The sequence below is a fragment of the Uloborus diversus genome, chromosome 3, assembly GCF_026930045.1.
Source record: "Uloborus diversus isolate 005 chromosome 3, Udiv.v.3.1, whole genome shotgun sequence".
Lineage (NCBI taxonomy): Eukaryota > Metazoa > Arthropoda > Arachnida > Araneae > Uloboridae > Uloborus > Uloborus diversus.
The window spans coordinates 164,717,955-164,848,922 of record NC_072733.1 but is presented as its reverse complement, the minus strand read 5'-3'; the positions used below and the strand labels follow the sequence as shown (position 1 = coordinate 164,848,922).

At 32.7% G+C, this 130,968-nt stretch overlaps 1 protein-coding gene across 1 annotated transcript; it reads left to right on the top strand.

The window, feature by feature from the left end:
- Window positions 1-11,456: 11,456 nt before the first annotated feature.
- On the top strand, window positions 11,457-73,708 carry LOC129219252 (cyclic nucleotide-gated cation channel subunit A-like). Its single transcript, XM_054853580.1, has 5 exons — window positions 11,457-11,632; window positions 34,078-34,279; window positions 57,794-57,921; window positions 68,646-68,848; window positions 72,123-73,708. Exons 2-5 carry the CDS (start codon window positions 34,211-34,213, stop codon window positions 73,574-73,576), a joined length of 1,854 nt encoding a protein of 617 aa, XP_054709555.1. The 5' UTR covers window positions 11,457-11,632; window positions 34,078-34,210; the 3' UTR covers window positions 73,577-73,708.
- The last annotated feature ends 57,260 nt before the right edge of the window (window positions 73,709-130,968 follow it).

Genomic DNA, 130,968 nt, shown 5'->3' with positions numbered 1-130,968 from the left:
AGATTGGGTAACCACAGTGGCCATACTGCAGGAAATGCACGACTAATAAAATTGGTATCAAAGAAATGTTGCCGCTATAAACTCAGTACCTAAAGCCCAACGTGGGGTGGTGCAACATCTAATATGAATGTTATTCTAGAAATAAATCCTTGCTTCCGTGCCGAAATTTCTTCCTGACGACTTTTGGTATTATTCTTCTCTTGTTACAAATTTAATTTTCTTGTTGGTTTTATTGAACCTTATTTGAAAGCAACAAACATTTGTAGTAAAAAACTTAATGTGTGATGCATTTTTTGCCACTTAATCCTTCAGCATTCTCAGGTAATACACTATTCCCCCTGGCGCCCAAATTCCCCCTGGTGGTGATTTTTAGTGATTTTTTTTTTTTTCAGGAATCAAAATCTCATGGTCTGCTATATACGCCCATGAAATTTGAAAAGGTTTCGTCCAATACCTCACCTGCTAGAGAGCTCTGAACATCTCACGTTATTTTATAACCACCCTGTATATTTGTCCATTAATGATAAACGCTTGAGTAAGCGTGCTTCATTTACACACCGCGCGTTTGAATTATAGTATTTGTATATTTTTCAATGTCTTGTAAACAATGCTATGCAATTTCGTTGTAAAACATAAATTTCACGGTCCGAAATGGTAAATCTGCATGCGTTTTGCTCATTAGCTGAGTCATTCCATTTCAAATCAGGCAGGCAGGTATGAAAAGTGTCATATGACCATCACCGATTTTTTTGAAAAAAATACAGTAGTTACAACTAAGGTACATATGAACTATCCCAAAAGGATTTTGCAAGAAAAAAATTTTTTTCTTCAGTTACAGCCTATTAAAATTCTGCACAAAATCCGCCATTTTGGAAAAAACCGGCAAAACACTCCATTTGAAATGGACACTATTTCAAAAGTACTTAACCTATTCGAATAATTCTTTTTTCTAAAAATAAATAAGGACCCATATATCCTCTAGACATCGTTTTTGAAAGTTTTGTTAGGTGTTTTGATAAAGAAAAAAATTCATTTTTGCCGCCAAAAAACTGCATTTTTACCAATTTTATGATTTTTTTTCTCCATGAAAAAAAAGTTTTTTTTACTAAACGGAGATGGTAGTCTAAAGCCCTTATATGATAGTTTCATAATATATTTTATTAGAATCCTTGAGTGCATACAGCCTCGTAAATAAAATTTGAAATTTTGAAAATTTTCAAAAATTAGCGATTTTTGAAGTGATTTTACTCAAAAAACCCATTTTTTAAAAATCTAAAAATTGGCTCATTTGAACCCCATATAATGCTTAACTAGTGGATAGACCCCGCATCCGGTATTTTTTCCCATAAAATGTTTTATGATTTTTTGAAAGTGACTTTATCGCCCATGGCATGCATGTAAAATAAAAATGTCTAATAATTTCAGTCACTGAAAATCTGATTATATTAATGCCTAATAGCTACAAAAACGGTGCACTTTATCAGGAATAACTAAAATCTTACTGACTTTTAATAATATATCAGTAACAAACTGCTTTTGATGATCCAGTCAATTCGTCTTTTTGTAAGACTCTGTGTGTAGTTTATAGGTAGAAGAGCCTTTGGTGATTATATTAATGACTAGCTATGATAATGATGTACTTTATCAGTAACAGTTAAAATCTTTCCTTTTTTTAAATAAATATTAGTTTATTTCGTCTCCAAAGCTATGCATTCACCGTTACTTTCATATGCAGCAACAAATCATATTTTTTCTCTTTCAATAGTCATTCTCTTCAACTCAATTGCACGACAGGGGAAATCATCAAAGGGAAGAACAATACAATGCATTTAAAACGATTAATTTCGTGCTTTGGTTGTCATTGGCGAATGTTGTCACATAATTTTTGGATCCTACCTCGTATGATTACTTTTATACGTAAGAATATTTATACCAAATTCAAACCGTAAAACTCACTTGTAGTTTAATAATTTAAAAAGCCCACTTGTTTTACGAGAGAAGTAATCAATTGAACATGGTTGTAAGTTGAGGTAACCAAACAGATCTCACTAAAGGTGACTATTATAGCCAGGGATCCAATTTCTAACAAAAGAAGTGCAGGATCCTTATAGTCTTCAGAACTTGTTTTAATGCTTAAGTGGCCTGAATTCGGTCAAAAATACAAAAATTCGAGTAAAACAAATAAGGAAGTATAGGAGCTCAGCTCCCATAACAATTAGGCGCTGATCAACAGAAAAATATATTTATATAACGAAATACAAAAAGGCGAATTGACTGGGTCATCAGATATTTTGAAAAAAAACTGCTGGGTTTTATTCCGAATGGCATAGGAATGATGTGAAAAAAAATTGGACTTCATATTCGAATTCAGTTTTGCGTTATTTTGGTTTTACTACAAAATTTCAAGGTGTCGCTTTTGGGAGTCACTGAATTAGTCATTAATATAATCACCAAAGGCTCTTCTATCAAAAACACAGAGTCTTACAAAAAGACGAATTGACTGGGTCATCAAAAGCGGTTTGATATTGCTATATTATTAAAAGTCAGTAAAATTTTATTTGTTGCTGATAAAGTGCACCATCATTGTAGCTATTAGGCATTAATCCATTAATATGATCAGATTTTCAGTGACTGAAATTATTAGAAATTTTTATTTTACATGCATGCCATGGGCGATAAAGTCACTTTCAAAAAATCATAAAACATTTTATGGGAAAAAATACTGGATGCGGTGTCCACCTACTTGTTAAGCATTATATGGGGTTCAAATGAGCCAATTTTTAGATTTTTAAAAAATGGGTTTTTTGAGTAAAATTACTTTAAAAATCGCTAATTTTTGAAAATTTTCAAAATTCCAAACTTTATTTCCGAGGCTGTATGCATCCAAGGATTCTAATAAAATATATCATGAAACTATCATATAAGGGCTTTAGACTGCCATCTCCGTTTAGTAAAAAAAAACTTTTTTTTCATGGAGAAAAAAAATCATGAAATCGGTAAAAATGCAGTTTTTTCGCGGCAAAAATGAATTTTTTTCTTTATCGAAAAATCTAACTAAACTTTCAAAAATGATGTCTAGAGGATATATGGGTCCTTATTAATTTTTAGAAAAAAGAGTTATTCGAATAGGTTAAATACTTTTGAAATAGTGTCCATTTCAAATGGAGTGTTTTGCCGGTTTTTTCCAAAATGGCGGATTTTGTGCAGAATTTTAATAGGCTGTAACTGAAGAAAAAAAATTTTTCTTGCAAAATCCTTCTGAGATATTTCATATGTCCCTTAGTTGTAACTACTGTAATTTTTTCAAAAAAAATCGGTGATGGTCATGTGACAGACCCTGCCCGATCTGAAATGGAAATGGATCAGCTATGTTACCCGGAGTATCCGGATTTTCTGTTATCCGGATTGCCTTTGGTCGCAGTTAGTACTTCAAAACAATTAGTTAAAAAAAATCATTTTGCTCTTTGAACTCCTTAAAAAAGTTACTTCCATGTAATAATTTTACTAAAAGTAACTAGAACATCTCCCGTCAAGGTATGACGGGTGAAAATTGCTTCAACATTTGAACGAAGTCATAGCCTGTTTGATGATATTTTGATAGTTGAAATTTTAAACCAAACACCAGTGGATTAACCCTAAACTCCAGTAGATAGCGGTCATTGTGGACCACTTTTTCGTTTCTTCATTTTCCTGAAAGTGCAGTCTTTCCAGTAACACAGTTAAGTTACCAGATCCAGTTCAGCCTTGTCAAAATGATGCATTTCCTTGCATGAGAAACATTACCAAAAAATATTATCAAATTATCATGCCGTGGAGAGAGTTTCATTGTTGATGACGTCAGGAGCGTTTTTCGATCATTCTCTATTGCATATATGAGGATGTTAATGTAAGATAAAAGTGCACTTCAACTGCAGTATCAAATTCTCCCTTGTATTCTCCTGATACAGTGTCATCTCCTAATATAGCAATCAAGGAACAAAATGTAATCGTAACATCCGAAATTAACATTCTTTTTTGTTAATTCATAATTTAATTATGGTTGAAGCTGAGTTAGATTAAACTCCCTTATAGCTTAAATTAATGGGAAAATCAAATATATTGTGATTAGAAACCTGCCAGTTCTAAATAAAGCAAGATCATTTTTCTACAGTCTGACGAATTCAGTAACCTCAAGAGTGGCTTAATGCATAGACTTTCACTGGAATTGTTTCACTGGATATCATCGATCAAACAATTTCTGAAGTAGAAAAGCCATCATAAGGCTTCGAACAAAGACGATATCTAATAAACTGGATTTTTATTAAGTTTCAGTGTAAGAATCGAAAGATTTCTGTTCTTCGGGCAAAGTTCATTCTTTCACTTTGATTTATACTGACACTGATTTGATAGGAAGCTATCATTTCGAAATTTACTGTTTTTTAACTCGGTATGACTCTTGTTAAGTAATTACTTTTTGCACTTTATTTTCTTGAACACTTAAAATACAGATTGTTCGTAAATATCTTTATTAAACAATGTTTCAACTTTTACATTTTCTGTGAAGAAATGTAATTGTAATTTCGTCGTCTTTTTTATCCTTGATGGAAACTCATTTTCAATAAAAAAAAATTTGATGTCAAAATTATAGTTAATTGCAAGATGTGCGTAATAAAAAATATAGTTCATTATTAGTTATTTATTCTAGTTTTATATCAGAGTTCTGATATAAAACTAGAATTATCGTAATACGGTGGCAATATATAGTTAAAATTATGAAAATTCTAAGTGATCATCTTTTGCGCATGTGCAGTGAGAAAATAATTTGTTTAAATGCTCATATCATAACAAATTTTCAACGTTTTCATTTCAAATTTCAATGCAATTCTCTTGTAGGCACTCAAATTTTCTGAAAATTTCTTAATGTCTGATGTTAAAACTTTGCCTGCTATGAGACAAAAACCAGCAAATGAAAAAAGCATTTTTAAAAAGAAATGCTAAGGTGAGTTGGGGGAAGTGCAGCCCTTAAATTGTACAGTTCAACTTTACAAAGGCCTAGACATTACAAGACTTGATACAAATTTTTTAATTTTTATTTCGTATGTTACCTGTTTTAGTGTGCTTCCCAAGACATAAGCCTGTTAAAATCTTTGCAGGTAAAAAAGTTGAAAAAAATGTTTTAAACTATTGTGCTCTAGGGCCGCACTTTCTCAATAAAAGTGGGGCAAGATCATCACCTATCAGAATTTTTTTTTAAAACCGTTTGAGAAAATAAGGGGCAAGTGCAATCAATAGAGTATTTTTTCCTGATTAAAAAATATTTTTTTAATTTTTATTTTCACCTATTCATTGGAAAGTTATTACATTTTTTGTAACGAAACCTTTCAATGTAAAATGAAGAACGTTCAAGGAACAATGGATTATTAAACAAAATTATGAAGTTTTTATTTTAAATTAAATAAGGAACATGAAAGACAACTTTTATTATGCTAATAAACTTTTTAAAAAAAAAACAAAAAAAAAAAAAAAACTTGCATATCAAGGAATAATCTTTAAAACTTGAATATCAACGAACTTATAAAATATTAACTTAATAATACAAAAGGTAACTATACAACTGACAAAAGGTAACATGTCTTAGGCGAACTTGAACACATTTTTTTGTATCAGTACACTTAGTATAGTAATTAAGATTTTAATTTATAATATATTCTGAAAACGTTACTTGGAATATCAAATTTCCTCTACAATCTAAAGAGGGATTTGGAAGGATTGATACAGTGTCGTTGTCTTGGATCTCGCTAACTTCGTCTCTTGAAGGATAACTAAACACAGTGTTATAATTTCCAGCCGTTTTTAACTTTAAAAATTTAATTTCAGGGTAATTATCATCATTTATATTAGTAATTTGTCCTACAAAATGTTTAGTCATCTTTTTTGTAGAAAATTTCACAAGAACCCAGTCGCCTACCTTTCTCTCCGTTGGATGCCTTCCCCACTGAATGATTTCTTGCTGTTTTTGCTCTGCGGCAATCATTTCTTCGACTGTCATTTCATCATGTGAATCTTCCCTTAAACTCATATTTTCATTATCGTCACTTTCTTCCTCCTCGAATAATTTCTTTCGGATGTTCGTTTTTTTTTTTTTTTTTTTTTTTTTTTTGAAATTTTTTTTGCATCCTTCTTCACCTTTGGTTTTCATTCTTTCCACAATTTCATCACTAGTGATAAGTTCAGCTCCCATTGCAATTTTTTTTGAGCTTGCTGATGAATGACACTTAATTGTGTCAAGAAGCAGTTCCTTAAATGACGTGTTATGACTTGATGTTGACGGAGTATTATTAGAAATACTTGGTTGAGGTTGTAGAGCTGCAGATTGTGACGATATATTTAAATTTCTAATTTGATCAGAGTTTTCATTATCTGGTGCTGGCGATCATGTGTTCTATTGCAACAGATATTGCAGGTGGCCGGCCCATCGTTTTGGACTTCACTCCACGCCGACCTTTCAGATGATCCTGTAATGTTGCCCGCGGTATTTTGAAATGCCGGCTCGCACCTTTACAGGTAAGGGTACCTGAACGTATCGCTTCTAAAGCAGCAGAAAGCTCCTCCCGACTGGGTAGGAGCCAACTTTTGACGTTATTCTTTTGTAATTCTGCACCATTTTTACTAAAAATATAAAAAAAAAACATTGAAGAAATTTCAACAGTCGGGGCCCATTCTTTTTTCATTCAAGGAACCCCGTAAAGTTTGAATGGGCCCTGACTGTTGATCCTTCTATTCTGTTTTTGAATTTATGATATGTCTTATCTGTGTACGAATATAAAACTATTTCAATAGTGCAGTAATTCAGTAGTACTTAATAGCATTCTAAACTACTGGGCTTATACATTTTTCTTTTTAGTTTTTTTGGTTTTTACGCAGTCGGGTTTTTTGTTTTTGTTTAATAATTATTTTTATTTCAGATTTTTCATATTTTTGCGCAGTACTTGAATTGATACGATGAGAAATTTTAGTATTTAAATCGAATTGAATTTGACCGATACGTTAAGCTTACTCCTTTATAACTCAATTTGTTATGAACATCATCAAGGCTTTTATTTGGAAATCATTTATTGAAATTTATAAGGCAAATTGAAAACTACATGCGTTAGGAGTCTTAAAAAACTTTTGTGTAAATTTTTTTTCGTTGTTGAAGTCCGTACTATTGCTTTAAAAAATAGTCAGTTTTGTTTTGAAAATTCTTTCTCGCAGTTATCACAATTTGCAGTATATGTGTATTTAGGGTGTTGCCTTGAATCAACGACAAATGTAGATGGGTGACGCTAAGAATCAATGTAAAAATGGCCATAGAAATCTGGTCGATAAAACATCAAAAATAGGTGTCCTGTGAGCTTCTCTCTCTCTTCGTCCATTTTCTGACATTAAACTAGATTGCACAAGGCAGTTTTTTAATCATGGACAAAAATGTTCATGAGACAAGGTAACCAATCTCTGTTATTAAATTGTCACTCATAAAAAGATGTTTAACCTTGGTTGAGCTTATTTATACTAGAAGGGAGAAATTCTTAGATTGGCACAACGCCAATAGTTGTTATCGACAACTGAACCGATTTTCTTGCTCCGACTTTAAAATGAAATTGTTTAAGCCTTAGCCTACTCAAAATCAACTTGTCAGAGACAGACTAAAGTCAATGAAAACTGCAAAAATAGATGTTCAATTAACTTTCCTTTTTGTCTCCTATCCAGCATTAACCTAGGCTGTACATAACGCATTGTAAACATGTGTTGTCGAAGAAATACTTATTGTACCTTTTTATTTTACCCGCTAAATTTATTTTGCTCACCTAATTATACTCTGTTTTATACACTTGAGGCGTTTACATTGAAAAACATCTACACTCCTGTTTGTGAAAATTGCAACACCACGAAGGATTTTCGCGAGTGAGCTGAAAATTGCAGGAAATGTAAAGTAGGGCATGATATGCAAATGATTAGAATTGCAGACCGGTAGCGCATGCCTATGCAGAGCAGCGCCCTCTGAACGGCGGATCGAACCGAATATGAATAGACAGCTGTACCGATGCGTGTATGATTATCGGTGGTTATATGCTAGAGTAAACTTTGACTGAATCTTTACTATGCCTCTTCGACGAAAGAAAGCGAAATTTGAGCAAATTTCGGAGTTTGAACGGGGCAGAATCGTAGGCCTTCATGAAGCTGGATTGTGTTAGCGTGCAGTAGCCGCTCGTGTGCAGCGTAACAGCAGCACAATCATGCGTGTTTGGAAGCAGTGGACAGACGAGGGTCGGACAGCTCGGAAATCCGGGAGTGGACCCCGAAATGTGACGTCAGCTCGCGATGACAGACACCTGGTGCGTATGACGCTGACGGACCGCACAGATTCTTCTAGACAATTGGCAGCATTGTGGTCAACAGCTACAGGTGTTTCATTGTGTGCTTCATCAATTCGGAGACGTCTGCTGCAGCGTGGGCTGCGCGCAAGGATTCCTTTATACAGGATTCCTCTCAAGCAAAATCATCGCCCCCTGCGGCTACAATGGGCCAATGTGCATAGGAGCTGGCGTGCTGATTGGCAGCAGGTCGTCTTTTCTGACGAATCCCGTTTCAATTTGTGGCACCATGATGGCCGAATTTTGTGTCAGGCGCTATGTCGGTGAACGTCACATTACGGAGTGAATTATCGAACGCCACAATGAACGAACACCCGGAGTTATGATCTGGGGTTCCATATCATGGACGATCATAATTGCTACGAATTGTGGGCAATTTGAACAGTACCCGATACATAAACGAAGTTTTACAGCCCCAAGCTATTCCTTTCCTGCAAGGATTGCCAGGGGCTGTATTCCAGCAGGATAAAACAAGTCCACATGTCGCCAGGACTGTCAAATCGTACCTTGATTCGCAGCAGGTACAGCTTCTTCCTTGGCCAGCATATTCCCCGGATATGTCACTGATTGAACATGTGTGAGATTTCGTTGGGCGGCGTCTAGCTCGTGATCCTCGTCCTGTTGCTTCGACAGACGAACTTTGGTTGCGCATACGAACAATATGGAATACTCTTCCGCGGGCAGATATTCAAACTTTGTTTCACTCCATGCCGAGTCGTGTAGCAGCTTTTATTGCGGTGGCCACACAGAATACAAATTTCTATCTCTTTTTATTGTTTGTTTGTTTTGAAAATGTAATCATTTATTTGTACCATTACCACTCAACCGTCTATTTAATTTCATTCAACTATGATGCTTCCTTCATGGTATTGCAATCTTCACAAACAGGAGTGTACATACTATTTTTCCTTTATGTATACTCAGTTGTATGCTAATCGGCATTGTGCAACAACTATAACTCTAGGAATTAAAGCATCTCAAAGTTAATGAAAAAAACACATAATAGTAGTGCACAAATCAAGTAATATTTAACTCCAATAAACGTTATCGGATAACTACGAACTGTTTTATTTAAGATGCCTATATTTATTTTCAAAAGATGTAAATACATGCATTACACTGTTGGTTAGAAATGCAAATAATTTGTTACTGAAGCAGAAATAAGGAATACTTTACGTAGGAAAAAAATAACGAGTTTAACGCTGAATTAAACAGTAATAAATTTGAATAAAAATGCTGTGGCACAATTCAATTTAAATGAAATATGATAAAAAGGTAATTTCTTTTCTATGTTCATCCATTCGAAAGGTCAATAAAAAGATTGAAATTCCCTCTTAACGATGATTTAATCTAAGCGAATGAAGAATGCTTTCCTTACTCTTTTTTTTTTTTTTTTTTTTTTTTCGTAATTTATAATGGTAAATGCTTTTGCTACAAAGAAAATAATTTTACGAAGGGATTTAAAACATAAATTTGAAACTTAGGAAGTATTTCATAATGAACTGTTTAGTGAATTTTTGAATTTTTCGTTTAGTTTTTTGCTTTGTATCTATTTTCCGTTTCAGCTGAACTTATATTCTGAAAGCAAAAATCCAAAAATGAATCACGCATTCAAAAGACAATGGTTTTCAATCTCACTGCGAAACTTATACTTAAAAGTTCTAAATTCTCTTTAATGCACTGGTTAAATATTGGGGTGAAAAATGTGCAAACTTCTTACGTCAATTTTTATCAATTATTAAAACTTGCATTCAAAACGCAGAAATTAACTCACGATCAAGAAACCTCTCATACAATAAAATAATTCATGTTGTGTGAACTTTCATTTAAAACTTAGTTCATACAAAACATTTTATTGTAGTAAATATTAAAAACCTTATTTTCGACGCACTTGAACTAATTTGGTGTCTTCTACTTTATTTTAAATTAATTCATGCGTAAAATATTTAACTTGGGTATGCATTTACAGGGTTATGTATTTAAGCATACTTGATTTCTTTTTTAGTAAAGTGATGACGGAAGTAAATTATTCTTTTTCCCAGTTTTTTTCTGGCAAAACTGCCGTCTTTGGATGTCGTGACCGGGCTGTCAGTATGTATTTGCAGTTCTAAATGCTTTCCTTGAACATAAAGAACTTGATGTTTTCAAACTGCTCGCCTAATCCATCTGTACGCATAGTGTCTTAATACTTACATCACCTTACCTTGCAATTTAAAACTTACGTGAAGATATTTTCTAACAATTACGAGAGAAACTATGATTCAGTTTCCTATTATTTCTATACTTGCAGTGTGAAAAAATTCCGAAACGTTACTGAGTATTTCCGTGTTACGTTTCGGGATTTCAATGTGAAAAATATTTTTAGCTCCCGGTATAAAGACTAACTGGGCGCATTTATAAAGTGAAGAGCTTCAGCTCGATTACGGCCCGTCTAGACTGATTAAGCTCTCAAAGGGAGCGAATAAGTCCATGGACTACGTAGCTTTGCAAGAATTGCAGGTGAGTTAAATTCTTAATACTTACTTGCAATTCTGTCTCAGCTTTGGCCATGTTTGCAATACTGCTTTTGGAACTTCCTTGATAAATCAGAAAAGTGCGAAGCTATTATATTATACCTTCTTAATTTTACTCTGCTTTTCTAGAGACATGACTGACTAGAAACGGGAAGACTTTTGAATTGTTCAGGAGGTTTCCAGGATAATTTCAGGAAGGTTACTGAATTTTAGCGGAAAACGTTCTTGGTTTTGGCACGATATGTTACTGCCAAAAATTCGGCACATCGGCTGCCCATTATTTTCCACTAACGTTTCTCAATCGTTTTAACAGTGTAATTGAATAAAATGACTACATCACAAATATATTTTAACCATTACTATTTTGTGTGTTCTTTTAGGTCCAGCCATGCAAGTTTTTCAAATTATGTCGGATACTGCCATTGTTCAAGGCCCTCCATCAGACCTGAAAGCTAAGGCTACCTAGCCCAACTTTCTTGCAACAAGGTATCAATCCATTGGTGCATATACTATGTCTAATCAGAACTTAGCAAATATTAGCAAAAAAGAAACTAAAGAAGAAGAGAAAGATCTTAGCCAAAGTAGCGTAGCTGGTCCATCCTCAAGTAAGTCAGTTGTACCTTCCATTACGGCCGAAGAAGAAGAAGCTATTCTGAGTGCAATTGAAAAGACACCAACGACCGCGGCGACAGTAAAGCAGTTGACGAAGCTTGAAATTGAAGCAAAGTAAGCATTATCCTGTACTTTGATCAATTAGCATAAAGTCTACACTATATGACCAAAAGTATTGGGACACTTTACAAAATTCACATTTTTATAGATTTCTCGAGGAAGAAAAGACCAATCGACAAATCTGTAAATTTTTTTTCACATAAAAAGTATACTCTAGCTGTCATTTTCCAATAAGAATTAAATCTGCTATTCATTTAGGGGACCAGCAGCAAATTGAGGACACAAAAAAAGGTTTTTGATCATTTTTTATCATAAATAGCTGGGAATAAGCTATACATTTCAAAAATAAGTTAAAAACCTGTCTGGAATTTATTTTATATTTTCGTGAAAGTATTTCTTATACTTACGGAGATATATAAACATTTCTTTCAAAAATGCAAATTTCTTTTGAAGGTTTTCCGCTCATATCACGCAGTTTTTCGTCAAACATTACTAAACTTTCACAAAAACTGACTGCGTATTAGAGAAACATAATAAAATTTGAAGCTAAAACATTGAAAATTTAATGAAATATAAACGTTTAAAGGAAATTATTTTTCACTGCACATGCACGAAAGATAGGAATTTATAACGTTTATAATCCTAAGTTCAGACATATCCTACAACTCATAAAAAAATTCCACCTCAATATCTTTAAAATTTAAAAAGTTTTCAGCGATCTAATGAGCCAATGAGATGTAGGATATGTCTGGGCTTTTGATTATGATGGTCATAAATTGCTATCTTTCGCGCATGCGCAGTGAAAAATTAATTGCTTTAAACACTTATATTTCATTAAATTTTCAATATTTTAACTTCAAATTTTATGATTAGATTTCTCTAATATGCTGTCAAATATTCTGAAAGTTTAGTAACGTTTGACGGAAAACTGCGCGATATGAGCCGAAAACCTTTAAAAAAATTTGCATTTTCGAATGAAATGCTTATATCTCCGTGGGCATAAGAGATACTTTCACGAAAATATAAAAATAAATTCTAGACAAGTTTTTAATATATTTCTGAAATTTATAGCTTATTCCCGGCTATTTACAATGAAAAATGATCAGAAACCTTTTTTTGTTTCCTCAATTTGTTATTCGTCCCCCAAAGAAATAGTAGACTTGGTTTTTGTTGGAAAATGGCAGCTGGAGTATACCTTTTATGTGAAAAAAATTACAGAGCAATTGGTCTTTTATTTCTCGAGAAATCCGTAAAAATGTGAATTTCTGAAAGTGTCCCAATACTTTTGGTCATATAGTGTATTACATAAAGGAACGTTTATGACATTTTTTTTACAAAAATTTTTACTTCTCCTCGTAGGAGTTAACACATTACTAAAACCAGGTTCATGCGCAAGCAAACAAAATTTATCAAAATTTGGTATAAAATGTCAAATTTCGGAGAAGTTTTAAGAAAATTTCGTGCATTTTGATTCTACCATTTGCGTACACACAATTACTGTGAAGAGTTCTTTGGTAATAACGTCATTCATAATCATTCTCTTCTAGATTAAAAAAATCAGAACCATTTTCAGGAATAACTCTTCAAATTTGGAAGTTTTGAGCGAGTTACAGAAAATGAGAACTAATTGAAAACATGTTGTTTAACGAAAATAATCCTTAAATTTTCATTGTGTGTTAGCTACTCTAAAGCTACATACTAGGTAAATGGATCGTGTACACCGTTAGATTAAACAACTGTCCTTCGGTTTCGCATAAGATGCAGATGAGTATTAGTAAACAAAAAGGAGTGCAGAAGGTAATTTGAGGAGCAAAGGGATGTAAGTGCCAAAATTAGTATTTGAATGTAACCAGTACAAATGATAGGTGAACCTCTCATCTGTTTTTGGGGCAAAAGATAGTGCTAGTAGCCCTGGTAGGTGTTGCTTCACAGCAATATTTAGAAAAACTTTCCAATGAAAAACCTACTAGGACAAGAACTTTAAACGCATTTTACTCAACACATGAAAATGTCTTCTTACATCACTTTGCTTCTCAGTGTCTCAGTTGAGAATAAAAAATTCAAAAGTTAGTTGTTACAAAAGCACTAAAATAAAACATTTTCTGAGTTTTATGAGTTACATCAAAACCTCGGCAACTCGACACCATAAAGATAGATGACAATGAAATATCACTTACTTGAACCAACGAAGCTAATTCCGAGAAATTGCTCAGAGAATTCCCTAGCACTAATTGAAATCGACTTAGTAGCTTACTTAAACGGATTTCTGTTAATATGCTTAGAGATACCAAGTTTTTTATCCGAGCAAATAAGTCTAGCAGTCAAGGAAAAAATATGGTGTCGAGTTACTTCAGGATTCGAGTTGTCTACGAGTTGAGTTAACGAGGTTCGTAATAAATTTATTTTTCTAAAACTTTGATTTGATTAATATAATAGTAAATGATAAGTAGTTTAATGGTTCTACCGTAATTAGAACTCTAGTCAAGTCTCCTGTGCCCGGATCTTTCGGTAGTAAATTTCTATCTCTGAAATAATATTGTGATTGACTTTGATATGTGTGGCTAATGGAAAAGCAAGAACATCTTTGATTTTGTGCGTTGATAATATTGTTGACCTGATAAGTTCATGGAAACATTAATGTGTATTCTTAAATTTTGAAACAAATACTTTTCCTTTGATTCAAAAATAATTTTGCTACTATCGCCAAATTTTGGATGAATTCTTGAAATTTCGGCGTCGAATGTACAAGATTTTAACGATTAAAATTATTTTATGATTCTAATTAGTACTAGTTTCGTCTGAAAATATTATTATCCGACGCTCTATATGATGTCCCCTACTATAATTATTTAAAATAACTTATGTCTAATCCCAATTTTACTTTAATTCTCAATACCTGCTAAAATAATTACGTCTGAGTAGTTTACGTAACTCAATGTCTGATTCAAATGATTGTAGGAATGAAATTTTCATGTTTTATGCCCCATTTTTCAGTCTACGTGCTGCAATTATGGGATTTGTGGGTCTCATCACGCAGAAACGCGATAGAAAATAATACGCGGTATAAAATGTTACTAGTTAGGATTCTGAAGTGAAATAGATTATTCACTGATACATTTTAACGAGTTTATATTACTTTAAAGACACTTAGTTTTTTAGAAAGATCTTTTTTTACCACATATTTTTTTTTCTTTCTTATACCTTATGCACTTCCGATGAATTTAGAAAAAATCTGCATAGTGGGGAATTTAATTCCAAACTTACTTGTAGTCTTGTGCAACCAAATTACCCCAAAAAATGTAAGTAGTTGAAGAATCAAAAAAAGCATACCAATGTGTCCGGAAAATATTATTTATCAAGTCAACTAATGTAAATTAGAATAAAAATTTAATTAAACTCAATTGAGGTAGTTTAAATACATAATTTAGCATTTTTAATATTGCAGATTTGTAATTAGTTGCTCGTGATTTAAAAAAAAAAGTTACGATTTTGATACATTTTTTAAAATCCGACATCCCCCAATAATACATCACTCAGAAAAAAAAATCTTTAACTATCACCGTACTACTACTTTGATGTTCTTTTGCATTGAAATGACTCTAGGAGATATGGAAACGGTGCATTGCGTGTAACATAAACTCTGAACTTAGTTTGAAGTAATTATGAAGCACATTATCCTATGCACAAGAAAAGGTTTCATTTAAAAAAGAAAACTTGTCATAAAAAATAATATTGATAAAAAATTTTAAAAAAATGAATGGATGTAAGCTAATAGATGTTAAAAATTCAGTAGAAAAATATATTCATAACTTTCTCGCTGTTTCTAAATCATATGGTTCGTGTGAAGGGGTTGCTCTCATCCCTTGCCTACAGTACCTCGTATGATCTCTACACAACCAACTCCTTGCAATCAGTTAAAAAGACGTATCGGTTAATTGATATTTCGTCTAAAGACCTTTACCTTTTTTCAAGCCTCTAAGTTTATTAGCAAGGGCATTTTATACTAAGTTCCACTCCTATTCATCTTTATTCTATGTGATGTCTTTCGTTTAATAAAAGTTCGTTTGCTTTTTTTTGCTGTAATTATTTTACACAAGGGTGTCAATGCTTTCTTCATTTTAAACAATATTATATTAGTATTTTTTTAACTTAAAAATGGTTCATATTTATACGCAACTTAGGATATTTGGTATGAGCTGAAGTGCAGGGTTATAAAGCAGCAACTGTTGTCAAAAATCTGAAAACAGAACGTCTTATTAAAGAATGCCATCATTACACTGACATGCATGTCATTGTCTTTGAAGGTCACATCAAATCAACAGCACAAAGAATTTTGGTCGTCATAAAGACCGATTTGGCTAACATTGCCGACTTTCCCCAATGAAACACTCATCTACTCATTACAAAGAAGCAGATCAATGCAAAAATAAATAAATAAAAATGCATAACAGTTCAAATGTTCTCAGAGGCCAGAAATTTAAACGTTGAAAAGCAATTTCACACAAGGATCTTGTACATTCGTCTAAATTCGATTGTAAAAGTAATTAAATCTTTTATCTTTACGGCTAAATTTGCAGTAATCAATCTTTGTCAATAAAACGTTTAACTAAGCTTGTTTAATGAATGGCGCGCTGAACATCTATTGTTATCACCTTATAAATGATGTGCTGAAAGCGTCATTTCCGTTTCAGCAGTAAAAGCTATAAACTCAATAATATTGAGGTATAAATAACACGCACTGAAGTCGCTATGGTAGTAAAATTAGCGCCGCTAGAGTTAGTTCGGTCTGTCTCATACTTAAGGTTTTAAAAGTTTTCAACTCAAAAGAATGTTTCAAAGATTTAACTTCTTTTTTCCGTAGAGTAAAAATGTAACTCGTCTGAGTTTCTCTTTAGGACTCATTTGGTGAAATAGTTGTAAATAAGGTGATACTGCTTTTGAAAAAATTAAAGAACGGTCCTGTATATATTCATAAGTCCCACGTTCAGATGTCCCAGTATGTGGTTGTTTATTTTCTTTAAGTTACTTTAAGTCATTGTTTTTTGTTGAGTAGTGATGTCAAAATATCGATAGCAGTATTTATTTAACGATAATTTTGGTTATTTAATTAGTATGTCGATAGTTTTTTTGTATCGATTGTGTTCTCAAGTTTGAGACAATGATGAAGTGAACTTAAATTTTTCAGTTTTGTTGGCTTACGTTCGACGAGCACGACCGATTGCTTCATCGAACGTATTCGGTTGATTGCCGGTTACGTGCGCAGGCATGGCACAGACGAATAACACGCAGATGAAAAATACTTAAAATTGGTCAAAAATGTCACGTGGTTCCGTCAACCAACGAACCAGGTTAAGTTGCGGTTGACCAGTAGATCAACCAGTGAGGCTCTTAGAACGACATCGGAAGCAACCAGTTAAACGGTAGCTCTCAAAAACGCTACGGTTAGCTACTGGTTAGTCACCCGTCGACCTCGTCGAACGCAACCTAGGCATCGACTGCACTGAGGGCAATCGGTACAAATGCCTTACTTGGAAATTTTTAAAAGCGGCGATACGGAAAAACTTAAGTAGCACAATTTTTTTGACGTATTGCCCGTTTTTACATATTTCTTATTTAGATGATTATAGCCAAACTGATTTTGCTCGTTTTTATTATGATGTGCATGTCTGTGTGCTTTATCTGTATCTTACACCAAACATTTAATATCCATTGATCAGCAGTGTTAATGTACATTAATCAACATTGCTTTCCCAAGGTCCCCCGATCGTCCCGGTATTCTCCATGGAACTCAAAAATGTTTGCGTCTCTATATTTTTACGTTTCGTGTATATCAATGTATTTTTAGTGCTCCGTAAATTTTTTTCTTTTGTATTCTCTTGTCTAGTTATTTATAAGATGACACAAAACAAAAAAATATACATTGTAATTATAAACTAAATTATGTGAGACTATGCCAGTCAACAGCTTAATTATGCAATTTCCATATTATCGCAAGCACGTGATCCGTACAAAATGAAACAGTACAAGGTATGATGTATGTAAAGATATTCGCGCTAAACATTTTTGCAGTCTTTTTTCCTTTTTTTTTTTTTTTTGGTAATTGAGTTCGTTTTTTCTATTGATAACTAAGAAAGTAATGCCTGCACCATAATAATGTATTTTTATTATTTTTTTTCTTCTGACGGAAACATTACCTTTAAATAGAATGCATAAAATAAAATTAATCGCCTGAAAATCAAATGGAAATAAAATGAATAACTTTATCTTTCTATTTTACTTCCAAGATTTTGCTTTTACAATATATTAATCAATTGTTTCATTCTAAACAATACCCACTATCGTTTTCTTCAAATAACGCAAGTGTTTTTAAGTCGCTTAATCACCAATGATTATTTTTACTGTATCCTTACATGATTTTTTTAAAAAATGTAGCGCGGTTTAATATCATCAAAGATATTCTCTTCACTTAACACACTCACACACAAGCGCAGTTAAGAATAAAAATTTTCTTAAGTTTACTCATACAACCGATTCAATCTTATCACCTCTTGTTTTCTGACGTAAACTTATCCATCTGCTCCTTCAAAGCTAACTTTTGTTTGGCTCGTTTAAATCCCTTTTGTAATGGAAAGATATGCTGTTCAAAGTAGACAAATACTCTCTAGATCACGAATCCTCCTTTATATACATTTTTATGTGTATTGATTTATAATGGAAATTCCTGGAATACAGAATGCATTCAACACCATGTAACAATTTTCCCATATATGTGTACAGAAGTTAGATTGGATTATCAACACGAAATCTCTAAAGCTCTTTTGAAGCCCAATAAATAAAATATTGAAATATCTTTTCGATATCTAAGGATTTCTTACGATATATCTTTAGAGTAGCCCACGCATAGTCCTTTGCATAGTTTATTTAATAGTCAAACATACACACATTCAGAGTTGAAAACATAACTTTAAAATCAACTTCAAATAAGACTCACGTTTGTATTTATTTTTAAAGCCTTTGATTTACGTTTAAATGATTGTTGGTGTAAGCTAAGCTATTTATTTGGTTTTGTTGGGATAGCATTGTATATAACACCGTTAAATTACTTTAAAAAATGATTCACTACATTTCGTTTCGAAATTCTGCGAAATATGTTGTCAAATATTTATTTTCATGATAGTTTAGAAACTTATGCTTGGATAGAAGTTTGACGGCATTTATGTATTTTCATACCTTTATTTAAATGAAGTTCAAACGTTATGAAACCTATAACATTTGTGACATTAATCTCTGCAAAAAAAATAATAATGATATTGCCACTAATTCTGTCAAATATATAACTATAACCAGTTCCAAGCACTAGTTCCTGACATATGATCAGTGATGGAACAAAATGGATTGAGGAAAGTTAGCAAACATTTTTAGCCGACAAACGGAAGGAAATAATGGGACATCCTCAAATCACGTCGCTCCAGTTTGAGGATATTACTGAGTAAACTGGCGTTGACAGCTAGGATTTATCTAGCACTTTTGTGCTTTTTTATAAGGAATAAATTGATCGTGAAATTCAGAAATATTAATATTGGAATTGGTTTTCTAACCGATTCTTGTAACAGTGTAACCTTGTTTATCCGACCCTCGCTTATCTGGATCAAATTTGTAGCTTCAAAAAAAATATATTTTCAAAGAGAGAATTTTGAGCCATGGTAGTAAGAACGTAACTGTAAGATAAATACGCCGATCATTCACTTTTATTTCGTTTTAAATGTGTAGCTCCCTGCATAGATTGTACAATAAATTCTCACAAACACCACTACAACTAAGCTGTAATGATAAAGCGTTAGATTGACGTTGCTTTATTTAAACTGGACAATTTTGCAACAAAATATATAATTTTTTTGTCGTAAGTAACTGTAAGTCTGCTTATTTAAGGATTCGTTTTCCTTAGTGTCCATACTACCCAGATTATCCGGATTTTTGTTCATCCGAAATGCCTTTGATAATAAGAAGTCCTGATAAACGAGGTTGTACAGTAGTTCTAACTCAGAGGGATAAATATTGTAGAGTTCTTCAAGTTAGTTGTGATAGTTGGAAATCATAAAACGAGGTTGTACAGTAGTTGTAACTCCGAGGGATAAATACTGTAGAGTTCTTCAAGTTAGTTGTGATAGTTGGAAATTATAAAACTAGGTTGTACAGTAGTTGTAACTCCGAGGGATAAAAACTAGGGTTTCTAATCTCGAAATCCCGATCCCGAATCCCGCGGGATCTCGCATGATATTTAACGGGATTAATCCCGCGGGATTGAGAGCAAAATCCCACGGGATTTCCAATCCCGCAAGTTTTTTCCACTCAAACGTTCACCAACTTTTGACGCTCATAAAACGACTATTTTCACAAGCATCATCTGTAGTTTGAATTACCTTCTACGTACATCAGCAAGAGCAAGTAAAACTCTCTCTCATATGATGAACTGTGATATACAATCTAAGAACACAATAAAAATAGAGCATATTTTTCTGAGAATGAATTGGTATTCTCATACGCGGTTTTATTTTCATTTGTTCAGCAATTCAGAAAATGCGTTTAATTTGAAAGCATTTTTGAAAACCATCACTAAAATTTAAAATCCAGAAAATTACGCTTTAGAAAAAATAGAAAAAGTGTATTACTGATTGCAAAACCTGCTGGAGTAACCTGAATGCAACGTTGGAACACTTCGGTTAGCTTAAAGAATGCACTCAAAACCTTTAACTTCATCACCTTCTGAGATTTTGCTTTTCTTACGGAAATGAATGTTTTTTATGCTTTTCTTCTGCAAATTTCGGACAAAAACGATGTTTATTGGATACGTGTTTTGCTGTATCCAAATTCCAGTTTAACTTTATTGAGAATACCCTTGTTAACATTTCAACCCTTGTTAACTTCATTTACGTTTGTCATTGTATCAGTGCATTTAATAAGAAAAATATTGTGCGCTTTTTATAAGTTAATGGGGATCTTTTGCTAAATGTCTAGTTATTTAATCTCAGTAAAACCAATTGCACTGGAGCTACATATTTTCATCAAGCGCATTATTTTGAGAAACAATCCTTTCTCATTGCTTGCTTGCAACTTTTTTAGGGCAAACTTTTGCGCACAAAATGGTAATTGCAAATTGGGATCTGACTTTGTAGGGCTTTACCATTAATTTTGCGGAATTTGGTGACTACTTATTCAAATAACAAAAGCAGTCATTCCTAAGAAGCACAACTTTTGCTATTTGTCATTACAATTAATGTTTTGGAAGAATCAAGTCAATCCCGCGGGATTGACTCCTTACAATTTCCAAACCCCGCGGGACTGAATTCGGCGCAGGATTGGAAGCTCTAATAAATACTGTTGAGTTCTTCCAGTTAGTAGTGATAGTTGGAAATTATAAAACCATCGAAGTAAATGAAAGATCTGACAATTTTACAAATGTCGTTTTTTTTTTAAAGTAGTGAGATAAAGATTAACTTTATGATGAAAATAAACCGAGTCCTGTTGAATTCTTTTAATTTTCACAGTTTATATCGTTGGAGGTAAAATTATTAAAATTACGGAAACATAAGAAGTTTGATGAATTCAATGTTTAGAATTTTGTTTCAATATGTCAATATAGCACGCAAGTAAACTTTCTTTAAGATTTGAAATTGAACTGTCGATAGGTCAAATCTAAAAGAGTAAATATTTGTGATTTTGTTGATACTTAAAAGGTGTTTAAATATAATCATCTCTCAAAATGTATTCAAAGATGCGAATATTTTTCCAGGAGAAGTCATGCAGTAATTTGAATCACAAATAGCAGGGAAGACCAGGGATAGTTGGCGAACTTTTTAAACTTTATTTTTTAAAGGTTGTAAATTTAGTAGAAAATTTTTCTTTTATTGCTTGGATAATCTGTATGGTATCAGCAAGAAATTCGTATTTTTGTTTTGACATGCTTTGTCTATTTTTTTTTTTTTGCATAATTTTTTGTGAACCTTCGGAGAGTTCGCACACTTGCCCCGTCACGGGGTAAGTTGGCGAGCTGGACGGGGTAAGTTGGCGAATTGAGAAAAACTCATAATAGATACAGAAAATTTCACATAAAGCCTAAATGACGCTTTAAATAAGGAAGTAAAACTTACCAGTGAATGAAATAAATCGAAGTTAGTATTCTAATTGCTTTAAAATTAGGTATATTACACCATATAAAAGGTTTAACTGATTTTAGAAGTAAATGCTGAAAAATGCAAACATTTTTTGAAATGAATAATTTTATTTGCCTCCGTTCTTCTTTTTTATGTTTCTTTTGGGTTTACATTCCTTTTTTCTTTGATTCAGAGATTTCTTGTATGTTTTAGGGACTTTTTGCGATGATTTTTTTTTCCTGCTAAGATTCTTTCTTCCTGAAGAGCCTTTTTAACTGGAGTGCTAAAGAGTATTGCTGTAGACTCTCTCTGTAATTGCTCTTTCGTTTCCATCCTTTATTGATCTGACCCTCTCTAGCTTTAGAATAAGGTCGTATATGATCTGGAGTAATACTCAGAAACGTATGTCGGTTTAGCTGAGGCTTAGCGCTATCTTCAGTAAGAAACTTTAAATCTGAATTATTGAATGAAGTAGCAACTGAACCTGCTGTAGGACAGGTACATCCAGTTTTATTATTTTCTTCCAACATGGTTGCTGCTGGGACAAACAGATTCGCTCATAGATCCAGGAGGCTGGGAATCTTGCCGATCAGTGATATAACTTGGCATAAAGTCACAGTCCTGAAAAATGTTTGAATTGCAGGGAAACTTCTTTTGAAAAAGCAACTGTTACCACCGTTGGTACGTCGTAAATCGTCATTGGCTTTCCCAGATTATTCACAATCCAAGAATCAAAAGGCGGAATTAACATAACATTCAATGGGCCATGTAGACTCTTATCAAGAGGCAGCAACTTATGGTAACAATGTGGTGGGAAAGAGATTAGTGTTATTGTTATTTTTATATAGTAGTGTAGTAGTTTCCTTTAAAAAATCAAGCCCACAAAATTGACGTGAGAGTCTTAAATGTCTAGTAAGAGAATCAGAGGTTTTTCTTTGAACTTCTAGTGTTTTTAGCGAAATCCTTTAAGAAACCTGGAAACATTTCAACTGTCATCTACCCACTAGGGGAATGAATGCACCATACATGCAGCATTACATCTGGTGCGGTTTTCCCATTGTTGTTTTTTCTCTTGTATTTTCTCGTTTCCGGAACAAAGAGCACGTACGTTGGCAATTGTATAAGCATGTCTATAAAAAATGATAAGCTGAAGAATAGTCTAATTAATGCAATTATTTCATTAAATTGACAATTTACAGAATCTAAATTTCGAATGTTTAATGTTTTGACTTTAAAAACTTATCTTGGGCAAGTATGCGAATTAGCACATTTACCCCGAAAAAAAGCTCGCCTACTAGCCCCAACTCGCAGTATTGAAATCAAGCTACACTGGTTTAAAAATGGTTTCATAAAATAATCCGAATAAAACGTCACTTGTTGCGTAGAAGCATGGGCTATTCAATATTTATAAGTTTTGGTAAATTACTCTACTATTATATGCTTTATAAGAAAATAACTAAGGAGGAAAAAAGTTACTTAACACTGCAAAAAAAACAACTTTATCTTGAGGCAACACATTTGGTTTGTCAGATTTCACTGAAAATGCACTGACAGCAAAGCATCTTCGTCGTTACGTGACAGCTCACTCAGAGCTGTCAAACCAAAAACGAGAAAATTATTTAACATTCGCACACTTACCCCTCCGCATACCAGCCCCGGTCTCCCCTACATGAAATGTATCTAATTTGACACACAAATCGGTGATTTCACAAGACTGTGATGCGTACGTTTCAATGAAGTTCTTTACAACTGCTGCAAAACGAAATCTGCTACAATTCAGTTGCAAAAAAAAAAGACTATTATGACGGAATTTTCAGAATCTCCACTAAAAATATTTTATCTCTATAAGAAAGGAAAAATCACGATCTTCTTTAGCAACGGACATCTGTAAAAGTGTTTTCCTATAATCGGGAGTTATTCCTATCTCATCTTTCTAGAATTTAATCATGAGGAGCGGAGCCTGTTCCAAGAGATATGGACCCTCTACTAGAAGGAAATTGATGGACAACAACACTGATTTCACAGTTGACTTCGAACACAGCGCATGCTGTCACAGTCGAGGATTCCTTATAAATGCCTCTATCAAACAACTAAGCGATTTCCGTGTTTTCTTCAGTGATTCCTCCTCGATGGTTCGCACTTTTGTACATTATACATAACGTCATATTCTTCAAAGTATTCATTTTCTCTAAATAACTTATTTTCCATGTATCTGCATCTTTATTTTGCACTTTCTAGATATCTTACTATATTTTTGAACCCCTCAAAAAGCGTTATCCTAATCTATTAGCGATCTTCATCATCAGTTCGAACTGCTTACTTGAACGTTTCTGATGCTAGTGCCTCCAAATTTTTACTTCTGTTGGGTCTCAAATTTCTAAGGAGTATAATCTATATTTTTTAATGTTAGGATATTGGACAGCCAGAAATAAAAGAGTAAAAGCTTCAAGGTTTTTATTTTAATAATTCAAAATCGATTTTGTTTCCTTCTTTCATTTTCTCCATTAAAAAGCCTATCCAGCTTCGGCTCCACTACATCAGCAGCTACGTAGAATTCAAATGTTCAAGTTTTCCTCAGACAATTTTCCAATAATTATCAACTTTTATAACTAAAGAAACCTCTTTATCCCAATTAGTATTTCCTCAGACATCGAATGAGATCATTATTTTTTTTTCTTGAGTTCATTATATACGTCTAGGGACTACGTCTAGGATACGTCTCTAAATTAGCTTCAGTAATTTGGTCGATTTCAAGGGCTTCAATTAGAAATTCCATAAATTCTAATTTATTATCCATTTTTTTCAACTTTTGCTCGATTACAAGTACGATGATGCGGAGTTTTAAATCTAAAAATATGGCTAGAAAACGTTTTTTTTTTTCACTTTACTCAAGCGAGTTAAAGATCTAGATATATCTTAATGAATAAATGTTTTTCAATTATTTGTTTGTTAAATAAACAACGTATGATGGCATCTTTATACCCATAATCCCATGAGAGCTATTCGAAGGAAAATTGTATTATTATCATCTATTGTGGTAATGCCATATATTCCTATCTTGCATCGGGATGCCGTTATCCACATGTTCCGACGAACGGAGCACGCACTCTTATTTTTCTTATCCCATTGCCCACGGAGCTCCGCTGTCCCCTCGACCTAATTCGACTGGGGGTGCGTTTGTGTCGCTCCCTCTTGTTTTTTCCGGTTCCCGGCCCTTCTAGTTGCTTCGCGATCTTTCTGGAAGGTTCGCGGCGCGGATACGACTTCCGTTTTCTGCACTTGCAACGCTGTTTTTCGGACCTTGAGCGGCAGTTTGTCATGTGAGTGTGCGCGGTGACGCAAGTGTGTTCCTCCCTTCCTCGGATACTTCTATGGATTGCCATGAAGGCCATTAATATGGGTGAGCTCTTTTGATTATGTTTTCTGCATTGGCAAACTGGATCTATATGTAAATGTGCTGTATGAAGATTCTTTAATAATAAATGTCACGGCCTATACGAACCTGGTCTGTTTTAGCCCCAACTTAACTCCACCACATCTATGACATGATTTCAAGCAACGTTTTCTACTTTGTTGAAAATATCATTCAATCTATCCCTGAGATTTTCTTTTCTGCAACATAAAGTGACATCATATTTCTTAATAGAGAACGAGCACAAAATCCTCCTTGGGAAAGTTAGTCATTTTCTGAAATGATTTCAAACAAATAAAACACATTCCGGTTCACTTCAGAATGGCCCTTTATATTTAACCGTTCAAGAACAGCAGCTTTCACTATTGTGATCTGTATTTAAGCAAGACACACTTTTATCAATAGTCGTCAAAAGTTCAACTGCAGAAGGAGAATTTGTCCAATTTATTTTATTATCCCCTAAAACTACAATATGTCTTCAGTCAGCACTGCTCGGGCTAGGGTGAACTATTCTACTTCCTTGGTTTAAAGAGGATGGATTGGAGTAGAAACTTAGGGCTTTCTTGCTCAAATTTGTTGTTAGTATAAATAACTTTTGGGTTACACATTTATGTGAACGTATACTGTTATATACAGGGTGACAAGAAATAACTTAGACACACATAATACAATATAACTTTAATGCTAATGAAAATATTACGACCAAACTTTAAAATAAATATGAATACATTATTTCGTCTAATATATTTACAAAATTTCAAAGTGGCTACATTTAGGATTAATACAGAGCTTTAAACGTGGCACAAAATTTTCGACTCTGAGCCGCAACTCACTGATATTTTATTCCATCCCTTGCATAAGGATTTCTTTAGGGATGCCAAAGTTTTAGAAAGTTTAGCACACAGCCTTCTCTCCAGGACCTTCTTGCACTGTTGAACTGCGTCAAAGACCCCAATCTAATGGTTTTTTTTGGGGGGGGGATAAAAGTAATCAAGAAACATATCACAAATGCATTTCGGAAGATGTTGTCTCACCTTGGTCGCAAAAGTTCTTTGGAAACAAAAGAAGGATTCCAACAGGATTCCACACCTGCACACAGAGTTAAAGGCAGGGCTGTGGAGTCGGAGTCGAAGAGTCGGAGTCGGACTAATTTTGGGGTAAAGGAGTCGGAGTCGTTAGAAAACATGTCGACTCCGACTCCGGGCTTCTTTTTGTCTTTCATTTTTACTGACTCTCATTGCATTTTTTAAAAACTGACTACTAGCAATTGGTTCGATTACATGTATAAAAAGTTACTAATGAAAAAAAATAACTGTTACAATGGCAATCAGCTAGCTTGAGAGCTTATCGAACTTTCTGTAGCCGTCCCCTAGTTTGCTTGCTTTTTAACTTAACTAATATATAGCAACTGTCAGCAAACAGTTTTATCGCCTAACATTTTCAAGTAATCAATTTCAAATAAAAATAAAAATATAGTGTTTTGTTCGATCTCAGTTATAAAATAGTAAAAGGGACGTAACAATTTAGTAAGTCGGGGCCCGTACCTCAGGTGGAAACTTTTGAGAGTGATCGACAAATTCAAATAAGTTCTTGCGCGAAAACACGAATACAAAAGATCCGATGAAATAATCTAATGTTTTTTTCTTTATTAAGACTATTTCTATAAGTTTGGTTCTCACTAAAAAATTTGGAGCAAAATAAGTATAAATGATTTCTTGATTACAATACTAAATAATTGCAGTTAATCTTAAAATCTTCACATTAAGGTTAATTCTAAAGCAGCCAATAAAATTGAAATTAAAAATTTAGCGAAGAAGAAATATAGGTATAGTAAAAACTATTCGTATAAATCTGTATACCGCCGCATTTTGTGTAAAATTTGTTCCTGACGTATATGTTCCCTATTTTCGTTGAAATTTTATTGATGAAATATAATTTAAAATATAATCGGGAGAATTTTCAGAATTAAAGTATTTATACCTTTTATAAACTCTGAAATTAACTTTAGGTGTCACCTACCACATGGGTGTCACCCGGGGCAAACCACACCCTCTCAAGAACTTGGACTTAGAAAAAAAAAGCTTTTTTCATTACAGCTTTCAAAAATTGAAAACACACGATTTGATCAATATCTATTTGTTAAATATTAAAGGGGGCAAGGTAATCCTTTTCAATTTTTTTAAAGGAATTTTTAAGTCATTTCATTTTTAAACTCGTAACTGTTGGAAAATTTGATTTTTAAATTGAATTTCTAACGTTGTATGCATCTTGGGTTTACAAAAAAAATGCGAAATTTTCATAAAAAGGAATTAATATTTTAATCTCTGTTTAAAGGTTCCCCCCCTTCTCCTGAAGGGAGAGAGGGAATTGAAAAATACAAATAAAAAAATCCGGAGTCGGAGTCGGCCATTTTCCTTCCGACTCCGCAGCCCTGGTTAAAGGCATTTAAGACTGGTGCAAGACACATTTTCCGGACTTCATTGGAACTCAAGAATGGCCACCGTAATCCCCAGATTTGAATTCAATGGATTATTCTGTTTGATCTATTGTGAAGACAAGAGTGTGTGCTAAACCTGATAAAACTATGGCATCCCAAAAGAAATCGTTATGTAAAGCATAGGATAAAACATCAGCAAGTGAGTTGCGGCCCAGAGCCGAAAATTTTTTGACACGTTTAAAGCTCTGTATTACTCCTGAAGGAAACTTTGAAAATGTGTAAATATATTAGACGAAATAATGTATTCATATCTATTTTGAAATTTGGTCGTAATATTTTCATTAGCATTAAAGTTATGGTGCATTGTGTGTGTTTAAGTTATTTCTTGTCGGCCTCATATAATAGTCAACTCTAGAAAAATATAATAATTGCAACAGATGGGTATCGCTAGTAAAATAAACGCTATTGCATTTCATTTGTATGAGGTCCCATACTTTGCGCGAAATCTTATTGCATACAGAAATTACATTCTCACGGCTACTACAAGCTTGTAGGCACTATATCAAAGCATACTTCATGCACTTAATTATCTCGTAATTAAAAAATGAACGCTCAATGATTTTGGCTAGTGCAGCTGGTCACTATCAATTTGCATAATAAATTTCGTGAAGAGCTGAACACGACATTCCATTTCAAGGGGTTAAATTACAAAAAAAATTCTTTGTTGTAGCAAAAGTGCATCACTCAAAATATACTCATGTGGGGAATTATTTTCGCAATTAATTCCATTAACTTTTAAATTTTATTTAATCTATTGAATTTGTTTCATTTTCATTAACATATATTCATTATACTTCTCTTAAAAAAAAAAAACCTCCATCGCAATTAATTTATTATATTTATTTCTTTTAGTTTAGAGTAAATCGCATGGTTAATTCAATATGGAATCAAAATATCTGAAACTCCCGGCTTCCGAATCCGTGAAGCCGTAGGTTTCAGACATTCTGATGCCAGTCTGCCTAGTTATTTGCTGAACAATTTTCGAACGTTTTGAAGCGTTCGGTGTTGTGTATGTACTCTATGCAGCGAATCAGAAAACTGGTAAAACAACTAGCGCACAGTGATTCTGTTTAAAGTTTAAAAAAAAAATGGAAAACTTCCAGCTGCATTTTAATACCAGTTCAAAAGTTTTAAGATGCATTTCTAATCCTCTCCATTTGTAGGTAGTAAAATCTGTAAGCATCACTATCTTTCGAACTGTCAGGCAGAACAGTGTTCATTCATCATCTTATATTTAAATTGATTAAATCTTATATTTTCATTGATTAATTTCGTTTGTAACTGATTGATTTTTATCATCTGATAGTCAAATTAGTCGCTTTTGCTATCTTTTTCTCTCTCTCTCTCTCTCTCTTAATGATATTTACTAAACCTCATTCACGGGAAAAATAGACCAGATGTAAACAAAAAAATTGCGCCATTTGGTGATCTCAATCACATGCTTGGCTTGTACAGAAACAAAGTGGTGCCTAGCAGTTAGCGAATGTGTACCATCTTGGTTAACGTTTTTTTTTTTTTTCTTTTTTTTTTATTCAAGAGAAAAATTCCCAAAAGTGGCATAGTGGCGAATCTTCTGGAAACATACTTGTTCACTTTCGGTCTATGTATTCCGTGAACAGAGTTTAGTTTTAAAGTGAAAACTTGAGAATCAAGTCTAAACAGTAGCAAAATTTGTAATAAGGCAGAGAAGTTTTTGGAGATTGCAAGTTTTTTTCTTCTTATTCGCATCGTTTATATTATTCTTAAAAACAAAATGTGAGGGTTTTTTTTTCATTTCCTGCATTTTATTTTATCTTCATACAATATAATGATATTTAGTTCAAATTGATTTTTTTTTTTTTTTTTTGGATTTTCTTCCAAAAGTCATTTGTTTCCAATAGAAAGAATGAGTTTTTCCAAAATCAATAGTTGTTTCGTTCCCCCAACAAATAAATACATATAAATAAACAAAATAATACAATATGTCCGAATTTCTGCATAAGATTGAATTTTTTAAAGAGGGAACACTCATTTTAGGGGTTTTACATCAATTTTCAAAACAGTCAAAACACTGTTGTTGCTTCAAAAGAAAGGAAAAGGTGAATAAAGATTTGAGTTTTTTATGATATGGAACTAAATTCAGCTCTAAGTGCTTTGAAACCTTTGCGATGCTTCGACTATAAGTCTACATTTAAAGTAGTTGCAATGCAAATTGTACATGATGGCTGAAATTATTACACAGAAATTTCCCATTTTGCGCAAAGTATACTTTATTGTTAGTATTTTTGATTTAATGTATTATATATTAGTATGCAATCAAAAGTTCCGTTGTTAAGCTTATGAACTTAATTATTTTCTAAAACTAATCACTGTGCAATTTAATAGAGTCAATCGACATTATATATTATTGTACACTATAGCTTTTATTTTGCTTAAAAATATTCAATTTTTTATAAAGTTGAAAAGTTACACACATCGTCAAAAAAAAACAGCTCGTATGTATACTTATGTCGTTTCGAAATGTTTTTCAAACTTTATGAAATATTCACAACTGGAAAAACAAAACCGTTTACTTTTTGAACGTTGAAACGAAATGTACATCTCATGCGTCAAAACAAAAGCAAAGGGATTATTCAAAATTCTGAGTACAGTAAAATTTTTCTTTTCTACCTTAGAAAATGATTCATTTCGTAGAACTAAGTAAATATGAAAAAAAAAAAAAAATAACATATCAGACTTGTAGATAACCGAAGTTGATCAAGTGTGATTTGTTGCTGTATGTATCGCAATCACAGCAATTTGGTAATTCAGTGAAGTTGACCACTTGCGCTGCACTACTTTAATGGTCAACTTAAAGAGGTAGTCAACTTACAAAGGTTGATTTATATGATAAGGGCTAATTCCGTGCCTGAAAAAAGCGGTCGACTTAGACAGGTGGTCAACTTCACAGGTTTTACTGTAATCATATTTTTTTTATCTTGGTATAAATCATATTTAGTATGACATTTTATGATCTGAACTATATGTTAGGGCCTTTTTAATATGTTCCCTCTCTTCTCGAAAATCTTAATAATAGGTGAGACTGGGTCCAGTTGGTACAGGATTAATTTGATACAGCAAAGTCTCTGAAGTTGGACCGCTTTTTTCAGGCATGGAATTAGCCCTTATCATATAAATCAACCTTTGTAAGTTGACCACCTCTTTAAGTTGATCACTAAAGTAGTGCAGCGCAAGTGATCAACTTACACAGGTTTCTCTGTTCAAGGGCTTTACTTTTCGCTTGCGTCTGTGCCTAGAACTGAAAGTTTAACAAAGAAACAATCGATGTATATTTATTCGATATACATACACCGGAAAACCTGTCTTTTTTTTTTTTTTTTTTGATTGAGAGTTATTCGTAACAAATTTTTTTATGTGTGCAAAAGTAAATTTACATGGTTCGAAATAAAACGGTGAAAAGTGTTTAAATAATTGTGTCAAATTAAGCAAGATTCTGCATTCCTTGAATAATAATAGTCGTGATTTTACCTTAACAGAAGTTGCTCATATTCGAAGCTGTTTTTTTTTTCACCCTTTTAAGTAAACTTGATGCTGCTGTTTTGGGTCAAGTTGATACATTTTAATGATTTAGGTCACAGATTTTAAGCGCTTTTCTTTTTTTAGGAATGCTTAAAAATGACCAAAAAAAGCTCAAATGAAGGAAATTCCTCCTGAAACATTTGTAAGAGCGTATTTCAGAAAAGATAGCCATGCGTATATTTGTATTACTAGTTGTAAAGTAAATTCACCCTTGTCAACTTACTCGAACTAAGACTTCAAACATTTGAAGAGTCTTCCTTAAAAGCAACTCTTTCATTGCTTATTACGCCACCATAACTGTATATTAATCAGTGTATCAGCTTGACGTACGTTTGGTATAGCTGCACTTCGAAAACATTTTTAAATATTGCTTTGGGTGTAAAAATAGGCATGTTTGAACAAAAGTGTTAAAATCATTATTTAATAGGAAAATAATAATATTATTACATAAAATTTTATTTTGGTACGGAACATTAATAAGGAAAATCATTGGGCTACAGTTGATGCAATTTTATCAAAATGTAAATGCGCATCAACTATACCTAGTCTCCCCTATGTACGTATATTTGTGCTCTAAAAATTACGATTTGTCATTCCGTTTCAAGGAAAGAAATAAAAAGCCTAAATATTTTTTTAACTACAATTATAGTAGATTTCGGTTAGGTTTTCTTCCTCAAAGTAGTTTTGTTTTTGAAAAATCACGCAAATACTAATATCTTCTGCAATCAAATCCACTTTTTGAAATGGGCAAAGGGTATAAGTCCTTGGGGCAGTATAACTGCATAAATGAAAATTCGACCAATATTTCACTTAAAAGTTGTGAGGCAAATATGACGATATTCCTAATAACAAATTGTATACTGCAGTCTGGCCAGTGATAGAACACTAAAGAACGATTTAATTTTCAGAAATTCATAATTTAGATTTTTGAGGCGTTAAAGAGAGAAAAATTCCACAACCTAGTAAGTAAATAACCCTAAAAAGTGGAAAAACGGAAAATGTTCTTGCTATTTTATTCGTGTAATATATATATATATATATATATATATATATATATATATATATATATATATATATATATATATATATATATATATATATATATATATAGTATTAAGCTACAAGTGCCCATTTCAGAGAAAAAAACTTGCGAAACCTTATTTTTTAAAACATATTACGATCCGTCCGTTCATTGGTTAGTCTACAATGGAAAGCAAATTCGTAATTAAATTTCCAAGTCTTTGCCAAATTTTTGTTACTTGATTTGTGAAAGTGACAAAATTATAAAACGTTTACTGATTGTAATCGATCATGTGTCATTGTAGTTCACTCCAAGATGGATATATATACAGGGTGATTATAATTGAAGTTCCAGTTTCAAAACGCTGTAAAATTAAAGTCATTGGTCTGAATGACGTCGAACTTCAACGGAATATTATCGAAGAAGGGGGAAAACGAATGGCAGAAGAAAAATAAATAGTTGGAATTTTTAGCAGTAGATGACTCTGCAGGTGTCAAAATATGTAAATCAAAACACCTGTCATACGCACGACTCATTGAATTTACCATTTCTCTACAGCCTGGCCGTCCCGATCACCTGATCTTAACCCGTATGACTTCTGGCTATGTCGCTACCTGAAAGCTCTTGTGTTCAATGCTCCGATTGCAAACTTTGCTGAGCTGAAGGCACGCATTGCGCAATACATTCTAAACGTGACCCCGGAAACACTTCAATCAGTTGTGGAACATGCTGTTTCTCGATTTCAACTTGTTTCAGAAAACAGGCGGGGGACAGCATATTGAACATCTTTTTCGCCTGTCTCACGAAAATTAAAGACCGATTTGATTTTTACTGATGCTTTTTCTGCGGTTTTTGGCCTCAGGACAATTAAAAACCGATTTAATTAAATTATAATGCTTAGAGCGCCATCTATTGCTAAAAAATCCAACCATTTATTTTTCTTCTGCCATACGTTTCCCCCAGTCTTTGAATAAATTCCGTTCAAATTTGACGTCATTCTGACCAGCGGTTTTATTTTTACAGCGTTTTGAAAATGGAACTTTAATTATAATCACCCTGTATATATATTCAATCATTTTTATCCGTTATCAATCCAGCATTAAATGAAGTTCCGCAGTTCTTCAAACCATCTTCACTGTAAACGCATGACGTCATGCGGAAACAAGTCCAATAATGTCATTTCTGTATGACCGGTCCTACAATAACCTATGTTCAACGGCTATGTGACCATTTTTTCGGAAATAAGAGAACAATATATTTGTTTAAATCTGTGTAACAGTTTCTATTTATTAAAAGGTAGGAATGATTTATTAAAAATCTGTTAGGTCAGGTTTGAACATTTTAAGCTTGGAGCTTTGGTTTTTTCCGGATCTTTATTTAAGTTCGAAGCAGTACAAAAGAAGTTTAGTTAAAAATGTATTTTCATTTTTGATTTCTCATACTGAAATCCTCTTCGTAATAAATTTCCAACGGACATTTATTACGAACCAACTAATTTCAGGCTTAGCAGACAAAAATAAGTATTTTTAATTAGATCAAACGCTAATTTCTAATAATCTGATTCGAAAATTATGAATTTAAATAGCTGATTTTAAGCGTAATACAGCCAAAATTTCAAATTCCTATAATACAAACCTACATTGAAAACCGAAATAAAACATCTTTTAAAAAATGTACTGAGTCAATATGAACTTCTTCAACAAGAATATTCTATCTGCGTAGTTCGAATTCAATGAAGGAAAAATAACGCAAGTAAAATCAACTTGTTTTTCATTTTTTCAATAAAAATTGTGTTTTTCTTTCGAAATTTTATTTCTCACGAGCAATTTCTACAAAATTTTATCGCTTTTCTTCCTTCAGATTTTCTGAAATAGTCCCTGCCCCTCCACCAGAAGACCCTAGAGAGTTAGACGTTTTAGAAAATGGGTTTCGGAGCTCAAATAATCAACGGCCGAGGGCAACATTTTCATCACAAGTCATCACTATTGAACAGATGTGTGAGGAAACCGACAGTTCGGCAAGACGTTTCAGTGTTTTTATCCGATTATTCACAGCTTTAAGGGTAAGTACATGTTTTTTTTATTTCGAATCTTATATGCTTAGGTAAAACTTGTTTACTTTTTGCTGTGCAATTCCTATTTCTTTTGAAATAATCTTAGATTTAGTTGGAGAAATTGAGAGGATATTTTATCCCAGAAAATAGACTAATATTTCCTTGAGAAATATTTTTTTAATAGTAGTACAATATTTCAAGATCGAAGAATTACATTTTCATGAAGGGGCAAATGTTTACGAACTCCATAACTACTGCTAAAATAATTTGTTAAAGCTTTAATAATCATTAAAAAAAGTTTCAGCACGGAATGTCTGATTTCAGAGTAATATCTTGAACTTCTCCATATTTGCTGAATATCTTTCAAATTGATTTTTTAAAAAATGATTGCTTATTTAAATAGATAACATTTCTTGCACTTCTGAAAGAAATAATGATAGTTAGTTGGAAAAAAACACATAATTGTATAAGTTGTTTAGTTGTCAATTAGACTTTTAATTTTTTAATGTGTCTATACGTTGCCACATGGGCTGAATGAAAAATTTAATTCAAACAAGGGAGCAAGTAAACAAATTGAGATTGAGCTTATTTAATTTTTTTGAAAGGCAAGATCTTTCTGCAAGTTTTGGAAACATTTTTTAATTGATGCATAAATCGACTTTTTTTCAAATTATTCATACGATATCGCGAGTTTTATAATTCCTTTTCTAACTATACTACGTAATCAATATCTTAATTTTTTGTTTTTCACGACTGGTAATTGATGATATTCATTGATTGGCATTTTTTTGAAAAAAAGAGTAAAGATTGGGAAGTTTCTTTGCGTGATAGGAAATATCTTAACTTCACAGCAGTTAAGAAACCGCGAATAGGCTTACTTAGTGTAGTAATTTTGCTTTTGTAATTGTTATCTTTAAAATGCAGAGTAGTTCAAAATGAGTGTGACACAATGACGAGCAGAGTACACGTTACGAAATGGATTGATCTAGAAAGTTCATGCACAGCCCAGAAGTAAAAGTACAGATGTTTTATCTGGTAACAGCAAAAATGTGCCACCAGAGGCAAAGTTCAAAATGGAGAAATAGCGCCCTCAACATAAGAGAAAGCAAACAGTAAATATGCAATATCTTAATCGTAATACTAGTTTATTAGATACCTTCGCACCAAATTTATTTTGTAAAAAAAAGAAAAACTTACTCGTTGCAGTATTTTTTAATATTTTATAAAGTAGATGAAGCAGTTTGTGGAGACTAGCGGTTCGTATAAGAGAAAAAGACTCGAAACGAGCTACGATCAAAAATGAAATGTTCGAAATGTTTGTGCGAAGTTCGTAAAAATGTGCACCGTGCTTGCGCAGAATTCAATCAACCCCTCACAACAGTATGAGAGACGTGCCTAAATTCCAAGCGTTTAAGATTTCAGACATTTTTTCAAAACTCCGCTCGGATTTAAAAACACTGACTAATTATTGTAAAGAGCATCGGGAATCAACTCATGAAGTCACGAGTTGAATTATTACACTTAACTCCGTAATGTAACACTAAGCCATATGGCGGACGGCGTTCTGTTACCTGTCACAGGAAAAAGTATACCAAACATCTCTTTGAACTTGAACACTGTGTTTTCACTGCACAATTTTTATTGACAAAATAAACCAATTACAGCGACCATGGGTTACACATTCGTTCTGTACATTTACATCATATTTTCATGATTGGGATACTTCTTAGACAAAACAAAAGGTGAAAGGGAAGTTGTCATTTATTTACGATAATGTTTGCCAGCTGATCCGAGCCACCGTCGGAGACTCGAACCAACTATAGAAGTCTTCTTTATTGGTTGAAGAAAGCTTCGATCGGCATTTTGGATGTTGAAAGAAGTTCGAATCCACTGGTGAACACAACCGTTACTGTTCATAAATGGAAAAATGAAACAGCCGCAGTGCGTAATAATATTCTGGGAATGCCAGTGTAACATACTTTTCAATTCAGCCAAATTGTGTATCACCAAAAATAGTGGCTTTGAGAGACATCCGTGCAAATATTTAAGAGATGCCTTCAGGTCTTATTTCGTTTAAAAATATTGCGTACAGAGAGCAGAGAAGTTTCCTTTTTTCCTGAAAATAAGATATTATGACGTCATGACGTCACCTGTTGCTAAGTTTTATGAGATTAGGTCCAGTAGATTTTCCTTTGGGGGTGGAGCTTTAATTTTTTCAAACTTGTATATTATCACAAGCTTCATTATCTTCATTTCAAATACTAGCAAGTAATATTAATTTGCGAAGAAATGTTTCCTTCTTTCCAGAATAAAACACTATGTAAGTAAGTTCTTCAAGCGAAAAGTCTTAATTAAAAAAAAAAATCCTTTAAAAAAAAATAAAAAAAAAACAGCTGAGTCATAATTTTTATTGATAATGAAACTGAATTCCAAGCACAATATTATATCACAAAAACGTCAAGCAAACAACCGGAAGGAGATGAGAAAAAAAATCTCTCTAAATATTAGCAAAAATGTGCCGCAGAAATAGAAAATTAAATAATAAAATTACTGCATCTTTAAAAGAGATGGGATTAGAAGCGAGGATTTACTTAGTCGGAAAGAAATCTAAAAGGTAACTGCTTTTATATCTAAGTAAGCATATACCGCAAAAAGAGCGATTAAAAAGGCTTTATTTTGTTTCTATTTCTTCTTTAAACAATGAATTCATTAGTATGGCAGGTAATCTATTTTTGTGATGAAAGGGAAAGTAAAATAACTAAGATAAATAAAGTATGAATTATTTTAAAGGTGTTTTAACTTTGTGGCAGGTAAAAATAATGGCCGCTAAAATAAATAGAAACTATGCATAATTTTGAGGAATTATTTGAAAATCTTTGAAGGGGTCATCATAAACGGGATCTTGTTAGAATGGCCTTTTACCTTTAACCAGTTATTACTAATCTATTTTGGCAAAATTACAAGAGCTTAAAAAAACGTTGAAAAAGCCCAAAAATTGCAAACGATTTGCATTGTTTGTGTAGTTTATGTCGGATTTCTCTCCGTAAGCTTACGTCTTTTAGAGAGAAAAAAAAACATTACACGAGCTTCCTTTGTTACTCGAAAACTTGTGTATGTAATAATTTGCGATTTATGTGATATATTAACTTTTTAAAATCAACTTATATTTAGGCGAAAGGAATTGCTCTATTTCTTATTCTTCAGTGTGTTCTTAGGAATTTTTGTTTTCCACATCTATCTCCGTTGCACTGAAGACTGAGCTTCTTGTATCTCTCAAACACGTTAGTCAATTTTCATTTGAAATGCGGTTCAGCTTAAAACAATTTTCTTTAAAAAAATTTTTAGCTTGATTGAGCTTGATATTTAATAATAATATTAATAGGTTGAAATAACCTAAAACATCCAGTCTCGCATCTCATTTCTGTATCTTAAATGTAAATACAATAAAAGCAAAAGCGGGGAAATGCGCAAGTCTTCATAAAAGCAATCCAGAATTTGCATAAGAATGAAGGATATTGACCATAGATGATCCAATGAATACCGCCTGTTGTACGCTATGGTCGAATGCTGCTAGTTGGTGCAGAAGCTAATGAATGATTCAATGAAAACGTATTAATATTCGAAATAATTAGTATAGAATCTATCTCATGTTTCTGAATTTCCAGGAAATATGCTTGTCAGTTTGTTTCCCTGGTGATCTAAACCAAAGATTATGTCACTCTATTATTTGGTAACAGTAGAATATAATTTTAATTAATTTACACACGGAATATAATTTGCAAACAGTTATACCTATCCACAAAGAAAATCAGAGATTTTATATATTTAAAATAGTACATAACGCGTCTTGACTAAACTCAGAAGATAAAAATTAGTGTAAGGTAAATTGCTAGTATTTGACCATTTAGTGAAAGATAAGATAAGCTTTTGTCGGATGTCTTTTCATCCATAAGCTCATTATTTTTTGCATTGAAAAAGGCGTTCCCTGTAACGCCGAAACACGTGTCTGCTGTAATGTACAAATTTGTGCTTCTACTTACGTTGTTTGTTCTGACTTTACATTTAGTGAAAGTTTCGACAAGTTCTACTTAGTTTTCCTGCTAAAATCAACAGAAAAAAAACTGAATTTTTTTACACATCAATAAATCCATCAAGATTAACAATAGTTAATCATTTTTTCTGTTTAATTTAATATAATTCAAATTATTCTCAATAATAGTTTTTAAAAAAAGGAGATTATGTTAGTAATTGACCACTTTTTCCACACAGTAAAAATCAAAATCTGTACTGTCAAAATCTGACCGTATAGGATGTGTGTATGTATCTATGTTCGCATAATGGTCGCTTCTGATTGTCTGTTGGATGGATGATGTCATCACAGATGTCATGTGAACCATAATGGTTACATGACAGTGATGACCAAAAGGGTTTAAAAAAACGTCAAACTTCACGACATTTGGCTTCAAAGAAAAAAAGTAACAAAAAATGATACCAGCTTGGCAATATTTCTTCAGCTTCTCGCGTAGCTCATCGATTCCAAGTGGATTTCACATTATAACTATGTGAGTCGCCGGAGGACCTGAATCAAGTTGCATAATGCCTAAATATTGAAACATTACTATTAAATACGATTTATATTTTTAATGTTTAACAGTATATGTATATTATTTAAATAGTAGTAGTACAGGCGGGCAGCTTTAGCGCCGAGCCGCGTTCTCTCCTTAAACCTCTCCAATTTAGACTATTTCAATTCCGAGTCGAGCCTCTCTCCAGTCTCTTAGTTTCCGACTTGGTTATCATGTACTCTCTGAGCGACTCAGTTTTTCCTACAAGTGAATGCTTTTTTTAGAAAAAAAAATCAACTATAAGTTATTTGTATATAGATTTTTAGATTATCTGTGCTCAATTAGTGGTTGGTCAAGAGCATTTATTAGTTAACCGCACTAGTCAATTACTGGGAAAAATACTTTTTTCTGCATAAAAGTTCAGGAAAATGTTAGTAATCACTTTGATATTGAGAAAAAAAATTAAAACAAACACAAATTCCTTTATTGACCGTTTTGATCAATTACTATCACTGATGGCGTTTTAGACAACCAGTCCCCCCCCCCTTAATCCCAGCATAAGTAGTTAGCCATTAAATGGTTTTCTTTTTCAATTATTTACTTAGAACAAACATGGATGATCAGCATATCTCAATAAATAACACATCTTTCTAGTACTAAAAGTCACTTTCTTGTAATTTTTAAGATGGCTTTGTAAGTATTTCTTCCGTTCTAACATAAAGTTAAAAGTTAAGTTACAACTATAAATTACTACAGAGCATTTCATGCGGTGCTAGAAATTTGTTCTAGCAATCAGATAAAGAATATCTACCAGTGGCGTACCTAGTATGGGTGACACCCGGGATCGTAATTTTTGGTGTCACCCCCCCCCCCCCCTTTTACAAACGTTAAAAAAAGCATTTAATTTTCTGTAAAAACATAAAAACATAAAATTCATACAATTTTCAGAAACAACTACATTTGTGTTATAACGACGTTTTAAGTCGACTAATATACAAAAGGCAAATAAAAACTATAAATGCTTTTTATACAACTTGCCCAATAGTGCAGGGCTGTCGCGAGGTCCAAAAAGTAAGGGGGTGTATGAAATCGATGTCCCCTAAATTATTTCAAACGTATGGCAAACATAGGGAAAGATAGTAATAAATTAGTATAATATTCACTATCTCTCTCAGTAATAGGAAAGGGAGGAGGGGGTCCCGGGGTAAAATAAAAGTTTTTAATTTTTAGTCTTAAAAAAGCATTTTAGATGAACTACGATAATGTCAGGGAGAGATGAGGTTCGAAAGAGCTCCAGCATGCATTTTTCGAAATTGTATGTCTTAATACACAGTTTTATACAAACTTTGGTGATGTTACGGGGAATGGGGGTTCGTGGGCCAACCCCCGGAAAATGTTCTAACTTATAATCTAAAAAACGCATTCTAAACTATATTTGGTCTAATATAATGTTAAGAGTTTAAGAAGTTCGAGGACCCAATACCGGGAATTTTCAAATTGAACTCGTTTTTACTTTTCTTTATAACTCTTGCTAGAGTAAATTTAAACTAAAATATATTGAGGTTTCAGTATTTATATTTTTATTTTTAAGAACACTCTTAAATAAATTTTGTACGTCACTCTTCAAAAAGTTGTCACTTGACACAAGCCCCTCGCCTCCCCCCCCCCCCCCGTCCCGCAGTGATAATACTACTTTTGATGGATTAAACATAATTTAAAATATATCAGGATTTCAGTAGTGGTATATTTTAGAAACTTTAAAATTCATTTTGGTCGTTACCCCTCCCCCCCCCCCCCAACAGGATATCAGCCAGCACAAATGCCTCTCTCTCTCCGACGCGACTCACTTTGATAAATTAAATATTATTTTAAATGTTGGGGAAAAAATTCAGAATTGAAGTACTATCTATATTTTTTTTTACTCTTAAGTTCTATTTGGTATCAGCCCTCTCCAGAGGTTGTTTCCCAGCGCAAGCCCTCCCCCGCACGTGCGGGATACAACTGCGTTTGATAAAATGAATTTTACAATTTGAGATATTCGGAGAAATTTTCTGAATTGAAGTATTTGTACTTTTTAAAAACTTGCGATTCCAATTTGGGAGTCACCCCCCAGACGAGTGACACCAAAAGTAGAATCGCTTCTCTTTCCATTCTTTCTATTTTATTTAGCTTTGTGTGTTTGCAAGTGTTTTAAATTCTATAAAAATTTAGTTTCATCGTTAAGGATATGAGTTATTTGCTAGCTTAAGATCATGAAGTTAGCTGACAAGATTTTAAGATACAAAACTCTAAATTCAAAAATTCCAAAAGAAACATCTCTTTTTTTATTCCTTTTACAAAAAAAAGAAGTATTGTAATCGCGAAAAAAATTTCACTCAAAAATTGACCGTCATTTCCATTTTATTCACCCCCGAATAAATGTCGAGTCTTTTTTTTTTCTCGGCTAGACCACACGTGGATAAGTGCCTAAAAACGTACAGACACGCGAAATATCCATTTTGACGATTCCCGAGTTAATTACAACGAGTTTTCTCGTGACGTCTGTATGTACGTTATGTATGTGCGTATGACTGAGTTATGCGTATTGCATGACTCACAAACGGTCTGTCTTAGAAAGTTGAAATTCGGTACGTAGACTCTTAGTGAGGTCTAGTGCACCTCCCCTTTTGGTTGCATTCGGGTGTTTCTAAAGGGGTCTTTTGCCCCTTTTTGGGGGGAAATCATTGCTAATTTCGATGTAAGCTCAAGTGCTGTTATAATTTGGCGGACACTTGGCGATAGATCGCCAGTCTTTTGGTCGCCAAGTTTTGTAACCAACTTGACGACAAATTTGGCTTGTTTTAAATCTTATTTCAATTTGGCCACTGTTGGTGATATTTAGAGAGTAAACTGTTGAATCACATTAAAATTGCCTGTAATGGGGAAATGACATTAAATTGGAGTAAAAGGAAGTCATGTGATGCACACATCAGCTCGTTTTTAAATTATTTACATGGAATCAAAACACAACTTCAAACTCCTATTTCTCGAAATTTTCCTGAATCCTGCATTATCCTCTCGCTGATCATATAGTAGTCTTACCTTAGTTCTCCTTCTCGCTCAACCTTAAAGCAAAATCCTGAGTGAGCTACAATGTATAAATCTTAATGAGCGAAAATTGCATTTAAGGTGCTTTTGATTTCAAAAGCTATCCCAAGAAAATAATTATGCAGCAGTCTGTTTCGCTATGTCTTGGAAAGCTAAACGAACTCTCCTGAATGTCCCAATCCCAACTACAATTCTGTTCTTAGATAATTATCGGATACGTGATTTCGTTATTAAAAATTGTTCTTCCATAAAACTTTTCATAGAACCTCGATTAACCGACCTTCGATCAACCGAGGTTTCTGTTAACCGAGCAGATAATGAAATTTTACATTTTAAAAAAAAATTATGTAAAATTAATAAAATAGTGAATTTTTAATTCAAAAATAAAAATATTTTCTGGATTTTTTTTTTTTTTTCAAATTTATCTTTTAATACTCAACTGTGTACTTTTAAAAAATATTCAATTGACTATTTAAAACTTTCTTCAACTTATTTTCCATTTTAGTTTTTTAACCGCAAAACGTCACTTTGTGCGTTCGTCTTTAAAAAATATTCTAGTGTATTTTTAATTAATACATTTTAAAAATTTGCAATCCTGACATTTTTATACACAGTTTTTATTAACCGAGATTTCCGACAACCGATGCACTAGCGGTCCCAATTAGCTCAAATAATCGAAGTTCTACTCTACATTTCATTCTTAAATCACTGCAAATTCTACTAAAAGATTAAGAGAATACTATTCTCGTAACATGACACCTTTATGAAAAGTTTTCTGCGCTTCAAAATTGGATAAATCATACATAATTTAAAATCAAATGTTTTCAAAAAGTGTCGTAAAATTATACTAGAAGGATTTTTCTAAGCAATCAAAATCGCTTATTTTTTTCACTTAAACCGTAGCTGATCGGTTTCAAAACCCATCCTTTAAATGAGATATCGTATAATGTTTACGCTACCTCATCTACAGCAACCGGGAGTTTACGGATCAAACCAGCCGAAACCAAACCAGCTGTCTTTTACAACACACTCAAAATTTACATACTATGAAGTTTGAAAACAAATTTGCATTTTTGACTCTCTTCTTCCTTTTTTTTGCAAAAACATTTGCTTATACCTTTTTTCTATACAAGACTTACAATATCCTTCAGTTGTTTTGAGCAGCGTATATAGGAAAGCTCTCGATGTTTTGAAATACAGTACAAAAAAAGTGTATACAAAATGCTCAAAAGAGCTATTCCACGGACTATCCAACTTAAGCCACACATAACAGCTAATATATTCAATTAAAAGTAATAATTTAAAAAGGTAATGCATAAAATTTTGTTGCTTAATCACAAAAGTATGGTTGGTTGGGGGAAGTGGGTCACTGGGGTAAGTGGATCCCCTCCCCACTATATATATATAAATATGGATAAAGTTTTCAAATTTTTGGACCTAACATGTTAAATTTCATCACAGTGATTGGTTTTGTATAAATTTGGGATTCGTGGAATTTTGTTCTAGGTCATAGCACTTAGTCAAAAAAAAAAAAAGTTCTGAAAAAAAAAATTTGCGAGTTCAAGCAACATTTTTCAAATAAGTGTTTCCAGGTTAGTTTTTATTATTTTTTTTATAATTTTTCACGTATAGTATAACTTAAAGTTCATGCAGCAACAAGAATTTTTACATAAAATATTATTAATAAGTGTTCAAGAGGAGGTGTCCCACTTATTCCGCACATTTTTGCTATACGGGCTAAGTCGAAGCCACTCACTATGAAGTAAGCGGGTCCCTCTACAATAATGGGGGTTTAAAAATCAAAAGCAGCTCTGATTAAATATTTGTATTAGTGAAATACAATGGTGACTTAGTAGGAATTGAAAGGTCAGCTACAAAAATTGCCAAAGCTCGTGATTATGTATTTGTGAAACATACATGAAAGGAAATCATTAAGATGTAATTAGGTCTAATATTGGAAGTTGATGATACAAATTAAAAAATACTGTTTAATTTGCAAGAACGAACAGAAATAGTGACACTTTTTATTGGCATAGTGCAGATGATGTTAGAATAATTACTGAGGATGAAGTTATAATGGTTCTTCCTTAGCCAACTTTACATAGACACAGTCATTTAGTGTTCCCAATTTCGTTTTCAACTTTTAGTCTTGGCTAATTTACTCAAATTGAGCTTAATCAACTGTATTACGTTTTTCAAACACACCTTTATATGTAAAAGTAAAATATATACCTATAGGCTTTCAATAAATTTGACAAAGGAAATTGTTTTGTGTTTTTTGTTTTAAAATTTTCCGTGATATAGATTTAAAAGGCAGTAAATATCTCATTAATGGATGCATTTAGAAAAAAATAATTCACACTAAAAATTTACATACTTTATCATGTAAGACCCCCTTACCCCTTTTTTAGATATGCTTCATTTAAATTTAAAAAAAAAGGGGGGTGACCGACTTACCTCTTACTACGAGGTAAATGGAACACCAATCCGATTTTTTTAAAAATATAATCGTTAAGAATTAAGAATATTTAAAGCATTATTTTAGAAAATAATGATAAACTTTTGTTTATTAATAATGTCCAAGATTAAATAAGACAATATTTTTTTCTCCAAAACTTTTAGATAAGATTTCAAAAACGAACTAGTCTCAAAAGGGGTCCCACTTATCCCAACCAACCCTATATGTAATACCTTCAGCACAACATTTACTTCATTCTCTTTTAAAACTATGATTTTTAGTAAAACATATTAGCTGCCACGTAAGGACAAAAAGTTAGATTTTCCGTGAGATGGCCTAAAGAGAGTTTTAACGAAATAAGGAAACTGATTTCACCCATCAAGAGGAATAGTATTTATAATGAAACCCAGACTGGCATTCTATTCTGAAAAAAAAAAAAAAGAAAGAAAACGTTTATTAAGGCATCCAAATTGCACTGTGAAAACAGGCAATCATAAGTTGCACAAATCGGTATAGGTGCACAAAAGGGGAGCCATGTGTGGCACTGTACAATTGATACCAGTGAATTGGTATAGAATCGATTGAGGAATTAGACACTCAGAAGAGATCGTAACCCTAGATTTTATAGTAGATATTGCTCCACAGGATGGATATAACTACCACTCTTTTTCAGCCAAAACCCATTTCGAAATAACCTGCACAATGTTACGATGTGAACCACTTTTTGCTTTTATTAGAGTAAAATCATGCACCAAGAAAGTAAAATTTGAGCATGCAGAATAATTTTTATAAAAAATTCCACTAGGAATATATTTAATGCTTACGAACGATCATATAACTATTAGTTTTCTTTGATTGCTAAAATATTTATTCAACAACGAGTAAAAAAGTTTCGAAATATTTCTAACACATATTTCTGAAGTATCTTTATATAAACACAATCATATGCAAATGTAAAAAAACACACTATTAATAGCATATTCGTTAAAATACTTTTTCCGATTTCAAATTTGAATGCAAGCAGTTTTCGCACTGACGAGTGCGATTGTAGTACTTCGATTTTCAAAGATTTTGCCGATACGTAATTAATGCATAAGAAAAGTTATACAAGAATTTAGAGCTCATTTTGGAAAAAAAAAATTCGAAGTTTAATGTTAAATAATTGATTGTCTAGGGAGGGAAATGAGAATTGTCATTTCTTTTTTATTTTTTCCCTTATCAAGTTTAAGTTTAACATTATCACTAAGAAATTTCTTCAAGCATTTGCTTTAAAATCTTTCTTAGGTTATTTTTAATTTTTTGCAAATTTTATATTTTTCACAAAAGAACAGATATTTTTGTCTGGAAATTATTAAAATACTCGTTTTATGTCAATAAATAATGGAAATAATATATTAATTATGAACACCACTAAAATGTAAAGGATATAACGACATAGTTGAACATCAAATAAAAGAAGAAAGCCTACCTTTATGCCATGAAAGCAGAAAAGAGAAATATTTTGCAGGTCAGCGGACTATAAAGAAACAACAGATATTGCAGTGCACGGATCCGAGTGCCGAAGGGCTAAAAGGAAGTAAAGGAAAATAATGTAAAGAAGCAAAAAGAATGTTATAAAAATGGATTTGATATTTTTCACACTTCACGAAGTTTTTAGGTTTTCTTTACATGTTATTGGTGGATTATCAAATAATACTTCTGATTATCCACCAAGAATTATAAAAAATTACTTCATAATCAGCTATCAAAATCTGTCAAATATTCAAGTGTAGAGAAAAATAGACTTGATCCAGAGAAACATCTTGTTTACGTGTTGCAAAACGCATTAACGTACATGCAAAAGAAAACTAAGTTAAATAATTGTTCATTAAGGGATCCAGTTCATCTCTTCAAATAATACAATTAAAAAAGGTTCTTTAACATATCACGTATCTCAAATCATACTTCAGTCAGCAACATACTCGATAACCCTTTCAAACAAATTTCAAATCCCAATCATTTCTTGAAGGGAAAAAAAGAGATTTTTGGTCTGGAGAAACTTATTTACGTGCTACAGTACGCATTTATAAACAAAAAAAATATAATCAGCTATCAAAATCTGCCAAATATTCAAGTATGGAGAAGAATAGACTTGATCCAGAAACTCCTTGTTTACGTGCTGCAAAACGCATTCACGTACACGCAAAAGAAAAGTTACTTAAATAATTGTGCATTAAGGGATGCAGTTTATCCCTCCAAATAATACAATTAATAAAGGTTCTTTAAAATATCATGTTTACTCAAATCATACTTCGGGCAGCAATTTACTCGATTATCCTTTCTAAAAATCTTTCAAGTCCAACCATTTCTTAAAAGGTGGGAAAAAAAGATTTTTGGTCGCGAAAAACTTATTTACGTGCTACAGTACACATTTATACACAAACAAAAAAATATATATATTAATAAATTAGTCATATAATTTTACCTTAAATGGAATCTTTCCCTCAAAGTAAAACAAATGATGAAGGAATTGCTTAAAGTTATTACGTTTAATACTCAGTATACAAAAGCATCAAATCCGAGTACTTCAACAAGAATTTAAAGGTCGAACAATAACGGTTTGTACTGTCTAATGAAATGCTTACTTCGAATTGGTACATTGTGATAAGGAACACGACGCAAGCACTTAAGTTAGAAATACTTCCCACGAACTCTCGACAATGCTATTTTCGTCAAGAGAAGAATGTCTTTATTGGAATCTTTTACTTCTGCGACAGTGAATGAAGGAAACATAGCAATTCCTTTCTTCAAAAGTAATGAAACGTAAGAAATATTTCAGTTTTCGTAAGTTTGTGTGGTTCAGATCAAGAACATGGAGCTATCTCAGTACAATGGGTTTTTATTTCTTTTGCAGAAGCGAAATTGTTAGTTTCATAACTATAAAAGCATCAATAGTTTAAAAAAAACTATGCGAAATCACGTGAAGCAGCTGTTCAGTTTTCACATTATTAAAAATTCACCTTTTCCCTGTGCAATATGATGCAATGTGTTCTAAGTAATTAATTTGAGCAAATGCTCCTATCTAATTAATGGCAACATTATTTAGAGATAAAGTTTGTACGAACAAGATGGCAGCACTTGCTTTTGCGTTTTGGAATTTGCCCTTATTATTTTTTCAAGATATTTCACGCCTGATGTATACTTTTCTCCCCTTTGTGATACCAGTCAAAAATGATTTTTGACTTAGTTTATGCTACAAAAGCATTCTTGTGGTGAAATGTATTTGGCATTTGATCTGCAGATGTATTTTTATTAATTTATTCATATTTCTGTAAGAAAGCTCTAACATTCGTTCAAACATCACTTTTAAAATTTTTAAATTTTGGAAGCGCTCTCTCCTCCACTATTGGCCCAATTTTTTTAAAGCATTTGTTAGTTTTACTGTTAATAATTATGTTCGCAAGAAACTACCTTTTAATTTATTACTTTATTTATTCAACGTAAGGATGGAGCATGTTTAAAATAAGGACAAGGAAGGTGAGAAGGCCGACCGAAAAGGAGTGCGATCGCTCAAGGCGCAATGATGTAAGGGGCGTCGAAAGGTGCGCAGCTTTATTGTAACGATTTACAACGGGAAGAAATTTTCCCTCAGTTGACTATTAGAGAATTTAAAGAATTTAGAGAATTTGTAACATAGTCATTAATTGCGCTTTTTGATGTTTAGTATTCTAACAAAACATTGGGTCACACAGATCAACATCGCGGGCCTTAGATTGGGCAACACTGTTATAAGCAGTTCTAGTGTTTTCGACTGCATTTTATGGACGAAAAAGACACATATGAGTGATTCTCAAAAATTCTAACAATATTATGTCCCAGTAGAATAACACAAAAATTGTTTAACTCAGAAAGTGTTTTCATTTTTTTAATAGTTTGAAATAACTTATCTGATGTTATTCTAATCTTATTAAAAACAATAACTCATTAAGATTTTTCTACAAAATATTTTAAGTAACCAGAAATTCACACTTTTTGCGTGTTATCAGCCGTTTTTCAAATAGACTTAAATTATTTAGAAATTTTGTATGAACATTCCACAAATTCAATTTGTAGCACAAAATTAAGCATACTTGATGGTATAAAATAGCATTCTTTAAATAAATTAAATTATTTAAATCATCAACGTACGTTTTAAACTTTGTCCCCAGGTTTCATGTCATTCTCCTGTCCTAGGAATGAGTTCAATTATTCCAGATTAAAAAAAGGAATTTTTGATTTCTTGTGCTACAACACTGTTTATTATTACCATTTTGTTAAATTCTTTGAGTATTAAATTCATATGATTTGTCTGCTGTTCTTACTAAAATTTTGAAGTTCAATAATGAGCATGAAACATTTTTGGTGTCATTCTCCTGGACAAACTTTCCGTGTTGAACAAAAGAGAAATAATGATTCTATTCATAGTGTGTAGTTGAATTAAGAGGTTAGAATCGAAAAATAACAGTTACCTTAATTATGATCCTGGTCTTACGCAACAGGCAAATTGTATGAAAAATGTCATACTCCTGTCCTAAAAAAATCACTCTCCTAGCATTATTTCTCAAGCACTGGTAATGCATCCCGTAGAATAGAAGGATTTATTTCTAATACATTAGTTGGAAAATAAAATTGATTGAAAAAAAGAAAGTTAAATTTGTCAAACGATAAATAAAAAATGTATCAGTGGAATAATTCTATTTATTTTATATTGTTTTGTTGTTGCTCAGACGAATCGTTCTAAAAGAGATTTATTGGTTAGACATTTGTTTACCTAAATGTTGCTCAAATAGGTCAGTGAAGTTGCTATAAATTTCGTAGTTGCTTTTTAAAATAAAAGTAAAATATATGTTATTATTATTGCTGATTCCCTTTTTGTTTTATGTTTGTATCTCCTGAACAATAAAACAATTCGCAGGTAATGAGAAGATACTTCTCTGTTTGTAAATTTTATCATACTGTGCATTAGGGTGGAACGAAAAAAAAAAAGTTTTTGATTTTCAATTTGCCGTAGTGCGGAAAAGTTGCTTTTTTATGCAAACAAGCTGTAAAAAAAATATGAAAAATATTGAAGCACGTCTTGAGGTGCCGCAAAGAGCATAAAGTTTTGCAAAATTGCAATTTTTGCTACATTTTAAATATTTTTAAAAAAAATTTGAAATTTATCTTTATGCTTCAAATGCTATCGAAAAGCAATTTTTATGCTCAACAGGTCGCATAATAACTTTTTTTTTGTTGTTCGGATTATGTCTTGAGGTGCCGCAAGAGCAATTCGGCAAAAACGCACTTTTTGCCGAATACACTGGCATCTGGGAGCTTGAGTCATTGCAGCAATGGATGTTTAAACGGGGCGGGGGTTGGTCAGCAGTGATTTGTGTGAGTGGGGCCAAGCTCAGATCAGGTGTTAATTTCTTTGTCGAGTTGAGTTAGTGAGTCGCGTAAAATTTCGTTAGTTAATAAAATACTGCATTGTTGTGATTCGCAGTGGCTCAGTCTAAACAAGTGCAGACAAATGTCAGAATGTCCTATTTTTGGAATATTTAGCGATTTCAATGAAGTTTTACTACCCACTTACGAAGATGTAATGAAATGCTACTGTTTTATTAGATACGGCCTAAAAAGTGCAGCTGGAAGAGATCTTTCTGTAAGTGAAATATATATGACTTTTTAGTTTCCAGAATAGATTACATTTGGTCAAGAGCTTCTTTGAGACAACAGGAATAGAAGCCTAATGGATTCTTAGACGGTAAAACAAAAGAATCAAACGAATTTAAAGACAAGCTAAGTCAACAGCTGGAAACCTGTTCTAATCTTCCTGTGGTTACTTCCTTACCCATTGAAAATAACCTTCTTTTTGAGAACATACAGGACATAAATACCGATCACAAATATGTACTAGAGATGTGTTTCACTATATCAAGTTGGACTTGCTCACTAGATTTATCTTCAAGGAACCTGGGAAAACTTCCCTACTCCAGATGACTTGCATTTGCAAACCGTATATTTCGATTATACGTGGCAACTAAAAATACGACTGAAAATCTCAAGACTCTGACTCAGTATATTGTTAAAGTGTAGTAAAGTATAGTTTTCTTTATATGGGCGTGGCAATTCGCTAAAATTGTTTAAAACAAATAATAATACTGAAATATATTAATAGTAATCATTATTCATTCATACATTTTCAAGAAAGGATCCATTTCTTGTACGGATCAAGGTGGGCAATGTGTATGCTCTTGTGTGGTTTTAACATTAAGTTAAAACCTTCTCGTACTTACGGCTCTAAACATTTATTTGAACGTATCTTACATTCACGATATCTCTCTCATGATTTTAAGAACATTATAGACCGGGTTACATAAAGAAATGGGTATTTTGATGCAACAGAAAATCTCCATTTGGCTATACTATGCAAAGAGCGTAGAAATGTAAGAGAACTTGGATTACAACGTGTGTTGAATGCAAGAACACAAAGTAGAGGCGGTCAAGTTTAAAGTTCAACAAATAATTTTTGCTGCCAAAGATTACATCGATTTGATCTCATGGGGTGAAAATGAAATAACCGAACCTCCCCCCCCCCCCCCCCTTGGTAAAACATTTGTCTAGTGAATCCCTCAAAGTGAAACTTGTAACCCGTAAGCGGCTCTTTAAAAGCATGATATTCAGTCGCAGGAGACGAAAAATTGACTCAAGAGTTATATTGAAGAAAGAGTTATTTGGTACAGAAAAAAAAACACATTAATGTGTCAAAGAAGTAGACACAAACATCATACAGGTTTAACCATTTATTTACAATCATTAAGAATACTTTGAATGGTAAAAATGGAATTGTTAATGTCTTTTATAGTATACTAGTGATACCCGCACGGCTTTGCCCGTTGTAGAAAAATTAAAAGGTCATTTGGTTTCCTTGTATATTTACAAATAATGTAAGAAGAATTTCTCGCCAATTGGCTTGCCCATGGTACGGTTCTACGTTATAAAAACTTGGTAATTTACTCTCCCGTCTTATAATTTTGCTCGGGTAAATGTGATTAAAAGTGGAATAGAAAAAGAACAAAATTGAATTTTCGAAAAATCGCTTTGAGGTGCACACCCCCCATGCTACAAACTAACTTTGTGCAAAATTTCATGAAAATCGGCAGAACGGTCTAGGCGCTATGCGCGTCACAGAGGTCTAGAAAGAGATCTAGATCTCCAGACAGACTTTCAGCTTTATTATTAGTAAAGATTTTGATTTTTTTTTAAACTGTATTTTTTAATTAGTATTCTTTTCCTAATATAATGCTTAAAAAATGTATTCACTGCCATATTTTGTACCGTTACATACAGTAGGAAAGCATGAAAAGGAATTTCATTGTTAAATGGAAATTTCGGTAATTATCAAACTTTAAGCTCGTTGCGGCACCTAAAGATGTTGTAGTAAAGCAATGAAATTTCTTCTGCTTCTTTTTAAACTTAAATTACAACTTTTCCCCACTACGGCAAACCAAAAAAATTGAAAAAAAAATTTAAGGTCATTTTCGTTCCACCCTACTGTGCATGGCTAAATTATAGAAAGTTTTAATGTAGCAATAATTTTTCCTTTTCGTTGAAATGAATGTCCATTATTAGAAGTGTAAGATATTCCGAGTGAATAATATGGAAAGACCTATGTGGGACTTGAACTCGAAGAATCTGGGGGTGTCCGTTAAGGGAGGTTTTACATAAATTTTGTTTTGTCACTTAATAACCGTACTTTTTGATTTAGGCTTCAGTTATTTCTTTATTACTATAAATACATTTTAGATAACCCATGAAGAAATTCATTTCGTAACGATCCTGGTGCTGCTTGTCAGTCTCTTGTATGAAAATTTGACCCCTCTTTTGAGGGTGAAACATAGTTAAAGTGAGTTCTCACTATTTTTCTTATAATAAGTTCCTAGCAAAGAGTAAGCATGATTTTTTTTTTCAGATTTTTTTTTTTCAGCATTTTTGTTTTTTTTAAAAATATGAATGGAAAATGACAGGTTTTTGGAGAATCAGGGGTGCCCACAGGGGGGGATTATGGCGCAAGTTGCGCCATCAAAATTTTTGGGGGGGATTTTTTTTCTTAGGGGAATATGAAATTTTTTAATTGCGGAAAGAAAAAATATTTAAACTCATTCAACAAGATATATATGCATTAATAATACTTTTTCCACGTACTCTTCAGAGACATCGCGAAGGGGGGATGTTCACCCCCTCCCACAGTTTTCCAGAAGTGGGGTCACCAATATCATTTTAGAGATGCAAGTAACAAAGAAAAATTTTAACTCTTTGTTGTTTTAAAAGAAATAAAATAGTAATTATAAATGAACAATTGAAATAATAGTGACAAATTTTTTTTTTTTCTGTAAAATTTAAATAGAAAACGTAGTCTTAAAATACAATTTTGTAGCATCCACGATATCCTTTTACTAAGAGTATCTAAGTAAGGCCCGCGGAAATGTACGCTTCAAACATTCAAAAAAAAAAAAAAGTATTCAGTACAGTACACTAGGCCGCAGAGTGAGTATGTCTGCCAAGTTGGAAACTGTGGGCTCGGCTTAAATTAAAGTATTGTGCATAGAGTAAAACTAGCATAATGGGAGGGAGGACCGTCTACAAAACTAACATGGTGCACGCAATGTCTCTCGGCGGCCCTGATCATAAAAAACTATGCTTCATGGTTCTTCAGTTATAAAAAACAAAAATAAATAGGACAGCTTCATTAGGACAGCCGTTAGGGTAGTGGTCGCGAAACATTCCCGTATGTTTTTATTATTATTATTATTTTTTTTTAATGACAAATATTCCTGAAAATCATTGCTAAGTGGGGAAAAATGTATGGGTCATCGAAATAAATTTGAAATAGTCACAGAGAGAGAGAGAGAAAAGAAAAAAACACTTAAATAGAAAAAGAGATTCAAAGTATTGTAATGAATACTCACACTAAAAGTTCTAAATGTTTGAATGGAAAAATCGTAAGTAAATCAAAACTTGATCAAGAGATGCAGGTGGCATATTTACAATAACATGAAGTGGAATAGAAACCTAAGGTATCACAGAAAATTACTACATCCGTTCAAAATGTTAAAAGTCCTTTCTCTAAGGCCGTAAACACTTGTATTGCAAGAAAACAAAAATATTAGACCGGGAAATTGAAAATTTTGCTAAAGAAAATCCAAGAATTAATCGTGTTTGGCAAATGAAAATTGGAAGAAAATATTGCCACAATATTTTTATCAATAATTAAAATTTACAATAAGATAGGAACGTAGCCAAACTGAAAGGAAGAGTGGAGAACTCCAAACCCTTCCTTTTACGTCCCCAAAGCTGGCCTGGAAGTGAGTTTTTAGAATTTAGGTTTTGAAAAAATCCCGGGAAAACGTTCTCAAACCCCACCCCTTTTCCCTTACTCTAAAGTCATTAAAGATGGCCTACACCTGAGTATTTAGGACAGTAATTTCGAAAAACCATGAGAGTGCTCCCAACGTAACCTCCGAGAAACGCCCTCTTAATTAATCATTCATCATCATTCAAGGTCGAATAAATTTCGTCGTTTGGGCTTTAATTTAAAAAAACTCCCGGAGGTGTCCCGAAACTGTTGTCCTCCAAATATTACCGTAGATCCTCAAAAATTTCATTTTTAAGGTTTCAATTCAGAAAAATTTTCGGAGGAGACCAAACCTTCTATTCCTCTTACAGTATTGAAAATCGTCTACGACTGCGTTAATTAAATTTTAATTTTGAAAATTTGCCAGGGGAGGACTCCGACTCTCCCCACCCGTTAACATTACCAAAAATCTTCTGAAACTGCGGTTTCTATAGATCGTATTTTTTCCGAGAGAATGCCCCCCCCCCCTCGCCAACATCATTGAAAAATGTCTTAAACCTCGGTTTTAGTGCTTCAATTACGGAACATTTCTGGTCGCTAGCCCTCTTCAAAACTCCCCCCCCCCCCCACTTTTCATCGAAAGTTGGCTTCAATTTCGTTTTCGAAGCTGTAATTTCAAGTAACTGGTAGTGCACAACATTTTTACAAAAAAAAAAAAAAAAAAACCTCTACAATCACGTTTTTGAGCCTTCAAAATTTCAAAAACTTTCGGGGGGAGGGTCGCCTTTACCTTTAATATTACCATACATCGTCTAAATCTGCATTTTTCGAATTACAATTTTCAAATTTTTCCCGAGGGAGAGCCTGCGAACCCCCCTTTACGTGTGTGTCATAATCAGAAATAATTCACAATTAGGAATGCGTGCTTGAAGTTTGCATTTGGAAAAATTATAGAACGATGCCCCAGAGTCTCTTTCTCCCTCAACATCACCATAGATCGTCTGAAACTGTTTTTTTTTTTTAGATTCCAATCTCGGAAATTCCGGGGGAGAGCCCCCGGACCCCCTCTTCTGAACATAATTAAATATAACGTATGATTGTGTTGGGAACTTAAATTTGGGAAAATTATCGGAAGAGGCTATCCTTGACATCCACTCTCCTTCTTCCCAAACTTAAAATGTAGTCTAAGCCTGTGTTTTTATATCTTCAATTTCGAAATAATGCAAGAAGGTAGCTCTCTGACACCACCTAAATCTGATAAAATATTATCCTTGCAATTAAATTTATATTGCTAGTACTAAGGTCTGTATGACTATCCCTGCTAAACCAGAAGCCATATTTTCTCTCTCTCTGCATATTGGAACATGCGTTTGAAACAATTAAGGGGCCACCAAAAGCTTACAAACCCCTCCCCCCAGTTTTGTGATCTGGCGACGGTCCTGGTACTCTTTCCAAAATTTAATGACCGTGTCTCTTTTTTAATGAAGGGAACGTCCCAGATGGCATGGAGTTAGTGTCCGTCTTAAAACTGGATCAGACGACTTGATTTCTTTTAAATTTTTTATAAATTTTCTCGAAGTAGCACAATTCTGCATGATGAATACGTGTGACAGGGATGAGAGAGAGAGGTCAAAAAATTTTTATTCTTTGTAATAATTCTGACCAGTGTGCTGTAGTAGTCTTTCTTTGCAGTTTACGAATAACATATTTTTTATCCCTCCAATCGACAATTAATGTATTTTCTTCATTAACTAGTTTAAGCTTATGAATAATTTTTCATTTCACTTCACTCCCATTTTCTCTACCATTTTTAAACTGATTGTTTTAATTTATCATTAGAGGATTTTTATTAAAACTTTCAGTGATGTTGGTTTTCGCTGATGGAAGTGGAACAGTCTGTTCTTAAGGTGTTCATATTATTTTTCGTAAATTTCAGTTACTTTCTTCTATCTCTGATATGTATAGAAGGATATTTGATTCGTTAAAATTCTCGAGTTCTGATTTATGCGCTGAATAGCTGAATCCATTTTTGAGAATTTCCGAAAAATATCTGTCACGGTGTGTGCGATCCATCTTTTTTGGCTATGCGACTTCAATTTTGGAAAATTTCCAGCAGAGTGATCCCACTGTAAGACCAGAATAACACCCTCATTATCATCAAGAGTCATCTAAAACTGCGTTTCTAGTACTGCAATTTTGAAAAATTTATAGGAGAAAGCCTTCCTCGTTGCCCCCCCCCCCCTTTCCTTAACACGATTTCCTTAACAAAGACAAGCCTGGAATTGCGTTTTTGGAGTATCAATTTCAAAAAATTGCCGGGGGAATGGCATCGAAATTCATTTTCCACTAACATTATCAAGATCGATCAAAACTGCATTTTTAAAGCTACAAGTTCGAAAATTTAAGTGGAGCACCCCTCTTCCTCCCCCTCCCCCACTCTCGTCAACATTATTAAAAAATCGTCTTAAATTTGGTTTTCAGGGTTTCAATGTCGAGAAAAATTCTGGATGAGCTTCCGAAAACTCTTTTTCTTCACGTCACAAGGGTCGGCTACAATTGCGATTTTGAAACTTCAATTTCAGAAAATTGCTTGTCCCCCAACCATAGATAAGCGTTTTTAAAACTTTAATTTTAAATATTTTACTGGGGCGAGCCCTAGGATCTCTTCTTTCTCTAACATTGCCACAGATAGTCTAAAACTGCGTTTTTAGAACTACAATTTTGAAAATAAAGGAGAGCCCTCCTTAACACAACGGTAGACTAACCACAATTGTGCTTTTAAAGTTTCAATATTGAAAAATTACCGGGAAGGGGCCACGAAACCTTTTATACCCCCAAAATCACCAGAGATCATCTAAAACTGTGGTTTTAAAACTACAATTTAAAAATTTTTCCGGGGGAGAAACCCCCGGACTCCCTATTTAAGTGACAATAAATTTCTGACTCAAGGTTCATATTGTATACATCTCGTGATGCTTCCATCCCAAGCCAGAAAGTTGAATTCAATCTATCCGTAAGTATCCATACGCTTCAAGAAAAAAAAATGCAAATAAGGTGTAGCAAAAAACAGGGGTACCCAAAGCTAGTTTACTCAAGATCCATATTGTAAAATTCGGGAAAGCAAGGTGGGTCAACAATCCAACAATATTTCAGTTCAAATGGTATTTGTTAGCGCTACCCCCCCCCAGTAAATTTGACTGGAAATTGGACACTAAAAACTGTTATGTTTAACACGGTTCGAAAGCAAGAACATTTTTGGGGGGGAATTTGCGCCATTGAGCTTGGGGGGGATGGGCACCCCTGTGGAGAATCACCCATATACATTAATACTCATCTTTGTTTCTTCACTCTGCACTTTATCTGTGTTCCTACCTCTAATTTAAAACAGAAAGACAGCATTTTCTTCAAATGCTAAAATTGAAAATTGTAAATATTAGTTCTATGAATGCAACCAAAAGTGTTCCTAAAACATTTTTTCTCATTTAAATGTAATATTTACTCTATTTGTACAAACTGCTATATTTTATTGTCACTCTATAAGATAATGATAATTGGTTTGCAAAAACTCTGAGTGTTTGACTTAAACCACAATTAATAGAGGATTTAATTAAAAAGAAACAAAACACTTTTTGCAACAACTACTTTTTTAGTATAAATGTTAAAGCTACAACAGATAATGTAATTTTGAAAATAAATAGGGGCTCAAAACCTTGCAGGCCTCTGGGTCGGAGCCCAGTTGGCCCATGTGTTAATCATTGCCAGGATGAAGTCAAGAAATCGCTACCCTGATTATTTCCACAAAGCTCAATCTTGGTAAAAACGCAAACTATAATTCTATAGCAAGATATACAATGTAAATATAAACGTTTAATTTCCATTCATGTCTTTTTATTGAAATAAATTTAACTATTACAGGATTGCAGATCTCTTTTTTGTTATTGTTCATATACTTTTTACGTTACTAAATTTTCATAAGTGCAGATAGCTGAAATGAATGTTAAATTTTTTTTGCCATAAAAAGTTACCCTGCGGCTTCTAACAAATCATTTAATATTTTCCAGGCAATTCGCTTACCTAGGAGGCGTGCGAGGGATTTAGAAAGAACCGATTCTTTTTTGGAGAAGTTTTCTAATGGACCCAAGCCTACGCAACCAAGCGACGAAGACATTCCAACACATTGCTGGGGAAGGTATGCAACAAGATTCTAAGACTTTCATGTGTTTTTAAATAGCATTTGAAATGACACAAAAACAATTAAAAACTAAAGGGCTGCTATAAAGGATCACTTTTGGATAACCCGCCATATAGGAGAAAGTGGTAATGAATGGGTTTTTCGTCCCTTTATTTTTTGTAATTTTTTCAAATGTTCAGAACAATTTCATTACATGTTGGGCAACACAGAGAAAATTCAAAAAATCGAAAAACACCATTTGTATAATTACCAATACTAAAAAAACCTCAGAGCAGGAATTAGTAAATGGAAGGAGTAAGTCCAATGATTGACTTAGCAAAAGGTGATCAAAAGACCCCAAGTCACGTGACTTAACAACGACGAATTGTTAACAAGTTTTGCGTGAAACCAGTGAAAGAAACCTGATTTCTTAAAATGCTTTGCTTTAAAATATATCACGTGACTTGGGGGTCTTTGTTTCAAAAATAAAAGTTTTCACTCCTCCCATTTTATCTCTTCCCAATGAAAAAAGATTGAAAAATCCATTTCTCCTATACGTCCTAATCTGCATAGTTCCAATATCGCTCACGATGGCGAATGGGTCACTGGTGGTAATGAATGGGACATTTTTAAAGAGAGGAAAATACATAGGAAATAATTATTTTGATTTACAGGGTGTCTTTTAATTAACCTACAACTTTAAACTGAAATAACACAAGAATCGTTGCAGATAGCACTGTGAAACTGTTTTTATTGAAAAGAACACCAAAAGGCAATTAAATCAGAATGTTTTCAAAATGAGAACCTTCAGAGGCGATTAAGAGGCGCAACCTAGTCCCGAAGTCCTCAGTAACTCGTTTAAGTGTTTCTCTTTTAACACTTGCAAACGAGTCAGTTATGGTCTTGGCACTATTGAGGTCAGTCGGCTTCTTTTTGTGCACTAAGTCTTTCATGTGATCCCAAAGATAGAAGTCGCACGAATTCATATCCGGCGAATACGGTGGCCAATGCCCGAACACCAGGATGGTTGTTCAGGCATTGGTGAGCCATGACCTTGGTTCCAAACACACAGCTAATGGTGTCAAACACTTCCTATTCGATGTGGAGGGTCACAATCCTGCCCCTCCACACCAGTGCACCAGCTTTTCCCTGCAGATCATCTGTTACGTAACCAAACGTGTCGAATTTTCTTATAAATCACACATCATTGTTCTGGAAGGCTAAGGTCAACTTTTCTACGTTGAAGTACCGTCAAGCAAAAAATCTTGAAAATTTCTCAAGTAATATCAGTACCAATCCTACTTCTTGGCAAAACCTTTAGAGCAATGAGCCAGTTTATGTTTGTGTGATGACAACTTTTTTGTTTTAGCAGGTGTTGTATGAAATTCTATCGTTGTCTTTTTCACTTGAAAACGTATTTTACAATAACTAATAAGCTAAACTTAATTGTTACAAACGACTATATAAACATTCATGTAAATTTATGCTAATGTTTAAACTTTTTAATTAAATTAAGAATTCTTTATTTTTAGGGATTAGTTCTAAGTAGATGTCGGGCCGCTTGTGAACATAGCATGTGGGGGCACATGTGAACAGACCTCATATCCTCTCCGTAATATAAATACGTATTAGTGTAGGGTTATTATAAGTGTTAAAAAAGGTGTAATGATTTATAATCATTAATTTGCTATAACCAGTTTGTAAATTTATTTTTAATTATTATTACATTATTATTGATTATTAAATTATTTATTTTAGGTTTTTTTATTATTATTTTTTTAATTCTTTTGTTACTAAATAGTTGGCCCACAATTTAGGGAAATATAATACTTACAAGGGAAAAAAAGACAAAATATTTTCCGTCAACTAAAAACTGAAGTTTAAAATAACTTTAAAATATAACATCATATTTTGTATGAAGCTTAAAGCCCCATATAGCAAGAATAAACTTTTCATACTAAAATCTTCTTTGTACAGTTTAGTCTTTTAAGTTTTTTTTCTTGTCGATCCAGTGATTAGAACATGCTACGAAACTTTAAAATATGACAGTGAGCAGAGTTATACATTTCGGAAAAAATATTTTCTTATTGACTGTTACTGTACAACTTGAACTGAGAGTTTAGGTTCGAATTCTTCAATTTAATTGGTATACATGTATATGTTTGATTTTAAAGAGTTTTTCGTTGAAATATGATACTTGTCCTGCTTTTTTCAATCGCGTTCATATGTGCCCAATTCTCTTCACATGTGCTGCCCTTTAGGGGAACATGTGAATAATTGAAGACATTTTTTAAACATTCCATCAAGTAAAGAATTTTTTTTTTCTGAAGTCACATTGCTGATGACATTGCTCAATGCATTGAATATACCTGCCTTGCCTTCAATATTCGAGTTGAACCGAACCATTGTTTCGGTCACTCGTCTGGTCAGTGCTAATTCTGTATTAGTTACCAGTTTGCTTGGCTTTCTAGGCTTTCTTAAGAGGTTTTCCACCTCCAGCTCAGTCACTCCTATGCCGAGCTGATGAGTGCTAATAAGCACGAAACTGCAGTCCTCGGCTGGCATTGACTGAGCTGGCGGTGTATTTCATGTACACATTGCTTATTGTTCTCATTTGACGGTTTTTATGTTCCTATGATTTTATTCCCCTCCACCTCCCTCTGCCAGCACCACCGTCGACCGGCCCCTCCCGATACTGCTCCTCTAGCGAAAACCGTCTCCAGGTTGCGTCTATGTCCTACACACTGCACATACATACACACACCTACACACGCCTGCATACAGACACAAACACACACGCATACATACACATACCTGTACACATACCCACACAATCATGCATGGACACAAGCACACACACGCCTATATACACACATGCTCGTGATTGCGAAAAACATAATTTGAATTCAAGGAGTCAAAATTCAAATTAATTTTTTTTTTTTTTTTTTTTTGGGAAAAAAATCCAGGGCACAAAGAAAAGCCTATTCTATCATGGGGACACTTTTGATGATAATATTTTTCGAGAAATTGATAAATGACAGAAAAATGTTCTCATATCCCCCCCCCCCCTTTTCCTCTACCTGCTTAGTTTTTCCAAGTAAATTTTGACTTAAAAATGAGTACACGATTTACGTTCTGAACACGTGAATCTTACTTAAATATTACGCAAGCACATAGAATGCAAATATTACTTTATTTATACAGCAATAATTTATTAACTTATACAAAAAAAGTTGTTTATAACTGAAAGGCCATGAAGAAGAATGATCATAGTCCATTTTTTGAGAAAATCAGATTTCTACGGGAACTGTTAGATTATTACAAACAGTTTTCAACTATAATATCATTCTGGCAAGAAAGATCATAATCACCGAGTTATAACAGGAAAATATTTGACGCTATGGTGCAAGACTAAGGGACTTCAAAGTTTAAAAGTGCAATTTTGGAAATTATTGTGTCAGGGACTATGATCATTCTTCCCATGGCCCTTCAATTATTAAAGGATATTTTTATGATTTGTTTTACAGGCTACCATTACTTCCATCAAAATTTAAGAACAGTGTATTAGTTGCGCATGGACATCGGAATGATTCTAGGTTCACAGATTTAGTTTCTCCATTCAGCGTTAGTTACTTTATTCGCGATATTAAGTTCAGAAAGCCACTTTATTCCAAAAAAAAAAAAACCTGCATATATAATTTTTTTTGTCAGTTATTTAATTGAAGCTTAATGATGTTTTAACCCTTTGAACTACAGAACATGAAATGATTGAGCTGAGACATACTGAGTTCAGATGGACTCTGTTGAAGCCATTGTGCCAAATGAAGTATTACGCGATCTTAAATTATTTTAGACAATTTTCTTTTCACTCTGCACTAAACTAAACTCAGTGGCCTAACAGTCCATGGGCGGCAAGGCCTACAATTTTATCTATGAGTTAGGCATACAGCAATTAAGTGACAAAAATACCCATGAAATGTATTTATGAAACATGTATAAAACCTTAAAATATTTCTCAGAATCACGTTGAAAATCTAATGTATTTGAACTCACAAATTAAAAATTAATTGCTTCGTGATTCGATAAAAGCAGACAAAAATCAAATGGCTAATCAACGTTGCTTGTTTAGTTAATCGATAGTTATTAGCGACATGAAATTTAAACCCTACTCCCACAAATCTTCTTAAGTGGGCTTCAACCACAAAATCGATCGATGAGTGGAAAAATTACTTTCGCTTCTACTATATAGAGAGTTGGCCATTAGAAGCTGTCATGTTAATATTTCGATTATTTATTTTGGGAGCAAATAAAGCATATACGTAAGATAAGGACTCAGCACATACGTAGGATAAGGATGGTTCTGTAAAGTTTATTCTCTGGTCGTGGAAATGAGCCTTCAAGTTAATTGGTTATTTTATTTGAACTCATTACGTAACCCGTATGATTTCTTGTAAGGTCACTTAGTTGCAATAAATTTATTTCAGAAGGCTGTCTTCTTAAGAAAATTAAAGAGCACGAGTAACGTTTCGTCTATAATTAGACCACCAATACTAATTAAGTTTTAAAAAAATGAGGAAAAATCTTTTTATGAAATAGATAATAGTACAAAGATCGCAAAATATACAATGTGTAATGTTTCATAACACCATATAGATAACAGGGGTATCTCTCTCCCTCCCAAAGAGCAATGGCGTATCCCCTTCCAAATACTAGGACGACCCCCTCCCCAAAGATTGAGAGTTCCCCAGGAAAAAGGAAAATACCTTCAAAAACAACTCTTACAAATTTCAATGATGCAGTCTGTGCCGTATGCTCCCTTCCCTTCTGGTGAGCACCCCCCGCGGGTGAGACACACATTGTGAGCCGAAACTAGGAGCTAGAGCAAGTTGAGGCTCAAAACTTAAAATATTATCCCATCAAAAACATAAAATATACAAAAATGCAAGTCTCGGTTACACCGTAAAAATTGGTGAGATCTCATCAACTAAGTCAGTATCTTTGGAAGCACCTATTAAACAATTTGCCTTAAATAGTTTCTATTATGTTACCTTGCAACACTTATAAGGACTGTATCAATATTAGACATCTTTATTTCTAAAATAAATATAGTGACTTGGCAATCTCATGCCAACATTATAACATCTACCTAATAACAGCGATCTGAGCGGTTTATTTGTACTTGTTTACATATTGTATAAATTTAGCCAGCACTATATTGTAATGAAAGTAATCTAAATAGTAAGTTATTCTAAATTTATCTATTTAGAGCGCAAACAATCTCGCTAAGCAGACTTTGTCGGCGACAGCACTCAGAATACCGTGTAAATAAAATACATGTTTAACAGAAAATAATTAAAATGTTACCAGTGCGAATATTCCGTTTGCCGTCAGTTATATTACTTTTGAACCCAGCGAAACGGGATGAATACCATATTGCTACACTAGTTTGTTGCATTGCGATTGCCAAGTCACTGTATTTATTTTAGAAATAAAGATGTGTAATATTGATACTGTCACTATAAATGTTGCATAGTAACTTAATAGAAATTATTTGAAAAAATTGTTAAATAAGTGCTTTCAAAGATACTAATTAAAACAACGGACTTGGTTGAATATGAAATCTCTCATTTTTTCACGGTAGAAGCGAGACTTGCATTTTTGTACGTTTTATGTTTTTGATGGGATCTCATTTCTTTTTGTAGGTATTGCTTTCCCAATGCAGTTTGAATCAAATGAAAATGAAACAGATAAGGGGATATTCCGATCATTGGGATTTTAGCGTGATCACCAAATGTTGAGCAACAATCGCTTATTCTGTCAAAACTAGTGCATAGGTGATAGAGGGAAAAGTAGAGGAGATGAGTGGGTGCAGTGAGACAGGGGAGAACAGGGAGACAACAGCAATGTCTTTTCTGTTTGGATATTTCCAGCTTGGTAAAATGTTTTGAAAAAATAACTATGTCATCATTATTTAACTCCATCAAATAAAATGTCTGCATTGTTTGCTGTATTGTTTCTAAACTATTAGAAAAGATTTAAATATTAGTGTTTTCAATCTTACATTAGCCTATTATTTAACGCTCATTTTAGTACTAGAATGATGCTGATAGTCTTTTTTTTCTGGAAATTGCACCAACTCAGTTTATATATTTCAATGAGAGAACAGTTCGACAGGAGCAGTGAGACACCATTAGTTCGTGTCTCACTGCTCCTATGATACTTTTATATTAAAAGTATAGCAATTATCTATTGAACTAAATTTAATTACAACTAATCTGTTGATGCAAATAATAACATAATGAGTATGAAAGTCCTGCACTAACAAAATAAGGATATTTGAATGGAATTATAACTATTATAGCATAATAATCTCCCATAAATATTTCCACTTCATACTAATTCTATTTAAATTAATTTTTCATTGTTTCATTGCAATAAGCTAAATGTAATACTATTTATCCACATTTCAAAATGTTTACCTACTTAGAACAAAGGAAGTCAGATGAACTTATTCGGAGACAGGAAAGAAACTGTTGTACTAGTTATATACAAAGGCTACACTGAAAGCATTCCGTCCGTATCAGTTGCTTCATCACAAGTTGACACTTAAAACCAATGGACCAACCCAGAATCATCTAAATCAGTCTCTTTAAGCCCCAAACAAATATGCGGTAGATATCACTGCTTTGTGTCAAGATGACATGAAATTTACCTTGCAAAAGGCAATAACTCATAACCAAACGACAACAATCATTCATATTTTTCCAGGAAAATTTAGATTCTTTCAAAGTTCGCTAATTCAAAAAATATGTATCTCACTGTTCCCACTTACTAGGGAAACAATTAGACAACATTACATCTCGTTTTTGTGAATTCGTACTTTTGTTCTACATCTACGTTTATAATACTTATTACAGTGATAAATATTGCACCATTTGAAAGAAATTGATTCCTGTGTTTTATAATAACAATGAATATAGTTGAATTTTCGTGTCTGTAACAACCCTTCCCCTACTGACTCCGGCTTCGACTCCGACTCCTGAAATTTTACAGCCTTCCATTTCCTACTTTTTTACCCCAAAATCAGTCGACTCTGAATTAATAGCATTGACAGAGTTGCAGACTCTGTGAAAGTTAGACTTTAATAACAGTACAATATAGAAGCAAGAAAGTAATAATGAAATTTTTTGATGGTTGTTTTCTAAATTGCACATGGATAGAAATATATATATATACACGTATAGTACTACTATATGTGCGAATTACATTTCCCCCTTTAGGACTCACTTCAATTTGCTTCTGTTCTCAACAACTTGTAAAGATTTCGAATGAACGAAAGCTAATTTAGTAAAAGCTTCTTATAATAAAACGCGAAAAGTAAGTTCCGCAATTCTGTTCAGTGAATAAAAAGACCAGAGCAGAGAATATATCCACAAAAATTATCTTATAAATATTCATTACTACGTTTTTATTCAATGAAAAAGTGGGTAGGCCAAAATTTTCATAACTAATGCGTGCCAAAGTAAAAGTATTTATGTAAAAATAATAAGTACTAACTGCAGTTCCTCAAATCAAAGTACACCTAAGCCAATTTGTGTTATGGAATTATTTATTTCATTTCGTTTACTCTGCAGCACAATCGGGTTAACACTTCTGTTGAGTCTCCATTTTTCTATTAACGTCCCTAGAAATATTTTGTTCCACAGAGTCGGAATTTGATCATTCGATTTGTTTTGTTTATTCGTATCTCAATACCTAGATTTTTTATCTCGTATATGTGTGTGAGTCTGTACTGAGCTCCGTCGAACCTAGAATTTTAAATTTTCTTAACCGTTTTTAGTTCCGTATCTGGGAGCACTCCAGTGGCGGGTTACTCTGACCTCCCAAATACACTGGCCTCAAAAAGTGAAGGTTCAACATGTTTTTCGAAGCTCACCATTAAAAAAAAATGGCAGTAACAATAAAAAGCATAGTTTGCATGAATGATAAAAACGAACTTTAAAACTATTTATGAAAAAACGATAACTAACACTTTCATTTTGTAGAAAAACATGTCTTTATGAGTGAGACAAAAATATGCAAATATCAAGCTTTCGTACTTTTGTGTGTAAGTTGTGTTGATTTTCAACTGTTGTTGGCAGTTTCGGTGACAATAGTCAATAGAGTTTAGAAAATGTTTCAGAGACGTCGTTTACCCGATTTGTTAAGGTGGCGGGCAGTTGGATGGATTGAAATGGGATTATCGCAGGCTGATGTTGCTGGACGTCTCAATGTGTCTTGTAGTGTTGTTCAGCGACTTTGGGATCGATACCAATCCGAAGATTCTGTGTCCAGAAGACCTGCTCCAGACCGACCACGAGCCACAACACCTGCAGAAGAACGTTTTCTAGTTCTTTCGGTCCGAAGGAGAAGAAGCACTACTGTGCCGCAGCTCGTTGCAGACCACTTTGTAGCATCAGGAAGTAGAATCTCTGCTACTACGGTGCGAAATCGTCTTCAGAATGCAGGTCTCTATGCAAGACGACTAGTGTGCGTGTTTCCCTCAAGGGACCACAGCGAAGGATCGGCTTCTGCTGGTCAAGAGAACATGTTTCTTGGACCTAGCAGCAATGGGCGTCTGTGCTGTTCACAGACGAGGCGTCTACTGATCTGGAGGGAATAGCGCAATAGATACCATCACTCCAACACTGTTGAAAAGACACAGTTATAGAGGTGGTGGAATCACACACACACACGGTTTGGGCAGGGACCGCGTTCGATGGTCACACTGACCTGTGTGTGTTCCATGGAGGAACTCTGAGCGGTCTGAGATATCGGGATGAGAGCCTTGAACCATATGTCCACCCATAGGCTTGTGCTATTGGTAATGACTTTATTCTGATGGATGGTAATGCACGACTTCACCGAGCTCGGATTGAGGAGAATCGTGAGGACCACTGTTTGGAACGAATGGATTGGCTAGCTCGATCTCAGGATCTGAATCCGACAGAACACCTTTGGGACTATCTTGGCAGACAGGTTGCTGCTTTAAATCCTCCTCCAAAGTCGTTATATGAGCTGAAACAGGGCTTACTCTGTGTCTGGTCTTCGCTTCCTATTCCCACTGTCCGAAAACTTAATTAACAGCATGGAAAATTGATGCCGCCAATGCATTTACGTTAGGAGGGGGACATATTCCTCATTAGAAAATATTTTTGTATTGTTTCTACGACATTTTACTACACAACACTGTGATGTTCTGTTTCCTTCAAGAACGGACTTTTCCGCAAAGATTGCTTTTTTTGCTATCAATTGTTTCTGCAATACGCTTATGCAAGTTTCTATGACGTATTCAAAATAAAACTATCTAATGCACATACCCGCCAAATTTTTTGTTTCAACATTTATTCATTTACAAATTAGGCGCAAAAAAACGGTTGTACCTTAACTTTTTGAGGCCAGCGTATTTCTTTATTCGGCAAATTTTGTCTGACGTTTCGACAAATTTGAAGACATAGTTGTACCCTTTTCATTCGATGTACATATGTGTACGTACCCGAATGTTATCATTCGGCGAAATTCGGAGTTAAATTCGGAAAATTGAGAATTAACGCCCGTTCAAAAATTTAAGTTCGGGGCGCTCCTGACCGTATCATTAAATAATAAACATTTTTAACAAAGTGACAAAAATGTTGAGACATTACGAAAAGTATAATATTGCATTATATAAATTTGTGTAACAAGAACTTTAGTTCCTTTTGATTAACTCATACATTAAATGAAAAATTTATGAATATTCTAATGAACATATCACTTAGATTATTTCTTTTCAATTAGTAGTATGAATCGACTGTTTAAAAAATTGTATTCTATAAGAAGCTGTATTTTTGATATAAGAAATATGTCGACTTTATACCATAGATATCTAGGCTTTATATTACATTTGGAAATTCGGTAAAATAAATTTTTGTTTCAGAATCATATTTAGAAGTATGATAGCTTTTCCTGTAACCGTTGTTCAGTTAAATAACGCTTAAGCAATAGTGTATTGTTTATACTAAACTTCAGTGTGTGGTTAAGAAAAACCCTCATGCGCATTGATATCTTATAGAAAATGTAAATTGTACACCCAAAACCTGTTTTTGTGCGGTCTTTTGTGCATTTTTTTTTTTTTTTTTTGTGATACATGAAAATTATTTATAAAACAAGCAAAAATTATTTACAAAACGAGTGCGAGGTAGTATCTTCATGTGACGTCAGGGGCATCCCGATGGGAAATCACCGTGACCTCCCAAAAATTTTCCTATTCGGGAAATTTTTCGGAAGTCGGCAAAATTATAATCACTTGGTTTATTTTGATTTCGTTTAAATATAACATTTTGGGTTATTTTCTACGTGAGACTTTTTTATGCGGTCCCTATCCACCGCATAAAAACAGGTTTGGGCGCATTTTAAAATGGAATTTCAATTGTTGCATTAAAAACATAACATCTTCTTTTTTTTTCCAAAAAAGGGGGGGGGGGAGGACATCAACCTCAATTTCGACATTTAAGAAATCGGTCATCATAAACACAACAATTTTGTTTTCAGTTCCGTAATAATTTATTTTGTTCTTTTCAATACTCTAAAGAAAATGCATTACCCATTTATCATGCGATTTTTCATTTACATAACTACACGTGCCTTCCTGCCTTTAAAAATAAGCTTTCGCTCCGATTCCAAACATTTACATGTACCTATTTTAACCCTTTTTTTTTTTTTAGAACCTTGGTGGTGGATCCATCAGAAAACTTCCACTACCGATGGTTATCTGTGATTTCTATTGCCTTGGTCTACAATGTTGTCATGATAGTCGGACGAAGTGTCTTTTGGGAGCTGCAGCGACTCTCGCCAATTACATGGTACTGCCTGGATTACGTGTGTGATGCAGTCTACTTCATCGATATGGTTATACATGCAAGAACAGGTAGTTACTTAACATCAATATTCAGTTTATGTATGATTTTTGAAACTACGTGTTCCTTATTAACTCTTCTCAAAAGATACGGAGAACTGAAGCAAATTTAGTTTGATTGTTCTAAGTAACCTATTTTGTCTATTGCAGTTCGGTAACTTGTTTCATAACAGGTTAGCTGTAATTATCCCTGAAAACTAAAATAAGTAGCAACTTTCTTTTTACAATCAATCAGAAATAAATTGTTTGTAAAGCTAATGCTAAACTGCTTGTGGACTGATATTTTTCAATTGTAGTGGACAAATCGTCACCAGTGTAGTAGGAAAATATTTTTTGTAGTAGAGAAAATATTTTTGAAATCCCCATAACAATTTTCTCTTATTTTAAAGCTTTAAGCTTTTTATACGGCAATAATTGCAAGTTCTTAAAAAACACAATCGTAATGACTGATTCACTTTATGCCTGCATAAAATCAACTTTCACTTTCAAATACAATATTTTTAAGTTTTGTTCGGATGTATTTACTTCAGAAAATGAGCTGGAGTTGTAATCTTTAGAATTTTTTCGATTAACTTTGTTTTAGAATTCATGTTGTAAAATTGAGCTGTTAAAGTATTTTACATAAAAGTCGATTTTATTATAAACTTCTTGATTTCATAAAAAAAAAACACTATAGGAAAATTCCGAAATTTTCAATGCAACACTTTGTCTAAAACTATACATAACATCAATCTTGTAGTATCTTACTACAAAATACCTTAGCTTTGCCATCAATCTTTGAGTTAAACCGCACCATTGCTGCGGTCGCTCATCTGGTTTGCTAATTCTGCGTTAGCTACCAGTTTGTTTGGCTCTCTTGGCTCCCTTAAGAGATTTTTCGCCTCCAGCTCATGTGATTCCTATTTCGGGCTGATGAATGCTAAAAAGCACGAAACTGCAATCCTCAGATGGAATAACTGAGCTGGCGGTGTATTTTAAGTATAACATCAATCTGTTTAGCACCTTAAAATAATGACGGAAAAGAGTAACGAACGGATAGAAATAATGACGGAAAGGAATAATGAACTAGTGTAGAGTCCAGCTATAATACTAGTAGAAGAAGAAACTAATGAACTGAATTCGATGGGAACCGCATCCGAAGTCAGAAATCATGTAGACTCGTTACTTATGAGGAATTATTCTTCTCTTGAAAACAACATTATTAAGTAAGAAAACATTTAAGTAGAATTATAAATATTTGGTTAAAATGATAACTTTAACATAAAGAAATAGAATAGATTTATCGTAAAATAAATGATAAATTTACTCCACATCGATTTAAGAACGTACTTCATGAAAACTTTTACAATAGGAACTACTGTACTCTCATCATACATTTCACTCGGATAATTTCCTTTTGATTGATTTTTTCATGTTTCTTTATTTAACACTTAGATAATCAAATATGTTGTAATATATTTCTAAGCTTGTACTTTGGTTTATGTTTTTGATAATGTCGAGCAAAAGGTCTGCAATTTTAGAGTTGTTTCAGTAAGGGAAACGACGGAATTAAATCGTTCGTTTGCTTAATAAACCTCTGCACACAGTGTCTGATGCAATTTGCCGTTTTAAAGAGCTTGGCAATGATGGTTGACGTCCAGGAAGTGGCGAAAAGGCACTGTACGCACTAGCACTTCAAGGAATAGTAAGACCATAGAAAAACGAGACCAGAGAAATCGCAGGGTTTCCATGAGACAAATCGCTTGTGACATATAGGCGTAAGAGCCAGATCACTGAGGCAAAAATAGCAAAAACGGAGCTTTGACTGAAGCCTTACAAAGTAGCGAAAATTTCAGCTTCTCACCGAAAAAAATAACTCGTGCGGCTCCGAAGATGCCAAAAACTTTTGAAACGGGCCGCAAATCAGAGCTGGAAAAGATATTCCTTTTTACCGATAAGCTCTTTACGGTTCAAAAAGTTCATAATTCCCAAAACGATAGAATCTGGTCGCTCCAAGCACCTCGGGAATTGTTGAACACCGCCAATATCCAGAGTCGATCATGGTCTGGGGCGGAATTTGCGCAAGTAGCAATACACCTTTTGGTTTTTGTGGAAGAGGGAGTTAAAAATCAAAAAGTGTACCAGATGGACATTCTTAAAGCTATTGTGGAACCCAAAAGCATTTCGGAATTGCCAATTACACGGTTCGACAAGACTCTGCACCAGCTCACAAGGCCAAAAAAGACACAAGAGTGGTGCAAGGCGAATTTACAGTGTTTGGTCCATTTTGGACAGCAGGGCCTGCACTAACCGCACAAAACTTGGGACTCTCAAAAGCAATCGCTTCTGCGAGAATGAGATAGATTAAAGGTAAAAAAGACTTGTGAAGCTCATTGTTGTTCGCACCTCTGCATTGCTGCAAACGGCGGTCACTTTGAAACAAATTCAATTTATTTATTAGTACCAGTGTATTCTTGTTATTATTTGTTAATTTATTGTTATTTTTTATGAACTATATAAAAAAAATTGGTTGTCCGGGTACGGCAAAAAAACCCGGACAACCAATTCATACCTATATTGCCATGATTTTGTTTATAGTTTTGAGAAAGCCCCTAGTTTTGCGTTTTGTTTTCTGATAATCTATAGAAATTGAAGTCATTCTATCAATATCTTCCATGATATGTGCATAGGCATTTTATAAGAGTAGCATTTGACTAAAAAATTAAAGGAAAAGGATATTGTTAACGCTTCTGCATGTGTAGTTAGTAATTGTTCAATAGAAATACTCATATTTATTTAAAATAAATTGCATTAGGATAGTGTCTTTGCTGGAAATTCAGTTTGTAATAACTAACTCTGATTTTTCTAACGAAATGTTGATCTTTCGATGAATAGTCCTGCTTTCAAGTACAAATGAACACTTTCATAATATTCTAGGATAATCCCAAACAAAAAAAAATGTCCTTGTTGCTGGCTACCTACACTATATGACCAAAAAGTATTAGGACACTTTCAAAAATTCACATTTTTACGGATTTCTCAAGAAATAAAAGACTAATTTCTCTGTAATATTTTTCACATAAAAGGTGCACTCCAGCTGTCATTTTCCAATAAAAATTAAGCCAACTATTCATTTGGGGGACCAGCAACAAATTGAGGAAACAAAAAAAAAAAAAAAGGTTTTGATCATTTTTCATTGTAAATAACTGGCAATAAGCTATAAATTTCAGAAAGAAGTTCAAAAAGTTAAATCATTTAGAGCAACGTAATGTATTTTCTTTTTCACGATAAATTTTAAATTTTTCAGGGTTCCTGGAGCAAGGTTTGTTGGTTCGGGACTCCACTCAACTCTTGAAAAACTACATTCATTCTCATCAGTTTAAGATGGATGTTTTAAGCTTAGTTCCAACTGATCTGATGTACCTGATCACAGACACTACATGCAATCTGCATGTACCTTGCGTAATCATTTTTAGATTAAATAGATTACTTCGTTTTCATAGATTACTTGAATTTTTTGATCGGACAGAAACTAGAACTAACTTCCCATATGCCTTTCGAATCGCTAAGCTGATTTTCTACATTCTTGTCATAATTCACTGGAACGCTTGTTTCTATTTCGCTGTCAGTTATGCCATAGGTTTCGGAACAGACACTTGGGTGTACAACATGTCCACTCCACGATTTGCTTCGCTCACTCATCAGTACATATATTGCTTTTACTGGTCAACATTAACTCTCACAACGATTGGAGAAATGCCTTCTCCTGTAAGAGATGTTGAATACATATTTGTTGTGGTTGATTTCTTAATTGGAGTACTAATCTTTGCAACTATTGTAGGTAATGTTGGAAGTATGATTACTAACATGAATGTAACACGGTCAGAGTTTCAAAGAAGAATGGATGGCGTAAAGCAATACTTAGAATTTAGGAAAGTGAGTAAAGAACTTGAGAATAGAGTCATTAAATGGTTTGATTATTTATGGATTAATAGGCAATCTTTAGATGAAGATGATGTAACGTCAGTGCTTCCGGATAAATTAAAAGCAGAAATTGCAATTCATGTTCATATGGATACTCTAAAACGAGTTAAAGTGTTTCAGGACTGTGAACCTGGGCTGCTCGTACAACTGGTGCTTAAGTTGAAATTGCAAGTTTTTAGTCCTGGTGATTATATATGTCGAAAAGGAGATGTTGGAAAAGAAATGTACATAGTGAAAAGAGGGAAACTTCATGTTGTTGGAGACGATGGGAAAAAAGTGCTTGCTACATTGAGTGAAGGATGTGTTTTTGGTGAACTCAGCATTTTGAACATTTCAGGTGTGAGGACGGGAAATAGAAGAACAGCAAATGTTCGTAGTTTTGGATTTTCCGATTTGTTTTGTTTATCAAAAGAAGACCTTTGGAATGTCTTAGCTGAGTATCCTGAAGCTCAAAAAATGTTGATTGAAAGAGGAAAACAAATTTTAATCAAAGATGGGCTCTTAGATGAAAAAGATGCCAAGAGTCACGAGATAGATGAGAAAAACCTTCATGCTCGTTGCGATAAACTTCAAATAGCATTAGATAATTTACAAACCAGATTTGCAAGACTTTTAAATGAATACACAAGATCTCAAAAGCAATTTAAACAAAGATTGTGTCGCTTAGAAACTAAACCTTTACAATCACCACCCGAAAAATATGCAATGCATGGCTTTGCTGCAGCAGCTGTACATGTGTCTTCTACTGATAATGCCACAGAATACCTCGATAGTTAGCAAAAAATAAACTGATATATTTAGGTGATTTTTTAAAACATTCAGAAAAAGAAAACATACAAGATAAATGTATCTTGAATTTTACTGTTGCAATTTACTTTTGATTTGTTCAAAAGAGAAAAGTAATTAGTTTCATATAATTATTTAGGAATGCTTTTAAATAAATCGTAAAGGTATTTATTTGTGTAAAAAACAATCTAAAAAGATATTTATAAATTTTAAAAATATATGTAATGATATTTATAAATAAAATACTACATTTAACAGTGTGTCTTTGATTGATCCAATGCAGTACTATGAAGAGTTTTAAGGATAGTTTCATCCTTTTTGTAGCACTTTCTTCACTTTTAATTCAACAAAATATTGAAGGACGAAGTTAGTATAATCCCCCTCCCCTCCCGCTTAAGCCAAATGCAAATCATAGAAATACTTACATGAAAGAAACTTGTCTCACTGAGGAAAAACCAATAGCTTATCAACCATCCCAATATACAGGCGCCAGTACATACAATGGGCCTCTCATCCCGCACCATTCGGTAATCGCCACATGGCATCATGCAAAAATAAATCGCCTATGGCATCATACAAAAAGTTAGTGAATGGTGCAGTGAGACTGCATACGTTTCTAGATACTTAAGTAATAAGTTCAATATTCAAGGAAAAGCATGAACACCACCTAACTATTTTTTTCCATGCAGTCTCTCAAATCTGCATTTTAATGATATAGGGTCATTCCATGTCAAGCGATCCTAAGTTTTTTCATCATATTTTTGTATTTCTTTGAAATTTGGCTCATCGATTGTACACTTCATTGTAATAAAAAGCCCAAATTTTTAGATTTTTATCTCTTTTATTTTTTTAATTTATGAGACTTTGATTTTTAGAAAAACCCTCTTTTTTTCATGGATGCTTGAGCATAAAATGGACGATAACTCAACACCAAATATAGATAAGAAGATTTGGTAAAAAGCATTTTAAAGTACATTAATTGCTGTTTAATATGATTTGCAACATGACTAATTTTAAAATAAATTTCATTTTTAGAAATTTAAAATTTAAGTTTCTCAGAAAACATATAATGCATTTTTTTTAATTCCCAAAAATTTTTCGGCATTTTATCTTCACTTGTGAAAAATTCCAAGTTGGGATCTAAATGGGATTGTATTTTATGAATTTTTGAATAAAATTTGACTTAAGAAATATGCTTTTTCCAGATTCTATTTAGTTAAATATGGGGTTCTCTTACCGCGGGTGATGGTCTAGTGAGTAGTAGGTAAACATGACTGTGCTTGATATGAGCTAGGAGGGACTTGTAGATTGGTAAGCCCCCCCCCTGCCGCACCACCACTTTTTATATATACAGTTGGCTCTCTGTTTAATGACTTTCAAGGGACCACAAAAAAATTGTCCTTAAGTAGAAAGCGTCCTTAAATAGAATGCTCTTAACATTACACTGGACTATTTGGGACCTTGAAAAGTCATCGTTAAACAGAGAAGCCAACTCTGTGTGTGTGTATATATATATATATATTTTTTTTTTTTTTTTCAGAACTGTTTTCAAAATTAGGACAAAAAAGCTGGTATGTAAGACCTGGTAATCATAAAACGCTTCCAAACATCAAAAGTGACTGACGCTTATAAATGGGGGGGGGGGTAATCACAAACACTAAAAGTTGGGAAACCTTTAACAGAGAAATAAGACCAGGGGTATACTCCATAAATGCCGTTTGCTCTCAAACATTTTTTAGACATTATGTACTATATGATGCATACACATACTGTGCATAACGGATTACTGGGAGTATACCCTCAGAAAAATTGATGGGAACATCACTGAATAGAACCACACTCATTTTCAGTCCCTTTTTTTTTTTTTTTTTTTGAAAGTGGGATGTTAGAGTGGGTGGAGGGGGGAGCAATCTGGAATGAAGCTTAACAACATGGAAGGTTATGCTCAAAAGAGCAATGTTTGTTTGATCTATAACTGCTTTTAATATATGTATAGAAAGATCTCCTTGCGTTACTCTCCCTCACAACAGAAGTTAAAAGGAAAACAAACAATAAAGAAAAGAAAAAACAGCTGCACTCCAAATGTTGTAGAAAGATGGTTATGTGTGGACAGACATATGATCTGATACTTTGATTTATTTGTAGTTTTGTGTGAAAAGAAAGGAAAAACTATTTTGCTATGATCTTGGGGCAAACTATTTCTTTCCTCCTTCCAAAATTGAAGGTTGGTGCTGGAGTAGGGGATGAAATGAAGAATAATTTTCCTTCTCAGATATTGAATTAATCAAGTACACTTTGTGAAGTTATGATCTAAAAAGAAACCATTGGTCTAAAACGAAAGAAAACATATGGGGTAAAAATAATTTTCAATTCAATCCCCAGGTAAGGCGTAATACTAGTATAGTGTTAGTCGTCTCTTTTGGGGGATGGGAGGGGGGATATACTTTGTCTTGTTTTAAAGAAGAACATTTACCACATTTTAATAAGTTTACTATTCATTTTGTTTTATTTTTTTACATTTTAAAAACTTAAAGAAAACAAAAAAAAAAAAAAAAAAAACAAGATTAAAAGTGGTGGTGCAGGGAGGGGGGCTTACCAATCTACAAGATCATGCCAGTTCATTTCAAGCATAGTCCTGTTTACTTGTTAGAATTTGACCATCACCCCCAGTAAAAAGATCCCATATTTAACTGAATAGAATCTGAAAAATATCAGTTTCTCAAGTCAAATTTTATTCAAAATTCATAAAAATATGATGCCACTGTGATCCCAACTTGAAATTTTGCATAAGTGAATATAAAATACACAAAAAATTTTGGGAATTTTATTTTTTAAATCATATGTTTTCTGATAAAAATTTAAATTTTAAATTTAAGTTGAAATATTTAAAAATTAAAGTTTTTACAAAATTAGTCATGTTGCATATCATATTAAACAGCAACTAATGTACTTTAAAATACTTTTCAAAAAATCTTTCTATCCATATTTGGTGCTGAGTTATCATACATTTAATGTTCAAGCAGCCATGAAAAAAAGAGGGTTTTTCTAAAATTCAAAGTCTCATAAATAAAAAAATAATAGAGATAAAAATCTAAAAATTTGGATTTTTGATTACCATGAAGGGTACAATCGATGAGCCAAATTTCAAAGAAATACAAAAATGTCAGTGAAAAAATTTCTCAAATATTGGATTACTCGACATAGAATGACCATATACACAGTCCAGTCACATTAATGTGACCATCTGTCAAAAGCCAGAATAACCACCTTTCGCAGAGCGGACTGCTACGAGACGTGCAGGAAGAGAGTCACTTAGGTCCCTGAAGGTGTTCTCTGGGATGTTGAGCCATGCCGACTCTAATGCCGTGGCCAGCTGCACTAGATTACGCGGTTGATAATCCATGGCGCGAACAACTCGATCGAGATGGTCCCACAGATGCTCGATTGGGTTTAAGTCAGGTGAGTTTGCTGGCCAGGGGAGGACGGTAAACTCATCCTGGTGCTCTTTGAACCACGCACGTACACTGGCAGCTGTATGGCACCTCGCATTGTCCTGCTGGAAAATGCCATCATCTTGAGGAAAAACAATGTGCCTGTAGGGGTGGACATGGTCCGCAAGGACAGATGCGTACTTGTATTGATCCATCGTGCCTTCCACAATGATCAGTGAACCCAGAGAATGCCAGGAAAACATTCCCCAGACCATAATGCTCCCGCTTCCAGCTTGGACCGTTCCGGCAATGGTTGCAGGGTGGTTCCTTTCAGAGGTTTCACACTTTAAACGCCAACGTCCATCTGACCGAAGGAGCATAAAACACGATTCATCTGAAAACGCTACCTGTCGCCACTCAGTGGACGTCCAGCTGCTGTACTGCCGTGCAAATTCTAGCCTTTGTCGTTGATGAACAGCAGTCGGCATAGGTGCACGAACCAGGTGTCTGCTTCGGAGGCCCAGACGCAGCAATGTTTGCTGAATAGTAGTTTGGGAGATACTTTTGGTAGCCCCTTGGTTCATTTTGGTGGTCAGTTCAGGGTGGCGACAGGAACTGTGAAAAAAAGTTCCCTGACTTTTCCCTGATTAAGTTCACCAAATTTCCCTGATTTACGTTACCAATGATAATGGTTTTCTTTCTTTGTATGTTTGTATAAAATGCAGTATTTTAAACGTTTTAAGTTATGTAAAGTTGTTGAACTAAAGATATATTTTAAAAAGATGCTACTTTTTTTAATAAAATGGTTCAAAAAAAAAAAAAAAAACATGACAATTTGGGGGGGGGGGGAATGACCTACAAAACAGTATATTAAATTTTTATACAATGGAAAGATTATAGAAAATTAAAATTAAAAAAAACTTTACTTCCAGAAACCACTTAGCAAAAGAATTTAAGAAACTATTGAAATTACTTTTAAAAACATGTGTATTTATGATAGTTCAAAATAATGTCAATTATTTTTCAGTTCTAAGTTTTCAAACAGTATAATAATTGTTGCAAGAATAACAAGTAATAGTAAAAGAATAGAAGTAATGTAGTTATTCTTATATAACTAATTGACATATTTATGCAAAACAGATGAAACCCTTAGACAACCATTCATAGGGAGCTTTTCTCTAATCAAGAACATAGGTTTTAATGAATGAATACAGCATTTTAACAATAAAAAAAATAAAGATATTTTCTTAAGTACACAAGTTAACTCTATTTTAAATGATTTCAGTATGTAACGAGAAAAAATCTTAGATTGCTTTGTAACAAACAACTTTGAAATGCAAGGAAAAAAAAGAGCAATTACTTAATTTCAAAATATATGAAAGAAGAATACAGCTTGGTTATAAAATTAAAGAATCACTAAAGTCTGAAGAAAAGAAAACCTTTATAATCTGCGGTGACAACAAATAGTATAACGGCAAAAAACAAAGTTTTTTTAATTGAAAGTTCAATTTTAGCAATTCAATTAAAAACGCGAAGAAGTAATAACTTTTGAGCTTTTATTGAATTAATTCAAAAACCAAAGATTTCTTCTTGAAATCGTGATTATAGTACGCTAATTACTTTGAGACAATGGAATAAAGGCAAAGGAGCTAAGGCATAATTGAAGGCTTCCTCTTTGCCTGTATGGTTGTTTATTTTACGTAGGATTGAAAGCGTAAAAGGAAATTTCAAGCTAGGTAAAATAAACAACCTAACAGACACAAAAGCAATCTTAGGAAGTTCATCCTGTGGTTATATAAGTAAGATTCAATACTTTGACATTGAGGAAAAAAGATGCACAAATATGCGGCAGTGTATAATCGCACCTCATTAATTTTACCTTTTTTTTTCTTTTTTTGAACAGATAATTGGCGGAAAATGCGTAAGGAATTAAGAGTACTTAATTTTGTAAAGCAAAAAAAAATTTTTCTTCAAAAAATCAATTTTCCCTGATTTTTTGTTATTTTTTCAAAATTCCCTGATATTTCCCTGACTTTTCCCTGATTAATAAAGTTCCCTGACTTTTCCCTGATCTCCCTGATCTGTCGCCACCCTGCAGTTGCTCAATGGTAGCCCGTCTATCTGCCCGAACGCATCTCCGCAACCGTCGTTCGCCTGTGTCATCTATGGCCCATGCATGGTGCACCACATTTGCCACGTCGCTGATTTTGGACAGTCGCATTTTGCCATGCACGGTGCACTTTTACCATGACGGCACGTGAACAGTTCACAAACTCAGCCGTTTCGGAAATGCTTCCACTCTTGGCCCGAAAGCCAATGATCATGCCCTTTTGGACGTCTGATAAATCGCTTCGTTTCTGCATTACGCCAACGATTGAAATATAATTTCCGAAGCCCTCACACAACCTTTATATATGCTCAACTGCACTCTGCTGCCACCTGCCTTCTGTGATTGGTTATTCAACTGTCATCTATGTCCTGATGTGGAAAGTACTTGGTGGTCACATTAATGTGACTGGACGGTATATCTCTTCCATTAAATCTTAACAGATTTAGTTTCAGTGAAATGAAAACAAACCTGAGGGGCTCCATCAAATAGCATGAAAGTACAATGGAATCTCAAAAATTCAAGGTAATTGGGACTTGCCTAACCTCGGATAGCTGAGAACTCGGATTGTCTGGAAAATTTTTCCACATATAAAATTTACACAATTTGGAAGACATAAGGAGAAGCACATTTTACCTCCTTGCATCGAGAAAAGAAACTGTTGTCTTCATGAAAAAAATTATCATTCAAACTTCAACATGAATTTATTTTTAATTGCATTTAGACACATTTTAACCCAACTGTTTCAATCTCTTAATGTATTTTTATTGTTTACTGAACGTAGTCAATAAGTTTTACAGCAGCAAAATATTTCTATTTTCAGATTTTAATGAAAATATTTTCTGGTATTTAAAATTACAGCTTAAAATTAAATGAAGTATCTTTGATTAAGAGGAACCTTGAACTTTTGAGACTCGAATTTTGGAGACTCTACTTTACAAACACTTTGAAATAACTTTAATCATAACATATCAAGGATTTGAAATTTCTGTTTCTCATGTAAGCATTGGCAAACCAAAATTAGAAACCTGTATTAGGTTGCATAAAATACTAAAAACTATTTTATGCTAATTCAATTTAAAGCAACTTTTGTCTTTCACCAAAAAATGCAAACAAATCATCAATTTACTTATTCCACGATTCAATGGCTACACAATACTGCTACTTAGTAAAAAAAAATAGATCAAAAATTGTCATAGGAACTTAAAACTACATTAAATCTGTACACTAGAGATAGAATATTAAAAATAGTATACATTGCATTTTTCAGGATTTCTTAGTTTTGACAGCTTAAAACGAAAGAAACAACGAGTAAACAACTTCTATCTTGTTTTCCAACAAGTTTTTCAGTTTAAGCCGGCGAGGGTACAAATCATGATAAAAAAAATAGTTTGAATTGAAATCCAAAAAAAAAATCAACATTCACTACTTAATGGCACTTAACCACTATGACACAGAAATTCAATAGAATGCCTACAATTTCATGAAATTCATCATTTCATATTTTATAATGACTGATTTAATAAACCTTATATACATGATATGAATTTCATTCAGATAAAATCAGAGAGCACAAAATTGATGAAGCACAGTAATTGTAAATTACTGTACACATACAACAAAAAATATTTATTGGCGGTTCTTTCATACATAAACTCACTGCACTGAAAAAGAGGTTCCTTGCAAAATGCAGGTGCAAAATAATTTGAAATTTTAGCGTTTCACAATCCAATTTTAGCAGAAAGATATTGTTTAATTTCATAAAACTAAATCCAGTGTTAAATATGAAAGCATCATTGAATGAAGTTAGAAATCAATCATATAAATGTGACAAAAAGCTTATGCTAAAATGCAAAGTTTATTTTAAATATAGTGTGAAAAGATAAAAAAAAAATAAACAAGGAATAAAAACAAGCAATATTGATGAGAAAAAAAATATGCATATTAAATCATAAGCACTGAATATTAAAGACCAGCAGGTAAATTCATTTAGTCATGTTTCCTTTATGCACATCAGGGTTATGCATCGAAATTATTACATATTAAATATATGTTACATATATGTATCACTAGTATGAAGTACTTTTAAATCTAAGGAATCTAACCCCCATTTTAAAACTACTATTAAATCTTAAGTTACACAATTTTGATTTCAGTGGCACTACCATGGAACGTAACCCTAACCCCCATGTAAAATGAGGGTAGACTGCAGGAGTCAATAACCTTTTTTACTAAAAGGTCACAATAATTTTTTGGAGGCGAGACAGGCAAACAATCCAACAAGAGTTCAGTCCAGATAATGTAGTTTGCAGTACTCTCCCCCCCCCACCCTACACAACTTTTTTTAAATTTTTTTAGGAAGTTTTGGGGATTTTTTGGGTTTTGTTTTCTTTAAAAAAAAACGCTCAAAAAGAAATACATTGTCAAAAAAAAAATGTGAAAAGCAAAGTTTTGTTTTTTAATGATAAAGATGATGAGTTTTCTATCCCGTTCTTGCTCTTCATGCTTGCAGATATCAGCAGGAACTTTATTTAGAGAGGACTCTGAAAATAAAAGTAATAACGTTACAAAAAATGTTTGCGCTTCTAAGAGCAATTGATCATAGCATTGTAAAAATTAATAGCACGATTAAACTAAAACTAAGTCACCTTCATTTCCATAAAATACTCTTCTTCATGCATGGGTCATTCCATACAGCCTCGACGAATGGGTTCGCTCAACCAGTTTTAATTTTTTTTTTTGAAACTCATATCCCTAAAAGCTGCATATGAAAGATATTTAAAACCACTTTTGTTTTTTCTGTAATCTGGACCTTTGACTTTTTAGAGGTTATCCAAAGTCGTTTTCGTCGTCAAAAATGGGATTTTTAGACCTTTGCATTTTGGCCAAAATCTAATTGAATTACATTTATGGCAGTTAATTTTACACTTTGATGTTGAAGTGCATAAGATAATAGTCTTACATGCTGAGTTATGTGTCTGTAACTAAAGTCCAAAAGGCTAGGCATGTTGTCCAAAGGTGCCCACACACGGCCAATGCGGTGAAGATGACATTGCAGCAGTTTTGGTGAGAAGCGCTGGAATATCCACAGTACAGTGCAGACCTTTCACTGTGTGGCTTTCATGGGTCAAATGTTTCAGAAGGTCAGATGTTTTTGGACCTCTGAAACAAGCTATTCCGGAAATCGATTCACAATGGACGAGGAAGTGTGTGACTGGGTCCAGGCCTTGATCCTTCAGCAGCCTATTAGCTTCTTTAAAGATGGAATCGACCGATTAAGGGGAATAAATGTGCCAACAGTTTTGGTAATTATTTTTGAGTTAATAAAATCATTACCGTTGTTTTACACTAGTGACCAGGTTTCATTTGAATACCCTTTATATAATGTTTTTGTATATGTTTAAGGCAAGTTATATAAGTTTATGTATAGAGAATATGTTTGTATGCATTGAAAATTTGTGTGTGTACTTTATCAGTATAGTCTATATGTTAACTACTTGAGCTGTCAATGAAGTATGAACTACTCATTCATGTACAAATATTTCTAAGTTATCAAATTAAAATAATTATTTTTAAACTTATTTGCTCGCCACTTTTGTTATCTCTTTGATAGGTTGCGTGAGTACACTATTTTTGGTCTGGGAATACTTCTGAAAAGACAATGAAACATTCTTGGTGAGAAAACACTAAAAAGCATTTATTTAGTAAGAACAGGTAAATGCTAAAACATTGAGAACACTTAAAGTGTAGCCACAAACATCACAAATCAACACATTGCTCTGTACGAGCGCCGGAGGCATGACCAACAAACGAAACATGAGAGGAGGAACTGACTGATAATTCAATGGCGACTGTTTATCTGCCGCATTGCTTAGTGGAAATGGAAGTTAAAGTTTGTTTTCTTGGTAGAAGTTAAAGTTCATATTTCTGAAGAAAATTAAAGTTTATAATTTTGAGTCCACCACACTTACAATAAGTTTTTTCAGAAAATTTATATTGTATAGAGTATATACATAATTTAAGAAGGTGTAATGAAGTTATCACTTTTTATTTCTGTTTTAATATGTACATTAACTAGCAAAACTACTCAATTTCAAATAAATGCAGCGTTAGAAATTACTGCTGGTCCACTTGTTCCAAACCAGTGAAACCAGCCTTGGATCACCATAAAAAAATAATCAGTGGTCCATGGGGCCACTAACTGCTGGCTATTTTTGATCACACTCTGCTAAAAAAAATTCATAAGCATTAGCCTAGACGATGTTTAACTATTTATCAGTCAAACTGTTGGTTGACTTCTTTTACAGTTAATTTTATTTTCAAAAGTTTTATCTAATTTTAAATCACACATTTACATTTTACTCACACTTGGAGGGAAAAATAAGGTCCTGAAACAAAGTAAAAATGGTCAAATTAAGTTCACAAATTTTTGGCAGCCTATTTTAAGTGTTGTTTAATGAAATTTGTTTTCAGACTGTATGCTTGGCTGTTTAAGATTGCAAATTTAAATGTTTATTGCCAATTGCCTATTAAAAATTTAAAATTTTTAAACATTTAAATACATTAAAAAATCCTCATCAGAAGTAAAATGTTTTATACTGTTTATCAGTTTTGCATTGTTATTTAACATAAATGTCCACCATTTTGAACTTTATTCGTAGTACAGTAATTTTGCAGTTAAGTGTTTTATCATTGAGCTAAAACTTAATAAATGTAATCATCATAAAGCATAAGTAATGTTTTAGTACAAACATATTTAGTGTTTAATTTAAAGTGGACCAGTGGTGTTGTTTGAGGACCAGTACATATTCACATTGACTGGTCCGAAGGACCAGTAGGATTATTTACTGATTTCTAATGCTGAGCTGTATCCTTTTTACAAACCAAATACACAAAACAATGCATATAAAATGCATGGTACTTGAATGGAATACTCAATTGGCTAAAAAATTGTATTTTTAATTGTATCCCCTTTTGGTTTATAGGGGTCTAAAAATGTCATTTTTGTTATTTTTGAGGGGCTGTAATCTATAAAGGGTATATACAAACACACAACAACAGTTCCATTTTCTCATTAGTGTGATAAGTTTTTGCCATATTTCATTTTGTGTTTTCGTTCTCTAAGTGAATTACCACCTTTGAAATGAGTAAAAATCTTATATTTGACTTTGAACTTGCATCTGTTGCCTTTATTTAAATTATTTAGTTGCAGCCACGTAACTCAGTAGGTAAGACTATCATCTTATGCACTTCAGCATCAAAGTGTAAAATTAACTGCCATAAATGTAATTGAAATAGATTTTGCCCAAAATGCAAAGGTCTAAAAGTCCCATTCTTCACTACGAAAACAACTTTTGATGACCTCTAAAAAAATCAAAGGTACAGATTAAAGAAAAAACAAAAGTGGTTTGAAATGTTTTTCATATGCAGCTTTTAGGGATATGAGTTTCAAAAAAATTAAAAATGGTCGAGGACACCCGTCCATCGAAGCTGTATGGATTGACTAGCATTTTATAAATTCTAATATCTTGAAACATTATAAAGATAAAAATTAGTCTGAATACTTTGTTAAAGAAATTGTTTTTTAACATATTGTACACTTCTAAACAAAATTCTTGCAATTAATTAAATAAAATTTGCATTAAAAGTACAGAGCAATTAAAAGAAGTAAATTCTTTTACAAGATTGTAAAATGATTAGACTATTTATTTATTGATTTATTCAAATATAAAGAATCCTTATTAGTCAAACTTTCTCCTACTATCTAAAATTAATTTTTGTTCACCTTTCCTATTTTATTTATTTATTTTTAAGATCAATAGGCATACAAACAAATGACACAAGATAAAAGGCATGTAAAATATTTATTTTCTTAAAGAAACTTGTGAGTCTACGACTAGTTTCTGAATATCCTAACCACGCTGTTTATATATGTTTAGCATACCTATGTTAAACATGCTCCAGTAACACTATAGGCAATTTATGTGCTTTAATTAGGTAATAAAGAAATCTTAAAATAGTGTTCAAGACTAAAAACAACTTCCTAAACAGAATGTTGCATATGCTTCATATGCAGTAGTTTTGTGTTAAGAACAATGAGTTAACAATTGGAGTTTAGTTCCAAAAAAGAACATAACAATTGGACAATACTTTTTGTTTGTATATCATGGCATGTAATCGTACATATACAACCATGCAGTGTTCAAATGGATAGTACCTGGTAGTATATTTTTTATCAATCAAAATTTAAAATATTATTAAAACATAGTGGTTTTAATTAAGCATTTTTGCCTTGCATATTGAGCTGAATCAAAGTTTATAACAATAGAACATTTGAAGTCAGACAAAACAACGTAAGTAGAAGCACAAATTTGTAAATTACAGCAGACACTTGTTTCGGCGTTACAGGGAACGCCTTTTTCAATGCAAAAAATAATGAGCTTATGGATGAAAAGACATCCGACAAAAGCCAAGAGCAGATAAGCATGCAGCTTAAAAGATAAAAACAGCGGATTAGCCAAACACCAATGACAAAGTTATAAACCGATCAGGAACCAATAGGAATGCAAGCGGAGGCCAAGGAGCTTTCTCTCAGGTGCGAACCCAGAAAGAAAGAATTCAATTGGACAAGGATTAAGCCGAAGCTTAAACAAAAAGAAAAGAAATTGTCCGTAACCGTGAACCACAAGAAAAGAAAAACAGAATGGAAAAACAAAGAAATAAAATAAACAGAAACCAAAAATATTCGAAAAAAGGTAAAATAAAGATAAATAGAAGAAAATGGGGGGGGGGTCAATCAAGACAAAAAGGTAAAAATAAACAAAGGAAGATAGATAAAAATGAGTGGGGGAAAAAAAGGGGGGGATGGGGAAAGGACAGTATTAAAGATATGGGAGCCAAATGTTAGAAAAATATGGAACTGCACTAAGATCGTTAACTAAGTTAGAACTGTTCCTCAAAATATGAAAGGATTCCCAAAAGTCAAGATCCGATGAATTGGGGCATTTTTGGATAATCTGATAAGAGTTAAAATCAAAAGAGTGATTCGAATCCCAACAATGTTGAGCAATACTAGACTTATTTAATTGTTGTTTTTTCACATAATGTTGATGCTCTTTCAAGCGAATTTTTAAAGCACGCCGAGTCTGTCCAATATAGGCAAGTTTACAACTACAATTAATTCTATAAATTCCACAACAATTAAGAGGGTGAATAGGATCTTTAAGAGAAGAGAATGAAAGTTTATTAATAGGAGAGAACACCACCTGGAATTGGAAACGTTTTAGAATCTTAGCAACCTGATAGCTAACAGATGGAAAGAATGGCAAAACAACCAAATTCTTTCTGATGAAGGTTCGGTTAAGAACATTAGTTTGGGATTTATTTGAAAGTTTTTTATAAATGGAATCAATCAAAGTTGGCGGATAGTCTCTATCAATTGCCACAGCTTTAAGATAATTAAGTTCCACTTTAAGAAGTTCCGACGAAGAACAAATATTAATTGCGCGATAAACAAAAGAATTGAAAGCAGAATATTTTTTATTTGGAAGATGAGACGATAGTCTATGAGGAGGTAAAGAGACAGCAAAAGGTTTGCGATAAACAGTAGTTTCAAAACCAATTTCAGTACGAGAAACAAGTACATCAAGAAATGAAATGCAATTATTCCGTTCTTTCTCACAAGAAAACTGAATACGAGGATCAATGGAGTTTAAAATAGATAAAACCTCATCACTCTCAAACTGATTCTGGTTCATTAGAACAAAACAATCATCAACATACTGAACATAAAATTGAAACTGCAGTTTTTGGAACAGCTTAACCTCAAAATAATGCATGTAAATATCACTAAGAATGGGGCTAAGTGGGTTACCCATAGCCAGACCATCTAAAATAATATAAAAATTCCCATTAAAAACAAAAGAACATTGCTTAAGACAAGTACGGGTAAGGAAAATTAAATCCTCAATTTCCGTATTGGTGAAATGAAATTCAGAAAGTCTTCTACGAAGGCATAACAATGAACCCTCGACGGGAACGTTCGTAAATAAAGAGTTAACATCAAAAGAAGCCATAAAAGAATTATTTGGAACGAAACTATGAATTTTTTTAACAAACTCAACAGAATTTTTAATAGTAAATAAATTGTGACTCCTAAGGGGAGAAAACACAGAGACTAAATATTTTGCAAGTTTGTACGAAGCCGTACCAATATTGGAAACAATCGGCCTGAAAGGAATACCAGCTTTATGCACCTTAGGTAAAGCATAAAATCTAGCACAATTAGCAATAGATGGAACAACAGAGCGTTTAACATTTGAAGGAATAGACTTAACAGACTTGACAGCAGATGCAATAGTTTTTAACTCTTTATCACTAGGATCTTTAGAAATTTCAGCATATGGCCCAGAAGAAATCAAATCATTAGTTTTCAACATAAGATGATTTGTCAAGAACAACAATTTGGCTACCCTTGTCAGCTTTGGTAACAACCAGATCAGAATTTGAAACTAAGTCTTTAACAGAACGGCTAACAGTATTAGCAAATACAGGTTTAGAAATTTTCGAGTTAAAGTCAATATTAGAAGCTATAAGATGCCGAATCGAATCTTTTTGAGAGGAAGTTAAGGCACTAAATTTAAAAGCTTTCTCAACAGGAGCAATAAGCTTTGAAAAAGAAGGATTAACACTCACAGCAAAATTAACATTACATTTTAGAGCCTCAATTTGAGAATTACTTAATGGAACGCTAGAAAGATTAACAACAACATTCTTATTAACAACAGGTAAATTATCAAGAGGAACGACATGAGAAGATTTACAAAGCATAGCTAATTTCTTTTTCAAAACAATTTGATGTTTATCAGAGGAACGAAGGGTTCTAGACCAAGAATTTCGGTCAATAATGTTAAAGTTGGGAATGGAATTAGAAACCGAAAGATGTAAATCATAAAGTTCACGTTCAATAAACGATAAATGTTTCCTAGTTTCCTGGATCGAAGCTCTGAGTAAAGCCAATTTCGACCGAAAGATTACTTGGTCAATTTTGACAGAACGTGTTAAATTACATTTCAAAGAAATAAACTTCGGAATAATTTTCTTGCGCCAGATCTTGACTTTTGGGAATCCTTTCATATTTTGAGGAACAGTTCTAACTTAGTTAACGATCTTAGTGCAGTTCCATATTTTTCTAACATTTGGCTCCCATATCTTTAATACTGTCCTTTCCCCATTCCCCCCCCCTTTTTTTCCCCACTCATTTTTATCTATCTTCCTTTGTTTATTTTTACCTTTTTGTCTTGATTGACCCCCCCAATTTTCTTCTATTTATCTTTATTTTACCTTTTTTCGAATATTTTTGGTTTCTGTTTATTTTATTTCTTTGTTTTTCCATTCTGTTTTTCCTTTCTTGCGGTTCACGGTTACGGACAATTTCTTTTCTTTTTGTTTAAGCTTCGGCTTAATCCTTGTCCAATTGAATTCTTTCTTTCTGGGTTCGCACCTGAGAGAAAGCTCCTTGGCCTCCGCTTGCATTCCTATTGGTTCCTGATCGGTTTATAACTTTGTCATTGGTGTTTGGCTAATCCGCTGTTTTTATCTTTTAAGCTGCATGCTTATCTGCTCTTGGCTTTTGTCGGATGTCTTTTCATCCATAAGCTCATTATTTTTTGCATTGAAAAAGGCGTTCCCTGTAACGCCGAAACACATGTCTGCTGTAATTTACAAATTTGTGCTTCTACTTACGTTGTTTTGTCTGACTTCACTATTCAGCACAAAGGTATTTATTTATCTTAATAGAACATTTATTCATCATTTTACAATGATTTTGATAAATGAATGCTTAAAGAAGGAAGGTGAAACGTTTTCCTAGAAAATCAATGAAATTTAAAAGCTAATCCAAAATTAAGCAAATTATATTAAATTTCTTCATCTGCATTACCAAATAAAATGAATCTATTTTTTACTTTTTCATTAAGTTATTCATGAAAAGTGTTAATGCAACATTCATTAGCAAATATATAATTTTAAAAATAAACCAACTAAAAGATGTGTACCAATATTCAGGGTAAGTTTGAGCCATTTTGGTAAACTTTGTGCCGCTTCAAATTTTTCTGCTTGACCTAAAAAAAGAATAATTTAAAAATATAATAATATTTTTTTTTAAAGTAGATGGCACAGTGCTACTCTGCTGGCAAGGTTATTAAAACTACTCTTTATTTTAGGAAATAATTTAGCAACACTGAACACAACAAATTGTAAAGTACAACAAATTTAAAATTCCTATATAGGAGCTATTTTGGAATACCAATTTGAAGCTGTTGAAATCCAACCAATCTTTTAAAGAAAATAACATTATGCTCATTTATTAGGTATTTTACTTTCTACACTGAAACCTGTGTATAACAATACTGTCTATAACAATATACCTATCTATAACAATATTTTCTTTGGTCAGGACAAAATTCTCATTTATGTCTTATGTATTTTCAACCTGCCTACAGGGATAATCACGTTTCAAGTTCACCTGTCGAAAACGATAATAAAATAACTTCTTTTTTTTGAAACAAAAGAATTAATTTATTAATTATTACCACTTTTTATATTTTATGTCCTCAATATGAAATAAGAAATAATGGAAGCAATAAAAAATGATTTCAGGACAATTTGGAGAAAAGCTTAACTGTACTAAGGATCAAAACGAGTAAATACAAAGTGAAAATAGGAAATTTCTTAGTCGCCTAATCATTTTGAGAATGAAAAAAATTATAGTAGAAAAAAGTAAGGTGGACACCACAAATGAAAGCGACTGAAAGGTGCTACTAATTGCATGTTGACCTCATTTCCATTGCTTTAAGATGTTCCTAATGCTGGTAGAAACGAAAATATCTTTGTGCCAGTATATCAATACATCTTCTATTTTTATTCATATTAATTAGAAAAGCTAAAATTACAAAAGATTACATAACTACCTGTTATTAAATCATTATGTTAGTTTAATTTTTATTTAAATAAAACTTAATATATTTGATGCACACGGCGTGCAGGGGTGAAAATATACAAACTATCTATAACATTATTTTTTAGGACCCAGCATCATTGTAGACAGATTTTACTATATGATGAATTTCTCAGGTTTCTGTAACAGTTTATTTGTAATACTAAGTTTTCAACAAAAAAAATAAGACATAATAATTTTACTCCAATTTTCAAGATAACTTTGAACCAGTCCCAAGTTAGACTTTGTATATAGAATGTAACCATAGTAAGTAAACAACAAACTAAGATGTTAATTTTATTGACATTTGTTTCCTAAAATGTACTTTTTTTACTCACAAAAAAAAAAATCTATAATAACCATATCAAAGCTCATTCATTACCAAGAGATAAATATTGAAGCACAGAGCTTTGAGGCAATTATTTTAATGTTGAATATGTTATACCCTTGTTCCCCCCCCCCTTTTTTTTTTCTTTGACTATTTTACTGAAAAAAATGCTGTAACAAAGAGGTGTGTTTTCTTAGTTTAATAATAGAAAATTGGTTTCCTCTACATTTTTATATCCTACCTTAATAATAAAAAAGCTTTTTCTCTCAATATTGATGTTTTCCTTTTTCTATTCATTTTACACATAATATTTTATGCAATACAATAAATTATAAAGTTTGTGATGTTACAGAATAAAGATGGTGAGTTTTTCAATACTTATAGATTATTTGTTTCCGATTTAAAGTTGCACAACTATAATACTTTCATGTAGATAATTTATTTTTCATCACATTTCTTACATGGCTAAAAAATATCCTGAGTGTCTGGCCAACTTTAACTAGGCTACTAATTTATTTCAAAATAATTTAATAATTATTATTTCATAATTTTATTAACTATACAACACTTTAAAGAGTTTATCTTTCCTTTATGCCAACAGATGCAAAAACCGTATTAAAATAGGAGTAGGGTAGTAAAAAGTAGAGAAATGGCAACTCAAAGTTATCCCAAATGACTGTAATGGTTTCTACCAGCATTGTTCTGTCTTTCGAAATTTTAATTTGATGTTTAAGGGAATCAAACAATTGTTTTTTTTTTTTCCATTGTACATGTGACTGGAAATGTAGTGTTTAGATGGTTGCCAGTTTTATTAGAATAGTTAATACAATTTTACTCATACAAGGCCTTTTTGAGATTTGCAAAAATATGCAGTACTACATGAATTTAGAACTTGCAGACATTCAAAAAATCTAACCAAAATGTACACCTGTATGTATTAACAGCTCAAAGATTTTTTAAGCAGGGGTGGCCAAACCCCAAATTGTTGCAAAGAGACCCCAAAAGAAAGAGGCACCCCCCTAAAAAATTGAAATAGACCCCTCATAACACCTCCCCCCTCCCCCCCCCCCAAACAAAATTCAATGCTGCATTCTGTGTCATGACCCTCCCCCCCCCCTCCCTCCCCAGTTCGGCACCCCTAGTATAAGTTAAGATTCTCAGGCAGACAAATGCTACCTTACAGAATATCTTAGCATTATCAAAGTGGATTTTTTGAGGCCAGCAGACGTGATGCAGGGTTAGGTAATGAGCTCTCTGACAATTCCTTGAATGATAATTAGAAAAACATGTTCTTGATTTAAATCGTTCTGCAAGGACAAGAACCATTTCAAGTAACCTACTCATTCTACGTCAGGACATTTGCATATCTAAAAATTCAACCATTCTGTTAATAGGTAATATCTATTTAGATATAATAAAAGTAGAAGATTGTACGTACACTATAATAAGTAGCCTTATAAGTGGTATTTGAAACAGGTTGAACTAGATTTTCCTTCTAACACTGAAATTGAAGAAGCAAAATATGTGGCTTTGAAGTTTAATAAAATTACTTAAATATAAGTAGTTTCCTTATACGTCATTTTCATTTCGTAACAAAAAACAAATTCCAAAACCAAACTGAAGTGTACATTAAAATGGTATGGAGGAAAATCCATTTTAAAAATATGGGTCTCAAATTAGTGCATGAAAAATAATCACTCCACTTTCAATAACAAAAATGTCTTTTACATTACTCATATGGTTTATAGACATAAGCAAAGTATGTGCATTGTAACATATTCTTAACAAATGTAGAAGAGTTTTATATAATTATGTTTATTCTGGTTTATGTGCAGTGCTGCAGTCAGAATTTTCTCCAGGAGAAAGTCTTGGATCATACAAATCCTGGCATGCATATTATTAAACCTAAACCTAGAGTACTGGCAGTTAATCTCCGAACCAAACTCACTGCATCCTTGATTGTGACTAACCATGAAATATGAATGTGATGAAGTCACTGAAAAAAGTATTAAATATGTAAAATCTGAAAAATTTAATCAAAAACTATAAAAAAATTAATAATTTACCTGTATGGATATACTTGAGCTTTCTTTTTGAATACTAATAGTAACAGACTACAGCATACTGGGAAAAAGGCTGATCTTGTTCTCACCATAACTGAAAATAATAAAACAAAACTAAGCAAAAGCACTCATGGTTAAATAATAAGACAATAAAAAACATTTTGGGGAGAAGAGACAATGTTCACACTTAAAGTGCCCCATCAAGACTCCCCAAACTCTGCATAATCAAATACTTTAATTGAGAGATAAAGGTCCCTATATGAACTATACCTATATTCACCATAGTTTCTGACAAAAATGTTACAGAAAAAAAGTATGCCATTATATCCGGTACAAGAGAAAAATGTGTAGTCAGTGCAAGTTTATGATGGATACTTGAAACACCTTTCTAGGCAAAATACAAACATATGCAAATACTCATGTTCACGCAGCCTTTCAACTGACGACGTTTACGATTAACATTTTTGCTTTTATTACCCCGAATTCAGTCCAACTCTTACCAAAACAATAAAGAAATAGATACTGACACACTCCAATACAGCGGAGTAGAAAAATTCTTTAGCAAAAAAGCTAAATTTGGAGAGAAGTCTTTAGCAAAATGCTAAAATTCAGCCTTGACATCATTGAAGAAATAAATGCACAATAGTTAATATTTTTTAAAAAATTGAAGTCGGAAAGAAAAATTGTTCTTAGTATTGAGGGAGCAAACATTTTTTTAAACCTCAATAATGCATTTATTTGGGGGACATAATGCCCATTAAGACGAAATATTGTTCAACGTAATATCAGTTTATACATGTTAGCTAAGATTTATAAGTAAGATTAAGTTCAATATCGCAATGCTTGCTTCCTCTCTCGGATTGTGCATCTTTCCCCCCTTCTTTTTATTAGTATATTGGAGCAAAAAAGTGAAAATGCTTTGTTCTATTTTCACCATTTGGATAGTATTTGCACATTTTGCGAAAAATGCGATCGTAGTGGAGACTCTGAATACAATTAATTTACCCATTAATTCAAAGCTTTAATTGCAGTAAACGGTCAAGTAATGGAAAATTCAAACTTTCTATTTGTATAGTTGATTGCAAGTAAATTGGAGCTTGTTAATTAGAAAAGAATGGAATGTAAGGAAGCAAAAAGAATGAAAAAATGAAAAACCTGTATTTTATTGATGCTACTTCAGAATAAAAGCAATAGACAACAGAAATTATGTTTGCAAAACCCCCCTAGGTCAGCACCCCTGGTATAAGTAGGGATTCTCAGGCAGACAAATGCCACCTTAGAGAATATCTTAGCATTATCAAAGTGGATTTTTTATGGCCAGCACACGTGATGCAGGGTTAGGTAATGAGCTCTCCGACAATTCCTTGAATGATAATTAGAAAAAATGTACTTGAGTTAAATCGTTCTACAAGGACAAAGTACAAGTAACATATTCATTCTATGTCAGTGCATTTGCATGTCTAAAAATCCAACCATCCTGTTGGGTTGATAGGTAATATCTATTTACAGATACAATGAAAGTAGAAGATTGCACATACACTATAATAAGTAGACTTATAAATGGTATTTGAAACAGGTTGAACTAGATTTTCCACCTAACATTTGAATTGAAGGAGTAAACTATGTGGCGAAATTTAATAAAATTAGTTACAGTATATAAATATAAGTAATTTCCTTATATGTCATTTTCTTTTCCTAACAAAAAATAAATTCCAAAACCAAACTGAAGTGTACTTTAGAATGGTATTGAAGAAATCCATTTAAAGAACATGGGTCTCAAATTAGTGCATAAAAATAATCACTCAACTTTCAATAATAAAAATGTCTTTTACATTATGGTTAATAGACAAGAGCTAAGTATGTGCATTGTAACACATTCTTAAAAAATGTAGTGGAGTTTTATATAAATATGTTTATTTTGGTTTAAGTGCACTGCTGCAGCCAGAATTTTCTCCAGGGAAAAGTCTTGGATCATACAAATCCTAGCATGCATATATATTTGAAAAGTTGCAATATGGCTTAAAACCTAGAGCACTGGCAGTTAAATTCCGAACCAAACTCACTGCATCCTTGACTGTGGCTAACTATGAAATATGAATGTGGTCAAGTCACTGAAAAAAGTATTATATATATATATATATATATATATATATATATATATATATATATATATATATAATCTGAAAAAATTTATCAAAAACTATGAAAAATATTAATAATTTACCCTTATGGATATCCATGAGCTTTCTTTCTGAATACTAATAGTAACAGACTACAGCATACTGCAAAAATGGCTGATCTTGTTCTGACCATAACTGAAAATAACATAACAAAACTATTCAAAAGCACTCATGGGTAAATAATAAGACAAAAATATATATACATATATATATATATATATATATATATATATATATTGGTGAAAAGAGACAGCTGTTCATTTTCAAAGTGCCCCATCGAGACTGCCCAACATCTTTCTAGGCAAAATGCAAACATATTCAAATACTCGTGTTCATGTTTTTAATAACAGTAATTTCCGAAAGAATGGCTGTGCCGCTTACGTGCTTAAATTTTGGAGAAGCAGCCTTTCAATTGACGATGTTTACGATTAACATTTTTGCTTTTATTGCCCCGAATTCAGTCCAACTCTTAACTAAACAATAAAGAAATAGATACTGACACACTCCAATACATGGTTTAAGCTGAGTTGAAAAATTCTTTAGCAAAAATCTAAAATTGGAGAGAAGTCTTTAGCAAAATGCTAAAATTCAGCCTTGACATCTTTGAAGAAATAAATGCACAATAGTTAATATTTTTTTAAAATTTGAAGTCAGAAATTCAGAATTGTTCTTAGTATTGAGAGAGCAAACATTTTTTTAAACCCCAATAATGCGTTTATTGGGGGGACATAATGTGCATTAAGACAAAATATTGTTGAACTTAATATCAGTTTATACATGTTAGCTAAGATTTATAAATAAGATTAAGTTCAATATCAGCATGCTTGCATCCTCTCTCGGCTTGTGCCTCTTTTCCCCCCTTCTTTTTCTTATTATAATCGAGCAAAAAAGAGAAAATGCTTTGTTATATTTTCGCCATTTGGATAGCATTTTCTCATTTTGCGAAAAATGCAATCGTAGCGGAAACCCTGTTCCAATAATTAATCTACTTTCTACATATTAATTAAAAGTTTAAATTGCAGTAAATGGTCAAGTAATGGAAAAGTCAAACTTTCTATTTGTATAGTTGATTGCAAGTAAATTGGAGCTTGTTAATTAGAAAAGAATGGAATGTAAGGAAGCAAAAAAGAAAAAAAATGAAAAACCTATATTTTATTGATGTTAGTTCAGAATAAAAGCAATAGACAGCAGAAATATTTGCAAAAACCCCCTAGGTCGGCACCCCTGGTATAAGTAAGAATTCTCAGGTAGACAAATGCCACCTTAGAGAATATCTTCGCATTATCAAAGTGGATTTTTTGAGGCCAGCAGACGTGATGCAGGGTTAGGTAATGAGCTCTCTGACAATTCCTTGAATGATAATTAGAAAAACATGTTCTTGATTTAAATCGTTCTACCAGGATAAGAACCATTTCAACTAACCAATTCATTGTACGTCAGTGCATTTGCGTATCTAAAAATTCAACCAGTCTGTTGATAGGTAATATCTATTTACAGATACAATGAAAGTAGAAGATTGTGCTGTATAATAAGTAGACTTATAAATGGTATTTGAAACAGATTGAACTAGATTTTCCACCTAACATTGAAATTGAAGAAGCAAATTATGTGGCTTTGAAATTAAATAAAATTACTTACAGTATATAAAAGTAATTTCCTTACATGTCATTTTCTTTTCATAACAAAAAACAAATTCCAAAACCAAACTGAAAAAAAAACATTAGGATGGTGCTGAGGAAATTCATTTAAAGAATATGGGTCTCAAATTAGTGCATAAGAATAAATCACTCCACTTTCAATAACAAAAATGTCTTTTACATTAATCACATTTTCAGTAAGTTACCGCCCTATAGCCAGGGCTAAGGCAGAAATACATGAAATACACCGCCAGCTCAGTCAATTCCAGCCAAGGACTGCAGTTCCGTGCCTATTAGCACTCATCAGATAGGCATAGGAGTGACTGATGCGGAAGTGGAAAACCTCTTAAGGAAGCCAAGAGTGCAAAACAAACTGGTAGCTAATACAGAATTAGCATTGACCAGACGAGTGACCGAAGCAATGGTTCGGTTCAACTCTAATATTGAAGGCAAGGCAGGTATGTTCAGTAAGTTACTGCCTTAAGCCAGGGCTAAGGCAGAAATACATGAAATACACTGTCAGCTCAGTCAATTCCAGCTGAGGACTGCAGTTTCGTGCTTATTAGCACTCATTAGCCTGGCATAGGAGTGACTGAGCCAGAGGTGGAAAACCTCTTAAGGAAGCCAAGAGTGCCAAACAAACTGGTAGCTAATACAGAATTAGCATTGACCAGATGAGTGACCAAAGCAATGGTACGGTTCAACTCGAATATTGAAGGCAAGGCAGGTACATTCAGTAAGTTACCACCCTATAGCCAGGGCTAAGGCAGAAATAAATGAAATACACCGCCAGCTCAGTCAGTTCCAGTTGAGGACTGCAGTTTTGTGCTTATTAGCACTCATCAGCCCAGCATAGAAGTGACTGAGCCGGAGGTGGAAAACCTCCTAAGGAAGTTTCGGTCACTCAATGCTAATTCTGTATTACCAAACAGTTTGTTTGGCACTCTTGGCTTCTTTAAGAGGTTTTCCACTACCGGCTCAGTCACTCCTATGCCAGGCTAATAAGTGGTAATTAAGCATGAAACTGCAGTCATAGGCTGGAATAGACCAACGGTATATTTTCATGTTTTTTTCCCTTAGCCCTCGTTATAGGGTGGTAACTTACTGAATATACCTGCCTTGCCTTCAATATTCCAGTTGAACCGAACCATTGCTTTAGTCAATCGACTGGTCAATGCTAATTGTGTATTAGCTACTAGTTTGTTTGGCACTCTTGGGCTTCTTTAAGAGGTTTTCCACCTCCGGTTCAGTCACTCCTATGCCAGGCTGATGAGTGCTAATAAGCACGAAACTGCAGTCCTCGGCTGGAACTGACTCCGCTGGAGGTGTATTTCATGTATTAGCTAAAAGTTTGTTTGCCACTCTTGGTTTCCTAAAGAGGTTTTAATAATTTACCTGCATGGATATCCTTGAGCTTTCTTTCTGAATACTAATAGTAACAGACTACAGCATACTCCAAAAATGTTTGATCTTGTTCTAGTCATAACTGAAAATAATATAACAAAACTATTCAAAAGCACTCATGGGTAAATAATAAGACAAAAAAAAAAAAACATTTTTGTGAGAAGAGACAACTGTTTACATTCAAAGTGTCCCATCAAAACTGCCCAAACTCAGCATAACCAAATACTTTAATTGGGAGATAAAGGTGCCTATATGAGATATACCTATATGAACCATAGTTTCTGACAGAAATGTTACAGAAAAAAAGTATGCCATTACATCCATTATTTCAGGATCAAAAGAAAAACTTGCTGTTGTCTCATTTAATCATGAAAATAATAGAATCCCAAAAGTTTAAACATGCTGTAAAGCGAAAACCATTTGAGATTCAACAAAAATATTTGAACACTTTCTTAAATACATAAGAAAAGTAACCATGCCAAGTGCCATTAAAATTCAAGACTGCAGGACCACATTTTTTTTTTTTTTTTTGATCAATTTTTTTCTAAAATAAATTTAAGAAATAAAAATGAAATTGAAAATAATGAATAAATTAAACAGATGTAAGGTAGCATATGGTGAAAAAAAACTAACCAACAGTAAAAATGATTGAAATATTTGAAGGATACAAAAGGATTGAAGCCACAAACAAGCCACACAATTTCTGGGAAACAGGTGTTTGGCTTCATTGGCATGTTTCCCGAACATACGTTTTTGGCAGATCTCATGGAGGATGAAGCTTTGAGGCGTAAAATAGAAAAAATAAGAAAAAGCAGACTAAAAATTAAGAAAGTTTGGAACCTTTTCATATTCTTAAGAAAAATAGAAGCGCTTAGAGGTCTGAAAGAGGCAAAAAAAGAGGAAAGGTTTTAAAAGTCAACAAAGAAAGCTAGAAAAATCTCATCCCTGTAACTATGTGGCATGATTACACTAATGTAGCTTCTGAGACCCCCAAAAAATGAAAGTAATGTTGGCAGTTGTGACTAGAGATGTAAAATTTCTGCAAATTTTTAAGTGGTGGAAATAAACTGCTTTTATCGTCTTTTCTTTTTTTTCTGAAAAAATTAGAGAAAATGGAAAAATAGTTTTTTTTTTATGAACAAGAATAGGGTATCTTAATGGTATTGTTTTTCTTGGAATATATAATGGGTTAAGCATTAAAAAATATATGCAATCTACACATTTCTTTTTCTGCTTGACAGAAATACATATACAGGTAAGTTTTATTAGAAAAAAAATAGCTTCAGAACTTTCTTGGTCAAATACCAGAAATAAGTCAAATTGTCGTTCAACCGATAATATTGGTAAAGGCATGTCTAATCATAACAATTACATTTTATATTTTAGATTGCATTGAAAGTTGAAATAATGATATTAATTATTGACTTTCAAACATGACTAATATTAAAAAAAAAAAGCATGACTTTTTTCTCTTCCTTGCAACGTAACTTTACTGTTTGAAAATGAAAGCTGTTGAGTTATGATTTTTTCCAATCTAGTCTAAGTCCAAATCATAACTAAATTGGTTTTTCTTTATCTCTCCAACAAAAACCCCAAACCAAAACTGCGCAATGGTTTTTAAAGCTGAAGCAATATTTAAACCTGAGTTCCAGTTAACTGTACGGCCATGCTAAGCACAGTTATAAAAGTAGTCACACCTGCACTTTTGAACAAAAATGAATTATTGTAACCAAGTTGTTCTTTGTTTTGTATTTTACTTAATTAATAAAATGTTTTAGGGTCATTTGATTTTTTTTTTTTTTTTGAAATCTGAAAAAAAAGGACATCTGAATTAAATATATGGATGAACCAAACTTTAAAATGCAATATCTCAGTTTGAGGTCAATTGTCAATTCCACTTTTGTGCTAAGCACGATAGTTTCATATTTGGTTCGCACAGTCAGCAGAAACATAGTTCTGTGATTAAAGTTATGCTTGTTAGTTTCATTAAGAAGGAAAATAAATTCTTCCCTACAGATATTGGTTTTGCTAAAGAAGATTCAGTGCATGGTTCTCCGTGTGGAAGATTATCATTAGCAAAACAAGACTTCCATTTTTCTCAAAACTTGCAGGAAATGCAATTTTTTTAAAGTCTTGATGGAAAATTCATTGATGAACAAAGTTTAATCTTATAATCACTCACCAAAACACACGTATTTTGGTGCATCGAGGAACCCCTTTTTAAATGCAAGCAGATGAGACTATTTACAGTTACGTCCCGAATAGCGTCAGGGATGCGTTCCAAGACCCTTCGCGTAAGACGAAATTGTGGAAATGGGTATGGGTACAAATTTTTATAAATATACCCAATATATTTAGACAGCACCTTAAACTGTTTTAAACCACTCCTTAACCATACATTACCATTTCTTATATTAAAAAAAAAAACTAATTTTATTTGTATAAAAAAAATGTTTTATTCAACATAAAATACTGCTACAATGCACAAAGTCAATGATCAATGGGAAAAAGAGGCATAAACCAGTGCGTTACGTACCATATGTAGCAATAATAAAATAATAGTACTGTGCAGTAGATCTAGTAATAATATTGAAATAAAAAAAAAAAGGAAGATGATGATTTATGCTGCGTGATCAAACTGTTATTCTATTGTATTTCTAAATACAGTTACTTTACTAGTTCTATTATAAAGTTTCCGTTAATGGTTATGGTCTTCCTGGTCTCTTTAATCCAAAATACAAGAGCCGCTTTAATTATCATATTTTTTAAATTTTACTTAGACACTACTCGACAAACTTATATGGATTTTCTTTTAATGCTGCATATGGAAAATTCACTCATACCTATTTGTTGTGCAACCTTGGACGGATTTTCATGTTTAGGGTAAGGAATTTGCGTTAGTACTAAAATTCGTAACTGGTAAAAAAAACTCGCGCTATAGCCATTTCACATAAGTCGAATTGCATTGTAGCGGGACTCGACTGTACATGAGCTCACATCTTTTTGCATTGAAAAATAGGTTCATTGTAATCTCAAAACACATGTCTAATATTTTTTGTTATCTTGAACTTTCAATGCTTTTTTTTTTTTTTTTGACAATTTCTTGCTGATTGAATCTGTTTATAGTATTGGGCGTAATTTGTCAATGCATCACGATGTTGTAATTCCTACATCGCACAGTCCTAATAGATATAAATATACTCTCACCTCTAACGGTTCCCGTAATTGATATTGAGATAATTTTGTGAAAAAATTTCCTTTTTTGTGCAAAAAGTATTAAATGTTTTCCGATCTATATGCAAATTATATTATCATAAAACAACTTGCATTATCAAAATTAGACAGTATTTTAACAGACAAGGAAGGGGTGGGGGAGAAGGAAATAGCATCATAATTTAAGTATGAGAAAATTCTAATTTTATCACTTTTTGCTGAAAACTTCAATTAAAACTTCCTGAAAAGTTGAAAAAAATCAATTTTTCCGGACAGGGTTAAAAATAAACTCCTTCGGGAAAGAAACTTTTTTTTTCCGAAATTTTCTGTTTTTTCCCTACTGTTTTTCATCTCTAGTTGTGACACAATTTTTAATTACCTTAAAATCACCATCGTAGTATCAAATGATGGTAACGTTAAAGAAATCATATGCAGCCTAATTTATTTCTAAAACAGTCAGTTCTTCAAAATTCATCAAATATACTTGAAAAAATGAGTGCCAAATGAATTTTTGACTTCTTTGATAAATACTAACACAGCTATCTTTAAATAAGTGCCATAAACCACACAATGTCATTTTGCTTTTTATTCTGTTGCCTCATTCAAGAGCAAGAAATTCCTACCTCATATTTCAGCTTGTGCTTGCTCATACATTTTTTAACATTGAAATTATAGTTATATTATAAAAAGATACGTGTCTTATGATTTAAATGTAAAATCACTACAAAAGTTTAGTTTAAAAGAAACAATATGGTAAAAAGTGAGGAATGTTGGAACCTGCTGATTTAAAACTGCTCACTGGAGTTCGAGGAGGATAAGTCTCTATACAGGAATGCAATGAGGCGGGGGGGGGGGGGGGGGGGGCAGGTAGATATGGCATAGAAGCTTTCTGGGGGTTTTTTATGGGTATTTTTCTTGGATATTTCAAGGGGTTGATCTAGATGGCTCAGTTGTATTTTAGGAGGCTGCCCCATAGCTCTTGTGGAAATGCATTACCCTTAAAAACTAGGAAGCATAAAAAGCAAAAAAAAAGAGAGAGAAAGAGAAATATACAATAACAAGATGAGAGAGAAAAAGTCCCTTTTCAGACTGCTTGTGTAAGTGGAGGGAGGTTGTGTTATATCACAGGGATAAATGTCTATTTCAGAACTTAGTCTCATAAAAACTCTGTTTTTGCACATTTTGATTTTTTTTAATCATAAAACACTTCATATGTCCCACCACGGAAAGGAAAGTGACACAACCCGCCCAAAAAAAACAGCATTGGAAAAAACCAAGGTTTTATGCAATAATAGTTTTAAGCGACTTAGTCTCAAATATTACAGTATACACAAAAAAATTATAATTTGATGTTTATTCATTATCTTTTGTTGTCTAAATTGATAATCATACTGATGAAGTTCAGAAATATTTCTTCTAAATTATGAAACTTTTATGATGTATCACTATTGATTAGATCGTTTTTACACCACCATGCACCAGTTGTGTAAGCTAACTTTGCAAGCTTTGTGGCAAGAAAGATCATTAAATTTCAATTTTGAATGAATATAGCTACTACCTTTTCCCCAAATTTTGAGCTGAGCTACTTTTGTTGCCAGTGTAAAATATGTGTAGTTCATTAAAGAACAGTAGATGTTTTTAGTTTTTTCCTTTCCTTCATTTATCAATTACCTTAATATGTGTTTTTAATTATGTGGGAGAGGAGGTAGTGAAGAAACGCTATTCAATCCAGTTTCTTGGTAATCCAGTCTCACCTTTCACCCCACTAGGTAGGATGTTCAAGAGCAAACTGAGTATGTTTCTATGATAAAATGCTCTTAGCTGTTTCCACGAGCATGACCCTGTGAAAGAAAAAAATATATTGAAATTGAAAACTACGAGGGCAATTCAATAAGTAATAAGACAAAATTTATAAAAAATACAGATACAGAACAACTTTAATCACCATAATTTACATGATTTTTTTAAAGAATAACTTCTGCCATACCAAATGCATTTACTCCAACGTTCTCTCCACTTTTTACAAACTTGTGAACGTTAAGTTTGTGAGAGCTTTTTCAAAACCGCCTCCACAGAGTTTACACATGCTTTGTTGCTTTCAAAATTTTTGACTCTTAATGGTTTCTTAAGTTGAGGAAACAGACAAAAATCACTAAACATTGCTTCATCGTTGATTTCCAAAGCCGATTTTTGCAGATGAAAGCAAACTAAAATTGCATAACTTTGTTCCAACGATGCTTCCCTTTTGACAACTGGCTGCGTCTTGTAGGCACCCACCAACAGGCTTTAATTCAATCATGTGATACTCAGGAACCTGAATCTGTACAAGTCTACTATCGGTACTTTTTGTTAATACAGACAGCAGATATTTTTTCATGCCACAGAAATTAACATTCCAATGAGTGGTTTCAAGGCAGTAAAATTAGTCCTTATTACTTATTCAAAAACCTACGTGTTAGAAGTTCAGGTTTCTTCACATAAAATAAACAGTTTAATGATGAAATAAGTTCAAGAAATATTTATTTTCGTTTATTAAATAGAATGTTACAGCCAACATGAAACTTTCTTCTATATGTTTGTTGTAAATTCATAGATCTTATGCATTATTGTAACTTCCAAGTGTTGATAGTTGCAGAATCAAGAGGGAAAATTTAAAAACCATTGCTTACGTACAAATCCAATTACAAGTATCCTATTTGCTATCAAATATAAAATAACAACAGTTAAAATTTTTCAACAACTCAACTTTTTTCCGATCATCTTCAGAAAAGAAAATTTGTTTAAAAAAATGATTATAACACCAATTCTACACAACTCATAGGGGAGACTGAGGATACTTGATCCCCCATTTTAGTTTTCAATTTTTTTCTCTGCTGCAAATTATCAGTTTTTTTTTTTTTTTTTCCAAGTACGTGAACAAAGGTAATTTTTTCCTCAATCTGACAGTATTTTTTTAAGTTGAAATTAAACAGATAGTTTTGGTAATTTTTTTTCCAATAATTTTATAAAGGGATCATGTATCCCCACATCAAGGAATACATGATCCCTTCATGGGGCATACTTGATCTCACGGAGAAAATCCATAGTTTTCATTAGATCAGCAATTTACTTACGGATTTTAGTTTTCTACACAACGTTTTTAAAAAATAACACTATTTTTTATTTTCTTTATTAGATTATAATAATGTGAACACAAAATAACATTGTTTTCAATTCCACTAGAACATTTGCAAAAAAAAAAGTACTTATGATGCTTAATATCAGTTACTTATTCTCCAATACAGTTGTGAACAATATATTTTTATAATTAAAACTATCATTTTTTTAAAAGTAGAATAATGAAACTAAAATTACTACAAATAAAAAAAAAAGTATGATGAAAGGCCTAAAAATCAGCTTATTTGCTTCTTGTATTCCAATAATAAAATACAGAGTTTTATCAATTGAATCAATTTTAAAAAGGGGAGTGTGAAAAATTTAAGTTCAGTACACTTATAAAAAAAGAAAAGAGAGCCTAGCACATGTTTTCAAAACCTGAAAAGTCGAATGTAAACAATTCATTTGTTGTAGTTCTTAAAGTTTCGCTGAACCCAACTGGATTTGATAATCATACTGATTTGTTTTGCATTTTTATTGACACATTCATTCTCATTTACTACACTTTTGTCAATTTTTCAGGAAAAATAGATTGATTAAGCATATTACCTTTTTGCTTTAAAAAACTTATTTCAAACTCTGGAAATCCAACTTTGCATTCTATCCCCTAATGGGCATAGTGTTACATAATGGGCAACTCACTTTTTTTGTTGTAAATCTAACTACAGCAAAATCGTTTTTTTTTTTTTTTTTTTCACTCAAACAAGGATTTGACATTTATTTCAACTTGTTCAAGCTCAATTGGCTGATCAAAACATAATTCATCAGTAGAGTTAGTTTATGTTTAGATGTTTGAGGTGTTATGTGGGTTACAAGTGCAAACTGATATTTTAATAATTAAGCATATTTATTGCAGTGATTGTTTAAATCTATCACTCATACTATGATAAATTTTATTATATTAATAAGGTTTTGAATGTTTAAAGTTAATTTCAACTAAGTAAACAATAGTTAAATTCTTTTCATTGTGTTTATATTATCATAGGGACACTTGATCCCTGGGATCATGTATCCCTCTAAACGAAGAGATCAAGTATCCCTAATATGCGATTTTTACAAACATACTTGTACAAAAAAAAAAGCTCAGTGGTAATTGACTAAAAATGTCTCGATTATTAAAGACTGTCTATACTTTAACATAACACTTTGGTGTTTTTTTTAAGTTGTATATAACGGATAATGTAAACCTCAGAATGCTTTCTTTAAAAAGTTTCCCTTCTCACATTCAGACAATAATTTCTTGAGATAAAACAAAATGGCTGAAAAAGACTAAGTGTTACCCCGCTTTTATGTACAAGCATAACTTTGATATAATTTTCTGGTTTCAAATCTCTATTTAATGATTTTGGTGCACTTTTGGCTGTGGGATCATGTATCCATAGGGATCAAGTATCCCCAGTCTCCCCTATCATGCGCAGAAAAATTTGTTCTTTTGATTGCCAACTAGGAATGCACCGGATATCCAGTAACAATCCGATATCTGGCCTAACTGGCGGATTTTTTTACTATCCCGTATCCAATAGGGTCAGTTATCAAATATTAATGTGGGGGGTTATTCGGTGTAGATGGTGGGGATTATCTGGTATGAAGTGAGGGTTTAAAAGAACATTTTCAATTGAAAACTTCATTTTTTGATAAATCTTTCAGATAATGTAGTTACTTTTCATGTTTCCTTCATAAACATCCTATTCTAGAGTGGGTGGCTAAATTATTAGGGACGCTGCTCAGATTTTTGAATTTTCAAGTTTAGACTTACTTTTTGAAGAAATACGCTACAAAGCATAAAATTTTTCTGTTCTGTATATCTTCTGGTATCATTGTCATAGTTTTTTAGAAGTGGCAACACAATCAGCTTGCTTCATTTCACAAATAAGTGAGGTTATTCCTGTTTCAGTTGCCATTGAGTAATAACAGCTGTTCCTGTGTGAGGTATATTATTTCAGAAGTATTTCTATGAAAATTTTTGTGTCTGCTATATAGTTAATAAGTAAGTACTTTTGCTAATTTGTGGTTGAAGTTGAACATTAAATTTAATGTTATAACTTGATAGTGTCAAAGCAGATATTTTAGATTGGGCAAGGCCTTCTAGAAAGTATAGGGAAATATTGCTACTCCAACTCCACACATACCCAGAGAATTATTGCAAGTAAAGTCAAACTTACTTGTAGTAAGCGTGAAGGAACTGCGATATTTGTTCATTATAACCAAGTACTCGTGAAAAATGAGTTTGAGAGAAAAATCAAAAATCTAATCACACATTTTAGTTTATTTTGTTTTGTTTTTTCAATTTTTTTTTTTTTTTTTGCATTGCTGAATGCATTGGTCAATTTATTTCGAACAGTCCTACTGTATTTTTCTTGTGTCATTATTGGGCGGAGAAAATGCGTGACCTGAAAAACTGACATTTCCACCCTTGGTTTCAAAAAACAATTTTTAATAAAAGTTTTTTCAATTTTTGTCCATAAAAAAAGGTCTTTATCACTTGTTCTCAGAATTCATAACTCAGCACTACCTTTCTGTTGTTTTTTCGGGATGTTAAAAGGATTTTTCCAAGAAAAGATTTGTTGAACTGGCTAGAGGAATTTATAGACATTTTATGAATAACTGAAGCACTACTCGCTATATCCGGGGGTTTGCTCATTTAAAGTAAGTAATGCCCCCATAGACTGAACACTGTACCACAAATGAATATTTCTTATTTCTTCGTTAAATCTGGGTTCTGGTTAAACCAGGGCTTATTATAAGTGAGCTTGACTGTGCAACAGGAGTTTTTAAGTCAGTAATTGAATGTAGAAAAAGTTAAAATTGACCAAAACAAGTCCCTGGAAGCAAGTTGCATTGGAAAATGTGGCAGAGAATGTATCATCAATCCTCGTACCGACCACAAAAACAGTGGCATATGTACACAAAGGGCTGTTTTGCCCCCCCTACCCCGAGTTCAACTAGATCTCAAAAATTTTAAACATTATCCAAAGTTTAATATCATTTTAAAGGTTTTTTTAAGTTCCATTACGTTAATAAAAGAAAGTTAACAGGGCTGGATTAGGAGGGGGTGTCCGGGGTGACAGCACTGCTATGGGGTGACAAAACAACTGATACATTCATTTATTTTTGAATTTTATTGAGAGAAAAAATAAAATTATGAAAATATCACTAAACATTGTCACTTAAATTTGGGTTTTATTTCTCTTTATTTCGGAAAATTTCCTGAAAACAACCTCCAAACTATCCCTAAAGATTGTCTAAACCAGCAGTTTTCGAACTACTATTTCGAAATATTTACGAACAAAAGTCGTAAATTTTTAGTATGAATTCTTTTTTTGTAAATGCATCCATTTATGAGATAATTTACTGTCATTTTAAATTTGTATGACTAGAAAATTTAAAATAAAAAACAAAACAATTACATCTAGCTGGGTGATTCTCCAAAAACCTGACATTTTTCAATCACATTTTTTTTTTTTTTAATAAAAAGGCTGAAAAAAATTATACTTACTCTTTGTTAAGAACTTATTAAGAAAAAAATAAAGGGAACTCACTTTAACTATATTACACCCTCAAAAGAGGGGGTTAAACTTTCATACACCAATAGACAAGTAGCACCAGGAGAGTTACAAAATGAATTTCTTCATGGGTTTTCTAAAATTTAACTATATTAACAAAGAAATAACTGAAACCTAAATGAAAAAGTATGGTTATTAAATGACAAAAGAAAATTTACGCAAAACCTCCCTTAACGGACATCCCCAATTTTTTCAAGTACAAGTTGCATATAGGTTTTTTTTCATATTATTCACTCTGAATAGCTTACACTTCAAATAACGGACATTCATTTCCTCGAAAAAAAATCAATTGCTACATTAAAATTTTTTTTTTAAAGTTTGCCATACAAAATATGATAAAATTTACAAAAAGAAAAGTTATCTTGTCATTACCTGCAAATTGTTTTATGGTTCAGGAAATACAAACATAAAACAAAAAGGGAATCAGCAATATTAATAACATATATTTTACTTTTAATTTGAAGCAACTATGATATTTATCGCAATTTCACTTACTTATTATAGCAACATTTAGATTAAAAAAAATGACAAATAAATGCACCCTGGGGTGCCGTAGGAAGAGGCAAGGGGTGCTACAAAGTGTCCATGTTATCCATATGTATGTTAGGTGGGTGTGCCAAATAAGGCCATGCAAACCAAAAACTCATTCCCCTACATTTAAATGTAGTACAATAAAAATTCACCAGAAATCGTGCTTTATGATCATCATAAAGCCTGACTGATGATTAAGCCTTTTCAACATGCAGTTTTTGATTACCAGGCAACAATGTAGCAAAAGTTATTACAGAAGAAAGATGTAAAAACTATCTTACTTTATGGTGGGTTTTGTTTCATTGTAGTTCACTGTAGTTTAACAGCATAAAAAAGTTGTTAATTGTTTTTGAAACCTAATTTATGTATTGACGATTTCAAAAAGAAAAATGTCTTGGTTTGCTGTCATTTTTTCCTATGCTTTGATGTACAGTCAACCCTCATTTATCGCAGTTAATTCATTCCAGACTTTACCACGATAACTGAATCTCCGCGAAATAGGATTCTGTATTCATAAACCGAAAGTTTTTCTTATTAGAGTACATAAAACTTACTTACGACTATTTAAATAGGTTTTTCAGATAGAGCACCCTAGAGAGACATGAAAAAGCACCCTTAGCCATCATTAAATTTGTAGTTTTCAATATCTTGTACAAAATAATACACTAGACTTTTTAGTCACGTTATTAATTATTTGGAAATAAACTACACACACACTTGTAGTTCTTACACATTATTACTAATCTATGAAAATAGCTCAACTTGTTTGATGATGAATTAATTGCCAGTTAGTGAACATATGTACCCCCCGTTTTCCCTCAACATTCATCCTCATTAACAGTATTATGTACACAACTTAAAAAGATAGTACATAATTGAACACCATATACATTACAGATGTAAATATCCCTTAGTAATAATACAAGTGATTATACAAGTAATAATACAAGTGATGCAGTGATTTATAGTTAGTGCTTAACGGTTACAATGAGATAGCGATTCCCTTCACTTTCTTTGGAGATTTTATACCTCCACTCTCAACTAGTTCAACTACAGCCCCTCAAAAGAGCTCACCTTACTTAAAAGACATACTTTGTTGTTCTTTTGTAGTAAAAAGTTTACACGAGCGCATAAAAAAGGTTAATTATTATATTTGGAAGAGAAAAAAACTAGAAAAAACCGCGATGTAGTGAAGTCGCAAAAATCGAAGCCTGAAGTAGCCAGGGACGACTGTACTAGCAAAGTCCAATGGTAATCCAATAAGTCATCTGATGAATATGCAAAAGCTGTTGGTTCCAATTCAGTCATAAATGAGCATAACATTTGGTTATGAACATTGGGATGGCCTTAGTTAGCGCTTTTAATTTACATAATCGAGATGGACTAGGGTGCCGCAAGAAAATTTTATTTCGTCAAATGGTGCCGTCGGTCGAAAAAGTTTGAGAAAACCTGGCCGAACCAATAAATCTCTTTTGGAACGCTTCCTTTGAACAACAACAAAAAAATATTAAATAAATAGAATTATTCCACTGATACATTTTTTATTTATCGTTTGCCAACTTTAACCTTCTTTTTTTCAATCAATCTCGTTTTCCAACTAATGTATTGGAAATAAATCCTTCTATTCTATGGGACGCATTACCAGTGCTTGAGAAATAATGCTAGGAGAGTATTTTTGCACCACAAGTATGACTTTTTTTAGGACAGGAGTATGACAATTTTTTAGAACAGGAGGATGACATTTTCCCTACAATTTGCCTGTTATGTAGGCCCAGGATTATATTTAAGGTAAATAATGTTATTTTTCTATTCTATCCTCTTAATTCAACCACACACTATGAGTTGAGTTAAACTTTTTCGTTCATTAAAAACAGAAATATTGTCCATTAGAATGATAAGGAAAATGTTACATACCCTATTCTTGAACTTCAAAATGTTAATGAGAAATGCAGACAAATCAAATTAACAAAATACTCAAGGAATCCAACAAAATGGTGATAATAAACAGTTTTATATTACAACAGATTAGAAATTTCTTTTTTTTTTTATCTATAATAATTGAACTCATTCCTAGGACAGGAGAATGACATGAAAACCCGGGGACAAAGTTCAAAACGATGTGCCTTGATGATTTAAATAATTAAATGTATTTAAAGAATGCTATTTTACACCTTTAAGTACGTTTAATTTTGTAATACAAATTGAATTTGTGGAATGTTGATAAAAAATTTTTAAATAATTTAAGTCCTCTTGAAAAACGGATGGGGACATGGCAAAAGTGTGACTTTCTAGTTATTCAAAAAATTTTGTAGAAAAAACTAAATGAGTTAGTTTTAATAAGAGTAGAATAACATCAGATAAGTTATTTCTAACAATTAAAAAAATTAAAACACTTTCTGGGTAAAACAATTTTTGTGCTAGACTACTGGGACACCATATTGTTAGGATTTTGAAGAATGGCCCATTTGTGAAATTTATAGAAAGCCTAAAGGCAGATATTTTACTTTTACAGAAAAAAGTGCAATGTATAGCGTAATACAGTTGATAATGATCAATTTTGGTAAATTAGCTATATAGTGCTGGTTTATAGAATAGTAAATATATTTTATAGAATAGTATACCGTAGCCTCAGAGCAATAGTAGGATATCTTACTGTTATTCCTGGGATTAGATGCCTTACTGTTGCTCTGAGGCTACGATACATATTTTAGTTTTTGGTTAGAATAAAATTGGGAAAATGTGTTCATGTTATTAAAGGTTTTCTTTATTTCATGAAGCAAATTTTTAAGAAATATTGCCCAGCAAATAAGTTAATCACCCAACTTTTGATTTAATTTTTTGACAAATCTGATATTATCATGAATTGCTCTGCTCAATAACAGGAAAGTTTTGCCAGTTTGCGAACAATCCCTTACAATTTGTCATCTATCCAAGAACTATTGCAATTCGGCTAATTAGATTACTGATAACTTTTTGAATTTTAACGATATTGAACTGGAATTTTATTATGAGTTGCAGGATCTACCAGTGCTTTGGATTATAAAAGTCATAAATTGCTATCTTTGTGCGTGCACAGTGAAATTTTAATTTTTAATTCAAACGCTCATATTTCATCAAATTTTCAATCTTTTAATTTTTAATTTTATTATGCTTCTCTGTTATGCTGTCAAATATTCTGAAAGTTTAATAATAGTTGACAGAAAACTGTGTGTGTTATGAGTCGAAAACCTTCAAATAAAATTTGTATTTTTCAAAGAAATGCATAGTGAATATAAAAGATACTTTCATGAAAATATAAAAACAAATTTTACAAAGTTCGTTTACTTATTTCTGAATTGTATAGCTCATTTCCAGCTATTACAGTTAAGGATGATCAAAAATCTTTCATCTTTCTCAATTTTTTGCTGGTCCCCTAAATGCACAGTTGCTTTAATTTTTATTGGAGAATGATATCTGGAGTCTATTTTTTGTATGAAAATAATTACTGAGCAATTGGCCTCTTATTACTTGAGAAATCTGTATAAATGTGAATTTTTGAAAGTGTACCAATACTTTTGGTCGTATAGTGTGTATATACATACAGGGTGTTCCGTTTTAACCTGCAAGATCTTTATTTTCACTACTGTTAGTCCTAGATGTATACTTCCAATTGCAAAAATGTTCAAAATCAGATGCAGAGTTAAGATATTGAAAGCTTGAGGTAAAAATAAAAATCAGTTCAAAGATACAAAAATTAATTTTTTATACCAGGCCCAGGTCCCCTAACTTATACATAGGGAAATAATCTCCATTGAAAAATATTTCCAACACAAAAAGTTTTAAATTAGTACGGCCAATATTCACTGAGATATGAAACGCAGCATTTTGTGACTTACACCACCTTTCCCTTGCTGTCAATAACACCTTTAGGAGGAAAATATAGCAGTTAACAAGTGTTTAAAATTATATGTGTGCATAGAGTGTGGTTTTTCAAACTGTTCGAGATTTTCTAGTGGGTTTTTTTTGTATCACAGCATAACATTTGCATTTATTTTTGAATAGCAATGAAAAATATAAATACCTTGTCTTTCTTACTTTGACGACCTGTCATTCTAATGAAAGAGCAATAACTTCCAATCTCATCTTCTGTATGGTCCCTTAAAACTTTGAATAGGAATATCTCCTTGAGTTTTGGTCGCACAAATGTCAAGTTTTTTGTGTCAGTGGTAGTTTTCAATGGAGAGTATTTCCTTAAATATGAGTTAGGGAAACTAGAGCCCATATAAAATGTTAAATTTTGTATTTTGTGACTCATTTTTATTTTTCTTCAAACTTTCAATATTTTAACTCTGCATCTGATTTTGAACATTTTTGTAATTGGGAACATACATCTAGGGCTAACAGTTGCGAAAATAAAGGTCTTGCAGGTTGAAACGGAACACCCAGTATACATTAATATGAAGATTATTTATGAAATAAACCCACTACCAAAACAAAAACACTTGGGTTCTGCTATTCAATAATGTTTGATTTACTTAAAGAAAAGATATCTTCTTATATCATTGATATGTGATATAAATAGGAGCTCAAATACCTTCATACAACACATTGATGATGAAGAGATAAAGCTGTTAACATTACTACAAATGAATAATACATAGGTGCTGCTCTGATGAATTGATGAAACTTTTCAATGATGAATCCTATGATGCATTTTGCCAACATATCTGAAAGATCTTGCACATGTTCATCTGATGTTTTAATCTGAAATTACAAAAAAAAAATCAATTTCAACCAAAACAAAAAAATTAATATGATTTAAATTAAGTGACTTTTTTTAAATTATGAATGAAAATCATTTTAAAAATATTTTTGCAGTTTTAGAATACATTGTTCCAAACATTAAAAAGATTGCATTCACAACTTAAGCTTCAATTAGATAAGCTTTATAGGTTCATCTCTGTCCATCAGTATGAAGGTAATTTCAACTCGACCCATTAGAATTAATTTGTGTCTTTTAGAAATTAGAAATCATAGTAAGAAAAAAATATAAAGTATCGGTGCCCAAAACACAAAACTATCTGCAGGTTTGAAAACCAATGCACAGTGGGTAGACAAAATATTTAGAAAGAATGTATTTTGCTTTCGATCATGTATCTATGATTAAAAAAGAGTGAACTTTTCCCATTAATTTATATACATATTTCAAAGATACTCCGTGTTTAATATTGATATTAACAAACAATTAGATGGTCTTATGCCTTAGTGGACCACTATCCATAGTGAATATTTTTCAATGACAAGTTTCAAAGTTAGATTAAAGTAAAAAAATACACATAAAACATATTTGTATTTTATAAACTAGGAAAACAGTACCAAGTAATACTTGACATGTTTGTATTTAATTAATTTAAGCAACATTTGCAACACGTTAATGTATAAATTTTTAAAAAATCACATAGTTCACTAGGGCATAAGACAAATCCAATTATCATGCAATGCACATATCTACAGCATATGTCTCGGCATAGCAGCAAATGTATCTGCACACCACGTGAGTATGCGCCTCTATATCTACTTATGTTAGAAATATTACTGTTATTTTTCAGAAAGGATATATAGAACAGACTTAGATAAAATGACAAGTTTTCTGCGAACACAAATCCTAACTGTAAATTTTCTGCAAAGAATTATTTTGCCTAACTCACCCTTGAATAAAGAATTTAATTTATATTCAAACTTGAACCCCCCCCCCCCCAAAAAAGAGCTAAAAACAATCATTTAATTTTTTTTACAATAATATATAGTTTGCTTAATTTTCACCAACTGAAGAAAACCTCCAAAACCATTATTTTTTTTCACATGTGTGCTTTAAAAGGCTTTTGGAGAAAAGTTTTAACAGAAATAAACAGGGATTTTTAAAAAAATTCCCTTAAATTTTTTCTTATTTATTAATTTTTTTTATTAACATTGGCAGTTTGACAAAAAACCGTTGCCGTTCGCGCGTTCGTCTATATTATGCAAGACTGTTATAGAACAAAATAAATATTGCAGTTCTTTACACACTAATTATGGCTATGAGAAATTATTTCAATATAAAATTATTTTGCTAACACATGCATGATAGTGAAAAACTGAATTTTTAATTTAAAAACAGAATATTTAAAACAATTTCTTCTTAAAAATGCCACAAATTATAACATTTCTGTACCTTAATATTGATGAAATCTTTAGAAAAAAATATCCCAATTTTAATATTAAACTGCATGAAATCTATTCACTCAAATTGCTGGCCATAATGGTGGGAGGAGGGGTGTAATGGACTGGTACATTTGGAGAGGGGTGTAATGGACTGGGGGGGGGTGTAATGGGTGTAATGGGACTGGTATATTTCTCTGGTACCTAGTGGCTACTAATACAAAAAACTTTCCTAGCCACTCAAAATTTTTCGTAGCTATAACAAAAGTTTTCAGCTCCTGTAAGCAGCTATTATATCGGAGATATAAATTAAATTACATAAAAAGATATCTTACATTTATGTGAAAAACTATAAATAGTTAAAGAAATTCCTGCAAAGGAAGATTTTCAATTTAAAGTCACTTTTATTAAAGAAGGAAAAAACCAAAGAATCCAATTCAGAGAAAAAATTTATTTTTTAAAATTAAGAATTTACTTAAGTGCATAAAAGTGAATGAAACTTTTTCAATATTTCATTCAGTTTAAAACACTTTCTGAACTATTTGTTTTATTTTTACTGTGTACACTTTTATTCTACATGTGATAGTAATCTTTGCTGAAGATTATATTTTACATCATAGTTTCTTGTTGGAGGTATACTGAAAAAAATAATAATAATAATTTTCTCACCAATTAATTGGCAAAATGGCTGATTACAGCCATTTAATCAGCACTGTCAATTGATTGAGCATCCCTAATCTGAATGTTAATTTTCTGTCAAAAAAATCAATTAATCATTTTTTTTCCAGTTTTTCTGAAAAACATTCATGCTTTAAAGGGTTAAAAAATAATGGAGATTGAAAAATCAAAATGGTATGACAATTTTTTTATCTGTGTCAATTTCTTCAATCTATTGCCGCTGATTTTACGGCAAATTTAAGTAAAATTCTGCAATATCCAAGTTTTGATTGATGTTAGGATCAATACATGAGGTAAGGTAAATCTAGCCCTGATCCTTACAAATGAGCTTAAAAAATAAAGTTTAGCAATAATAACTCATATGTAGCCACATGTGACATTTTAAAAAATGAGGAAATAATAACAAAAAAAATAAACTTCATACCATGAACCTTGCAACAGTGTAGCCTGAGATCAGAATGGACCAACTTGTGCTATAGCATATTAGAAGGGAAGTTGAATGCTATATCACAGAATTTACACATAATTTTTGGCAACTGTTCGTGTTTGTTCAGGAGTAAATGTAGTACCCGGTATCGAAACTTCTTGTGGTACATGATCTTCAGCTTTGTTGTGGGTCGCCTTGTGAAGGGACAGGCCACCGGATGTGCAAAAATTCTCGTGGAAATGTTGCATTCGTACAGTTTCTTGCCAGTAGGATTTCAGACCCACGCACTTCTTGTGGAGAAAGCTCATTTTTGTTCATTCTATGTTGCATCGTAAACTTCCTGCACAGTGTGGTCTGCACGCGACACCTGATGCCAGATTCTGGATCTGTAAATATGGAGATGATCTCTTCCCCAAGGTTGTCCTATTTTGTCCATCCCGGAAAAAACCTGGAAAAAAACGTCCCAGACAAAATGTCATTGTGTCCACTTTTTTGCTAAACTGAAAGTTATTAGTTAAAAATTTGAAGTTTGAAAGTACAGTCGAACCTCCATATATCGAACTTCCACATATTGAAATTTTCTATATATATCGAAATCCCAGCAAATTTCCATCTCCATTACATAGAAAAATTGTTTCCATATATCGAAAAATCTCTATATATCGAAATTTTTTTAGACATTCGTAGATTTTTTTTCCACTTTAGACTGTTTGTCTCATAAAAAATGAAGGTTAGGGGAGAAAATTACGTTTACTAAAGGTTGCTACGAAACTCACAAGGAATCTGGGTTGAGAGGAGTGTAGATAGATCGTTGTTCCGTTCTGGAGTTCTTAAATTCCCTAAAGTTTATTTCAAATCTTAGTTTATAGTAAAATCAGTTTCAAGTTATTCCTATTTGTTGATTATCATTCCTAATTTTTTTAGCGTCAGTGAAAACCATTCAAGTTAAGTACTAGATTGATTTTTTACTTTTCTCTCGATTACATTGTCAAAACAAAAAATCCCCTAATGTTTGGTAAATTTAGTATTTCCGCAAGCAGAGTTCCTGCTATTATGAGAAATCGGAAAGTTGTAATAAAAGTACAGAAACTTGCAGAAAACTCACTCAAAAACAAGAAACGGCATTAAAATTGGCAAAAATTAGTTTAATTTTAATGTTTTAAGGAGATTATTTGATAAACTAACATTGTTCCTACATATCAAAATTTCTCGAATTTTTTTCCCCGCAATTTGGGATTTCGATATATGGAGGTCCGACTGTAATAAATAATTATATAGATTCTTCCTATTCAAGTAATATTTTAGTATAAAAATAGCATATATAAATATGTATATAGACAATTGATTGTAAAATATTTTAAAGTGAAAATGAAAGAAGTAAGATCAGTTGAAGTTTATGTAAGTGTGTATATAAATCAAATGAATGTTAATAAGTTAAAATACGTGAAATAGCAGCACGCACAAACACAGCAGCTGTAAATTTTAAGATGTTAACCTGTGATATGGAGGTTTATTGCTCATAATAAATGCATTTATAAAATTAAAAAGTCAAAATAAAAAGTTTTTAAAGTTTGGAGTCTCAAAACATTAAAAATCATATTTAAAAAAAAAAGAAAAAAAAAAAACTACTTGATATTAATAAAGGAAATGTGTACATGAAGTGAAATCTGTTCTTGTAATACAAATACAAATGTGATGATCAGCAACAGGCTCTGAACCTAGCTAGACTGTTCTTAGTCAATTTATTAGTCCCCAATGAAGATTAATGGCCTTTTGAAAGCTATCAACCCCCTTGCTCATTATAGCTTCTTCTAGTACTCTGTTCTGAGTATCCACAATTCTACTAAAGTATATAGTAATTTTCCTTAATTTTTATGACATTAACAGATCCATAAAAACATGCAGAGTACAAAAACATTTTACTATGGGGTGACATCAATAAAAACTCTGAAAAATATAATAGTAAAATGTTTTTAGTCCATAAATTTGTTAGTCTTAGTTTTGTATGTATCATTTGACTTTTCCATTTGAGTTTAATATCTACTATTATGATAAATAGGGCATAGTGTTTTAACCTGCAAGACCTATATTTTCGAAACTGTTAGTCCAGATGCATACTTCCCATTGCAAAACTGTTCAAAATCAGATGCAGAGTAAAGACATTGTAAGCTTGAAGCAAAAATGAAAATAAGTAAAAAATACAAAATTTAACTTTTTATACGGGCTCTAGGTCCCCTAACTTACATTTAGAGAAATAATCTCCATTGAAAACTCTTTACTGACACAAAAACTTGACACTTGCGCAACCAAAACTCAAGGAGATATTCCAGTTCAAAGTTTTAAGGGACCATACAGAAGATAAGATTGGAACTCATCCCCCCTTCAGAAGAATGATAGTTTGTCAAATTAAAAGAAATAAGGTGGTGTTATTCTTCATTGCAATTCAAAAATTCATGCAAATGTTATGCAATGACACGCAAAAACACACTGCAAAACACCAAACAATTTGAAAAACCACACTCTGCACACATATAATTTTATAAACACTTGTTAACTGCTATATTTTCCCCCAAAAGGTGTTATTGACAGGGAGTGCAAAGTGGTGTAATTCACAAAATGCTGCATTTAATATCTCAGTGAATATTCGTTGTACAAATTTCAAACTTTTTGTGTTGAAATTGTTTTTTAAAGGAAATTATTTCACTAAATATATGTTAGGGGACCTGGGGACGGTGTAAAAAGTTAAAATTTGTATTTTTTTACTCCTTTTTATTTTCACTTCAAATTTTAAATCTCTTAAAGCTGCATCTGATTTTGAACATTTTTGCAATTGGAAGTATGCATCTAGGACTAACAGTTGCGAAAATAGAGGTTTTGCAGGTTAAAACGGAACAACCAGTATAATAGTGTAATCATGCGCAATAGCTCATTCACGTTGTACATTAATTCTAAGTAAATTGTGTGATCTGAAATTAGTTGCACCAATGTGTAATTAAAAATAAATTTGGATTTATTAAATTCTAAAGTTAATAATAGATTATGTGTTAGAATTATACACTAATTTTATTATATCATACCAATATGGATAATCAGTTATTTTTCATTTCGTCCAACTCCTTACGGCGTCGAGGGATTTTTTTACAAAAAATGACAAAATAGTAACCCTGCTCTTGCCAGGGTTGTCCTATGTTGTCCACCCTGGAAAAACCGCCGGAAAAAAAAACGTCCCAGAGAAATATCACATATTATACATTTCGATACAGGTATTATATACCCGGATATAATATCATTTTGTCCACTTTGTCAGTAAACTGAAAAAAATAACAGTAAAAACGTTTTAGATCAAATTATTGCATAATGCAGAATAAGGAAAAAAATATATATATACAGAAATTCTTAACAGCCATACTGTGAAATTTTAATATGATATTCAATGTGTATAGATTGAAAAACATTTGATAATTGTCAAATGCTTCATCAGTAAGCTGTTTAGAATTTTATCTTTTATTAGCAATTATCAATTTGTTTTACCAATTTATAGTCCAAGCCTGTTTCTAAGCTTGCTTTGTATTGTGTCAATATTAGAAAAAATAAGTTCAATACTTGCTGATGAGGCTATGCAATGAAAAAAGTGTTGACATGCAAAATTGGAAATGCTTTTTGAATTACTCTATCTCTTCAGTGATTCCCACCAATCTGCTGGTGATAGATTACGTTTATGATTGGCTCGGAAAAATGCAATATGTTGGTTGCTAGAAATGGAGATGTTTCACTAGAAAATGTAACAATCATCAACAATGATTTTTATCAATGTCATTCAGCCAATTCCTTGCTATTTCTTCTTGGTCCCTAATAAGTCCTTCACCCAAGTATTTCAGATGCAATATGAGCTGGGGTGATGCAGTCATCAAATCTTCTCCGTAAGATCTTGCTATAAATTTTAAGTTTATCAAGCTTTCAAAAGTGTTTGAAATTCATTAGTTACGCCTACAAAAATTGAGAAATTTCTTTGTACAAGTACATCTGATGAAATACTGATGAGTTTCAAAAGACTAATTATATATTTCACTTATTTATATTACCCAATATTATTCATTATATTCTTTATGTTTGCCTCCATTTCCTCCTCATGTTCTTCAATAATTTTCAAGAAAATATCTTTGTTTTGTATGTATGTCTCCAAGCATTTAATGTGACTGTTCCATTGAGCTCAATTTCTGTTAATTTAATATGTAATCACGATCAATAGCTTAGTCACTTTGTTAAAATTTATTACTTTTAAGTTAGTTATAATATAAAATTAGTTGCACCAATGTGAGATTAACAATTATTTTGGATTTATTAGATTCTAAAGCATACAATCATTCTAATTTAATTAAATGATTAATTGACAAGAGCTAATATATCATAATTATGTACTAATTTTATTACACCATAACAATAAATCTAAGTATCAAACATATGGAAAATCAGTTGATTTTTATTTCGTTCATTTTATTTATTTTGTCCATTTCGTCCAATTTCTTCTGGCACCACGAACTTTTTACACAAAAGTAGACAAAATAGCAACTCTGCCTCTTGCTCCCAGACATCCTTGTTGTGGGTTGAAAGAAGAGCATCACATTGTTCAGGAGTGGCTGCCAACGGAATGAGGCGGGTAATAATTTGCATCACGGCCATATTTTTCGGAAGGATTGGTAAAATAACCCAGAAAAGCAAAATAAGAATCAAAACCACATATATCATCCACATATATATATATATATATATATATATATATATATATATATATATTTTTTTTTTTTTAAGCGAAACTTTTTATGCGAGAACTTTGAAATTATGATCCGCAAGCTTTTTGTGTGACGACAGTGACGTAGTTCTTTTTTAAATGATGTCAAAAACAATGAAAAATAATAGTACTCATGAAGTTAGTTTTATTAAAAAAATTAGGAAATTTATTTCAGAGCTGAGATTAAGAAAGCATATAATTCAAGTCAAGTCATCAGTAAAAGCATAATTCACATTCAGGGATCTAGTCGGAGGAAATTTGGGTTAAATCAACCAAAACAGTCTTCACAAAATCCTGATTATTGATTAAAAAAGCAAATCAAAAATCAAAATGACGTATATTTCGTGAAAAATTCAATCGTTTTTGCAACTTTTTTGTGAAGATAAAATTGGGGAAATCAGCTTAAACAAGGATGTGCTATTTTAACAAAATAAATATCCCTGCTCTTTTTTGGCGCTCACACAAGCGATAAACCACTAATACTGCCAAATATAGAGCTTGATGTTAAAAAACTAGTTACAAAACAACTTAAATTGGTTATTTTTACAATTTCCCTTGTTTGTTTTATTATAGCAAAATCAAATGGATAGCAGGGATGTTACTGTTATATAGTTTTCTCTAAAAATGCAATCTCCTGCAGCTGTAAAATTGCCACACACACACATAAGACACTTTATTCCCCTGCTCATGATTAAAAAAAAGAAAGGAATAAAAGCATTCAGGCATCAGGGAACTGAACTTAGAACTGCAAACACATAGCTAGCAGGAATGGAGAGGGGGACGTGATTTGTTTAAATAAGGTTACCAGTTTTAAAAGTATGGCCCCGTTTAACGTCTGTCCCTTAACTTTTTAGCGACATGTTTTAACATTGTCCTGGGAAAAAATTATACCGCTTTTGAATTTCTGTTGTTAGCAGTTCAGATTGTGTTCCTGATAAAAACGGAATAGCTGTATTTTTTTGTGCGTTAATTACTCCAAATATCATATGATTGATTCAAACAATTTAATCTCATAACACCAATAAAATGCTAAAACAAAAAAAATTTTGAAAAAAAAATAGAACCGACTTCAAAATTGCTCTAAAAAGTGAAAAATAATTTTATTCTTTAAACACCATCGATAATGCTTTTAAACATAATTTTTGAAGTTGGCGCAAAAACAAAACGTAAAATCCAGTGTAACCATGCTTCGTTCATATTTTTTTCAGAAAAGCATCCAAAGTTACGAACGAAACATTTATAACGTTATTCAAATATGTTGTCATCAATGCAGAATTTATGTGATAGTGAAGAAACTGGGCCTGGTTAAATTTATAGTTGTAATTGAGTTATGACTGTGAATGATTTTATCTATCGTTTTTGCGCCAACTTCAAAAATTATGTTTAAAAGCATTATCGATGGTGTTTAAAGAATAAAATTATTTTTCACTTTTTAGAGCAATTTTGAAGTCGGTTCTATTTTTTTTTCAAAATTTTTTTATTTCATTCTTTTTTGTGTAAATGTATATATTTCAGTAAAAGTAAGAAGTTACCTAGTAAGAAGTTCGGCTCTATATCACTGTATTGCTTTAGAAAAGTCTTTATTCAAAATTATCATTACAATTACTATTAATGTTATATGGCACCAAACTTTTATAACAATGAGTTTCATATTGTCGCGTAGATGAAGATAGCGAAGACAATGTGAAAGCCAAATGAAGCGAATACTCGTTAGTCTCAACTCGAGATCTTTATTCAGAACCACGAATGAACGTTACATCTCCTTATATACAACTTGAGAAAGTGCTGGAACTTTCCAGACTTGGAAAGATACAGAAATTAATAGAACATTCGAGAAAATACGGGACACAGTAGAAACGAAATTTCAGTAAAAGTCACTTTGTCCTAGTCGGGATTTGAACCCGGGTCGCTCGTGTGGGAGGCGAGAATTCTACCACTGAGCCACCGTTAACCACGGATGAAAAGTGCGAACTTCGCTACAATATCATTTTAATCATTTAATAGGGAAATTGCATAAAATGTACTGTTTTTTGCCCATAACTTTTTTTCTAAAGAACAAATATGGTCAAACAAAGTAATGGGACCTAAGTTGAGCCATCCCTTATCCATTAAAAAAAGAATCATCAAAATCGGTTCACTAGGTGAGACGCTATGAGTGGACAAACAAAAAAAAAAAAAACATACATACGGTATGAACTGATAACCGCCTCCTTTTTGAAGTCGGTTAAAAATATGGCAGCCTTTGAGTGCTTTACTTAAAGATTTTTATAGTTTGATTTTTTAAAGATACCTACACCGACAGCAGTGCTTGATTAAGATGTCCAGAGACCCTAGGTCAACCACTTTTTTGGGTGTCCCAGCAGTCAAAACTTACTATTCTAGCCATTGGCTGAAACAATTTAAGCTATTTGGGAGACCCCTGAGAAACAGGGGCCCTAGGCCGCCATGGTCTAGTTGGCCAATTAAGTAATCAGGCCCTGTCCCTGACCGATGAACATGTTTTGCCCATGGCGTGTACCGGTACACAAACTGTTCAATAAATTTTGCATTTATGTTAAACACAAATATTTGCAAGTATAAAAAACGTTTCAAAAATAATTTTACCTTATTTTTCAATAAGACAAATGCATTTGCGAGACAGAGAGTGACGACCATTTTACCTACAACTTCTTTCTTTAATTTGTAAACCAAATATGTAAAAACAAAACAAAACGTTCGGTTAGGGAGCGAAAGATTCTGAAAGCGTCAGGGTGAAATAATGCAATATCTAAGCTTTTCTACTTGATTTTCTTATCGTTCATGCTGCCATCTAGCGAACAGATGTATAAATAGCAATCAATATTAATTACAAAATAAGGTTGCAAAGCCCTCATGGTTGTCTTCTTTTTTGTTCCGAATTCATTTATTCTTTATAATTAGCCAAAATATAAATATTTGTAGAATTATAAAAGTTACATTCAGCGTTTATGATGGAAAAAAAATGAAAAATAGACTTTTTCATTTACTTACATATTTATTTACTTTAGTGCAATCTTATAAAGAAAAGAGAAGAAGAATGTATTGTTTTTGGTTACACTTGGTGTAAATGGGTGAATAAATAAATTTTCAAATTTAGTAATATATAAACATGATAAAATTCAAATTGCCTACAATTGTTAGTAATAATATAATTATTCAAAGAGACAGGAATAAAGTAGCATTATTAAACGTTTTTTCATTTGGGATATTTTGAATAAATACGTTGCGCATTTGCATGAAATAGATTTAGGATATGTAAGAGCTACGATTCATAAAAAGAGTAATTTAAAATTGGACGACAAACATTGGACGTTCTTGGGAATTGGTATTTGTTACATTTGGAGGATGTAAAATTAATCCTCTGAACAAAAAAAAAATAATGTAACCTCAACTGATGAAAGTACTCAATAAACTTTGGTAAAAAAATATTTTAGAAATGAATAAAAAAAAAGTATTGATGGAAATATTTTCTTCCTATTCATTTACTTTTTACACTTAGTTAATGCCAGGTGAAAAATAACTATGTAGGGGAGACCGGGGCAAGATGACTATGCTAACAATTTTCGTGGTTTATTAATTTATTTTTAAGGATAGTAAAATTAATTTTACATGAGATGTTAGAGTAGTCCTTTGTAGTATTAAATATATTACCATTCAATTTTTCAAATAAAAATAACGAGGGATATTTTTATTTTTTCATAACCTTAACAGAATCGTCAACTTGCCCCAGTACAGGGCGTAATGTTCAAGTGTTAAGTTGTGCAGCTAACAATAGACACAAATGCAAAGTACCATTTTCATGATTGGAACATTTCTCATGCTACCACTCTTGGCTTTTACAGCTCGGGATCCATTCTTCTGTTGGAGGGTTTCAAAATTCCACTTTCCAAGCAAGGCATCTTAGAACACTTTTCTTTGAATTTGATGCAACTGCATTGCTTGGCATGAATACGGGAGCACAGTAATAGACTTGGGCCTACAGGAACTTGGTCTGAGTTTCGTTTTACTCCCTTTTTAGCTTCACAAGCTTATTTTCCCTGTTTTTTTTTTTTTTTTTTTTCAAAAATTCTGTTTTTTTTCCTTCCACTTTGCTCTTTGTTCTGACATTTCTTTGATGGGTATGCTTGTAAGAATTTTTGAGCTTCAGTTTTTGTTTTGTTGCATTGTGTTGCTTTAGGCAATGCATTGAAATCAAAAACACTAACATACTTCTTTGGTGTATCGGAATCAGCATTTGCCATAACTTCTGCTTCGTCTGGAAGGTTTATATATGTTGGTTTTCTACTCCCAAGATCTGATGATTAGCACTATTATTCTCAGATTCAGAGCCAAAAACATCATATTCCGCTAAAAACAAGAAAATTATGAGACTCGATACCTCATTCTTTAAATCCTGTATCGGCATTTCCAACTGTAGCCGCTTTAAAGTAAGCGGTGCTAAAAGCTCACAATATTTTTTTTTCTGTGATAGTTTGTTCTTGATGAATAACCATAAAGTTGTTACATGCTTGGCTATAGTAGGTTTTTAATGGGCAGAAAAATAACGCATCAGGAGCTAGAGACGATGCGATGTGTGAAATGGCAACCCAGCCATGATAACGTTTTTTCACTGCAATATAAGATGATCTGCAAGGTTAGGCGAGATTTGTAATTGTCAATAATCGACAGAGCAGGAGATTCTTTGCTTGGTTTAATTAATTCAACTAGTCATTTGGGCAACTAGTTTATAAATAGCCCCAGGTCACCCACTTTCGAACGATACCTCTCTTGATTCAATGCGTCCTTTTGCCCCAGAGGAGAAGCGCAAGGTCGCTTGGACAAACACACAGCGTTTACAGGAATTTAATAAAGTGGATAACATAGTTTAGTAAATTCCGAAACACGGGCAGTAGGCAAGCTCGTCATCTTGCCCTGCGTTGCTGCCCGTCATTTTGCCCCAGACTGCCTAATTGAACGGATTCTTCTCCATTGCCATAAAAAAAGGCGATTAATTGACATTTATTCATGGTCATAGGTAGTATTTAAACTAAGTTACTCATAAATACTCAAGTGACACGATATATCCTATATGTATATGCAGCACAGCTTATTTACACATGCATAAAAGTTATACTGTGGCAACGGTAAACAATCAGAGCTTCAGAACTAACACAAATATGTTGATTTCAGCGTCTCTATACTATTGCTGAACGAACAGCGGATAGAAGAGCCAGTAGCATGCAGTTGATGCAGTTACCTAGTTTAAAACGGAAAAATTAAAGCATTTGTCATCTTGCCCGGCTCGTCATCTTGCCCCGGTCTCCCCTACAATAGAATAAAAGTTATTAAACTAGTTTGTCGATAATCATATTTTTAAAAAGTGAAAAAGGTGCTGAAAAAATGTCAGTTAATTAAAAGTGAGCAACAAAAATTTTTTAATTGAAAAAATTGTAAGTCATAGCACTTAGTCAAAAAAAAAAAAAATCTGAATTTTTTTTTTTTTTTGCGAGTTCAAGGAAGTGTTTCCAGGTTAGTTTTTATTATTTTTTATGATCATTAATTTTTCACCTATAGTATAACTTAAAGTTCATACAGCAACAAGAATTTTTGAATAAAATGTTATTAATAAGTATTTAAGAGGAGGGGTCCCACTTACCCGGTACATTTTTGCTATACGTGGTAAGTGGGTATTATACCCATCTACAAAGTAAGTGGGTATTATTCAAACCTACCCCCTCACTATGGGGTAATTGGGTCCCCCTATAATAATGGGGATTTCAAAATGAAGAGCAACTCTATTAAGTATTTGTATTGGCGAAATACAAGACAACTATGACGACTTAGTTTAGGAATTGATAGTTCAGCTAAAAACTGCTAAAGCTAGTGATTATATTTGTGAAACGTTCGATTTAATTAGGTCTGATATTGGAAGTTGATGATACAAATTAAAAAATAGTGTTGAATTTTCAAGAACGAATAGGAATAGTGACACTTTTTATTGGCATTGTGCAGATGTTGGGATAATCCCTGAGGATGAAAGGACAAAGACGCAGTCATTTAGTGTTTCCATTTTTTTTTGACTTATAATTTTGGCAAATTTACTCAAATTGATCTTAATTAACTGTATTACGTTCATTAAACACACCTTTATATGTAAAAGTAAAATATATGTCCCTATAGACTTTCAATAAATTTCACTAATGAAATTGCTTTGTTTTTCGTTTTAAAATTTCCATGATACAGATTTAAAAGACAGTAAATATCTTTTAAATGGATGCATTTACAAAAAAATAATTCACACTAAAAATGTACCGCATTACCGCATTTTTAGATATGCTTCATTTAAATTTAAATTAAAGGGGGTGACCCACTTACCCCTTACTCACACCCGACTCCTGGGGAAGGCAACCTAGGCAGTTACCTAGGGTGGCAGATTTTAGGGGCGGCAAATTTCGAAGTATGAGAATCTGTTTCAGCGCCATAAGATTCACTGCTTCAAAGCTTAAAAGTACAAATAATTTAGAGTGTGTATCAGTGCCAAGGGCGGATTCAGGGGAGGGTCAAAGGGTCAGCTGACTCCCCTGTGACAAGAATTATATTATGATTATTATTGAACTTCAAATTTTTAGATCCGAAAATATAGTACTTGGAATCAATTGGAATCAATGTGAATTTTTTTTTTTTTTTTGAGCAATCACGATTGCTTATTGTTCTCATTTGGCCGTCTTTGATGTCCGGCTCCTTTTTCAGCTTGGACCAGGGGCCTCTGCAGCACCACCGCCCACCGTCCTCTGCAGGTGCGGCTCCGAGCACTGCCTCCTGGAATCCGTTTCTCCTGGTCGGTAGCGTCCATGTCCTACACACACGCACGCTCATACACACACACACGCTCATACACAAACGCCTATGTGCATACATACATGATTACGTACATACACACAGTTCTACGCACACACACAAGCCTACACATGCACGCACGCGCGCCTAAACACACACACAACTATACATACGTAGCCGCCCGGGAGGAGGGGCAGACATGGGGGGACAGGAGCCGTTTCTAGAATACATTGTGCATAGTAATCTACAATTTTTCCCGCAGTCTCTTCTCCCCCTTTTTTCAAGCAGTTCTCAAGTATAATTTTCTCTTTTTTTAAACTGAAAACTGTCACATATGATAATAGAAATTTTACAATGACAATTACAATTCCTTCAGAACAAATTTTGACTATCAACCACTAGGTTTCAACTCTAGCTGCTCTGCCCCCTCCCCTTCCCCCAGCTACTACTACCAATCCTTCAACTATACTTCTGGGAAACATTAGTACCACTATTTCCTATTATTATCTTATACATATAAAATCTGAGTATCTATCTATCTATCTATCTATCTATGTCCAAGCTTCTTCTCCCGAACGACAGTGAACTGACCATCGAACCAGGTATCGATGGATTCGTCATCTTCCCGTCTTCATGTTTGGCTATTTAACATAATCCTCCGATAATAATTAGCGGAGATATCAATTAAAAACTATTAATTATGACTCTTAGATTTCAAAATCGAATCCCTATTTTTCGAAGGCTTTCCTCCATTCAAATTATTATTCAGTGCTTCATCTCAACTTTCCATAACAATGCTTTTATTAAAATGTATAGCGGTTAAGAAAATCATTGAGATGAAAGATATGTTGCCATTTTTTTTCTCGAATATGAACAGGTAAAATTCTTGTTTTTATTTTGAGGCTTTTCCTGTAATCAGGGGATTTAAAATGTTTACTTTTTGGGGTTTTCCGCAATCTGCCGCAAAATTTCAGTGACTTTTTTTTTTGGTTCAAGCCTGAGTGTTGAACTCGCGTCACTTGATATAACTTTTATTTTCGAGGTGGACCGTGCAAAGCCGGGCGACGCAGCTAGTATGTTTCATACTTTTTAGAAGAAAAGATATTCAAATTCGGCAGTTTTCTATGGTTTATCAGTTTAGAGTCGACAAATGTTCTGAAATAGATTCAATTGGAGTGAATAAGGCAATTGTTAAAACTTGACCTACACACACACACACGGACACAAGCACACACCTACACACACACACACACATACACACACACACACACACACACACACACACATGCCTGCACACACGCAAAAAACACGTGATTGCGAAAAACATAATTTAAATTCAAGATGTCAAAATTCAATTTTTTTTAACGTTTTCTTAAATTAGTCAAGTGCATGCTGGGCATAGTGACATAGTTCAATTCGTTTACTTATTCAATCATTTTAAGTATTAATTTATTAATTAACTAACAATTGTCTTATTTACCCCAATTTAATTTATTTCAGAAACTTTAGTCGACTTTGAGCGGATAAACATAGAAAATTGTCAAATTTTAAGAATTTATCTTGAAAAAAGTATAAAATTATAATTCTAGGAAATATAGTAGCACCAATGTTTCCTAGAAGCATAGTTGAATTATTGGTGGTAGTAGCTGGGGAAAGGGGGGGGGGGCAGATCAGCTAGAGTTGAAACCTAGCAGTAACGGAATTTGTACGCAAGGATTTCTAATCGTCATTGTAAAACTTCTATCATCATGTTTGACACTTTTCTTTTTATAAAAGGTGAAAATTCTGTTTGAAAACTGCGTGAAAAAGGGGAGAGAAGGGACTTGGAAAAAAATTCTAGATTGCAATGCACAATGTACAAACATTTTATGATAAAAATTTACTATGAACTATGCCTCTGGACTTGCACTAAAAGATCAATAATAATAATTGATGTCTACAAATGTTTCAAGACTATAAAAAAAAATCTGAATAAAAAAATCCGAATATTTTGATTAAAAAAAATAAAAAATCACAATCCCTGATGTTAAGTAGTCATTACTCCTCTTTATCATTATCACAAACTATTTGCATATAGAATTTTAACATAGAAAATGTGTTTCACATATATGAGAGTCTTGCAGAGTAAAATATTTGAGTGCTTTTGTCTGTAGTTGATGTAAAACAGGAACTCATATTTTTGACTGATATATTCATCATTAAATTTGCTGTAAACAAATTTGAATTTTTTTTTTCATTCAAAAATTTTCGTTATTCACTTTTAATTAACAGACATTTTTCAGCACCATTTTCATTTTTTAAAAGTATGATTATCAACAAACTAGTTTAATAACTTTTATTCTATTGTAAGTAGTTATTTTTCACCTGGCATTAATTCATATGAATTTTAACTGTAAAAAGTAAATGAATAGAAAGAAAATAATTCTATTAATGCTTTTTTGTTTTTCATTTCTAAAATACTTTTTAGCGAAGTTGCCTGAATACTTTCATCAATTGAGGTTACATGAACTTTTTTGTTCAGAGGATTAATTTTACATCCTCCAAATGTAACAAATACCAACGTTCAATGTTTGCAATTTTTCGTCCAATTTTAAATTACTGTTTTCATGAATCGTAGCTATTACATATATTAAGTCTATTTCATGTGAATGCGCAATATACTTATTCAGAATAAAACAAATGAAAAAACCTTTAATATATAATGCTACCTTATTCTTGTCTATTTGAATATTTTTACTATTACTAACAATTGCAGGCGATTTGACTTTTATCATGCTAAAATATTACTGAATTTGAAAATTTATTTTTTCACCCATTTATACCAAAAGTAACCAAAAATAATACAGTCTTCTTCTCTTTCCTTTATAAGATTGCACTATCTAATGTAAATAATCATGCACGTAAATGGAAAAGTATTTTTTCATTTTTTTCCACCGTTAACAAAATTATTATCCTTTTTTAATTATTCGAATATTTTTATTTTTGCTAATTATAAAGAACAAATGAATACTAAAAAAAGAAAGAAGGAGAACCTGCATCAATAGGGCTTTGCAACCTTATTTTTATAATAATAATTGATCGATACTCATACATTCATCTACTAGATGGCAGCATGAACGATAAGAAAATCAAGTAGAAGAGCGAAGATATTGCACTATTTCACCCTGACGCTTTCAGAATCTTTCGGTCTCTAACCGAACGTAAAACAAACACATATGGACTAGCTAGTTAAAGAGCACGAATCTTCGCCGCATCGAGAATTAGCCATTGGCCAATTGGCGCCTTTACTTTCAGAGTGAGGTTGGCAAGAAGAAAATTACTTTTTTGGTAACTACTAGCTTATTTGTATTAAATTTTGCACCAAATTCTTTCGCAGTTCAAATTATAAGCTTAAAACGAGTTTTAGGGACCAATAAGTATCCTATAAACTTTAGAAAACGTTGGTCTTGTATTTCAACTGAGGCAGATAGCACTCCAGGTAGTAATGTAGATCATCGGCGTTCAAATGTTCTGCTAATTCGCATTTAATGCAAAAGTTTTATTCGTTATGTATATTTTCATATTTTAACAAAATTTTAACCACATTGAACTTTACTTCTGAAAAAATAAATGTGCAAATAATTTAAAGTAAGAGAAAAAAAACAACAAAACCTTCCTTAGATGGAAAAAGCAAAACAGCAGCAGAGTAGTGGAGAGGGAGATGAAATTTTGCTGAAAATGTATGGTCTAATTTTAATCATTTCATCTTTACGCTATTTATAAATTTGATAAAAACTGTTAGAACTAAACGCGAGTCTGCTATCGGAAAACAAAACGGCTGTCAGCGACGCCTGAAGTTATCTGAAACAAACAACGTTTTAGAAAAGGCC

Bases quoted from the DNA above. Each gene is read 5' to 3' on its own strand.
- LOC129219252 (XM_054853580.1), top strand. From the start codon at position 34,211: ATGTGTGAGGAAACCGACAGTTCGGCAAGACGTTTCAGTGTTTTTATC. The intron at 34,280-57,793 runs GTAAGTACATGT...AATATTTTCCAG, and splicing joins GATTATTCACAGCTTTAAGG to GCAATTCGCTTACCTAGGAG. The intron at 57,922-68,645 runs GTATGCAACAAG...TTTTTTTTTTAG, and splicing joins CCAACACATTGCTGGGGAAG to AACCTTGGTGGTGGATCCAT.